This window comes from Canis lupus, chromosome 28, assembly GCF_011100685.1.
Source record: "Canis lupus familiaris isolate Mischka breed German Shepherd chromosome 28, alternate assembly UU_Cfam_GSD_1.0, whole genome shotgun sequence".
In the NCBI taxonomy this organism is placed as follows: domain Eukaryota; kingdom Metazoa; phylum Chordata; class Mammalia; order Carnivora; family Canidae; genus Canis; species Canis lupus.
The window spans coordinates 32,846,276-32,988,920 of NC_049249.1; the positions used below are offsets into that span (position 1 = coordinate 32,846,276).

General features: G+C 43.3%; 5 protein-coding genes and 1 long non-coding RNA gene across 16 annotated transcripts in view; 4 read left to right on the forward strand and 2 right to left on the reverse strand.

Annotated features, from left to right (window-relative positions):
* The window catches only part of C28H10orf88 (chromosome 28 open reading frame, human C10orf88), a 16,853-nt gene extending 11,060 nt beyond the window's left edge, over positions 1-5,793 (forward strand). Inside the window, exon 6 of the mRNA XM_038579004.1 lies at positions 4,651-5,793. Coding sequence (XP_038434932.1) covers positions 4,651-4,885 — 235 coding nt within the window. The 3' untranslated portion in view covers positions 4,886-5,793. The remainder of the gene's footprint in view (positions 1-4,650) is intronic.
* Positions 5,794-11,910: 6,117 nt separating this feature from the next.
* On the reverse strand, positions 11,911-37,442 carry LOC611187 (ATPase PAAT). Of its 4 annotated transcripts, XR_005380715.1 has the most exons (8): positions 37,196-37,442; positions 36,296-36,499; positions 35,335-35,404; positions 30,820-31,026; positions 25,762-26,213; positions 16,511-16,743; positions 13,211-13,331; positions 11,911-12,236 (listed from the first exon to the last, which is right to left on the reverse strand). XR_005380715.1 is itself a non-coding variant. In XM_038579005.1 (6 exons), exons 1-6 carry the CDS (start codon positions 37,357-37,359, stop codon positions 20,060-20,062), a joined length of 1,332 nt encoding a protein of 443 aa, XP_038434933.1. In that variant the 5' UTR covers positions 37,360-37,434; the 3' UTR covers positions 19,150-20,059. The 4 variants fall into 4 exon arrangements, 2 of the variants coding, with proteins under 2 accessions (XP_038434933.1, XP_038434934.1); XM_038579005.1 differs by lacking the exons at positions 11,911-12,236; positions 13,211-13,331; positions 16,511-16,743 and adding an exon at positions 19,150-20,294 and having other exon boundaries at positions 37,196-37,434; XM_038579006.1 differs by lacking the exons at positions 11,911-12,236; positions 13,211-13,331; positions 16,511-16,743 and adding an exon at positions 23,081-23,276 and having other exon boundaries at positions 37,196-37,441.
* A 345-nt stretch (positions 37,443-37,787) lies between these two features.
* LOC119866610 lies at positions 37,788-41,329 on the forward strand. 2 transcript variants are annotated; one of them, XR_005380717.1, is made up of 2 exons: positions 37,788-38,274; positions 38,421-41,329. It is a non-coding gene; the product is annotated as an uncharacterized LOC119866610 (long non-coding RNA). The 2 variants fall into 2 exon arrangements; XR_005380718.1 differs by having other exon boundaries at positions 39,458-41,329.
* Positions 41,330-44,923: 3,594 nt separating this feature from the next.
* On the forward strand, positions 44,924-56,128 carry PSTK (phosphoseryl-tRNA kinase). Its single transcript, XM_038579007.1, has 6 exons — positions 44,924-45,212; positions 48,472-48,763; positions 49,012-49,210; positions 51,938-52,013; positions 52,477-52,570; positions 55,788-56,128. The coding sequence occupies exons 1-6, from the start codon at positions 44,997-44,999 to the stop codon at positions 55,985-55,987; spliced, it is 1,077 nt and encodes a 358-aa protein (XP_038434935.1). The 5' UTR covers positions 44,924-44,996; the 3' UTR covers positions 55,988-56,128.
* A 561-nt stretch (positions 56,129-56,689) lies between these two features.
* IKZF5 (IKAROS family zinc finger 5) lies at positions 56,690-74,051 on the reverse strand. Of its 5 annotated transcripts, none has more exons than XM_038579013.1 (5): positions 73,909-74,051; positions 72,272-72,420; positions 64,198-64,382; positions 61,978-62,160; positions 56,690-60,770 (listed from the first exon to the last, which is right to left on the reverse strand). In XM_038579013.1, the coding sequence occupies exons 3-5, from the start codon at positions 64,328-64,330 to the stop codon at positions 59,827-59,829; spliced, it is 1,260 nt and encodes a 419-aa protein (XP_038434941.1). In that variant the 5' UTR covers positions 64,331-64,382; positions 72,272-72,420; positions 73,909-74,051; the 3' UTR covers positions 56,690-59,826. The 5 variants fall into 5 exon arrangements, with proteins under 5 accessions (XP_038434941.1, XP_038434940.1, XP_038434943.1 ...); XM_038579012.1 differs by having other exon boundaries at positions 64,198-64,397; XM_038579015.1 differs by lacking the exon at positions 72,272-72,420 and having other exon boundaries at positions 73,909-74,042.
* On the forward strand, positions 73,312-113,608 carry ACADSB (acyl-CoA dehydrogenase short/branched chain). 3 transcript variants are annotated; one of them, XM_038579010.1, is made up of 11 exons: positions 73,312-73,448; positions 94,830-94,989; positions 95,207-95,307; positions 97,777-97,983; positions 98,399-98,569; positions 99,735-99,860; positions 101,394-101,486; positions 103,987-104,076; positions 107,167-107,304; positions 109,332-109,431; positions 110,132-110,522. In XM_038579010.1, the coding sequence occupies exons 2-11, from the start codon at positions 94,953-94,955 to the stop codon at positions 110,200-110,202; spliced, it is 1,134 nt and encodes a 377-aa protein (XP_038434938.1). In that variant the 5' UTR covers positions 73,312-73,448; positions 94,830-94,952; the 3' UTR covers positions 110,203-110,522. The 3 variants fall into 3 exon arrangements, with proteins under 3 accessions (XP_038434938.1, XP_038434939.1, XP_038434937.1); XM_038579009.1 differs by lacking the exon at positions 73,312-73,448 and adding an exon at positions 74,189-74,311 and having other exon boundaries at positions 110,132-113,608; XM_038579011.1 differs by lacking the exon at positions 95,207-95,307.
* Positions 113,609-142,645: the final 29,037 nt, after the last annotated feature.

Consider the following 142,645-nt stretch of genomic DNA (forward strand, 5'->3'; position numbering starts at 1 on the left):
GAACGCTTCTCAGGGATTTGGGGGAAATAACCATCAGATAGACTTTGGAGCAGAAAATTATTTGTATGAGTGGAGAGGACTTGTGGCCTCATAAACTTCACATTGTTTTAATTTATGTTTGTCCTGTTATTCCGCTGGGTATGTCTGGCATTCATTATAACAGATTTTCTTTGTAGATCATGTTTGGCCTGGGCTAATTTTAAAATAATCAAAAGTATATTAGGATGGTAATTATTTATAGTACACAGCCCTGATCCCCTAATCTTATAATCTCATGTTTTAGCAGCACATGTTTGATTAAGAGATAGTTAGGAATGTAGTATGTTCCCTATCCTTTACATACATGTAATTTGTCAAAATAGTGCATTAGACTGGAATTCAGGACTCAGGTCATACTTTTGGCTTATCTACTTTGTCACAATTTAATTTCCTGTAACTTAGAGTTTTCATCTGAAAATGAGGCAGTTGGAATTAAACAATTTCATACCAACCATCAGAATCTAACATTTGTAGAAGACTCCACCAACAGTACCAGAATACACATTTTTTTTTCAAGTACCAGTGGAAGAGTCACAAATATAGATAATTTTTTGAGTTACAAAGTAAACCTGACCAAGCACTGAAATCACACAAAGTAAATTCTTTGACCTTAAATGAATCCCACTAGAAATCAATAACACAACAACAACAACAAATTTCCAATCTATGGCTCAAAAAGGAAGTCCCAAGAGAAATTTTAAAAATACTAGAAAATGAATGAAAATACAGTAGATCAAACTGAGATGCAGCTACTAAACAAGTGTTGGGTAGGATATTTATAGCACTAATTTTCACATATGAAAAGACGAAAGGTCTCAATAATGCAAAACTACAACTCAGAGAAGATGAAATAATCAGAATAATCCTATATAACCATTAAAGAAATTGGATTTGTAACTTAGAAGCCTAACAAAATAAATCCAAAGTAAGCAGAAAGAATGAAATGACAAAGAGTGGAAATTAACAAACTTGAAAACAGAAATAGTAAAGAAAACCCATGAAGAAATACAGTGAAATTGATAAAACTTTTAGGAAGACTGGCTAGCAAGACAGGCAGAGATGAAAAGAGAAGACATAAATCACCAATATGAGGAATGTAACTGGAGATGTCACTAGACATTGTAAGTCCATTTTAAAAAGAATATTGCAAATAACTTTATACTTGTAACTTTAACAATTTGGAAGAAATGAATTAATTCCTCAAAAAACCACACACTACCAAATTCATCAGGTAAAATAAGTAAAATAGTCGTATAATCACTAAAAGTGCTGAATTCATAATTTGCAAGGTAACATAAAAGCAATTTCTAGGCCCAGATGATTCCACTAGAGAATTCTTCCAAACCTTTACAAAACAGTTATAAACACTTCCCCAGAAAGAAGAGGAGGGAAGATGTCTCAATTCATTTTATGAAGTGAGTAGGCCCTGAGAACAAAATCTGCCCCAAAGAAAATGAGATACATAAAAATATGTAAGTACATGTAAAATACATAAATCTAAAACTAATTACAAAAACCTAAAAATTTAAATAAGACATATAGGATCTGTAGACTGAAAACTATACTGATCAAAGAAATCAGAGTAGACCAAAATAAATAGGCATACCATGTTCATGAATTTGAAGATTCAAATTCAGAAACCAGAAACAATGTCAGTTTTCCCCAAATTGATCCGTAGGTTTAATGCAATTCCTCCCAAAATTCAAAAACATCTTCTATAAGGGAAGATAAGATTATTTTAAAACGTAGAATTGGAAAGAAAAAACTGGAATAGCTGAAACAATTTTGAAAAGAGTAAAGTAAGAGAAATCATTACTTCATTTCAAAACCTATTACATAGTTACAGTATTTAAGACCATGATATTGGTAGGGGGACAGACACACAGAGTAACAGAATAGAGATGTAGCAATAGCCCTAAACAAGTATAGCCTACTGATTTTGACCAAGGTGCAATAGCAATTCAGTGGAGAAAGGGTAGACTTTTTTAACACATGGTGTTGTTAGAGCACAGGGATATCCAAAAGGCAAAAGGTGAACCATGTCCTAAACACAACTTATCCAAAAATTAACTCAAAATGGATCATACACTTAAAAGTAAAACATAAAGCTATAAAACTTTTATAATATATAAGAAAACATTTGGGGACCTACAACTAGGAAAAGTGCTCAAATGTTACCAGAATCACAGTAATGGAAATGATAAATTGGATCCTATCAAAATTTAAACTTCCTGTCTGTGAAAGACCCTGTTAAGAGGATTAAAATACAAATTACAAACTGGGAGAAAATATTTGCAAGTTAACATGTTTAAAAAATGACTTCTATTTAATAAATAGCTATCAGAACTCAGAGAAAAAAAGATGGGCAACAGATATTTTACTAGAAATAAGGGTATACAAATAAATGAAAGATCATTGTTGACTGCATGACTACTAGGGAAATGCATTTTAAAACCATAGCAGGATACCACTGCACAGTAAGTCTAAGGCTAAAATTTCAAAAAATGGTGGCAGTACAGAATGCTGATGAGGATGTGGAGAAACTGGATCTCTTCTACATTGCTGGTGGGGGCGTAGAATGCTATAGCCAGTGTAACCAACACTTTGGCAGTTTCTTGAAAACTAAACATAACAGTTAATGTGTGATCCAGCAATCTTACTCTTGAGCCTTTGTCCCAGAAAAATGAAAACTTCTGTCCACACAAGGAACTGCCCAGTTCTTCATGCAAAGCCTTGTTTCTATGTAATAGCCCCAAACTGGAAACAATCAAAATGTCTTAAAATACCTGAAGACTTCAAACAAACTGTGGTATGTCCATATCATGGGATGCTAATCAATAAAAAGGAATGAACCATTGACCCACACAATAGCAACTTGGGAGGACATTGTGCTGAATGACCAAAGAGAATCTCAGGTGGTCACATACTATATGATTGCCTTTGCACAATATTCCCAACTAAAGTGGTAGAGATGGAGACCATTGGTGGTTGCCAGGTGTTAGGGGTGGAGAGCGTTAGGGGAGTGGCTGTGACAGTTGGGGTGGCAGGAGGGAGATGCTTGTAGGAAAGGAGGAGTTGTGCATCTCAGCTGTGGTGATGTTCACGTGACTGTGTGTACATGGGAGAGGGTAGCATACACACACTGCCAGTTTTCTGGTTTTGTGTTCTACCAGAGTTAGGTGAGGTGGGACCATTGGGACCATTGGGTGAGGGTACTGGGAACTCTAGCATCTTTACAACTTCCTGTGACTCTGTAGTTACTTGGAAAACAGTTAAAAAAACCCTTACATATACTGGAATGAGGCTGTCAAACTTTTTGGTCTTTACACTGAAAAATAATTGAAGCCTCTAAAGAACCTTTATTTATGCAGATTATATAAAAGGATTCATTTGTTGAAAAATAACAAGCCCGTTATATAGGAACATAACAGTTTTTATGAAAAATATCTTTTCTAGAAGAAGCTTAGGGAGAATGGTATCCTGTGAAATCTATAGACTCGATACTAGCTTCTGGTTGCATTCTCATCTATATTGCCCTCTGCCCCCCTGCGTGTAGCATCAGTAGCTAGGAAGACACAGAAGTGGAGAGAACAAACGGGGTTAATCTCTGAAGAAAAGATTTATACCCTAAGTTTACTACCTTTGGAAAGTCTAAGAAACAGAAGCATACACAACCAAAACTTGTGTTAGTCACCTGAGCAGTGACATTGCACCTTGGGTAGCCTCTGGAAAATGTCCCTGTATGTTCTTTAGAATCCCAAGGATGAGAGTTCAGATAACATCTTAGTAGTAACGTGAGCACATTTGCCACTTCATGGAAGCTGAAAAAGTCATGGCGACCCCAGGGTTGTGTGGACCATACTCAGTCACTGCCCTAGTGTTCATTGGTTGTGAACTTGAGAAACTGAGTGCTCTTTACTTTTTTTTTTTTTTTTTTCAGATTTTATTTATATATGTATGAATGAATGAGAGGGAGCATGAGCTGAGGGAGGGCAGAAGGAGAAGCAGACCCCTCCCCCCCCAGCAGAAACCCTGAGATCATGACTGAGCCAAAGTCAGACACTTACCTGACTGAACCACCCAGATGCCCCATTCTACTATTTTTATTTCTACTTGCCCATTCCAGTTATATTCAGTTTTAAACGTTTTCATATTAGGTTAGAAAAGAATCATCCAGTTATTAAATGAGGTGGTACAAGTGACAAAAGACAAAACTAGTAATTGTAGAGTTGTTGGGGGAGGTTCTTGGAAGACCTACATGGAGACCTTTAACAACTGGGCGAGATCAGTTCTGAATTGGGGCTCAAAATCCAAAGACCTTTAGTAAAGACTTGTTCTTTGAGGGTAGACATTCTGTCTTCATCGTTACAGTCTCATTTCAGTTGTATGCTGAGATGTTGAAAGAAAGGTACAGAATGCTTTGTGCGTTCAGGTCATGGTTGCCTGTTGCAGATGTATTTTGGCAGCTGGAAATAGGTCATGCGGGGACGGCACAGTTGCCCAGACTGATTTCCGCACTGTACGCTGGCTGCTGGTGTTAGCATAGTTGGGTTGTTTGTGTTATGAGATCAGAGATAACTGTCGTACTGGCCTTTGAAAATGTATTTTTAGAACGGAAGAGCAACCTGTGTGTTCCTACTTAGAAAAGATTCTCACTAAAAACTTGGAACTGATGGAAAAGAGACTCGTGGACTACGTCGACCAGCGACTGTGTAAACTCCAAGAGCACATGGACGCCAAGATTGCTCTGTTAATGGACCTGCTGCAGAGCCCCTACTCCCCACCCCCGGGGACCGCCCTCAGACCCTGTGACTCTGGAGAAAGACTTTCAAATGGAGAAAGATAAGTGCTCAACCTGTACGGTGCGCTACAGATATTTATTACGTATTTATTGCAAAGCCTAAACCCCCAAGGTTCAAAGCAAGTATTTCATGTCATTTGAGGATCATCCTCTCCCTTCCATCAAGTGACCTCCGTGTTCATTTGAACTCTACTTGTTACTGTAAATCCAGTACTGTGCACTAGGATTAATGGGATAGGGTCACCTACTATTTTTGTTTGCAATACTGTTTACTCTTACAGAAATTTTTGTGTATTTCTGGGTTAAGTGTTTGAAAATGTTAAAGATTTTTAATGCAATTCCTAAGTGTGTGTTATAGAATGTGTTTGATAGAAGTACATTTTTTATTTATAAAGAGGTTTATTTTATAGTCTTAGGAGTATGAAAAATAATGCGTAGAGTATGGATAATTTTTCTTTTTGTAATTGATTTTTAATGAAGCGTTGGATACCTGAGGCTTAAAAACCTTTCACAGAGATCACTAATTTACCTTTTGTATCATTTAATCTCAGATAATGAATAATATGCAATGTTTGAGGTGTGTGTGGACACCAGGGCCACTATTAGTGTCAGTACAGGGTAGCAGTCAGTTGGATAGTAAAAATCAAAACTGACCTATTCCTCGTTGGAATTAGTACTTTAGTATTTGATGTAAAATGGGAGAATTCAGCTTTTATCTCAGTAAACACAAGTTTAAGGAACACTCCTTTTCTGAGCTGCTACAGGTTCTTTCCAGAGCCCTTCTCTGTTAGGTTTCAAGTGTGAAGTGCTGTGGTTGTGCACGGATTGATGAGGGCTGGAAATCAAGATTGCACTTCTCTCCAGCAGGTGTAATTTCCCGAAATTAGAACTATTGTGTGTATGTCGAAGAGTAATCTATTTGCACTTAATAAACGTATCCACTTTGGAAACCACTTGTCTTAAGTAAATAGAAATGCTTTATTTTCAATGAATCTTAAAATGTTTTATTTTTTATGAAACTAGGGCATTTCACACCCATTTAATGTTTTGATGAGTTTTTATTCTTTTTTTTTTTTTAATTTTTATTTATTTATGATAGTCACACAGAGGGGGGGGGGGGCAGAGACACAGGCAGAGGGAGAAGCAGGCTCCATGCACCGGGAGCCCGATGTGGGACTCGATCCCGGGTCCCCAGGATCGCGCCCTGGGCCAAAGGCAGGCGCTAAACCGCTGCGCCACCCAGGGATCCCGAGTTTTTATTCTTTAAGGGCTAATTTAGATACTCTGTCCATGTTTAGGAAGCACAGTGCTAATGTTGGGTCACACCCTGCCCGGAACAGCCTGTCACCACAGTCACTCAATAATTTGCATACTACTTTTTCTAGTCTTTTCTAATTCGTGAGACATTCACAGCATATATAGCTGTAGGATCATACTTCCTTTGTCATTCGGGAGAAATGTCTCACTAGGAAGAGTGCACAACCGCTCACATTAGCATCACAATTTACAAGTAGTAAAACATCTGTTCTCATTGAAGCCTCTTAAACAGTGACCGCTCCCATGGAAGCCTCTCAAACAGTGACCGCTCCCATCACCAGCACCCTTGTCAACGACACAGATCCCCCATCTCTTCCCTTTCAAGAAGAAGCAGGGTTCAGGGAACTGAACTGCATTATCAACGATTCAGTAAAGTCCAGGGGCAGGTGGGCCTGGATTCAGAATTCCTTTCCTTCGACTTCCACCTCCTGTTCCTCATGCCCATGTGGAAATTTCCATGTGGAAATTGTGGGCAGGGGATCTTATTTAGAACTCATTCCCCTTGATATTTGAAACCCGAGGCTGTTGAAAGGTGAAGCAGCCCTTCCTCCTTGGCCCCCTCTCCAGGTAAAGCAAATTTAGCCTCTTCCCAGATGCCACTTCCCTTTCCTCACATCCCCGCATCCTCATTCACGGTCCCAGGCCCCGCGTGGGACAGGGCACACCAGGGTGCTGTCTTCTGCCCCTTCTGATGGTCTCTCCAGACGCCCTCAGAATTCTGACCCAGGGCCAAGATGCCTGAGAGGGAACCACGCGGCGGACAAACCCGGATCCTCCTTCCCCCTAGTCCCCTACCTGCTGTGTACCTTTGGGCCAGAGGCTTACTATTCCCTTTCCTCTCTCTTCTGCAACTGGGGTGTCCCAGCTTTTGTCCCGGGTGAGGTTTATAATGTCCTGACCAGGAAGCCCCTAGCACAGGCCTGGCACACAGAGAGCATCTAAGAACTATGAGATGCTCGTCTCCCCTCCCTCGCTCTTGCCCCGCTGCCGTCCTCTTTCTCTATGTGCCAAGAACAATGTACATGATTCTTAGGAGCCCGAGAATTCTAGGAAGTAGGGAATTTGTTTCCTTTAGGTCCCATCAGAAGTCCCTTCCGACTCCCGTGGTGTGGGGCCACACACTCCAGTGTGTCACCCTGGCCAGCAGCGGCATCAGGAACTGCCCCCGGGAGGTTGTCCCCTGTGCACACACATTCTCAGGCCCCAGCTGCCCCATCTGGATCGGGACCTGGGCCCAGGGCCGGGCAATTGTGCGATTGCAAAACCTTCCAGGTCCAGGTGCTTCTGATACTCTGCAGCTTAGAACCACTGGGATGGGTAAGACTTTGGGCTCTGGAGCCAGGTGGCTTAGATTCTGGTCCTCTCTCACCCATATATTAGTCTGTGACTTGGGCACATTAAGTGACTTCTCTGGGATTTCCCACCCACTGACTGGGATTAGAGGGTTGCTGAGAGCATTAAGTGGGGAAGTTCTCCTGAAGCCTCGAGGGACTCTCTCGTAGTGCAGTGCCCCGTTCTCAGCTTGTCCTCATGCTGCCATAACCTGGGCACTTAGAGAAGACAGTTGTGTCTATTTCAAAATAAAAAATTTAAAATAAAAATCACTGAAGCCAGGTCCCTTCTCCTAGAATTGTGAGCTAATTGTATGGGGTGCAGCCTGGGAATCTGGGTTTTAGGAAGCTCCCTAAAGGGTTAGCAGAGAGTTTTATACTTCTCAGAAGTGTTCCTTATCTGGCTTCAGCGCTTTCTGGAGACCTTCAGGGAAATGTGTCAGGTTGACCACGCAAGGGCCAAACTTCTCTTGTGAGAAGAGAGCAGCTGTGTGCCTGATTGATTATCAGCAATCCCTCCAGTGAGTGTTGGCTCTCCCCAGTCCATTCCAGGAACGTCTACACAAAGTTCCCAGCTAAAGCTCTTCATGGGGGATCTCCGAGGCCCAGCCCACGGTGGGCACCGAGTCATCCTTCACGGCACCAACCGGGAGCTGAGCCTTCACCCTGTTGTTTGTTCAGATCTCAAAGCAGGTGGCGCTACTGTTATCTTACACCTTTGCTGCTCTTGTCCCCATATGAAAGCCTTTGGATTCTGAAGGCAGGTAGTGTGGCCCCTGGACAAACTGGGTCCAGCTGGGTTGCTCAGATGCCTGCCAGGGTGCTGAGGCTGAGGAGGGGGGTGGCACAGGATGGGAGGAAGAATAAATGCAAGTCCAGATTCAGTGGCCAGGGATTTCAAACCATTATGTCCAGAAAGCCTGGAGCCGGTGAATCAAAGTCCCTTGAGCACGACATTTTGCAGACGATGGGAATCCCAGTGTCCACAGTGAGACCGGGAAGATCAAGTGTGTGAGTGTGTGGCATGGCCCTCTTCTTTCTCCTCCCTCCTTCCTTCCTCCTTTCCTTCATTTCTTTTTTTCCTCTCAACTAAAAGAGGTTTCATAAATGTTTTAGGGCCTGAGAATACTTGAACAGGGGAGGCACAGTTCTGCCTTCATGGAACTCTGCCTTTGGCTCAGGGCGTGATCCTGGAGACCTGGGATTGAGTCCCACGTCGGGCTCCCTGCATGAAACCTGCTTCTCCCTCTGCCTGTGTCTCTGCTTCTCTCTCTCTCAGTGTCTCTCATGAAAAAATAAATCTTAAGAAAAAAAGTCAATACATGTTACATGATACAGGAACAAGAAAAGAAAGCAAAGGTATTTGCTTAATAATATGCGTATTAGGTATATGTATACACGTGTGTACAGATGCACCAGCATGTTCATAACAATAAGGAGGAAATAATACTCATGATAGTCCTTGTTTCTGTAATTGGTCACGTGGCAGTAAGTGCGGTTTAGAACTACCTTCTACTACTCATTCTGTATTCCCTTTGCTTTCATCAAAAACCTCAGCTGGTCATGATTCTTCACCTAGCATGATGACACAAGCCTCATTCCCGAAGGGTCTAGGCCATGAGTAATCCTGCCCGGATTGGGTCCTTGTTGTCCATTGACCTTCATCCCAGAGCATGGTATTCTGAAGGGATACCCTAAGGGATCTGCTTTCAGACAACCTCCTCCCCTCCACTGTGTAGTTTAGTTTCTCCTCTGGAAGTCTGGATCAGTCCCCCCCGTCACCACTGTAACTCTCCTCCTTGGTCTGTCAACTCCACGGCATAAGGAGCCCAAAGTGGCTGGTGGCAGTCCTCACTTCCAGTTCAGTGGAAGCATTACTGTGTCTCCTAGTAGAAGCATGCCTCCCTTGGAACTAAGACCTCTAGCTAGGCCAGCAGAGCAGAAAGGTGTGGGAATAACAAACTAAAACTTCACTAGGAGTAATGGTGCTGGAGGCAGTGGTGAGTGGCGCCAGTCCCATTTCCACCCCTTGATTCCTGGAACTATGAATCCTGGCCGAAAGAGGAATAGTACCGTATCCTGCACACAGATTCAGAGCCTACACAAGCCTTCTGGAGAACCTTGCCCCAGACCTGCAAGGTATTGCCACCCAGCTGATGCTGTAATCGAGTCTTGGAGAGGCCATTGCACCGTTCTGTGAAGCCAGCTGCTTCAGGATGGAAGAGAAAACCCCTCCTCTAAGCTGCAGGGTGTGGCCTACATGAGCGCTGTCACTGGGAAGGAGCCAGGCTGTGGGCACACTTCCTTTAGACCTGACTGCCTCATCTCCTGGGCCCCCACAAGGCCCAAGGTGACTTGACCTGTTTGATAAATCCTGGGGAGTGTGGTGCTTTGTGGGCTTTCTCTTTTCAGGGTGTTTATGAGCACCTGAGAGCAGGAACCATGTCTTCTGTCTGGAATAAGTGCCTAAGAAAAGCCTGGAACCCATTAGGTGTCATGAGCAATGACCCCAAAATGAGCTTTGTCAATCTGGTAATAGCTTTGCTGACCCAAACCTTTAAATTCAAATACAGCAGTAAACTCAAAACACAGAAATAAACTGTGTTAAACTATTTTGATTACTATTTCTTTTAAGATTTTATTTATTCATGAGAGACAGAGAGAGAGAGAGGCAGAGACACAGGCAGAGGGAGAAGCAGGCTCCATGCAGGGAGCCCGATGTGGGACTTGATCCCGGGTCTCCAGGATCAGGCCCGGGCTGAAGGCAGGCACTAAAACACTGAGCCACCCGGGCTGCGCTCAATTACTATTTTTTTTTAAAGATTTTGTTTGAGAGATAGAGCACACAAAAGCAGGGGGATGGACAGATGGAGAAGGAGAAGCAGGCTCCCCCCTAAGCAGGGAGCCTGATGCAGGGCTCAACCCAGGACCCTAAGATCATGACCTGAGCCAAAGGCAGCCGTCCAACGAACTGAGCCAGCCAGGAGCCACTCTTTTGATTACTATTAAGAGTACTTAACATTGCTTATTTAATCACCCACATTCAGCTCTTGAGCTCACTACCATCCAGTGTGTTCAGGAAGTATCTTTTGAGTTCCAATGGAGATAGAGTGGCTCGAGCTGCTTTTTGACAGAAGCGGAAACTAAGCCCAGAGAGCAGAAGTGACGTCCACGCTCCACTGCAAGTCAGGGCCGATCATGACCCACTGCCTGGCTCGGTGACCTTCCACACCTTCCCTGCCACCCAAGTCCAGTCCTCTCCACCACCTGACCTTTCTGAGTCTTCAGAAGTGTTCTCGTTTCCCATCCCTGTCCCTCTGATTCTGTGACCTAGAATGCTCTGGCTCTGAGCTGCAGCATCTGCCAAGAAATTCAGCTGTGGGCAACTTACAGAGAGGAAGGGTTTTCTGTGTTGCATTTTATGTCCTAAACAGTACCTTACTGGCAATCCACACTGCACGATGGCTAGGAGTGCTGGGGGTGATGAAGTCGAGGTGTAACAGGAATGGGGAGGGGCCCGTGTTCAGAATCCGGGAGTTGAACTTTGTGATGTGATCCCAGTTACAGGAGCTTGGTCTTCCCTGTGGCAAAGTCTTAGTAATCCACACCCACCAGGACTTTGATCCACATCACCTATTTTGCCAGGTGTCATCCCCTGCAGCTAACCCCTGGGGCAGGTGGCTGCAAATACCCCAATACTTGTGGATTGCACCACTGGCATCACTGCTGGCAGAAAGCAGCCTGGATCCCAGGCTACCGGGCGTAAGCCTGTGAGCTCCCCGCATCTGACCCAAGGTCCATCCCTGTCCTCTCCCACAGCTCCTGCTCTGCCTGCAGGAGTCTCATGTTACCCTCAGACTCCTGCACCAACGAGAACCTCGTGGTGTCCCTGGCACCTGCCATGAGAAGAGTCCAGTTTTGAGCACGGGAGGGAATCTCCCCACGGAGCCATCCAACCGCAGAGCCAACTTAGTGCCCAAGGGTCTGCAAGAAATAAGCGTCTGGACAGTGAGCCCTCAGATGTTAGTACCTGCCGGTGTTTGAAAACCGGTTCTGAATCTTTGTAAAACCCAAAGGAAGATGTCCCTGTCTTCGGAGTCTCAAAGAGAGGGCTCCATGTCATAAAATCCAAGCAGAATTTAGCATCGGCACAAAGTATGTCCCGTTTGGAAATGCTGTGTTTCCCTCTCTGCCTAGGCTGCTGTGAAGCTTACTCTAAACTTAGTTTTCAGAAGCTTTGGTTTTTCCATCCCAAGCATCTAGCACAGTATCCCTTCCTGTTAAATTGTTTACATGCCTTTTTCTTTTCGCTCTGACTCTCCTCCTCCGCAGTATTACAAGCTAGTTGCCCCAAGATCCTAAGTGGGTAGTACAAAAGTTTAAGTACATAACCGCCACCAAAAATACCAGAGGCAGAGAGGATTGTTTTCAGTATTGCACATTTATTCAGAAGTACATAAATATAATGTTAAATAGCACATAATATGATGTAAACACTACTTGACCCTGACTTCAATAATAAATTCTACTGGAAAAGAAATACTGCACATGAAGATATTTGTGTCCACCCAAGTCAGAGTCCCTCGTTTATATCATAGTAGCACGGTGGCGGGGGATTGTAGTTGATACACGCTTTACACTGGTCATAGCACTTGAGGCTGGGATAGGACTCAGTGGAGACTGTGGCCTGGGTCTTTGTGATTTGATTATTACTGCTGGTGGTCTGGGGAACAGACGCCTTGGAAGCCCTTAAGAAAACACACAGAGCATGGAATTAGAATTTTTCTTCTCCATCCATTTGTCATAATTATCAGGGGTATCTGGGAGGTTTGGGGCTGGAGCCAATCAAAGACATGACAGGAGCCCGAAACTAGAGCTCTCGGCCCCTGTCCCAAGCTCCTATCCAATCCCTTCCTGTCCCACTGCTAGAAATGGAAAATCAGGTTACAGCCAATAAGAGAGAGCAAGCGCAGGTGTGGATCACCCAGCCGATCCCTGCAGGCCCATCAAGTACAGAGCGGGATGGGGAAGGGGCCACACTTGGCCACCCCCACCCCCCATGTTCTGGGATTTACCTTCCAGCTCACAGGCTTCACTTCCCTAGGACGGGAACAGCACGGCTTCACGACCCATCTCTCTCCCAGGCTCCAGGGTTCCTCTCCCCCAAAGTTAATGATCTTTTGTCTGGGCTGCACTCCCCTGTCAGGTGTCCCCGGGACCTTCACCCAGCTCAGCTTCCCCACAGTCCTCCAGGCCCACCTCACTGTCCCCAGGGCCATGCACGTGAATGAGAGAACCCCCTGACCGCTCCCCCAACTCCGCTAAGAGGAGGTCAATCCAGCCTGTCCTCTGAGTGAATCCCAGGCACAGACTCACCCACAGCCTCCTGCACAGTCTGCAGGGCCTGGGACAGAGGGAGGGCCCAGCCAGTGTGAGGAGTAAGCCGCTGAGGGTCCACTCGGGGAGGGTAGTGGGGCAAAGCATCACAGCAGCAGCCCCCCGTCTCTGCTGAGAACATTCTACTTATGAGCTCACAGCCCTAAGCCAGAAGGGGGAAAACTCAAGATTCCACACTCACCTGTCTTTGTGTTTTCAGACCTACCTGCTGCTCCTGACTTCCCCCCTGGGTGTGGGCACAGGGCAAGGGATGACCCTGCTCAGGCAGGGAGCCCCGGGTATCCTATTTGAGGGGGTGCTTTTCACTCTTACCCACATCACTCACTTTAATGTGCGGAATAGTTTGTAGTAAAGACAGAGGACAACAGCCATCAGCACAATCGTGACAATCAATAAGCTGCCACCAATGGCAATCAGGATCTTGAGGTCAAGCATGTCATAGGCACCTGTGCAGAGAAGTGCAGGGAGGCAGTGAATGTGGCTTCCCTCCCCATCCCAGGCCCCAGCTTCCTTCAGCGGGGGACCCATGAGCCCCAAACCCCAGGTGTCATACGTGTAAACCATGCATGAATGTTCCCAGGGAGCCCAGGCTGGCCCACAGGGGGATAGGGTTTATATGTGGATGAAAAGCAACTGAAATGTAAACTCCGGCGGGAAGGAAATCAGGAGAGAAATTGGGAAGAATGTTTTTCCTTTTCACAGGCAGCAATGAGCAGCTACAACTACCACACAGGCCTACCCTTGTGCAGGTGGTTTTAGTCCCAAACCTCTGGGCCTCATGAAATACATGCACTGATAGAGTCAACAGTGACCCCTTGCTGTTCGTCAAGTTTAAAATGGTTCCTGGGAATGACAAAGGAAATGTCTTTTTTCAAAGTGTCCTGCTGTACAATGCTGAGAATATGCAAACGCACCTTGGAAGTGGTGAGTTTTAAGGGAACAAAGTTTCTAATTCTCCCACGGACAACTGTCCTGCCATATTATGGTTTCAGGACATCTTAGGAGCCCCTGTCCCTCATTCTGTCTCTCCAGGAGATAACAGGCCTTTTGGACACTTTTCCTCCGAAATTCTCCCACGAAAATTGGCCTGAAAACAGCAAAGTGTTTAATCTGACGCTCTGAAATTAGGGAACAGTGAGCCAGGAAAGCAGCATTAACAATGTAACTGCGAGGCATACTTACTAGAGGTAAACCGTCCAGATCTGGATGAAGGCCAAGTATTAAAAACAATTTAAAAAAATTTAGGGAACAGGGTATTTTATGGAAGCCGTAATTTGAGAAAGAAGGATAGAATCACCCTTGTCAGAAGGAATTAAGATCCAAGGTTGAAGAACTTGCTTTTGAAGCACAGCCACTGCCCAGCCCCATGTTCTATGCCACAGCGATGTGACATCAGCTCTCAGGACAGCAGCTCTTCCGCAGAGTTCTGAATTCTGTCCCATGTACCAGTGTACTTTAGCCCTCAGGAAAGAGAGACTATTTTGAACCATTTAATTCTAAGTCTTTTCCTTTTCAGGTCTTATTTCCCTTACATTGATTCTCAGGATTTGACTGCTCCTCAAAAGCTGATATAAGATTTTAATGAAAAAAAAAAAAAAAAGGGAAATATGGGGAGACTAAAAATCCCCTTACACTTAAAAGCTCAGTTTAGAAGGCTGATTAGGCTTTATGCTTTAGCTATGCAACAAAATAATGCAATGCCATTTACTAGAATTCAAGTACATGCTCATTGGAAGATTTTCATACCTAATCAGGAGATATAAGGGTTACAAAAATGAGGGCAGCCCTGGTGGCTCAGCGGTTTAGCACCGCCTTCAGCCCAGGGCCTGATCCTGGAGACCCGGGATCAAGTCCCATGTCGGGCTCCCTGCACGGACCCTGCTTCTCCCTCTGCCTGTGTCTCTGCCTCTCTCTCTCTCTCTCTCTCTCTCTCTCTAATGAATAAATAAAATCTTAAAAAGAAAACCACACAGATTCAAGAAGCAGAGAAAACTCCAAACAGGATAAACCCAAGAAAATCCATGACAAGACACATTATAATGAGATTTTTCAAAACTAAAGACAAACAAACGAAAGCAGCCAGAGAGACATAACACCCTACCTACAGGGGGACACCAGTTCCAAACAATAGACTTCTCATCTGTGACCGCAGCAGCCAGACAGAAGTAGCACATGATACCTCTCAAGCGCTGAATGAAAAGAACCCTAAATTCTATATCCAGCAAAATTATCCCTCAGGAAGGGACGGGGAAAGAGACATTTTCGGATGAAGGAATAGAATTCATTCTAAATGTATCTACCCCTTAAAGAATGGTTAACAGGAAAAGTGAAAATAGTTGACCAAATGATAGGGATGAGGAGGACGAATTTAGGGAGCATAGTCAAGAAAGGCCTTTCTGAGGGCTCCAGCAGAGGCATGGAGAAAAGGGAGATCGGAGATCAGAGGTACATTCGAGGCAAAGCAAATATTAATGACAGAACTCTGAGCTGCAATGGGTTTGGGGTGCTCAAGGAACAAGAAAGGGGTCGTTGGGGCTAGAGTGAGATGCGTGAAGGGGAGTGGCAGCAAGACACCAGTCGGAAAAATAAGCAAGGATCCAATTTCATAGAGGTTTAAAACCCTAGTAAAAAGCCTACATTTTCCCCCTGCCACGTGTAGAGCAGCTTTGTGGTATGTCAGCAGGGGTTTGGGGGAAGGAACTCATGTAAGCTGGCTGCAAAGTGTGCTTTTAGACATAAACCAATGGTTTTCAAAATGAGTGGGCACTCGAGTCAGCAGGTGGACTTCAGGAAACACAAGGCCTCAGAGTTTCTGATTCAGTATGTCTGAAGTGGGGTCCAAGAACCTGCATTTTGAGTAACTTTCAAGGTGATGCTGATCGTTCCTGAATTAGACTCGAGAACCCCTGCTCAACAGAACTGATTGTGAGTCTCCTGCAGCTAAGGTAGGATATAGAAGAGGGACTTCAAAATCTCCAGAATAGTAATGGTATTAAGAAACACCCATTTAAGAGAACACAGTAGGAAAAGGGAGAGAAAAATTTAACATTTGCCATCTAACATCTACTATGTCATGTTCATAATATTATAAACCTTATGCTACAGCATGAGGTAGGCTGTGACATCCCCCATTTTACAGAAAGCTGAGGTCAAGAAAAAGAATCACTCATCCAAATTTATACAGCAGGTGATTGAAGAATTCAGATTTGTCCACCCTTGTGTATTGTCCTCTAAGCAATCCTGAAAATATGTCTTCCAAGGTGCATTCGGAGAGACAATGTCACAATGGTAGAAAAGCATGTAGAAGAGGCTAAATTTGCTTTACCTTGAGAGGGGGCCATGGAAGACGAGTTGCTTCACCTTTCAACAGCCTTGGATTTCAAATTATCAGAGATCAATTCTAAATAGGGAGGTCCCACCCCACAATCCACATGGCCTACGGAAGAGAGGTGGATTCCAGGCCCACCGTCCCCCCATGACTTGTCAGAACCATTGGCAAAGCCATTCAGCTTCCTGGGCCTGTTTCAAGATAGTGGGTGCTGTGTGGTTTGACAAGGGTGGTTGTGGCGGTGGTGGCTTTTGGGTCTTTGAGAGGTTTCCACATAAATGGACATATCACACTTACTTTGTAAACTGAGACACGAATGCAAGCAGTGAGCCCCTCTGCTGGTGGTTCATCTCCAGCCACACGTGTTCTGTTTGCAGGCATGATCCCAATGGAAATGCGCCTGGTGGCGCAGCGGTTTGGCGCCACCTGCAGCCTGGGGTGTGATCCTGGAGACCTGGGATCAAGTCCCACATCGGGCTGCCTGCATGGAGCCTGCTTCTCCCTCTCCCTGTGTCTCTGCCTCTCTGTGTCTATGAATAAATTAAAAAAAAAAATCTTAAAAAAGAAAAAGTGAAAACACTAAAAATTTTTGATGGAAACTCTACCAAGGTGTCTCTGCTAGGGAAAGTCTGCAGTAAAAAGAACTATGTTCCATTTGAGTCATTTCATGGTTCAGAAATTCTGACTCTCAAGAAGTCAGAGTTGCCTTCCTCTTCTACTATTATTCTGGAACTGCTGGTTCTCATTTAAACATAAACGTCCAGGAGCATCTCCTACAGATACAAGGTTATACAGATACCTGTCTTGGGTGTTTGAAATTGTGGGTCTATTTCTTCAGAGACATCCATTCATTAAAGCAGTGGTTCTCTAACTTGTGTGTATGAGAATCACCTGGAGAGCCGTAAAAGCAGATTCCTGCCCACCCCCCGAGACTCTGCTTCACTGGTTCTGGGATGGAGCCCATGAATTTGCCTTCTGACCAGCTCCCAGATGAGGGATCATGGGGCTGATCGGATGGCTACGTGTTGGAGTGTGCTGTGTTATGAACCAACGCAGACTCTCCCGGCTTGGCCTGTTTTATAATAACCCTGAGATCCTTTGAAATGCCCGTTCAGGGACCGTTTCTCCCTCTGGTCTGATTCAGAAGATGTGCGTTGGGGCTCGAGAAACCTTCATGTTTGACAAGTTCCCCAAGTGATTCTGACAAAGATCGAAGAGCAAACGATGAGAAATGCTGACCTAACTTGTCAGGCAATCACATGTTAAGGGGGTTCTGCATTCACAGCACCCAGATTCTGCTGCAGCGCAAAGCAGAACGCCAAGAAATTCTGCAAGTGGGTTCGTGAGCAAAGTTCCACTCTGCTTGGCTTTCTGAGGCCCAGAGATGACCACGTCACTCTTCTTAAACCACTGATTCCTTGGTGTTGACAAATCTCCAGAGTGGAGCATTCAGGGTTTTCCAAAGCCAAAGCCAGGCCACCTTTTCAGGCCTTCCCTCTTCATTCCCTCCCCAGGCCTCAGCTGCATCCTATGCATTAGCCAACCTAGACTGTTTTCCGTGCCCCGAAAAGAGCCTTCTGTGTTGCCTGTTTCACTCATCCAGCTGCTTGCTTCCTTCCCGGGGGAGGGACCCAGTGTGGCTGCATCTGTGCTGAGCTGGAATGCTAGTGTAGGGTAGGGAGAGGTGGGAACCAGAGGAGGAGAACATTCCTGTTCTGCTGGAACCAGGAATGTGAGGGGCTGTGGGAAGAAAGGACAGGCTGGCACAGCAGGTGATGTGGAGGTGGCTGATGAGGCTGGAAAGCTGGGCTGGGGCTGAGTGAGGAAGAGCCTCCAATGCCAGTCTCCGCGGCCACACCTTAAGAAGAGTCCTAGGGCAGCAGGGCATAAACTCTCTCTGCCCTGCACCCCAAACACTGACAATCGATCCACTGATGGAAGTGGAATGGAAACCTCAGCAAACCTCCATGGGAAAGGAGACAAAAGGATGCTCAAAGTGGTAAAAATGGGGAAATTAGAACACACATTACTCTGCAGACTTGGCTTATTATATGTGGAGAAAACTCACAAGAAAAAAAAAGACTTAATAATAAAGAGTTTGTAAGTATTATAGTCTGCTGCTTCTGCAGAGCAAATTCAGGCAGTATTTTCAGAAATAATAATAAAGCAATACATACATTTATGTACAACAGTTTTTAAGAAAATCAATACCTCTGAATTTTTAATACATATAAAATGTAAGGTCTTCATTAACACAGAAAAATTAAATGGAAAATCAGGAATTAAAGCACATATGAATTATTTCTAGTACTATAGTCATGAATATTGTATTATTCTAATCATTTTATAAAACATACCTTGTGTGTTCTAGTTGTAACTATTTTGAGGCAATTTCTGAACCAAAGAACAGACCACAACTATCAGAAACTGTACAGCTATTAACAGAAGGGTTGAGCTTTAAGTGCAACACATTTTCCGACTGTGGGCAGAAATGCTATTTACTGGCTACATAGGTCGTGAATAAAATTAGGAAAAGCTTGAAAAAAGTAATATACAGACCTCCTGTCACTGAGGTCAGAATGATTCATAAATGAACACTGTATTAGTTCTCACTTTAAAAAACTATATTCACCAAAACATGCAATGAGTGTAAAACATCATTTTCATTTTGAATAAATATTAGATGAAAATATTTTTGGGGTGCCTGGGTGGCTCAGTTGGTTAAGCGTCTGCCTTCGGATCACGTCATGATCCCGGGGTCGTGGGATTAAGGCCCCCCAGTCCGGCTCCCTGCTCAGTGGGGAGTCTGTGTCTCCCTTGTCCTCTGCCCCTTCCCTACATGTGCGCTTGCGCATGCTCTCTCTCTCTCTTGCTCTCTCTTAAATAAATAATAATAAAATCTTCAAAAACATTTTTGTATTTATATAAGACACATAGTTTCCAGAGTAGATGCATTTATTTTTTAGATGCAAATATACCAGCCCTCAAGACACATAAAATAGTCATAATTTCTGAAAATTACATCCGCCACCAAGGCACAATCTTCTTGATTCATATGCCTTCATCTTTGCATGCAGAGGCTCAGCACTTCACATGTTAAACGTACCAGGGAAGGGCTATGGAAAGAAGAACCACTATCAACTCAAAAAAGTTGTGTTTACTGAAATAAAACAAGATGACTTCTCCTGTTTTACATCAAACGCAAAATCTAAAGTAATAATCTTAACAAAAAAAGCGCCAGTTTGATGTTTCTCCCCTACCCACAGTATAGCTTCAATGTGACAGAACATAAAAATAATGGCCCCGATGTAAACTAAAGGTGCAGAAACACATTTAATTTTTTATCTGAAATAAACAATATGAAATGTAATTTGGTGACTGGGAATTAAAGGTTGCAAGCAAGGCCTAAATAGTCTAAGGTTTCTAAGAACAATCAATTAGATAAAAATATATCAAACACTGTACTTTTCTCACGCACCTAAAACATAGGGCCTTTGTATAAATTAAAACAGCACTTAAACACATATATAAAACAGATTCATGAATTAAAATACAAATTGTAAAAAAAAGTTAAAACACTTAAACAAAAATAAAAGTAAATACAAATAAAAAATAAAAGTAAACATTATTGCAAACAAAAATAGTAGGTGACCCTATCCCATTAATCCTAGTGCACAGTACTGGATTTACAGTAACAAGTAGAGTTCAAATGAACACGGAGGTCACTTGATGGAAGGGAGAGGATGATCCTCAAATGACATGAAATACTTGCTTTGAACCTTGGGGGTTTAGGCTTTGCAATAAATACGTAATAAATATCTGTAGCACACAGATAAGGTTGAGCACTTATCTTTCTCCATTTGAAAGTCTTTCTCCAGAGTCACAGGGTCTGAGGGCGGTCCCCGGGGGTGGGGAGTAGGGACTCTGCAGCAGGTCCATTAACAGAGCAATCTTGGCGTCCATGTGCTCTTGGAGTTTACACAGTCGCTGGTCGACGTAGTCCACGAGTCTCTTTTCCATCAGTTCCAAGTTTTTAGTGAGAATCTTTTCTAAGTAGGAACACACAGGTTGCTCTTCCGTTCTAAAAATACATTTTCAAAGGCCAGTACGACAGTTATCTCTGATCTCATAACACAAACAACCCAACTATGCTAACACCAGCAGCCAGCGTACAGTGCGGAAATCAGTCTGGGCAACTGTGCCGTCCCCGCATGACCTATTTCCAGCTGCCAAAATACATCTGCAACAGGCAACCACGACCTGAACGCACAAAGCATTCTGTACCTTTCTTTCAACATCTCAGCATACAACTGAAATGAGACTGTAACGATGAAGACAGAATGTCTACCCTCAAAGAACAAGTCTTTACTAAAGGTCTTTGGATTTTGAGCCCCAATTCAGAACTGATCTCGCCCAGTTGTTAAAGGTCTCCATGTAGGTCTTCCAAGAACCTCCCCCAACAACTCTACAATTACTAGTTTTGTCTTTTGTCACTTGTACCACCTCATTTAATAACTGGATGATTCTTTTCTAACCTAATATGAAAACGTTTAAAACTGAATATAACTGGAATGGGCAAGTAGAAATAAAAATAGTAGAATGGGGGCACCTGGGTGGTTCAGTCAGGTAAGTGTCTGACTTTGGCTCAGTCATGATCTCAGGGTTCCTGCTCAGGGGGGTCTGTTTCTCCTTCTGCCCATCCCCCAGCTCGTGCTCCCTCTCTCATTCATTCATACATATTTACACACATAAATAAATAAAGTCTGGGAAAAAAAAATAGTAAAAAGCACTCCACAGCTTCTCAAGTTCACAACAAATGAATCTAGAGCAGTGACTGAGTATGGTCCACACAACCCTGGGGTCGCCATGACTTTTTCAGCTTCCATGAAGTGGCAAATGTGCTCACGCTACTACTAAGATGTTATCTGAACTCATCCTCAGGATTCTCAAGAACATACAGGGACATTTTCCAGAGGCTACCCAAGGTGTAATGTCACTGCTCAGGTGATTAACACAAGTTGTGGTTGTGTATTCTTATGTTTCTTAGACTTTCCAAAAGTAGTAAACTTAGGGTATAAATCTTCTCTTCAGAGATTAACCCCATTTGTTCTCTCCACTTCTGTGTCTTCCTAGCTACTGATGCTACACGCTTGGGGGGGGGGGGGCAATACAGCTGAGAATGCAACCAGAAGTTATTATTGAGTCTATACATTTCACAGGATACCATTCTCGCTAAGCTTCTTAGAAAAGAAATTTTTCATAAAAACTGTTATGTTCCTATATAACGGGAACAGGTATTTGTTGTTATTTTTCAACAAATGAATCCTTTTGTATAGTCTGCATAAATAAAGGTTCTTTAGAGGCTTCAATTATTTTTCAGTGTAAAGACCAAGAAGTTTGACAGCCTCATTCCAGTGTATATATATAAGGGTTTTTAAAACTGTTTTCCAAGTAACTACAGAGTCACAGGAAGTTGTAAAGATGCTAGAGTTCCCAGTACCCTCACCCAATGGTCCCACCTCACCTAACTCTGGTAGAACACAAAACCAGAAAACTGATGTTGGCAGTGTGTGTATGCTACCCTCTCCCATGTACACACAGTCACGTGAACATCACCGCAGCTGAGATGCACAACTCCTCCTTTCCTACAAGGATCTCCCTCCTGCCACCCTGTCACAGCCACTCCCCTAACACCTGGCAACCACCAATGGTCTCCATCTCTACCACTTTAGCTGGGAATGTTGTGCAAATGCAATCATATAGTACGTGACCACCTAAGATTCTCTTTGGTCATTCAGCACAATGTTCTTGGGAGCCATCCAAGTTATTATTGTGTGGGTCAATGGTTCGTTCCTTTTTGTTGATTAGCATCCCGTGGTATGGACATGCCAGTTTGTTTTAACTCTTCATGTATTTTAAGACATTTTGGTTGTTTCCAGTTTGGGACTATTACATAGAAACAAGGCTTTGCATGAAGAACTGGGCAGTTCCTTGTGTGGACAGAAGTTTTCATTTTTCTGGGACAAAGGCTCAGGAGTTGGATTGCCAGATCACACATTAACTGTTATGTTTAGTTTTCAAGAAACTGCCAAGGTATTGTTACAGTGGCTATAGCATTCTAAACCCCACTAGCAATGTAGAAGAGATCCAGTTTCTCCATATCCTCAGCAGCATCTGGTATTGCTACCATTTTGTGTTTTTACTTTAGCCTTCAAATAACCATGTAGTAGTATCTTACGGTTTTGATATTCATTTCCCTGGGAGCCATGAGGTCAGTGATGATCATCTCTTCATTTGCTTATTTGATCTGTGTGCCTTTTTTGGTAAAACGTCTCAGCTGCCCATCCTCTAATTGAATTTTCTTCTAATGTGAATTTTGGGAGCTACAGAAATGTAGGTCATTTGTTAAATTTGTGACTTGAATACTTTCTCCCAGTTTGTATCTGTATTTTAATCCTCTTAACAGGGTCTTTCACAGGCAGAAGTTTTATATTTTGAAGGATCTAGTATTGATGTTAGCATTACTGTGATTCTGGAATCATCTAAGGGTCTTTTTCTGGAATCATCTAAGGGTCTTTTCCTAGTCTTAGGTCCCCAAATGTTCTCCTATATATTACTGGGGAAGTTTTATAGCTTTGTGTTTTTGTTTTTAAAGATTCTAAGTAATCTCTACTTTAGGCCTGCATATCAGTGGGAGAACTGACAACTTCACTGTTAGAAATTGAATATGTGGGATCCCTGGGTGGCGCAGCGGTTTAGCGCCTGCCTTTGGCCCAGGGCACAATCCTGGAGACCCGGGATCGAATCCCACGTCGGGCTCCAGGTGCATGGAGCCTGCTTCTTCCTCTGCCTATGTCTCTGCCTCTCTCTCTGTGTGACTATCATAAATAAATAAAGATTAAAAAAAAAAAAAGAAATTGAATATGTAATTAAAAAGTTCCCAAGAAAGAAACATTCAAGCCAGTTGGTTTCATTGGAGAATTTTACCACAAGTTTTAAAAAGAGCAACTTTATATCAATCTCTTCTAAAACACAGAACTCATTTCACGAAGCTAGTATTACCCTGATATAAAACCAAAGACAGTGTAAGAAAAAGGAAATATAGATCATTATCGCTCATGAATTAGATATGAGAATACTTGACAAATATAAGCAAATTAAATGTAGCAATGCTTAAAAAAGAAGAATTATACTCTATGACCAAGCAGGATTTATTCTAGGTATGTAAGGCTGGTTCAGTTTTTGAAAATTAATGTAATTTACCATATCAACAAACTATAGAAGAAAATTCATGATCACATAAACTGATGTAGAAAAAATATCTGACAAAGTCCAACACTGATTTATGATGAGAAAGAATCTCAGAAAACTGGGAATTAAGGGACAGTACCTTACAGTCCCTAAGCAGTCTGACTTCTATCTTTTACAGTCACTATATGTTTATTATATCCAGGGTTTTCTATTTGTAAAGGGGAGGATTTGGTAAAAGAAATTTTCAGCTTTAATGTTCAATGGCCCTGCTCCCAGGCTTCCAGGAAGGCTTGACTTTAACATTTTACCAAGGTCAAAATGACTGGGTGAAATCTCAAAGCTCAGGCCCAATTCTGCCCCAAGTACACATTGTCTATCTGCTTTGTTAAAAAAACAAGTAGGGATCCCTGGGTGGCGCAGCGGTTTGGCGCCTGCCTTTGGCCCAGGGCGTGATCCTGGAGACCCAGGATCGAATCCCACATCAGGCTCCCATTGCATGGAGCCTGCTTCTCCCTCTGCCTATGTCTCTGCCTCTCTCTCTGTGACTATCATAAATAAATAAAAATTAAAAAAATAAATAAATAAAAATAAAAATAAAAATAAAAAAACAAGTAATCAAAAAGGAACATTCCAAACATGAAGATAAGAAAAATTTTAAAAACTTTAGTCCTAAGATTAATGTAATACACCCTTACATATACTAAAAACATATGATAAAATCTGTACCTTTCTGGAATGTCCTTTGTCATGATTTGTGCCTCTTTATGTAAAAAAAAAAGTCACCCGGCAACACATGTTCCTTGCTTGGAGAAAAAAATACGAATCACCCTTCCTAAGTATCACCCTTCTCATCGTTCCAATCCTCTTCTTTGTGAGGACTGTGTATCCAGGGCAGCTATCCTACTTTGGGCTTGAATAAAACTCTCTTCCATCCTTTCTGTTTAAAATTTAAAAAAGGTTTATTCACTTTACATGACAGACCTGAGAGGGATGGGGACATTCAATCTCAGCTGGACCCAGAAGCAGTTTTTAATCTCAGTAATTTTTTTGTTTTGCTGTATCACATACCAGCTAGTTCACTGATGTAAGCTGTCAACAACTGAAGACTAAAGTTACTTTTCCTTATTGAGTATCCTTACTAAAATATTATATTACTAAGTAATAAATATCCTTATTGAATAAAAACCATTTTTCCCAATAACTTATTAAAATCCTCAAATTTCAATGTTATATCAGAGATTTTTTTCCTTTAAAGATTTTATTTATTTATTTATTTATTTATTTATTTATTTATTTATTTTAAGATTTTATTTATTTATTCATAAGAGACACAGATAGAGAAGCAGAGACATAGGGGGAGAAGCAGGCTTTCTGCAGGGAGCCTGACGTGGGACTCAATCCCAGGACCCCAGGATCATAACCCGAGCCAAAGGCAGATGCTCAACCACTGAGCCACCCAGGCTTCCCTATCAGACACTTTAAGAAAATTTCAAGCAGGGGGGCCTGGATAGCTCAGTTGGTTAAGCAACTGACCCTTGATTTCAGCCCAGGTCATGATCTCAGGATCCTGAGATGAAGCCCCATGTGGACGCCATGCTTAGTGTGGAGTTGGCTTGAGATTTAAACTCACCCGCACCCCCTAAGCCTATGTTTTCTTGCTCTCTAAAATAAATTAATCTCCAAAAAAAAGAAAATTTCAACCATTTAATGTCATTTTACATGTGAAAAAAATCTAAGTCACAAGGTTTAAATAATAAGGGAAATTAGTTAAGCCAGGACTATGACTGGAGTCCTGAATTTCAGTCTAGCGCAATATTTTGACATATCACATCTACATAAAGGATGGGAAACATACTAAATATACTCAGCCACCCTTTAATCAAACTAAGACTGCCCCCAAATCGGAATTATGAGATCGGCAGATAAGGGCTTATGCATTATGTCTTGATGACTCCAAAATTAGCCTGGGACAGACAAGATCAGATCTTGTCATGGTTCCCATGGCTCCTCCCCATTCACACCACTTTGTACTCCCTTATGTGATGCTTGTACTCCTTCCATAAAATGCCTAAGAAGTGACCAACACCTTCAATTTTAGGCATTTCTTCAAAAGTGATTCATTCTACCCTGTAGAATATTTATCCCCTATAACTGTGTTAATGCTAAAACGTGGAAGCTTCAAAGATTACCTGTGGAAACAGCTTCAGGCAGTAAATTTTTAGTGAAACAAATCTATTTTCTTACAACTGATTCTTCTATGAAATTTAAACCATGTTTGTCTCAAAATAAATACTTACCCAACACCAACAACGCCTTCACTGGCCTTAGTGATGCTTCCCTGCCACTTGGTGTTATGTCCCACACGGAGATGGTTAACTTGACTACACTTCTGGAGAAAAGGCGGCAACTCAGAGTTAAGTAGAGTTGAGTGATCACTTGCTTTCTTCGGTAGGAAAGAAGAAACTGCATTTCTGAGGTCATTCTCAAGAAGAGAATGGTTTTGTGGCACCACGTTATAATCTTTGAGGTCTGTCATGTTTCCTCCACCAAGTGGCTGCAGACTTTTATCAATATAAGCTTTTAAGTCTTCAGCCAGGGATCCGGATGTCAATCCAGTTCTAAAAGGGAAAGGCGTGGAGGGTGACTTGTCTAAAGTTCCTGAAGCAGATGAGGACTGCAGGTCCATCATGCGTTTGTAACCAGGATTTCCCAAAACCGACTGAAGCTGCTCTCCAATGGGAACACAATTCTAAGGTAAATAAATCCACATTACTATTGATAGTAATGACAGCTAACTCTGGGGGTAATTGCTATAAGTCAGGCAAGATGCATTCTTTCATCCAGTCCTCAAAGCATCCATAGGAAGGAAGCTATTAGATTACTACGCCAATCCTAAATTGAGGAGATCAAGGCTAAGGTAAAACAAGGGCTAAAGGTAACCGGGCGAAGGTAACACAACTAGTAAGTGGCAGAACTGGGACATGAACCCAGGCCACCTAACTCCAGAGTCAAGGCTTTTAATGATTTCACTATGGTTTTTCCTAAAGGAAATATTAAATGTTAGCATGCTTAGTAAAACTGCATTAGCATTAATGTCTCCACTACAAAGGCCTCCTTAATTTATGCTAATTAAATCTAGTACTATCAACTGAGTAACAGTAATTGATGATTTTCTTAGAATTAAATATCATCCATCAAGATTCATATATAAGCTAATCTAAGGAAATTTTTTTAAAGACTTTATTTATTTACTCATGATAGACAGAGACACAGAGAGAGGCAGAGACACAGGCAGAGGGAGAAGCAGGCTCCCTGCAGGGAGCCCAACGTGGGACTTGATCCCAGGACCCCAGGATCAGGCCCTGGGCCAAAGGCAGGTGCTAAACCACTGAGCCACCCAGGGATCCCGAAGGAAATGTTTTATAACTAGCTTATCATGGAAGATACACCAGATAGCTTATATACTAGAAGTCTGACGCTTCATCAGTACATTTGTGACATCTGCATAACAACAATGAGCCAACTTTTGGCTATGTCTGCTTTAATGACTTGTAGGATAACAGATTATGTTTTATGGCCTCAACTGAATTGGCAATACTCTATTATTTCATGAGAAGATTCTGGCTCACTTCTGTGATGGGGCTACATGGTCTCCCATACAGGGGCACATTCTTGCAATGCTCCTTGCTATGCTTTTCAATTTTTCCACAAGAAAAAAGCAAAACTACTTCTAGTCCACTAAACTGTTAGGTTATAGACCTATATCCTAAATTGGAAACACAAAACTCTATTAAAGATTTTAATTGGAAGATGCCATTGCATCCTTACTGTTGATCAACACCTACTGAAAGAGACTGAGAAAAGTATTATAAAGGTTAGCTAAAGAAACTCAATATATACATTGTCTACACACTCTAAAAAATGATTCCTGGATCAAACCAACCCAAAACTCATTCAGTCAACAAACATTTACCAGAAATCTGCTCTGTGTTTCCGGTATAGGAAATGAGTGAGTGAACAAAACAAATGAAAATCACAATATGTGAAACCAATACAGGAACAGGAAACAATGGAAGGAAGGAAGGAAGGAAGGAAGGAAGGAAGGAAGGAAGGAAGGCAGGCAGGCAGGCAATATATCATGTGGATGGAGATGGGAAAAATACTTTAAGGAAAAATAAAGGAGAAAAGGGGAATAATGAAAGCCAGGGAAGTTGGTGGGGTAGGAGTTGAAAGGTCTCCATGAAATTTCTTTTACTGAATCGTACTTTGGAGGAATACTCTTTATAAAGAAATGTTATCTTCTATTGAATGCAAGTTCTGGATAAACCTTGGACTGCAAACAACTATATAATTTATATGTATATATAAAATACACATATAATTATATACAAAATTTTAAAATTAAATAGTCTCCTTTGGTAGAAAGGAGCCTTATTCATGATGACAGAGCTAAATTATTTTTGGTAGTACTACAATAGTCCAGAAAAACCTTAATGACAGAAAATTAAAAATTATTTTTTTAAATTTAATTTTATCTTTAGAGAGAAAGAGTGCATGAATGAGGGGTGAGGGAGGGAGGGGGGAAGGGGGGAGGGGGGGGAGAGAGAGAGAGAGAGAGAGAGAGAGAGAGAGAGAAAGAATCCCAAGCAGGTTGCATGCTCAGCATGGAGCCCCACATAGGGGCTCGATCTTACAACCTGGAGATCATGATTTGAACTGAAATCAAAAGTTGGATGTTTAACGGACTGAACCACTCAAGTGCCCCAGAAAATTGAAAATTCTGCATAAACAGCAAGAAATCAATGTCAAAATTGTGTATGAGAATTAATTTGGCAAAAATTATAATTTAAAAAATCTAAATGCAGATAAGCTATTTGCTATATGAAATTTTCTTTTCTAATATAACAAATTTTGATTAGAAATTCACTATTATAAAAATTAGTCATATTTTTCTCAGATGAGAGCTCTGAAAGTAATTTCCTTTTCCTCTTTGTATTAAATATCAAGGAATTCATAGGTAAGTCTATTCTTAATTTTCTTGTGCTCTCTGTCATATGTTGCTTTGCAAGGTCCACCAAACCCTTTTAAAAGTAGGCAGAGCAATATATATAAAATAATTTATATGTATGTATTGCTTAAAATTTGTCACGTTATATAAAAAACACAGAGTAGCTTAAAAGACCATAAAAGCATAAAAGCTTAAAAGAATATAGAAGCAGGGCAGCCCCGGTGGCGCAGCGGTTTAGCGCTACCTGCAGCCCGGGGTGTGATCCTGGGGACCTGGGATCGAGTCCCATGTCAGGATTCCTGCATGGAGCCTGCTTCTCCCTCTGCCTGTGTCTCTGCCTCTCTCTCGCTCTTTCTGAATGAATAAATAAGTCTTTAAAAAAAATATAGAAGCATAATTCATGCAGAATTATGTCCATACACCTATACATGAATATGTAAAGAACTACATGTATGTGTATATACATAATTTTATGTATGTGCACACTTACCCCCAGACTTGTGAAAAATTATTTCTGAATATTTCTTCAGATATCTGAAAGGACTGTCTAACTTTTATTATAAGAAGTTTACATAAGTATCACCTTGAAAAAACAAGGAAAAAAGATATTTGTATTTTAAAGGTCAAAAAAGTAAACAATGTAAATCCTGCATAACTGGGTATGTTTTTTTTTTTTTTTTTGAGAAAAATGGGGTGCATCCTTCCATTCAGGCAGCATTAAATGAATGCTATAGGCTAGGCACTTTGATACAGAATTTCTATTGAATTTTTCTAAATTGTAAAGTAAAACCGAATCAGAGCCCGCAAATTTCAACTTCAAACAGAGTAAGAAAAATCTTCAACAAAACTTTTAAGAACAAAAGCAACCCAAAAGCAACATTTCTTTCAAATTTTCCCATTAATCCTATGATCCTAGCAGTATTATCGTTTAGATTTTAAACACAAGGAAACTTACCTCAAAAAGATGAAGCGATGCCAAATAACACAACTACTAACGTCAGCACCACAACCTGCAGTCAGGTCTTCTGAGATCAGATCCCCCCTGGTGCTACTTGGTCACACTGTTGTCTTGGGCTGTTCTGGTCCTTTTCCCACTTCCTATATCCTTACCAAACATAGTGACTCCCCCATGAACCTTTCTTCCTTGCTCCCGCTCTCTCTTCACTACCTTCCCTGCCCTCTCTACTGGGGATACATCTCTCAAACCTCCCTTCTGCTTCTCCACTCCCCACCCTGACCAGTGCTTCCAAAAGCTTGCAGCATCATTTCAAGCACTATTTGGTTCATATCTACCATGCAATATTCCCAAAATCAAACTCCCTTTTTCCCAAGCAGTCTCCTCCCTTGGTTTCCATTTATATTGTTGGTATCACCATCTTCAAAACCTCAATGTCACCTTTAACTCTATTCCTCTCTGGCAATACCAGTATCAAGTTAGTTTCTAGTGTTGATGGCACCATCACTATAGCACTCCCACAGAACTTCCATAAACAGTTAACAAAAACACACTTACCTTCAGAGACACACACAAAACCATATGTAATATGACAACACAGGTCAGAACACATGATGCAACAACTCTGAGTGTGGCACCAAAGAGGTAATGTGTCATGATCCAGTATCAGATTATTTATTACATATTCAATTTTAGACCACCCTTAACTCTTATCTGGATGAGGGAAGAGACATGTAGCTGCTCCCTCTGGAGTCTCCCACCCTAGTGATTCACTGCTCCTAATTATTCCTCTTATGCAATAATGCTGGGTTAGAATATCTCAAAATGTAGGCACAACCATATATGAACTCTTAAAATAACATTCAAAGCCCTCTGTGTTCCAGCCCCAAGCTAAACTCCTCCTATTACTTCTTTACCCCAGGGAAGTGAACTTCTGGGCATTTCGTAGGTATATACTGTTCTTTCTAGCACTAAAGGGTTACGCAATGCTATTTTCTCTCTCTCAAATTGCATCCCTCCAAATTTACTTGCCCAGTCCGTCCTTCTTCCTTAAAGGCCTAGATAAAAGGAAACTACAAAGATACTTAAAGATAGGCTATAAACTAATTGACCTTTGAATTTTCTAAAGTTCTCAAAACATTGCCTTATTTACCAAAAAGGTGCTCAATAAATATTTGCTGAATGAATGAGTAAATACATGGAAAATTGCGAAGATCTGTAATAAGATATTTTGCAGAAGAGAAATTCTACAAAATGCTAGTTTACAAAAACAAATAAAGATAAAAAACAAATCAATGTAAAAGTTCAAAGGTCAATTAGTTTGACCTACTTATAAAAAGCTGTCATTTTGAAATTTTTAACAGTACCTGGACAGAATCCATCTCTACCTACCTGCTGCTGAAATCGAACCATATTCATCAATTGCTGAGCGCCAGGTGACAACTTTGACCCCATGGCCTCCATGAGAGTTTGGACCCTCTGCAGGTCTATCCTTGATCCTAGAGCAGGAGAGCTTGTTGAAGAATTTGCTGAAACCCGCCTCAATTGTACCACAACTTTACTGATGAATACACACTGATTTTCACCAAAGGAGAGCAACTATTATAACACAAAAGAGTTCCAGAAAATGATATTAAACAATAATCACTATTTAAGGTCACTTTTCTATATCAACTAGCAATAATAATGTATTTAGGAACACAAACAAACTTTAAATACATTTTCAATTTTAAGTTTTCCTGAAAATTATAATGATCAGCACTTCTAATTTACTATGAGGCTCATAAGAACTTTTTATATAAAAGAATATCATTTCGAAGTGAAAAATATGCAGATATACAGGGAGGGGCTCCAATAAAGTTTCATTCACTTAAATTAATGAATAAAAATAAGCTATACCAATCTGAGAACCTAACACAGCACAGTTAGCTATAATATTATTTAATACAAAAGAAGGCTTTACAAAAGCACGTCCAAGTATTTACTAAAATACTAAAAATAAGCCAACTTTTAGAATTTAGAATTGTAAGAGAAATTCAGAATGGTCTAACATAACCAGCTGGTTCACACATACAAAAGATGAGGTCAGGGGTGATTTTCTAATTTGTCAAAGGATTATCCAAATTGGGAAACGTCAAACTTGGAACCTAGCTCTTGGGCTTCTATAGCAGTGGCTTGCCCAATACTGTATACTGCCTTATTTCATCCAGGTTTCTGAACCAAAAGACATATCTTGTGTGACATGGACAACAAGGTAACAAAGTAGAAAGGAATAGGATTTAGAATCAGACAGGGTCCATGATGACTCTACTTAAAGCCTGTGTGTCCCTGGGAAAGGCCAAAAACCCGAGTCAAGAACAAAATAAGGAGAGTAGTAACAATTATTTTTACATGGTTGTTATGAAGATTAGGTGTTAAAATTCCCAGTACCTACTAATGAGTAAGTGCTCAAAAAAAAAAAAAAAAAAAAAAAGATGGCTAACTATTAGCTTTCATATACTACTGACCCAGAATAAGCTTTAGTGGGCCTAGGATTTCTCTAATGAGACTCCCCTTAGCACTCCCATAGAACTTCCATAAACAGTGAACAAAAACTCACCTTCAGAGACACACACAAAACTATATGTAATATGACAACACAGGTCAGAACACATGATGCAAGAACTCTTTGAGTGTGGCACCAAAGAGGTGATGGTCCTCAACAATTAAGGAACTCCGCATTCAATTTATATACCTACCTTCTAATCTCCCTACTACCTATTTTCTGCTTTTTCATCCCCATTGCCCCACCACTGAATATGGGACATAGTTTACTCATTGAGTCAGCTTATCTACTTCATCACACTAGAATGTCAGCAACATGAGGGCAGTCATTTTATTACTGCTAGTTCCTACATGCCTAATCATATATCTAGCCTCAGTAGGCATTCAAATACTATGAAACACTTCATTAAAGTAAATCTGGAAACTATTAATATATATTGCATAAAACATGTCTTGGAATAAACAGTTCTGTAAATTTGCTACCAGCAGGCCATGAAATTACTTATCATTTCTTATTCTAAACAATATAACCTGTATAAAGTAATGTTGAGATAAAAAGATAGCAAAGATTTATTTCCTTTTAAAAAAATTTAAAAATAGCTTTATTGAAATATAATTCACATGCCAAAAAAGTGATTTAAAGTATATAATTCAGGGATCCCTGGGTGGCGCAGCGGTTTGGCGCCTGCCTTTGGCCCGGGGCGCGATCCTGGAGACCCGGGATCGAATCCCACGTCGGGCTCCCTGCATGGAGCCTGCTTCTCCCTCTGCCTGTGTCTCTGCCTCTCTCTCTCTCTGTGTGACTATCATGAATAAATAAATAAAATCTTTAAAAAAAAAAAAATAAAAAAAAAAATAAAGTATATAATTCAGTGGATTTTAATATATTCACAGAGTTGTGTGGCCATTGCAATTTTGTTGTATTTTTTTCTTTTCAGATTTTTTACTTAAATTCTAGTTAACATACAGTGCAATACTGGTTTCAGGAATAGAATTCAGTGATTCATCCCTTACACAAAATACTCAGTGCTCATGATAACAACTGCCCTACTTAATGCCCATCCCCCACCCACCTCCTCCAGCAATCCTGTTTGTTCTTCACCATTAAGAGTCTCTCTTGGTTTCTTTCCCTCTCTCTTCTCCCCACCCTCCACATATGTTCACCTGTTTTCTTTCTTAAATTCCACATATAAGTGAAATCGTACGGAATTTGTCTTTCTCTGCCAAGACTTATTTCATTTAATGTAATATACTCTAGCTCCATCCACGTTGTTACAAATGGCAAGATTTCATTTGTTTTGATGGTTGATTAATCTTCCATTGTATATATATTTATACCACATCTTCTTTAACCGTTCACCAGCTGATGATCATTGGGCTCTTTCCAGTTTGGCTATTGTTGAAAATGCTGCTATAATCATCAGGGTGCATGTACCCCTTCAAATCTGTATTTTTGTATCCTTTGGGTAAATATCTCGTAGTGCAATTGCTGGGTTACAGGGTATCTGTATTTTTAACTTTTTGAGGAACCTCCATACTGTTTTCCAGAGTGGCTGCACCAGTTTGCATTCCCACCCACAGTGCAAGGAGTTCCCCTTTCTCTGCATCCTCATCAACACCCCTTGTTTCTTGTGTTAATTTTAGCCATTCTGACACGTTTGGGGATATCTCATCATGTTTTTGATTTGCATTTCCCTGATGATGAGTGATGTTGAGCATCTTTTCATAGGTCATCTTTTCATTGTTGCCATATGGATGTCTTCTTTGGAAAATGTCTATTCATGTCTTCTGCCCATTTCTTAATTGAATTATTCTTTGGGGTGTTGACTTTGTTAAGTTGTTTAAGGATTTTAGATATTCTTTATCAGATGTTATTTGAAAGTATCTTCTCCCATTCCATAGGCTGCCTTCTAGTCTTGTTTCCTTCACTGTGCAGAAACTTTTTATCTTGATGAAGTACCAATAGTTCAATAGTACCAATAGCCGCTGCCTCTGTTCTCTAGCACTTTGATGGTTTCCTGTCTCACATTTAGGTCTTTCATCCATTTTGAATTTACTTTTGTATATGGTGTAAGACAATGGTCCAGATTCATTCTTCTACATGTTGCTGTCCAATTTTCCCAGCAAGATCAGACTTTTTTCCACTGGACGTTTTTCCTGCTTTGCTGAAAATGAGTTGACCACATAATCATGAGTCAATTTCTGGGTTTTCTATTCTGTTCCACTGATCTATGTGTCTGTTTTTGTACCAGTACCATACTGTCTTGATGACTACAGGATTGTGTTGCCTCCAGCTTTGCTTTTTTTTTTCAGGATTGTTTTTACAACTTAGGGTCTTCTGTGGTTCCATACAAATTTTAGGACTATTTGTTCTAGCTCTGTGAAAAATGCTCCTGGTATTTTGACAGGGATTGCACTAAATATATAGACTCCTCGGGTACTATAGACATTTTAACAATGTTTGTTCTAGTCCATGAGCATGGATTGTTTTTCAATTTCTGTGTGTGCTTTTCAATTTCCTTAAGTTTTCTATAGTTTTCAGAATATAGATCTCTTTTACCTCTTTGGTTAGGCTTATTCCTAGCTATCTTATGGTTTTGGTGCTAGCCATTGTAATTTTATATACCAAAAAGTAACCCTATACCCACTGGCAGTCACTCCACATCCCACCAACCCTCTTAGCCCTAGACAATAACTAATCTGCTTCCAGTCTCTATGGATTTGCCTATTCTGGACTTTACATATGCATACACACACAGAATCATACAATATGTGATCCCAACTTCTTTTGCACAGTGTATTTCAAGGTTCATTTGTGTTTCTATACGCTTTTTATGCTGAACCATTTTCTATTGTGTGGGCATACCATATTTTGTTGACATATTCAGTGACGGACAGTTGTTTTCTTTGTAACCTTTTGGCTATTAGGAATGATGGATGAACATTCATGTATATAACAATAATTTTTTTGGGGTGGGGAGGAGTCCTGTAATTTATCCATGAAGTAGTTCAAAAGAAACAGATTTGCCCAAGGTCCACCCAACTAGGCAACAAAACAGGAGGAATATCCTGGGCCTATGCCTTCCAGCTCAGTAACTTTTCTCTTGGTGCTAGTTATGATATTTTTAAGATATAAGTCCAAATCTCTTTAACTCTTGGATGCTCTTCTCTATAACTTCCCTAAATCCCTTCTTTCTAGATATAATAAAGCCAAAACGACTAATAGTTTTCATGACACCATATTTTTATATAAAAATAATGAGGAACAAAGTTGGACTAATCATATTACAGAACCAAAACAACTACAGATCATACAAAAATATTTGCAACCGTCAAATTAGTTAAAATCTAGTGATGACTTACCTTTATTTTACAAGCATGACTACAGGACTCCAATTTTAAATATTTCATATAGAAAATAGTTTCGTGCTCCCTAAAAATAAAATAGAATTTAACTTTTACTATTATTATTAATAGTTACATTTAAAAATTGTTTCATATGAATAAACAAAGAAACAGCAAAATCAGCTAAAAATGCAGAAAACTGATGGTTGCCAGAGGGATGGGCAAAAGGGATGAAGAGGAGTAGGAGACACAGGCTTCCAGTTATGGAAGAAATCGCTGGAATAAAAGGTACAGTATAGAGAATACAGTCAATGATAATGTAATAGCATCGTATGGTAACAGATGTAGTTATACTTGTGGTGAACATAGGCTAACCTATAAAGATGTTGAATCACTATGTTGTGTACCTGAAACTGATGTAATGTTGTATGTCAACTACACTCAAATAATACAAATTTTAAAATTGTTTCTAAGCCATTACTTAAATCCTGAGATTCAATTACAGTCGAGTCTTTGTATAAGAACCTAGAGAACATCAAACCATAACAGGCTGAATTGTGGGTTAGGGTGTGGCAGGTGTGGCAGTCTTGAGGCTGTGCACCATCTGTATTGGACTTTCCTCCAGAAAAATGTGTTCAACGTTCCAGACTAACTGCCAAATTACCTTTGGGAAACAGACCATTGTGTTCATGGAGAAAGCCAAGAAGCAGGAATAAGGACTATGCATGATAGTCTGTACAGTACGTACAGTGGGACTAACTAGTAGGACCCTCCACCCAGGCACCTCCCTCCATCGGCTCCAGGTCTGCACATTTCTACCCAGGAGAAAGCTGACCCAGACTGTCTCAAAGACCCGTAGGAGCGAGAAACTTCTCCCCGCTGGCGTCTGGCATCAAGCTCAGGGAGTCGGTGAGTAGCAGCAAAGCTGAGGGAGGTCACAGGGCTTGGGGACAACACCTGCGGGTGGCCTGTCACCCACCTGCCGCCCAGGTCACCGCACACACTCTTGCCCCTGCTGGTGCCACAGTACTCCTCTCCCACGTACACTTCCATGTTTCTCGCTGAACTCAAGACGCCAACAGAAGCGATTTCTTCACCTGCTTTAGGGTCACATCTCAGGTAAAGGAAGCAGGGCTTTTCGTCAGGGCTGCTCGGGCTTGTCCTCAAAACCACCAGCTCTCGGCTGCAAAGAAGAGCGCCCGACGCGTTACTGGGGCCAGTCGTGGGCACTGCTCGGAGCTCTCGGGAGGGGGAGGCCGCGCGCGGGTCGTCCTCACTCACCTCCTCCACTGAGCCCTGGGGCCCCGCCCCGCCCCGCCCCCGCCCCCGCCGCCAGCACCCGCGGACTCCAGGGCGCGACCCCCGCGGGCCCCCGCATTTCCACGCAGCCAGCTCCCCGGGCGCCTCCCGTGTGCCCCGTGAGGGACCCCGCCCTCCCCCACCCCCGCCCCCCGCACGGCCCCCACCGGCCCTCCCCCTCCCCCGTCTCCTGGTCCCCCTCCCCCCACCTGCCCTCCCTGCTCCCCCTCTCCCCCCTGCCTGCCCAACCCCCGTCTCCCCCTCCCCCTCCGCCCCCACCTGCCCTCCCCCTTGCCCCCTCCCCGTCCCCCCCACCTGTCCTCAGCGCTCCCCCCTCCCCCTCCACCCCCACCTACCCTCCCCCTTGCCCCCTCCCCCTCCGCCCCCACCTGCCCTCCCCGCTCCCCCTTCCCCCTCCGCCCCCTCCCCCTCCGCCCCCTTCCCCCTCCGCCCCCACCTGCCCTCCCCGCTCCCCCTTCCCCCTCCGCCCCCTCCCCCTCCGCCCCCACCTGCCCTCCCCGCTCCCCCAGGGGCACGACCACCCGCAGCCGCCGCCCCAGGCCCCGCCGGCCCCACGCACCCCGCGGCAGGCGGCGCCAGCAGCTCGTCCCAGTCCAGCTCCCGGGCGCCGAGGTCAGCGCGGGTGAGGCGGAGGCTCTGGGCCAGGGCTCCGCAGGCGGCGTCCCAGGAGGAGGCCAGCACCGGGCGGCGGCTCAGCCCCGCGTCCTCGGCCCCGCTCTCCATCCCGCCGCCGCCAGCCCCGGCCAACCCCGGAACCTCTCTTCCAGGGCGTCAGTTTCCGCCAGGGCCGAGGCGAGGCAAGGCGAGGCGAGGCGAGGCGAGGCGGAGGAGCACGGCCACTTCCGGCGCCGCGGGCTTCACACCCGAGGCCGGGGCTCCTGGTCCCGGGGGGAGGAAGGACGCGTACCGGAGACGCGCATGCGCCGCGGCGGCCCCTGAGCCCGGAGGGAGCTGTGCGCAGGCGCGGCGCGGGCGCGGGCGGTTTTAGCACGTGGGCGGGCGGAGCGAGCGGGCGGCGTGGGCGGCGGTTGCGGGGCGGCCCGGGGCGGGGGTGGGGGGGGCGCAGGTGCGCTCGGCGCGGGTCAGCGGCCGCGTTAGTGACCCCGCGGCGCGAGGCGGGGCGGGGCGGGCGCGGAGGCGGTGGAGCGGGCCTCGCGCCCCGGGGCCGCAGCGCTGGGGGGAGCGGGGAGGGGCGGTGACAGGTGCCTCCTGCCTCTTCCTGTCACCCTCACCTGGAGAAAACTGGATAATGAGATTCAGATAAAATAAATGAAATGGGAACGTGAGGGTTCTTCAGATTTGGGCTGACAGCAGCCTCTCTAGAGAATAGAAATCTCGCGCTGTCTCCTGTTACTTTTGCTTTAGGATTTGCTTTTCTGGGACTTTCGTTTCAGTGCCAAGTAACTTATTTTGTGTTTCTTAAGGTCTTATTGGAGTTACGTGAGGATATGAACCTCCTGAGAATACAGATCTGCCTCATCCCCGAAACTAGAGGGTTCTCGTAAAAAAAGCTTTCCTAACCCGACGTGGCCTGAAGGGAAGAGGTGCCTCCCACCACCTCCACCGACTCTCTTCCTGGAAAGGCTCGTGCAGATGAGTTTTTCATCTTTTGACAGAAAAAAGGAAAATAGTTCACAGGTAAGTTTCAGAGTCCTTAAATGTGAAGGGCCTACCTAGGACGTTTGCAAAGATTTTCAGTACTCCAGGTTCATTCTAAGTCGTCTACATCAGTATTTCTACCTGTATATCTTGCTTCTGTGGTCATAAATTCCATTTTATTCAAGGTAACATTCTGGGGGAGTCCAAAGGAAAATACACTTTTCTTCAAAAACAGCGATCTTCAATTTAAAGATGGAGAACAATGTTATCAACTGGATTTTTACTTCCTTAAATAGGATCAATGACTAGGAGGCAAGAAACTAAAGACTCTTATGGTTTACCCTTCTTTCCTTCCCATCATTCAGTACATCAGCAGGTCTTGGTTTTTCTTAAAGGAAACCTTTCTCATCTTTCTTCATCTCTGGGTCTTCTGTTTGCAAGCACTAGCTTTCATCTGGACAATTCCCAGGGTTTCTTTACTGTCATAAGCCTTCATTCTCATGACCTCCATTCAGTCCTCTTCTCCTTCTGGTGCTTCACATCATCGTCACCTTTAGTGCTTAGCATGACATACAAAGTCCTTTGTACAGTGACTCTTGCCTGCCTCTTCCCACATACTACTGTCTCCCCCCCCCCCACCCGCACATATTTTCCCCTTGACCTGGAATGCCCCTTTTGGGGCAGTAGAGAGCACCCAGTTTATGATTCAAAACCAGACAGATAACCACTTTCCTATAGAATTAAACTAATTTCTCTGTACTACACTTGCCCTTTATAAGCATGTCCAAAAAACCAGAGCTGGATGGTAAAAGCAGATTTTACTCAGAACTATTGCGGTAGGAGAAAGACATCCATATAGAACCAGGCTCCATTCTGAATATAGCATGGACAAATGGGAATTCATGCCCAAGCAGCAGCGTAGGGAGTCTGTGGTGGAAAATTACTGAGAGGAATCATCAGGGGTCAGGGGAGTTCTGGCTAAATTAGATTAATGGGATTTTTGCTGATGAAACAGAGGGATGATGGGACAGAACCTGGGGGATACTACCTGCCAGGAAGCACCACCACTTGGGCTTCACCTCCCTTCTGACTCTGGCTTTTGGAATATCCTACAGTTGACAGGAATTCCTTCTTCTCACCCTGCCTCCAGCTGGACCTATAATAGGGAAGGTATAGGAAAGAGTGACTTCCCTACTCTTTTTCCCCCAACCCTCATTTACAGGTGCTTCCTGCCCCATCTCATTTATAATCTCTATTCTGGTTAGCAACATTATTGTACTCTATACAGTTTTCAATACAGCCTGGCATCAAGCTTTGCAAGGAAATGTGGAAATGATGGAGAAGCTCTTGATCTAGAGGTGGATCTGTGGCCACATCCATGATATCAACTATGTGACATCTTATTCTGAAGTTGTTTTGTTCAGTAAAAGGATTAACTTGCTCAGAACTTGCACATTCCCAAAAACCTGATGCTTGCCAAGGTCCTGGAAATATCCTCTAAGCTGTTGGACTATCCTTCTAGATAACATTGTCTTTTAACTAGGGGCCTTCGGTCCCACCATCTCTAGGTCATGCTGAACAACAGGATTTATAATGAAGGGCCACATTCTATTAGTTTGACTTCTGAAGGGTTGAAGACTAAGTAACTGTCAACACATAGGTACTCCAAGCCTGCATGACCCCCCAATAAAAACCTTGGATACCAAGATTCAGAGGAGCTTCCTGGTTGACACTACTCAGTATTCTGCCCATGTCTTCACATATCGTTGCTAGGAAAATTAAGTGCTGTCAGTACAACTCCACTGGAGAAGACAACCGGAAGACATCTGGTATCCCCTGGATTCTGCCCTATGTAGCTTTGCTTTTCTAGTTTTGTTTTTGTTTTTTTTTAAGAGAAAAAGAGATTTTATTTATTCATGAGAGGAACAGAGAGGGAGAGGCAGAGAGAGAAGCAGGCTCTATGCAGGGGGCCTGATGTGGGACTCGATCCAGGGATCCCGACTTTTCTAGTATTAACCTGCATCCTTTCATGTTTAAGAATCTAAGGCACACACAGCAACAAGACATGGTTATATCTCATCACCGTGAGTCTAAAGCTTTTCTGAGTCTTTCTAGTAAATCACTGAATCAGGGTGGCCGTGGCGACCACAACACAACTGTGGTCATCAGTATATGTCATAGTCTTCCATTAGTAACTCCATTTAAATTCTAAGTAGGGAGAGTTGTAAAGGTGGGTTTTGTTTGTTTTTAAGATTTTATTTATTTTGGAGAGAAAGCATGAGCCCTGTTCTGTGCTTAGCAGGCCTCGATTCCATAACTCTGAGATCATGAACTGAGCTGAAGTCAAGAGTCGGATGCTTAACTGGCTGAGCCACCCAGGTGCCCCTGTAGACTTTTATTAGTGGATAGTATATGTGGCTTTTAAAAAGAACCCATGCTATTGTTACATGCTTTTCTTGCTTCCCTACCTCTGCCCACCATCACCACCCTAGAGTCTTAAAGAGAATAAATTTAGGGAAAAAGATTTATTTAAAAATACAAATAGAGGTATTAGGGAATGAGGTAGATAGGAATCATGTAACTGTCTTGTTGCTGTGTGTGCCCTACAACAGATTCTTAAACATTTTGATATTAGAACTCTTTTATTCCCAGGGATCCCTGGGTGGCATAGCGGTTTGGCACCTGCCTTTGGCCCAGGGCGTGATCCTGGAAACCCGGGATCGAATCCCACGTCGGGCTCCCGGTGCATGGAGCCTGCTTCTCCCTCTGCCTGTGTGTCTGCCTCTCTCTCTCTCTCCCTGTGTGACTATCATAAATTAATAAAAATTTAAAAAAAAAGAAAAAAAAGAACTCTTTTATTCCCTTAAATTATTGAGAACTGTGAAGAGATTTTGTTTGTATGTTTTACCTTGATAATTTAAGAAAATTAACAACATATTCTGCTTGGAGCTGCAGTAATGTACACAGATGTGAATGATCCAGTAAAATATATTGAAAAGGTAACCAGCATGAGTAACATGGTATGTATGGAAAAATCCACTCCAGACTTCAAAATACCTGGCTTTAAATAAACTTTCATAATGCATCCATTTCATAGGATTGTTTTAGTCCACATTTTTTGGAACTCAGTGGTGACTTCACTTGTTTACCTAGAATTTTAAGGTCTGGGTAAACCAACTCTTCTTGATAAATTTTGGTAAATTTATAATGAAGGAAAGTAGCATCCAAGCTAAATGAACCATAAGATGTATTTTGTTATCTTTTGTTGTTTGACACTTGTAACATTCTGAAGAAGTAACCCATCAAAATTTCTGCATAATATGCTCTTAATTCATTTTGAATATTGCATGCTTCCTATAAAAATTGCCCATGTTTATGCAAAATCACAGAATTTTGAGATATATTTATTAATGTTCCTCCAGGGATATGTTATTATAATGGATTTCAGGTAAGGGAAACTTTATACCAGTTTCACCTTTGACAGCTGTACTTTTATATACAATATAATGTGAACAGCCAAATTTTCTGAAATAGTGGCTATATTTATATGCTGTGGACATTTTTAATTTTCTCAAAGTATGAGCTTTTTTTTTTTTTAACAGCAGATGTCTTTATTTATGGGTGGATACCCAGCATAACACAGTATCTGGTACCAAATGAACATTGAGTAACTTCTACAGCGTTAAAATATTGCTCATTTATTAGACTGTTGAGATTGTTAAAACATCTTTTTAACTATTTTAAATATATAATAGTGGTAGGAAGTAAGGACACAATGAGAAAGCTCATTGGAAATCTCTAGGAAGTGTTTTCTTCCAAGAGTTTTGAAAGTTTGTTAAGAAACCCAAGACATTGAAATCAGAGGTTGGCCCAGATCCTCCTTAGAAGAAACTGCTTCCTGTACCTGTGGTCTTTTTCAGCCACTTTGGTGGTCATTAATGAGAGTTAATAAGAGTATTCTGGGTCTAACTACCTACTTTCAGCATAGTATGTCATTTACTTGTTCTTACAATACCACATTTCCTCACCTTACAATACTAAGGGCAGAGTGGTCTTTGCGAAATCAGAAACAGTACATATTGTAAAATTACTTCAAGATCTGGTAACATTTCACTATCTGGCTCACATTTTAGGATACCTTTGTTAGGTTTTTAAAAAACTCAAGAAGATGATTGGTGACTTGAAGATGATCCAAGCTCACAAGTTTTACCCTGGTCTGAAATTTACAGGATTTTTTTAAATGGGTATGAATAAACACCTCACTGGAAAGCAAAGAAAGGCAGTTCATTTTCACAGGCCCATGATGTGGCAGCTGAAGGGATAGAGCTTGGACAAGTCATGAACACCATGCTAGCAATGCCATGTTTGGGTTAGTAAGGTAAAGCACCTCAAAGTATTTTTTGTAAAGATTTATTTATTCGTGGGGGGGGGGAGAGGCAGAGGGAGAATCGTCAAGCAGACTCCCTGCTGAGCAAGGAACCCCATGGGTCTCAGTTCCTGACCCCGAGATCATGACTTGAGCCAAAACCAAGAGTCTGACACTTAACAAACTGAGCCACCCAGGTGCCCAGGTCAAGGTATTTTTAAAAATCTGACTAGAAAGAGGTTCCAGGTTTTGCTCTATGAATTAGTAAAGCAAAAAGAAATTGGCTAGAGGTGAGGGGTGAGGTTTTACTACTGTTGCTGTGATTAAGGAAATCTGCGCTTTGGCAAGCTAGACTGTTAGTGGTGTGTTAGCAGCTGAAGAACTCAAGTCCTGAGTTGGCAAAAAAAACAATGTTAAAGTCACCAGAGGAGGAACCCTGCTTCTGAAGATCCTGAGGGTGACAGAAGGTGGAATCTCAGATTTTCTCAAGTGCCCTTTTGAGGACTTCACTCATTATACGGATCAGGAGACAAACCCAGGTGTCACACATAGTTCTGTGTTCACTTGCTCCCAGTTCCCCCTAAGGACAATTAACGTATTTGGAACAGGCAGCTGAATCAAAGTGAACGGAAAACTCTCCTGAGAAGAAACTAATTGAACAGCCTCCAACATGGGACAATTTAGCCAAGGCAAAAATTGGCATTGAGTGTTGGGCACCTCCTAAAACCTGCGTGGTAGTCAGGAGACGTAGGCAAGGCAAAGGTCCCAGGCAATGCCTATGGCTCTGAGGGGCAGAAATGACAACTAGGAAGGTGAGGTCTGTCAAGCCGTCTCCACCCAAGCTCAGAGCAGAGTGACTGCTCCAGCATGAAGGGGTACTGGCCAACCTCCTTGCCTCTGAGGACTAGACGGGACAGAATGATGACAGCTGAGGCTGCACTTAGTCACGGTGACCACCAATCTAAGAGCGTTTTAAACCAAGTTTAACATCCCAAGTACAAGTGACCTGTGCCCCTTCAGATCATACGTTTGTAGGGAGGTAAAATGGGCCACAAACGTCTGTTGGGGATGGGGTTGTTTTTTGGTCCCACCTATTGCCCCTGTAATACTGCAGTATTAGATACGTCTGGATACGGATACTAGAATCTAACAGCAATGAAAGTTTGGGTCCTTTCCCTCCCCCAAGTTGTTAGTATACTCCTCTTTTTCCTTAAGTCAACAGAGGTGGGAGGGAAAGGAAACGGTAGAGACATGCGTTGTCAGTATGCAAAGCTTTTTAAGTTCCAAGAAGCTGCCTGCTGAGGCTCAATATATGGACTAGATTTCTGCCCAAAGTTCTGTATCTTTGTTGCTGACGTCATTTACTTGGGCTTTGGGCACTCAGCAACCACCCCCCACACTGCCTTGCAGCTGGGAGACCTTGAGCTTGCTGCCCCGTTGTCATAACATTCCTTACTTGTCCTTCCACGGGACCAACGACCTAATATCAGGAGTATGTGTAACTCCTGGCTCACCTTCCAGAGAACATGTAGGTGGACGTGCTCAGCGGTCCAATTAGATCAGATTTCACACCGCGTTACTGATTGCATTTTGCCCGTCCCCCTCTATTCTACCTCGTTTGCACACATTTTGAACTCACCACTTTATGACTAAGAATCCCCTTTAAGGTGAAAGTCAGAACATGAATTCAACTTCTCTACATCACAACCCCATACAAGGAATTTTATACCTCTCCCCAGCTTGGTATTTCTCTTTTAACACCAAAATACTGTCCTCTGAGTGAATGCACTGGAACGCAGGTCTAGGGATGTTGCCATCCTGCCCCCGCTTCTCACACTCGCTGCAAGTGTGGGTTCACTTTGTCCTTCCACCCGTCACGTGCAGCAGGGGCCGCGGAGCACGGGGTCGGGCTGGCAGCTTCGCCTCACATTCTGAGCCCAACTGACCTTTCGAAGACCGCTAGGGGGAAGAGGCGCAAGGTCTCCGGGATTTCCCAAGGACGTGGACTTCACGAAGCCGAGGTGCAATTCTCAGGGGCTTGCAAGTTTGCAGCAGGGAGGCTAAGCTAAGTCTAACTGAGCACTTAGTCCAAGTGTCGACCCGTTGGGATTTGTCCAGGGGTCAGGCAGTGCATCGCCAAGGTGTCCCCGGCATCGAGGACTCGGCCCCCCAAGCGGTCGGCGGCAGCGGCGGCGGCTCCGCGGACCTCGGGGACGCCGCGGGGATGGCGGGCAGCGCACCGCGCGGGCCTTGGGAGCGGCGCCCGGCCTCCCCGCCTCCCCGCCTCCCCGCCCGGCCTCCCCGCCCGGCGGCGCAGCAGCCAGACTGCGCGTGCGCGCTGGGCGGGCGGTGCCGGGGACGACGCTCCCAGCCGCCTGCCGTCTCCCGCGACGGCATGAAGACCGCCCAGGACGCCAAGGGAGCGCGCGGCGAGCGGCCGCAGAGGATAGGCCTCTGTCTCGTCTGCGGCCTGCCGGCAGCAGGAAAGTCAACCTTGGCGCGGGGCCTCCGCCACCGGCTGCGGCAGGAGCAGGGCTGGGCCGTCGGCGTCGTCGCCTACGATGACGTCATGCCGGACGCGTTCCTGGAGGAAGCGAGCGCGCGGCCATTGGTCAGGACGGAGTGGGCGGGGCCTGGGCCGCGGCGCCTGCGCGGAGGGGGACGGAGGGGCCGCGCCGGGCGTGGGGAGCCGCGCCGGGCGTGGGGCCTGTGACTCCGTCCTGGAGTCCGTCAGTCACTGTAGAGGCTCGCGAGCCTGCTTGGGGCACGTGTGCGTTGTGCGGTCTGTCCCGAGGCTGAGGGCCGCGTGGGATTCGGCAGCGCGCGGGCGGGGGGGGGGGGGTTCTGGGAAAATCCCGCAGCGACGGGCGCAGCCACCTAGAAGCTCCAGCACAGCCGGCTGAACACCCCGCCGTGGGCGAACTTTTTTTTATTTATTTATTTTTTTATTGGAGTTCGATTTGCCAACATATAGCATAACACCCAGTGCTCATCCCGCCAGGTGCCCCCCTCAGTGCCCGCCACCCAGTCACCCCCACCCCCCGCCCACCTCCCCCCCCTCCACCCCTAATTCGTTTCCCAGAGTTAGGAGTCTTTATGTTCTGTCTCCCTTTCTGATATTTCCCACTCACTTTCTCTCCTTTCCCCTTTATTCCCTTTCACTATTTTTTATATTCCCCAAATGAATGAGACCATATAATGTTTGTCCTTCTCCGATTGACTCATTTCACTCAGCATAATACCCTCCAGGTCCATCCACGTCGAAGCAAATGGTGGGTATTTGTCGTTTCTAATGGCTGAGGAATATTCCATTGGATACATAGACCACAGCTTCTCTATCCATTCATCTGTCGATGGACACCGAGGCTCTTTCCACAGTTTGGCTATTGTGGACATTGCTGCTAGAAACATCGGGGTGCAGGTGTCCTGCCATTTCACTGCATCTGTATCTTTGGGGTAAATCCCCAACAGTGCAATTGCTGGGTCATAGGGCAGGTCTATTTTTGACTCTTTGAGGAACCACCACACAGTTTTCCAGAGTGGCTGTACCAGTTCCCATGCCCACCAACAGTGCCAGAGGGTTCCCCTTTCTCCACATCCTCTCCAACATTTGCTGTTTCATGTCTTAACTTTCCCCATTCTCACTGGTGTGAGGTGGTATCTCATTGTGGTTTTGATTTGTATTTCCCTGATGGCCAGAGATGCGGAGCATTTTCTCATGTGCGTGTTGGCCACATCTGTGTCTTCCTCTGTGAAATTTCTGTTCATGTCTTTTTGGCCATATGCGAATCTTTGTGGGTCTTCCAAGTTCATACAATTTGGGGTAATTTTTTTTTTTTATGATAGTCACACAAAGAGAGAGAGAGAGAGAGAGAGGCAGAGACACAGGCAGAGGGAGAAGCAGGCTCCATGCACCGGGAGCCCGACGTGGGATTCGATCCCGGGTCTCCAGGATCGCGCCCTGGGCCAAAGGCAGGCGCTAAACCGCTGCGCCACCCAGGGATCCCGGTAATTTTTTTTTTAAATAACAAAATTCTCAGGGTCCCTCCCACGACAGTAGAAAGCTGTGCCAATGAAGGACCTGGCTTCTGGAGCTCACTCCTCATTTATCTCGGGGTAAATCTGCATCTGCTGGTCAAGAGAAAGTGGTCGTTTCTTAGGTGACCACCAGACAATGTAGTGGGCCTGTGTGTAGTGACCAACGTGTGTTCCAAGGATATTTCTCTTTAAGCCTTCAAATCACGCTGAGCCCGGCTCCTCCTTTGGAGGAGCACATGGAAACAGAACTCTCAGGGAAGAATAGATTCATGTCTTCCATCTCATTCTCACTCCAGAGCAAATCCTCTTTAACAGATTCTGAAAATTTTAAATATTTGTGGCTTAATACCCTAGTGTAGATGGACGCACCTAAATAACATGTAAATGTGACGTGATTCCACTCTGTAAATATATATGCATAAATATAGTACGTGTGGTGGATGGAAAATTGGGGACTGCTCCAGCAAAATTTATATATACTTTCCTATTCTTTTTTTTAAGATTTTATTTCTTGATTCCTGAGAGAGAGAGAGAGAGAGAGAGAGAGAGAGAGAGGCAGAGACACAGGCAGAGGGAGAAGCAGGCTCCATGCAGGGAGCCTGATGTGGGACTCAATCCCTGGTCTCCAGGACCACATCCTGGACTGAAGGCAGCACTAAACTGCTGAGCCACCCGGGCTGCCCATACTTTCCTATTCTTGTTTAATTTCGGGATAAATACAGCATCAAGTCCCTAGTGGCACTAGATTTAGTTGATGATAGTATTTTCACCACTTGAGTGAATGCTGGACGTTGTTGAGAGATATCGTTATATTTGCTGGGCTTTTTCACTCACTTTTATTGTTACATTTTTTTCCACTCCCCCCTAGAGACAAAGGCCATGGGATTCATCCAATCACCATGAGTAGGAAATCTTAACCTTCTAGGAAGTGATCATGTTTCCTTTTTAGTAGGTTTAGCTGATGTATTTGTTATATGTGCTGTAATCTCAGTGATGCGGTAGGGATGGACAGGCGGGATAGGGATCCTTATCTCAGGTTCCTGTTTTCTCTCCAGCCTGGACCTCATAACTCTGTCCCTGCTGCCCATAGCCCTTGAGCAGCATAAGATTATCTGTATTCTCAAGTTATTTAGAGATAACTTCCCTACAGTCTACTTTCCTATCAGTCTCTTCCCTTCAGTCTACTTTATCTTTCCCCATCCCATTTCAACTCTGTTGTTAGCCTGAAGTCCCTAAACACCTTTCAGCTGACCTTTTCTGTCCACAACTTTTCTCATTTCAAGGGCAAATGAGCATAGCTATATCTAAGACAGACTATTTTATTTTGGCAGGATATTGATTCTGGCTCTTTATTTATTTATTTCTTTATTTTTTTTCATTCTTTGATCTAGTCACTTATTCATTTCATTTACATTTCTGGAGCTCCTGTTAGGTTTCTGACCCTCTGCTGGAGGCTGGGTATACAGTGGACTATTGACCTAGCCGAGAGAGAGAGAGAGAGAGAGAGAGAGAGATATGTGCAAACAAATACCTAAACACCCTGCTAGAGTGGAGACCCAGGATATCCTGTAGACAAAGGAGAGTCTGAGCTGCCTCCTATGTGGTTGAGTCTGAGGAGATTGCAGAAGTCTAACATCAATGAGTAGGATTTTCGGGGCAGAGGAAACAGTATAGGCGGAGATATGGAGACATGGCAAAACAGGTTGTGCTCAGAGAATTCCAAATGGTGTAGCACCGTGAGCTGAAATGTTCATGCGGGGTGGGTGGCAATAAGCATGACCACCTTACTGGCCAAAGCCTAATATAACTTGTAATTCTTCCATCTTTTCTAGCCATCCCAATGGAAATTGCTTCGACAAGAACTCTTGAAGTACCTAGAATGCTTCTTGATGGCTGTCATTAATGGGTGTCAGGTGTCTGCCCCACCCAACAGGACTGCAGCCATGTGGGAGGATTTTATAATTTGCTTGAAGCACCAAGATCTGGTATCTTCTGCTGCCCTGGAAACCCAGTCTTGCTACCTCTTAACAAAGACTGCGGTTTCTAGACCTTTGTTTTTGATTCTAGATGACAACTTTTATTACCAAAGTATGAGATACGAAGTCTATCAACTGGCTCGGAAATGTAATTAAAATATTTTTTTCCTTACAAACAGACATTTGTTTGCATGTCAAAATCACTACTGTTTTTAGTGAGAATGTAATTGGATCAGGAAGGGAGTATAAATGTACTTAATTTTCAAAGCTAGATGTTCAGCGTTGCAAATGGTTTTTCTGCTGCCACCAGGATAATTTGTCTAATTTGTTTATGTCACACTTTGGAAAAAAAAAAAACAGCACACCAGTAATTTTGTGGTTTAATATTGTTTTCAGATTCATTAGGTTTTTGCCAGCTCTTTTTAGATTGTTCTCTTGAGACCTGTTTACAGAGGAATGGCCAGAGACCCCAGGCCCTGCCTGCCGAGACCATCCACCTGATGGAAGGAAAGATAGAAAAGCCCAACCCTGAGAAAAATGCGTGGGAGCACAACAGCCTCATAATTCCAAGTACAACATGTTCTTCCGAGGCCAGGTATCCCACACAAAGCCAACCTTTGCTGGGTGCCTCCCTGAGCCAGCCCTTGTGTTCATTGCTTGACTCATATCCACTTGGTTAATCTTTACACAAGTCTGGGAGAGAGATTGTTATCTTTTTTCCCTTACAGAGAAGAGGCCACTAAGTAAGAAAGTTAGTTTGCCCAGCGTCATCGAGCATGTGGCGGCTGAGATGTGTACTCTTTTTTTTTTTTAAATAAAGATTTTATTTATTTATTCATGAGAGACACAGAGAGAGAAGCAGAGACACAGGTAGAGGGAGAAGCAGGCTCCATGCAGGGAGCCTGACGTGGGATTCAATCCAGGGACTCCAGGATCACACCCTGGGCTGAACACGGCACTAAACTGCTGAGCTACCCGGGTGGCCCACATGTACTCTTGTTAAGACTGTGTTGTCACAGAGATCAGAGCAGGGGATGCAGAGTAGGAAGCATTTTTGAAACTCTTGCTAAAGTAGCACAGTCTAAAAAGGTTGTCCAGTAACTTTGCTACAGAAAGAAAAAGAGTAGAAGTGGCTGAGTCCGAATTTTGCCTTAAACCTCCCTGTCGATATCCCCTGTGTACGTGTGAGGCTGGTAGGCTGCAGTGCTAATGCTTTCACTCACGATCTATGTTTTGGGAGTTCTGCAGCAGCGCATTTCTAATGGAATTTTCAGGGGTAATGGAAATGTTCTGTATTTGTACCATCCAGCGTGGTAGCTGCTGGCCACATGCGACTATTGAAAACTTGAAACATAGCCAGTGCCTCTGACAGCCAAATTTTAAACTTTATTTTAATTGCTTCCCACTTAAATAGCCTCTTGTGGCTTGTTGGCTGTTGTATCAGAGAGCAGAATTCTAGAGCTGTATTGCCCACGTTTCCTTCGCCCCTGCCTAAGTGTTGTCCACAGGGGATCAGCAGTTTTTAAAAGGCTCATTTTAAAAATTCATTTGTCAAAATTCAGTTCCCAGGATAGTTTCCATGCGTTTCATAACATATACTTGAACGTACTAAGGAAAAGGTAGATATAAGTGACCATAGTTTATAAGGATTATGAAATAAGCTACTGCTGAGGTTTCTAATTTTTACTTATAATATCCTGAACCTTTGAGCGGGCACATAACCAGCTGATTGCCACTCATTCTGAAATACTTAACATTTTCTCCTTTGGAAGTGATTGGCCGGCTGAGGCATCGAGATATCTATCCCATGAGAATGTCCTACTGTTACCAATGCTTTGAGACCAATGAGGGCCAGTTCTTGCCAAAAGCAAGAAAGGGTGTGAGTTGCTCCCATGCTATTGCCCACACTTAGCATAATCTGTTTTGTCTTGAGTCTTCGGAACCCGACTACCTGTTCTCACATATCCAGAATAGTCACAGCATCAGTGAAGGGGTGGTTGCAAGTCTGGTGGCCCTGCATTAGAAATTGAAAGATGATCTGACAAATGTACCTTTTCTGGGCCTTTATGAAATGCTCCTACTTAACCACCATTACTGCTAGTAGTGTTGCTGCTCACAGCAACGGCTGTTCAGCAGATACTGCGTATTGGGCATGTTCTGAACACTTCCTATGTATAATCTCATTCAATTCTAACAAAACAACTCTTGGAGATAAATAGAATTATCCCCATTTTAGGGATGCGATAACCAGCCCAAGTAAGATAACACATCCAGGGAGTAGGTGGCAGACCCAAGGTTTGGACCCCATGCAGTCTCTCTTCAGCGTGAGAAAGATCATCTTGAGGTTGAGATTTAACTCTGTGTTTACTCATCACTCAGGCTGGCCTAAATTATTTCAATGCCACCCTCTACACTCTGAGTAGAATCCGTACTCATTACCATAAATAACATGCTCTGACCCCAGCTAACTTTCCAACCTCACATCCTACTACATTCCCCCCTTGCTATTTTTCAGCCAGACTGGCCTTTATTCCATGAATGTGAGGAGGTTTATCTTGCCTCAGGGCCTTTGTACCTGGGATTCCCCCTACCCTTCCCACCTATTTATGATTGACTTTCCCGACCATCGTAACCAACGTGAAGAGTGTTCGTTGGACTAATCCGTCACTCCTTTAATACCAACATTTTGTTTATTTTCTTCACTCATCCACTTGTCACTGTCTGAAATTACAGTTTTTTGCTTAATTATTGAGACCGATAATGTAATCATTACTAGGCTTAGGGTAGGGATTTTGCTGTTCCCCCAGCCTAGCACATAGTCTCATATACCTGGTTGTATATTTTTCATATAAGAAGATACTGAATAAAGTCTCATTAAATGAAGGAATGAATTCTACCTCAATGCTCTGTGGCCCCTTGACCAGTAAGGAACGTGGCTACTCTACATCCAGTAAACAAGCAAAGGCCAGAAAGTACAGACAGTATCCTTCTGTAGGGACTAAAATAGACCTGTAGTAGCCTAGAGTTTAGCACTTAATGAGGGAAAACAATGTCTTTTGAAAGCTTATTGGAAGGAGTCTTAGGAAATTAGTATATTTTAAATAAGGAGAATCTTTTGCCTTATACTTTGTTTTAAGCTTCTGCATTTAGATTTTGCATGTAGAAGGTAGCTTCCAAATCATTTCGTTCTTCCCTCTTGGCTTAAGATCTTTGGGTTATAGCACGTTTATTCCTCTAGAATGCTATTTAGTATTCAAAAATACAAGTTTTTTTTTTTTAAAGTTTGATACAAGGATTTATTTTATCTCACCTTCTCTTATAGCCTGAAGTTGACTGACTTATTGCTTACTGCTTTGGAAAATCCAGTAACATATATTGAGGACAATGTGGAACAAAAGGTAAATCTTCCAGTATAGATTTAGTATAAACGGGAAGGCATGACTTTTTGAAGGAAGGTCTTTTTGAGCGGAGTGTAAAATATGAGTAAAATGTGAAAAATGCTTTGTCACTGCCTTGGCATCTCAGCAGCATTCAGCTTCTGACACCTGCCTGCAGTGGTGTACCGGCTGGTCAGAGCCGATTGACATTATGGTGGGAGTCGGTAACTTGAAACGGGCAAGGACAGGAATATTTGCCCCACAGATATTGACAAACACTGGAAACGGGTTGTGTTGCTGTTGTTTCTGGAGAGCCCATTAGTAGACATTTACCGGCACCCTCTCCCCAGATGGGACCATCTCCTAGGGAGGGACAACTGGAACAGAAAAGCCACCTTAGCTCCCCCTTTAGTCTTATCCAATATGTGTCACCCGTTAGCCATCTCTTTTATAAAACTTCCCATACAATGTCTGTATCACATAGAAAACGGACAGGATCATTTGCTCAACTAATGTTCTGCATCAAGCTGATCAGATGCTCCGAAGGATTGTCTCTCAGACAATGAAGGAAGCAAAAGGTATGTTGCATATTCGCATGGGGTGTAGTTGATACCACTCTGCTGCTAGTCCTGTTCCCTTGACTCTTTGGGTGGCTTATTAGTTTTCCGTCCTAATGTTTTTATCATGTTTTCAGCTTTAGTATGCAGCCTGGTTATATAAAACTAAAAATTCTACCCCTAAAACAAAGTATTCATTCAGTACGTTTTTGTTGAGTGGCTACTCTGTGTGAGACTTTATTCTAGATCCCGGGGCATCAGCAGGGAACAGCACGTTACACTAAGCAGACAGCCAAATACTGGAGTATCTGCTGATGCCCTGCAGGAAAATAGAGTAGGGTAAGGTAGCAGAGAGTGATGGGAGAAGTAGAATGTAGCTTCCAAATCATTTCGTTCTTCCCTCCTGGCTTAAGATCTTTTTTAAAGAGTAGTGAGGAAGGCTTCTCAGCAATGACCTGTAAGCCGAGAGATGAATGAACTGAAAGAGCAAGCATAGTTATCTGGTGGCAGATCATTCCAGGCAGTGGACACAAATGCAGAAGTCCAGAGGTGAAGTTGTTTGGTATGTTCTAGAGCAGAACAGAAGCTATTGAGTCGGGCGAAGTAAGGAACTTACTTCAAAGTCGGGCGAAGTAAGGAAGAGGTGGTCAGGGGCCACACGTCAAATCGGCAAGCTTAGCTTATCATCAGTCTGATCTTGGATGCAGTATGGACTAGTTCTAGAAAAGAACCTTTAGGTTTTAAATATTGAACTCTTTGCTCTATTTAAATTTTGATTCAAAACCTAACAGCTTAACATTTCTTGAGCTTTTATATGCCAGGTGTCTTATACATCCTATTGTCTTTACAGCCCCCCATGAGGTGAGTGTAATTTTACAGATGGGGACATGAAGGTTCTGGGAGGATCAAGTAACTTGCCAAAGGCTGAAGATACTTGGACAGCCTGGGTTCAGAGTCAAGGCTGTCTTTAGTGTGTGCTTTCTCTTAAGGTTCCCATGTCACCACCATTATGTATTTTTTAAAGACTTTGTTTGAGACACTGAGAGAGAGCAGAGCACAAGTCAGGGGAGGGGCAGAGGGAGAGCAAGGAGCAGACTTCCCGCTGATTAGGGAGCCCAATGTGGGCCTTGATCCCAGGATCCTGGGATCATGACCCGAGAAGGCAGATGCTTAACCAACTGAGCCACCCAGGCACCCTTCTAGCATTGACTATTAATACCTTTACAAAAGTTTAGAATGTTGAAAAAGGAAACAGAACCCTAACCATACAGTGGTTTTTATACTTTTGTTTTTACCACGATCCATAAGCAGATTTTATCTTGTATCCATAAGCAGATCTTATCTTGTACCCTAGTGTGTAGCGCAGTATATGACCACATGCATGTGTAGCAACAAGTTTCACAAAACCCTCACGTGTAGTGAGCTCTACTGCGTTCTATTTGATTTCATTTTAGAAAAGCACTGCTTGCAACCTGCATCTCGCTTGTAGGTTACAGTCCAAAGCTTGAAAACTAGAGGCCTGGAACAAAAACAGCAACACAATTAGATTGGAAACAAAAACAGTTGTAGGAGTTCTCTCTCAACCATTTGCCTTTCTTGTCTTCTGAATAAAATAGATGGGGAGAAGGGGGAAGGGACTAGGATTATGTCCAAATCACTTTTTTTTTTTTAATTTTTATTTATTTGTGTGAGAGAGAGAGAGAGAGAGAGAGAGAGAGGCAGAGACACAGGCAGAGGGAGAAGCAGGCTCCGTGCATCGGGAGCCCAATGTGGGACTCGATCCCGGGTCTCCAGGATCGCGCCCTGGGCTGAAGGCAGGCTCTAAACCGCTGCGCCACCCAGGGATCCCCCTCCAAATCACTCTTGACTCACTTTCTGCCCATTAAAAATCTTTTGTGTGTGTGTGTGTAGGAGGCGCTACTAGCTTCTAGATCTATCCTTAAATTAGAAAATGAGTTCCCTTACCATCAAGAAAGTGAAGACAACCTACAGATGGGGAAAAATACTTGCAGATCATGTATCTCATAGACCTGTATCCAAAATAGGTAGAAGACTCGCACCACTCAATAAAGACACCCCAATTTTTAAAATGGGCAAAGGGTCTAAATAGATATTTCTCCAGGGAAGATACACAAATGGCCAAACCACAAGAAAACACATTTGACATCAGTAGTCCTCACGGAAATGCAAATCAAAACCATGATGAGATGCTAGTGCCCATCCCAGGCCAGCCAGAATCAAAAAGTGCAAGTGGTGGTGAGAATGTGGAGAAATGCAAACCCTTGTACAGGACTGGTGGGAATGGAAAGTGGGTAGCTGCTTTGGCAAACAGCCAAGCAGATCTTCACAGGATTAAACATAGTTACCATGGGACCCAGCAATGCCACTCCTAGGTTATCTGCTTGAGAGAATTGAAAACATATGTTCATATAAAAATATGTACACAAATATTTATGTCAGCATTATTCCTAGTAGCCAGGATGAACCTTTAAAACAGTACGCAAAGTGAAAGAAGCCATCACAAATGGCCACATATTATTGCTTGAGTCGGTCATGTGAAATGCCCAGAAGGGGTAAATCGAGAGCCACACTAGTACATTAGTGGTTGCTTAGGGATTTGGGGTTGGGTGGGGGACAGGGTGGGAGGGTGGGAGCTAATGCAGGGTTCTGAGACAATGAGGTGTTCCCAGATGGATGTGGGGATAGGTGCACGTATCTGCAGGTAGACTGAATCATACTTTAGAGGAGTAAAGTGTATGGTATGCAACTTTCATCTCAACAAAGCTGTAATAAATCAATCACATTACCCACGTGACTCGTGGCTGCTGGATTGAATAGGGGCAGAACATTTTCATCATTGTAGAAAGTTATAGATGGGACAACTGCTCTAGAGGTTATTTATCAGTTTCAAAACAAATTGTCATCTTTCAGTTCTCCTTTTTTGCCTACCTGTTAGTTCGAGAAGATTCTAAATCAACTATCTTGTCAGACAACAACAAAAATCCCTTTCCGGCTTATCTTTTCTGCTCATGCATTTCATAGCCAGGTATTGGAAAGATTGGTTGTCACGTCAGTGTGACCTTGTCTCTATAGCTCTATAGTACCTCTACTTGACTGTGATTATTAACAGAATAAGCTGATTGGTTTGTCTGAAGTATTCAAATTCATTTCCTGATGTTACTAGACAGCCCAACTTGCTTTAGGTTACACAAATAATTTGAGTATCTTTTCATTTTAGATGAACAAGTGCTTCCGTTCAACTTGAAGCTTCTAGCAGAAGAACTCAACAAGCTCAAAGCAGAATTTTTGGAAGATCTAAAACATGGAAACAAAAAATACCTGTGCTCTCAACAAACCATCCACATACCAGATATTATTTCTTTTTTTCATTATGAGAAAGATAACATTGTCCGGAAATATTTTTCAAAGCCACACTAAAACTTCTGAACTTCCAATCAAATGTCCAATTTTGGTTAAGATTATGTGAACTAAAATTGTTTTGTGCTACTGGGTGGTTTCTCACCCAATGACATGAATGCCAAAGACTTATTAAAAAAAAAAGTAACCTTCCACCCTAAAGATTTGTCAACAGAAATTACTTCACTCAGTCACTTGGCAGACGTGACATGGGTAATTAGGCTTCCTGGGATCCCTGGGTGGCGCAGCGGTTTGGCGCCTGCCTTTGGCCCAGGGCGCGATCCTGGAGACCTGGGATCGAATCCCACATCAGGCTCCCGGTGCATGGAGCCTGCTTCTCCCTCTGCCTGTGTCTCTGCCTCTCTCTCTCTCTCTATCATAAATAAATAAAAATTTAAAAAAAAATTTTTTTAAATAAAAAAAAAAAGAAACAGGCTTCCTCACGTGTGTGTCAGAACCCTCAGGGTAGGGCTGGTGGGGACAGGGGTCTTGTTGAGTGGATCCTCAGGAAAGCAGAAAGTAGGAAGGAGACAAGATGGGGATGCAAGGAACCGTTTTTGTTTTTAACTCATGTGACCGGTATTCTCATGGGTAAAGCGTTCTACAAATTCAAACCAATGTAACCATAAAACCTGCTTTTTTAAAAAAATTATTATTAGCAGTTTACATACTGGAAAATTACTTAAAAATTGGATCCTAGCTTTCAAAGAAGAAAAATCGAGATCAACAGAAAGTGTTATTTTTTTATTTATGTATTACAAAAGCAAAGCTTCATTCACAATAGGAACGACAGACTAGATATAGTTATTTCAGCATTGAACTGCTCTCTGGAATCCCTAAACAATATAGTGTTTTGCAACCATACTCGAGTTTTAGGTTTTGCATACAAAATATGTTCTTTACATCAAAGTACATATTAACAAAAACAAGTTCTAGAAATCATATACCCTCTAAGACTATATAATGAAAAAGTCCTTAGCAGGGAATTTTTTTTTAAATAATACATCCACTTGATAAATATTTTTGTAGAACTTAAAATGAGGTTTATCTCAACATTTTTAAAGTAATATTCCCTTTGTCAAATAATTCTGCAGATGAATGGCAAACACTTATTTCTAAAATGAAATAGCACTGGAAAATATTCAAAGTAAAAGTCTAGCCTTTACTTGAATTTCAAGAAGTTGCAGCTACATACTATATTAGTAAAATCTGAAATGAAATTATTCCCTGTTAATCTCTTCACAGTTTCTTAAAAAAATATTAGTGGAGATAAATTATCTACCAACTTTAAAAATCTAAACTTATGTTCACTGAACAAAAATACATTTAGTTTCAGAACATTGCCTGTTAACAGCAAAGTACTATAAATAGTTCATGTTCAACTTTTCCTAGCAGCTCATTTCTATAAAATATTTGATTAAAAATAAAATGGGAGAAACATATTCAACACTTAATGGAAGATAGTATCTTTCCATGTATAAAATTTAACTCACAGAAAATTTAAATAAAATCCTAAAATCTTTTTAAAAATACACTAAAAAAGTTTATAAGGTAGATTTGATTCAAAAACTTTAGTGCATTTAGAATTAATTGTAGCTCTCAAGCATTGACACCTTTGGAATACCAACTGTGCTCTTTTAAGTCATAGGAAAATTAGAATTATACATTCTAGTTTATAATTACGAAAAAAGATATTTTGTTTAAATTAAAAATGTACCTTCAAAACATCTGTCTTTAGTTGCCAGAAAAAAAAGTGTTTGTCACTATTTGGCTCAGAATATAGAGTTAATAAACTGGTTTTAATAAGAGGGTTCTTTCTCTTTAATGAAAGCTTTCATTTTCTATCTTCGGGTATTGCTTTTATGTGAAGAATAAAAGTGAGAAGGAAGAAAATCATTACAAAAGCTTCCAAATGACAGCAACCTGTTTTTTTCTGGCAATAAATAAATACTAGAGCCAAGTTCCACATTTGGAAATGGTTGCATTCAAGCTGATCTGAGCAATGAGTGATTTTAAGCAACAAGAGAAACAACGGTAGATTCAGAAGCCTCAGATTTGACAAGGAAGAGTTATTTATAGTTTGGACAGACTCCTTGCTGCTCTTTGAACAATGCTGTTGAGGTTAGTTTCGATTGATATTAAACAAAGAGAACTCATTTTAATGGCTTTCTAGCATTTGGAAGAGAGGGCAGGAGCTCCATTAAGTTGGCACATGGGGGTTTTGCAGACGCCTACCTTTCCGTTCACAATAGGAACTACACACTAGATACAGTTATTTCAGCATTGAACTGAGTGGAGTTCTTTTTTGCTTAATAAATGCTTCATAGTTAGAATATTCTCTTTAGGAAGCCAATTAGTAACACTTTCAAGATTTGAACCAAATTAAAAATGAAAATTTTGTAAAGTACACAGAAACCAACAGTTAGTAACAATATATTTTATTGTTTGACCAAGCTCTCTTTAGAGTAAGCTAGTTATTACACAATATAAAAACAATAGCCTCCTATTCAAAATTATTCTAGATTTAGCAAGTCTTATTTTTGTAAACAAATTAAATATCACATTTAAATGCATTTTATATCTATTTTCCCACTTTTGTACCCTTTCCTACTAAGGCGACGATTCAGTCTCCACATAGTTCTGTACATGAAAAACTGACAGAGCTGCAAATAAGCATTACAAATTGAATTCACAGAAAATATTTTAAATGGCCAATTCTGGAGGGAAAACCAGGATTTGTTTTGGACACATTCTCATTTTTTTAAGTGTTACACTTCACCATTCTATTTTCCCATGTGTTTCTATAACCACCTCTACTTGGAAATTACAGGCAGTAAATAGATAGAAGGCAGGAAATGGAAACTTCAGAGATTTTTGTTTTTCTTTTGAAGGACTGCATTTCCGAGGAGTAAGATGGAGGACTCCCAGTGTACCTCTTTGGTAATCAAAGGAATAGGAGGAAGAACAGATTCTCAGTATACTTATCAACCTCACCTGACACAAATGATGTCAGAGTGAAGAATTTAAATGAAAGGTTCAAAAAAAAAAAAAGGCATCTTTATAGATAATCCTCTGATATTTCTAGCATTCTCATGTGGTTTTTTACAATAAACCAGAATAAAAAGAACCCAATAGAAAACTGACACATATTTAAACTAGAAATTGAATAAACAGGTATTTTAAGTATTAAGCCACTTTTTCAATTTTGTTTTCATTTCTTTTCAAAACTTTTACCTCATATTTTTGTAACTTTAAAAAGAATGACCTGTTTTACATTTCCCCGTATGGGAGGAAAAAAAAAGAAGGATCTGCTACATTAAATAGCTCTGTGACTATCAGGCGAAATGAAAGTGCTGTGAACGCTCAGCAATGTGAATGAAACAGCACGTCGACAAAGAATGAGGTTAAAGGCAATTCTTCTACGAAACACTGAAATAAACTGCTAACAGACTTTGTAAGAGACAGTTATTCCACCATGCTGAAATATGGCAGAAATAATATCTAGCTGCAATGTATATGTTGAAATACCAAGAGTATCAGTAAGCTTTGAAGCTTTTGTGGACCATAAATATGGGAAATTTAAATGAATACCTGTTGGGATTATGATTGCACTCCAATTCTCAACTAAGTGAAAGGAAAAAATAGACACCAATGTGTCTCACTGCTCTAATACATAAATGAGCCTGACCAGATTTTTATGGAAAAAAAAAATCGTTTCCACCGTCAAACTTATATTCTATAAATATATTGACTTTAAATTAGCAGTCACCTAATTAGGAATAAGCTCCCCCCCCCAAAAAAAAACAAAAAACTATAAAACACCAAAAGGTAAAACCAAGTAAAGCATAATGTGATTATTTTCAGTGTTGGTTATGTTGTCCCCTTGCAAAATGACAGGCAAAATCATACTTGTTTTTACATTTGCAACCACATATGTTACACTGAAAAGGATTTTCATACCCATGGCATCCCATGTGAATGGTGTAAAGGATATTGTCGGCAAAGTACATATCACAGTGCTGGCAGTGGTGTAGAAGCTGCGGATCCTGGACAGGCAGGGTCGGAGCCGGGGTGCTCGGCTGGCTGTTCCCTATGCTGGGAGTACTCGTGTGGGCACTTGGTTCACTGCTCGGACCTGCCACTGGACTATAGTTCCTCTGACTATGTGACGGCCGAGGCTCAGGGCTTGTGGGAGAGGAGCTCTGAGGAATACTTGCTGACACGGCAGCAACCACTGCTTGGGCAGACGGCTGCTGCATCATGAAAGGCTTCTCATCGGGGCAGGGAACTACATCAGGAGATGCAGGGTTTTGGTTTTCCGGTGGCAAACTAGACAACTGTCCTGCCAGGGTTGAGAGCTGATTTAAGGGGTTGTCAACCATGAGTTCTTGGGGGTCTCTTGGGAGGCCACCAGTTGATGTGGGTTTTGCCATACTTTCATAGGAGTCAGTCTGGATATTTGGGATTTCATGGGTAAAATCGTTAAGGTAGTCTGGCTTCTGAACCACCATGGAAGGTGGACTTAAGTTGATTAATGCTCTTCTGCTATAGCCCAGATTGCTTGTTTTCTTCTGTAAAACTCCCCACATTTTCTTGCTGCTTAAGGAAGACCTAGTACCTTTAATTGGTACCATTTTATGCTTGCGCCTTCGATGATGGGATAGGTTACTTCGATCACTGCAGCGGAAGGAACATAATTCACATTTGTATGGTTTTTCTCCTGTATGGGAACGCATGTGGGCTTCCAGATGACGCTCGTAAGCAGATGCAAATGGACATAAGTGACATCTATGAGGTTTCTCACCTGTTTAAAAAGAAAAATGGGGGAGAAACTGCAAGAGTAGTTCATTTATGGAAAGTTTCACGTTTCATCCATTCATTAGACTTAGATATTGATCAGATTTCTTTGCAAAGAAACCTGTCACCTTAAATACAGCTTAAGAACTCATCAGCAACAATTTGAGATATACAGATACAAGATACACTCTATTAGTCAATAATATAAAAATTGTTATGGCTTCAACTGGCATTTGGGGAAAGAACAGCAAAACTGACAATAATATTCCCTACATAATAATGACTATAAAAAGCATGCCTCAGTTATGTATTTATGTACACATCCATACATGAAACACTTTTTCATACGTATTCACACACAAACACAAATACCCCTTCCTCAGGGAAAAATACAAAAACCTTTTCTAAAAAGTTCTTCTATTAAATAGAAAGCTCAAAATGGAAATGAACTTCCCAGTCCAAGTATGAATTATGCAAAGTGTCCCTTCAAAATGGCTAGTGCTTCACCTCTACCTTCTTTCCTCTTCAGTTGCCGAAAGGGACAATTTTAGTGCCATTAGCTGAAAATGGCACAAATATGTAATGTAAGTATTTGGAATAGGATATCTGGAGTCATTAATGTAACAAATAAGTACTGAGTACTTACTATGGGTCAGATGCTCTGTTAGGGTCTATGGGCACAAACATGGCCCTGACACAAGCCCTGTACTCAAATGTTTTCAGGCCACCACGACACAGCATGAAAACCCAAAGGGCACACAGGTAGGACTGATCAGGTCCTGGGCCAGAGCAGGAAGTAGTTAGGAGGGTTTCTCAGAAAGGGAGATGGCTAAAATGAGCACTGGGGATTAGCAGCTGTATAAAAGCTTCGTCCCTGGTGGACAACTGAAATATACTTAGTAAGGATAAAGATAAAAACATTTTCTCACTTCACACTACCTTCAGCATTAACAAAGAAGCAGACAGATATTGAAAGATTATGTGGATCAAGAAGATGGCTAAGGAAGAGGAAGCTCCAGAAGGCGACTTAATTCCTATCTGTATGTTGTTACGGCATTGTTTTGAAAAAATGGAGTAACTTCCCCATTTACTCATACCTTCTATTAACCTTCAATTTTAAACTATCAGAACTATTTATACATCAGATCAACCTGCATTCCTTGGCCCCTCTCCTGCCCCCAAAGAAATGCCTTCTCCAGCCATTTCTCCATTACCTGTGTGGATTCTAATATGTTCAATAAGCCGGGCTGTTCCTTTGCTGGCATAGTTGCAGTACCGACACTTGAGCTTCCCATCAAAGGTCCTTTCAAACCCGTCTACTAACATTCCTGAGTTTTCATCCAGGGAAACTTCAACAGATGGGTGATCGAGTCCATTTTGATCACCATCTGTTCCAGCTATAAACAAAGTGTAGCCAAAGAAATTATGCATTGCAGAATCAACTCCATTTAGCATTTTAGTCTTGAGTGGTAGAAAATCTTTCATAAATTGATAATTTAACACAAAAGCTAAGCTCAGAAAATACAGATTTTCTGAACAGAGGTTAATTTCATACCAAAGCAGTATTCCGTTGAGAACCTTTTATAGGGGAACCTCACATTACACATAAATTTTATCAGACCTCAACATGCTTTTGAAGAAGAGAAGAGGGTATTATCCTCATTTGACAGGTGTGGAAAACATAGGGCAGTAATGGCAAATAGTAATGGCAAAATTATAAACGTTTAAGATTCTAGCCACTTCTACAAGTATTATAATTAGCAGTCAAGATAATTTCCCCAAATCCTAATTCAATTTACTGTAGTCTAAAGCAATTAATGTTGAGCTTTGCACTGTTTCATTTGGTTTATACACATGTTCTAGATTCTGGGATGCATTTAAGATCTTAAAATTCTAACAGCATGTAAAAGGAAGATACTGTATCTGATACCTCTCAATGTTAGAACTGTAAGAATCTGAAAACTAAAAGATGTTTGTCTAGTCCTTTGTTTTTAATTTAACCCAACTACTTCTTTATCCATATAAAGAAACTGAAGGGGCAAGTGCTCATAACCAAGAAAAGCAGCCAAGCAGTGGGTACTACATCCCTGGTCTCCTGAATCCCAGTCTAGGAATCTGTACACTATAGTGTCGGGGTGGGGGGGTGGGGGGGTGGAGATTTTTATTCCTACAATTTCTTGGGAAAAACACGTCTCCACCCCAGGAAATAGCAGCTCTAGTATGAGCAAGTCAAGCCCCATCCTTCACCAGGAGAAGTGAAGTGACTTTGCTAGCTGGTGCAAATGCAATATTCAATAGTACTACTGCGCTGAAGGACAAGGCTTAGTGTCCCCATCTTTGATTTCTCTCCCAAATCTGTGACTCTCAAAATTTAATGTGTATATTAATCATGTGGGGAGCTTATTAAAACACAGATTCTTATTCAGTAGAATCTGTAGTGGGGACTGACATTTTACACCTCTAACAACCTCCCAGGTGATGCCTGCTCTCTGCTGCTAGTCCCTGGACAACAAGGCTATAGACTATGTCAGGGGTCAGCAAACTTCTCCCATTAAGGATCAGATACTAAGTACTTTAGGCTTTGTGGGCCATCTGTTCTCTATCACAACTACTCAGGTCCACTATTACAGCACAAAAACAGTTACAGAAAATATGTAAACAAGTAAGTGTGACTACATCTTACTAAAACTTTATTTATGGATGCTGCAGTCTGAATTTCATATAATTCGTACATATTACTCTTTTTTTCCCCCATAATATAGTATTGATTTTTTTCCCCAACCATTTTAAAATGTAGAAATCACTTTTAATTTGCAGGTCATACAAAAATGATTAGCAATCCAGATTGGACCCATGGGGAGTAGTCTGTTGACCCCTGAGATACATTCAGAAATAGAGTAATAGTCTGTGTGGTAAGTAAACCAGACAAAAGTCTCTCTGTAGCAGGCTCCAAGTGGGTCTCTGCTTTCTCTATTCTGGTCCTCTGTCTAGAGAAGGAAATGTGGTCAGCCCTTTCATTTCAAGAGAAGAAACAAAAACTCCTATTGTGTCTCTGGTTTCTGATTTAATCTAATCCAGATTTCCTAATGGCCAAATCCTTTGTGTAGTGAAGCTGATGCTCTGCCCTCTGTGGGCTCCTTGTGTCTACCGTTAGCTCACAGAACTTAGACTATGGGAAGGATATTTAGAACTCCTAACCTTCCAACAGGACCATAATGCCTCCCTAGATCAGGTTAAGCCCTTGGGAAGTTTCATTCTCCCTCAACAAAAATCTGACATGTTTCAGAAGGAAAACAAATTGTCCTGTGTATTTCTAAGTAAGAATGGGATGATTCACATTAGTGAATAGTGGTCTTCACTGTATGGAAAATTATACACAAGCATTAATATATTTGTAAGAAATGAATTATTTAATAGTATTAAAATGAGTCTACCTCCCTGAAGAGCCTCTGCTTCTTTGTCCCCACTAACTGATCCAGAAATCATGTTCACATGATGAGTCTGTTGAGTCAGATATTCTTGGAAATCTTTCACGAAGTCCAAAGGCTCTGGTTTCTTTTCACCCATCTTTGCTTTGTTTTGTTTTTTCTTTTTTCTTTTGAAGTTTAGTTTGTTATGCCTAGGGGGAAAAAAACTGAAATAATTTCACACTACTTAGGGAGATCTGGTACGTATTAAAACAACAGTGACAAAGATTACTATGTGCAAGACAATATACAAAGCAACAGAGTATATAGTACCTGCCTTGAACTATCTTATCATCTTCTTGGTGAACTAGGGAACACAGACATAAAATTTTCAAAATTTAATATATTTAATATTTAAATAAACTAGGACTTAAACTCAGTCATAAGAGGATGGACAAAATTACAAAGACTGAAAAAAAAAAGAAAATCTATATGAAAGAAAAGGCATAGCAGCAGGGATTATCAATAAAGGAGACAGTTAAAAAAAAAAAAAAAAGGCTCAGTCAGGGCCAGACAAAATTTTCTGGAAGATAGACATGTTACATGTCTCTGTTGTCCAGCAGAGTTCTACTAGCCACACATAACAACAAGCACTTCAAAGGTGGCTAATACAAATGACCTGAGGTTTGTTTGTTTTTTTTTTTTAAATAGAAATAGCTATATATAGCTAGTGATTATGATTTCAAGCAGCAAGGCCCTCAAATCATAGGGTTCACATGAATGACTACTCTAGAAATAGGTGCTCTAGAAAAGGGAGTGGCAAACCTTCTCCATAAAAAGGCCAGACAGTATTTTAGGTTCTGCAGGTGATAAGGTCTCTGGTTCCAACTATTCAACTCTGTCATTATAGCTAAAAGCAGGCACAAATAATGTATAAACAAATTGAGCATAAGCAGGCCTTGGGGCCAGACTGGCCTATAGGCCATAGTTTATGGACCTCTGCCTTAGAAACCCAAATCACCACCTCTGCCACTACCCATGATCCTATTCACTCTGAGAATGGGTTGGGGGCGGGGGGTTGGTAATGAAGAAAGAAAACAAAAAATTTCTGATGCTAATGTAGAGGAAAGTCTCATATGAAATATTATAATCAGAAACTAAATTCACCCTCCCATATTATGGCCCAAATTCAGAAATCAAATAACCAAAAAGTTGTTTAGTCAGAACAAGATTAAAAAAAAAAAAGTCTAGCACTTAGGAGACAAATTTCTTTTCTTCCAGTAGAAATATTTTTATGCAAATATATAAGGTCTTCTTAAATATGTCTTCTGCTATTTTTTCCTTAAACTCCAACTATTTCATGAGTAATTTCTATCTTAAAAAGTTCTCATCTTTAAAAGCCAGTAGAGTGAATCTAAAGCTAAAGATTAGTCACTTCTCAACATTTATGCTTAACTTTTTCTCAAAGCACAGCACACACACAGAAGAGCACATCAATTGTACAGGAAGAGCTCAACTAGTCGTCACAAAGTGAACGTATCCATGAAGTCTGACCCACGATGGGAACAGGTCACTAGCATTCCAGGAACCCCCCCGGTAGACCCTTCCAGTACTGTCCCCTAGAGCCAGGGCAAGGGCTCTGCTACCCTGACTTATGATATTGCTATGTCACAGGATTTGCAATACATTCAGCTTTAGACAATGCAAAATGGTTTTTCAAAGTGCTTATGCCAATTTACACTCCTACCTGCAATGAATAAGAATTTTGTTCTTCCACACCCTTGCTAACACGCGTAGTTTTTTGCCTTCTTCATTGAACCCACTCCAGAGGGTGCAAGTTAGTATCACACTGGTCTTCATTTTTTTTTTTAATTTATTTATGAGAGAGAGAGAGAGAGAGAGAGAGAGAGAGAGAGGCAGAGACACAGGCAGAGCGAGAAGCAGGCTCCATGCAGGGAGCCTGATGTGGAACTCGATCCCTGGGTCTCCAGGATCATGCCCGGGGCTAAAGGCAGCGCTAAACCACTGAGCCAGCCAGCCGGGCTGCCCCATTTCTATTCTTTGATAAATAATGAAGTTGTTTACTTTTTATGTTAGTCATGGAGCTACCCTCTATTTTCAGTATCTGTTAAAGTCTTCTGCTTATTTTTCTATTAGGCTTTCTTTTTTCTAATTAATATGTAATAGTTCTTTATAATATTCTGGATATGAGTTGTTTATTAGATATATATTTTTTCAGTGTCTTCTCTCACTCTTTGGTTGCCTTTTCACTTTCCTAAAGATAATCTGATAAATAGAAGTTCTTAACACAGTCCAATTTACCCATTTTTTTCCTTTACATTGAGTTGTGTCCTTGCCAATATCTTTCTTGAAATTCTCTTCCGCAGTTTCTTCTAAGAGCTTTACTATTTTTTACCTTTCATATTTGATTCTTTTTTTTTTTAAAGATTTTATTTATTTATTCATGAGAGACACAGAGAGAGAGAGAGAGAGAGGCAGAGACATAGGCGGAGGGAAAAGTGGGCTCCTCGCAGGGAGCCTGATGTGGGACTCGATCCCAGACTCCGGGATCAAGACCTGAGCACGACCTGAGCCAAAGACAACCACTGAACCATCCAGGCGTCCCTACCTTTCATATTTTTATCTGGAATTGAGCTTTGTGTATGTACAGTGTGAGATAAGAGTCAAAATATACTTTTTTCCAGAGAGAGCCAACTGTCCTAGCAACATGCACTTCTCCATTAGACTCTATTACCACTTTCCTTTCCTAAATCAGGTGATTATAGATATGTCACCCTATTTCTAGATTCTCTATTGTTCCACTGGTCTATTTTTGTGTACTCTCACACTAATATTACATGTACCCAATAATAAAAATTTTAATATCTCAGTCATTTAAGTCTACCCATTAAATTTTTCTTCTCTGAGAATGTTTGGACTACTCTGGGTACTTTTCAGCCTGTTTTCCAAAGAAAGTGTTGTAGAGTTGAGAAATGAGAGGGATCCACTGATGGCACATTTACCAACTGACAGCAGTAGCTTGACCAATGTTTTAAGACCAAAACTTCTGTCTCAACTAACTTTTTTTTTTTTTTTTTTTTTATGATAGTCACACAGAGAGAGAGAGAGAGAGAGAGGCAGAGACATAGGCAGAGGGAGAAGCAGGCTCCATGCACTGGGAGCCCGACGTGGGATTCGATCCCAGATCTCCAGGATCGCGCCCTGGGCCAAAGGCAGGCGCCAAACCGCTGCGCCACCCAGGGATCCCTGTCTCAACTAACTTAACTGTACTCTTCTAGATATATACTAACCCTATGTTCCTCCTAGAGAATGCGGTACTGTACAACAATGCAGTGATATTTTAGCAACTAATGAAGGACACAGGGCTGGTTTTTATTTCTCTTGTTTACTGGCCCCAAGTTGACTTAATTTCTGTATTTCTTGTCTTCCTCTCTGTTCACAGTTAACTTGTTCTTTATTCTGAACATATTTATCGAAATAAAAATGTACAGAGAGCAAATTTTCATTGTTCTTAATGCAACATTTGTGAATAGTTCTTTTCTTCCCTTCTTGGAAGATGTCTAGGGGTTTTTAAAAGGTATTATTATTATTACCTCTTTTCACTGTTTTCTAGAAAGCTGAGGCCACCGAAAGTCTATCCTCGGAAGGAACAGAGTATTATAGTGTTATGCCAAACTTACTAGCTTGAAGACTCTGAATAGAAACTTCTCTCGCTGTAATTTCTTTTTTTTTTTTTTTTTTTCTCGCTGTAATTTCTTACTTTGTAAAATGGAATAATAATACCAATGGGCAGTGGCTGGTTTAAGTTTTACAAGTATCTGTATGTAAAGTATTTCCCAATACCTGTAACATACGGCATGTTCTCAGCTATTTTTGCAGCAAAAATAGTTATACCTCAGGTCAAAACATTCCTCTGTCCCAGATTCAGTATTTTCCCTTTTTTCTATCAACAAACTCGTCAACTGAGCATGGTAAAAGATTGTTTTAATGTTCTTTAGTTACAATGAAAGAACGTGGTCTACCTTTGTCTCATTAATCCACATAGTCCAAATTGCAATTTCCCAAACTCCTATCTTATTTGACTCTTCTAGGTACCATCTTTAAATCACTTGCTTTGGGCTGGCTCAAATTTCTTAATCTTAAGGATTATTTTTGGTTTCTGAACAGGTTTGTTTCCGTTGCTTTTTCTCATCTTACCAGGCTTGTCTGAACTCACTCTCTCTGCTTCCTAATCAGTTTATTACTATTTGTTCTGTGACTACTGTTGATTCTGTTCATTTGTCCTTTAAAATTTGCCCTCTGGTTAGTGGGGGGAAAAGTGAGCCAGTCAGCTCCAAAGAAAAATATTATTAAGAATAAGATCAACAATAATCTGTAGAAGAAAAAGATTAACATTAATCTATAAGATCATATCTCAACAAAAGGGAAAGGAAAGAAGGACAACAAAACACACACAGGTGGGAAACAATGCAAAAATATACATTAAAGGTATAGAGTTATAAAATGAGTTCCAGAAAAAAAGAAATGTAAACAAAAGTGAAATCGTTTTTTTTAAAAAGTAACAATCAAGAAATTTCCAAAATTAAAGATCCTTTTCAGATGGAAAAGGATCATAAAATGCAAAACAGAATATAAGAAAACCACTTACACATTTGATATTTTAAAATCTCAAAGAACACAAAAAGAATATAAAACTCCCTAGAGAGAAAAAAAAAGGCAGTCCACTCACATAAGAAAAACAATCAGAATGGTATCTGAGTGCCAAAGGCAACACTAAGTTAATTAGGTGCAAGAAAATAATAGACTAATCATTTATTCAAATTGGAATGTTTAAACTTCCTCAAGCCGATAAAGGCTATCTTTAGAAAATCTACACCAATTAATGGAGAAAATTTAGTTGCATTCCCTTTAGAATCAAGAACAAGACCAGGATGATTGCTATTACTACTGCTACTTAATATAATACTAGAGGAAGAGGCCTCCACAATAAAAGGAAAAAAGAAAATAAATGGTATGAGGATTGGGAAGGCCCTATAGATTGTGTCCTAATTATGAAAGTTATAATTAAGAAAGAACTCCTGGTATTTACATTGCAACTTAGCATCACTTCTTGCTAATCTATAAGAAAATTGAGATATGCTTCCACTGGAAAATATCTGAATATACTCTAGTAGGCTTCAATACAAGATAAATCTGACCAACTCCTGATTAGAAAGCCTAACACTGCTATGGTAAAACATGTGACAGTGCAGAAAAAATGCAGGAGATTGCCAGTAAGCAAGCAGAAGAAAATGGTATTTTTATACATGCATCTCAAGTTTTAAGAACACAAATGAGCCTAATTACAGAGGATGGCTGGCATATTTTGACAGTCTTGGCTATTATCACATTGTCACATTATAAATTTCACTGCGTTCTCTGCCATAAATTGCGCGGTGATTTTCAATCACAATGCATGAAGGACTTTAAAAAAACAACAACAAAATAAAGAATGCCAATGAGAAAAGGGAAGATAATATTGTAAATATAAAACAATCTGTTCTTAAATTAAGAGTTTTAAATATATTGAAATGGTTTTCAACCTCAGATATTCTGCAGTTTAAAAAATAAGCATCATTCCATCCCTAAGCATTTTTTGTGCTCACCTGACCTTCATCACATCTCTCTCACATAATCGCTTTTTCTCATACACACACACACACACACACACACACACACACACACCTCGCGACAGGCCCTTACCTGAATCTGAATAGTCTTTGGTTCAAAATCCAGCTATCTCCACCTCAAGTCACTATTTCCAAGCAACAATGAGTAGAAAAAGAACAATAACTGCGGAACTACATAAGACTTCCTAATATCAAAAGAAAATAAAGGTTTTATATACAAGCCATCTTCCTGTCCTTATTGAAGTAATCATTAGTCTCTGAGAATTTAATCTAAGAACTCCACAAATTAACTGAAATCTAGAGATGCCCCTAAAACACTGATAAGTTTAAAAACCTTTACAAACATACCATAAAAATCTACTTTAGGACTTCAGCAAACTATAATGTTTTTACTAAAGATATCTTTTCCAAGAGCCACAAATTCAACATCTTGGAGCCTGTTAGCCAAAAAATAACTCACATAAAATTTCAATATGTTAAGATCATATCATCAGAAAAAGAAACATATGTGAGTTCTCCCAACTTTACCGCAGATTTGGGTGGTATATTCCTAGCCTGATCTACTCTTTCTACTAAATGATATCTAATTATACCAACCAGAGAATTATTCCTATACTCTATGATTATCATTCCTTTTGCTATGGCAAAATTTTTGAGTCCTCCCTGTGATTACTCTGATTAAAGTTAAGCTGGGTCTACTATGGGATTCCATGGGATGTAGGTCCATGTCTGTATAAACTGGGTAGAATGTACCCGAACTATCTTTATACCAATAGTTTCTCCTAAATTATCCATTCAAGGCTCAAAAATAAGGTTCTCACAAAACAACCAAGGGCTACCCACACTAGTGAAGGAAAGAAGTACTTAAGAAATAAGCTTTGAGGGGCTCCTGGGTGGCTCAGTTGGTTAAGCATCTGACTTCGGCTCAGGTCATGATCCTGAGGTCCTGGGAACAAGCCCCATGTTGGGCTCCTGGCTCAGTGAAGAGTCTGCTTGTCCTCTCCCCATTGCTCATGCTCTCTCTCTCCCACTGTCTCTCTCCAATAAACAAATCAATCTTTAAAAAAAATAAAAATAAAAAGGAAGCCATGATATCCCAGAAGAACATGGAAACCTCTTTATCTTTGAGCAGCTAACTTTTTTTTTTTAAGATTTTATTGGGGATCCCTGGGTGGCTCAGCGGTTTAGCGCCTGCCTTTGGCCCAGGGCGCGATCCTGGAGTCCCGGGATCGAGTCCCACGTCTGGCTTCCGGCATGGAGCCTGCTTCTCCCTCCTTCTGTGTCTCTGTCTCTCTGTCTATCATAAATAAATAAATCTTTAAAAAAAATAAAGATTTTATTTATTTATTCATGAAAGACACAGAGCGAAACAGAGAGAGAGAGAGGCAGAGGCAGAGACACAGGCAGAGGGAGAAACAGGCTCCATGCAGGGAGCCTGACGTGGGACTAGATCCCGGGTCTCCGGGATCACAACCTGGGCTGAAGGCAGCGCTAAACCACTGAGCCACCCAGGCTGCCCACTTTTTTTTTTTTTTTTTTAAAGATTTTATTTATTTATTCATGAGAGACACAGAGAGGCAGACACAGGCAGAGGGAGAGCCAGGCTCCCCACAAGGAGCCTGATGCAGGACTCGATCCCAGACCCCATGATCATGACCTGAGCCAAAGGCAGACATTCAACCACTGAGCCACAGAACTTAAAACTATTCTCTGACTTTCCTTGGTTTCTGATAAAGGATTTATTTGTAATGAAGTCTTCTGATACTACTTCTTCAGTCTCACATTATAAATGGGAAGTTGCTGACACACACACACATACCCTCTTAACCAGGAACTAACAAAACAGGCATCGTGATGTGAATTAGAAGACAGCCACAACTATGAAAGAGCAGTGACACAGGAACTCTCTATAACCTACTTTCTTCCCAATGTCGATCTTTTTTAAAAGCTATGGGAGAATTCTGAGAACATGATTAGGGAATAGAAGATCTATTTTATTCACCTACCATTTGAGGGTTACTAACCATAAAGTAGAACACTAAGCAACTAACTTATGTAATAGCTTAATTTGGCCGTTAGGTAGGCCTCTACAAATGAAGTGACTGCAGTTCAATAGGTGTGCTTAATTTATAGCCCAATAATTATGGTCACTCAAAGATTTACTCTGCCATAGAATACACATCAATGGAAAAGCCTGACAAATGAGGACTGATTAGTATAAAGAGCAACATGGTCCTTCAAAGACAATTAGAACACATTTCTCTGATTACAGAACTGTCCAAAAAAAAAAAAAAAAAAAATTCCTTGAACGCAAAAAGGGACATTATGAGGCTTTGAGAAATCAAAAAACATAACACAGAAGTAAAATACAAAGTCAGAAGATATCCAAAACAGAAGCTACACATTCTAACCTTTTCACCCCAAATCAGTTCCTCCTTTTTCTTGCCACTCCAACATTGATGAAATGTAGAGTAATCGAAATTTACTCTGGAGACACACCAAGGGACTCCAAAAGGCCATGGAGGGAATTTCAACTAAAATTGAAAAGCCATACAGAGGTCTGCAAAGAAAAGCACACCACGAATCAAAACCTTTATGAGAAAAAGTTAATTTGCATCTACAGGTTTAATGAGCTAAGAAAAGAACTTCTACCAATTTTACCATTACCAGAAAAGAAAACTAATATAACAGGTGATTGGAGAACAGAGCAACAGGTTCACGTCAACAAAAGTTCCAAAGCATCACCAAAGAATAATAACACGCACTAATCTGACTCCCCTCCCCTCTTCTGGTGGATTTGTGAAGATTTCACTTTTAGCATCTTTCTTAATTCAAGTTATTAATCTCATTTGTGCACAATATCGTACACTCACAGGGTCAGCCTCGTACAGTACTGCCCAACTAGAATTGCATAAAAATAACGTGCTAGCCTTGCAGGGAAACACTTGTGCGAAAGGCTTAAAAAGAAAACTTCTGGGCATCTCCCACAAGGGAACATTTGATTCCCATCTTTATTATGCTTTCTATCGCAATCCCAAACACAGGGTTTTCCAAGAACCAGTCTGAACTCCCCCCTGGGGGCAAAAATACAAAACATCTCCATTCCCTGGAACGATTTCCCAACAACAACCTGTTAGCTGTGTGGAAGGCACATCATAAATTGAAATTAAGTGGAATTTCAAAACCGTCAGTCCGGACGTTTTTCGATTTTGTTTCCAGGTAAGTTCTGTCTCTCCTGAACATGAAATTTCATTAGAAGCCACAATTTAAAGCGCCTGTTTCTCCTCCTCCCGCTCGTCACTCCTCGCTGGGGTTCCTGAACCGCACACGAAGCGGGGGGGAGGGGGGGGGGGGAACGGACACTAAACGGGCCACGTGGTTGGTTAGCAGTAGCTAGAACTGGTTTTTAACTTCATTTCAAATTCACAGTTGCAGAGCCCTTGGTGGGTGCGCGGCTTGGCTATCCGCACTCCTGGTTTAGGAGCCTGAAGAGGTGTTTGCTGCGAAGCACCCCCCCCCCAGACTTCACATCTCCGCAGAACTGGAGGGGGCACCAACAGCAGAAGCTAACCCAGGCTGGACCATCAGGTAAACAGACGGAGGTTTTAAAAAGTCCTCCCGAGGAGCAGCCCAAGACTGGCGTCGGGCAGCATCCTCATCAGGATTCGGAGCACCCAGGAGCCCCGCGCCTCCGCCGAGCCCCAGGACCCGGGCCCGGTGAAGACGCGACCCCGGGGGGACCCCGCCCCGCCCCCCCACGACCACCTGTCAGAGCGAGAGGCAGTCCCTACCCGGGCGTCTCCAGCCCCTGCCCACAGGCGCCGCTCCCTCGGGGCTCCCGGAGCCCACCGACAGCACACTCCGCGCTCGGGCCGGGAACATCCCGGGTCGTGACCCTGCCGACCTGCCGGCCGGCCGACCACGCCCAACCCTCCGCCGAGACGGACTCCCGGCCCCGAACCCCGGCTCTCCCCTCCTCCTGCCGCTCCTTCCTAACCGTCCTGCTCCGCTGTGTCGCTGCCGCCGGAGCCGGAAGCCTGCTACTTACCACCGGACCACCGCACCGAGTAACTCCCACTGCCTTGTTTAACGCCGCTGCCGTCGCCGCCGCCGCCGCCGCCGCCGCCGCCGCCTTCGTCACCGTCGCCGCCGCCGCCGCCGCCATGTTTGTTGTGTCTCCGACTCTCTTCCCGCCCCGCTGCCTCCTCCAAGTCTCGCGTGAGCAGGACGCAGGGCAAAGGCGGAGAGGGGGCTGTGTGTCTCTCTTGGGGTTCCGTAGGCGGGAAGGGGCGGGGCCGGGGAGGTGTGTTGGGGGCGGGGCTGGGGCTCTGGCTCCGCCCCCGCGCGCTGGCGCCGGGCGCCGAGGCGCGGAGCGGCGACTTCGCGGCTTGGCAGGGCCGCTTGGGGTCATGGAGGCGGCGGCGGCGCGGCTGCTGCGCGGAGGCGCGCTGGTGAGTGCGCTGGCGGCGGGGGCTTCTCCTAACGGGACCCGGGAGCCCCCTTGTCGGCGCCCGGCGGGCCCCCGATCTCCCTCCAGGCCTCTGGCGGAGCAGGTCCCCGCTCCTGTGAGGAGGGCTGGGCTGGCAGTGGCGGCAGCTGGCGCGAAGGGGGGTGGGAGCTGTTCTAGAAGCTTCGGAGCCGGAGCCGGAGCGGGAGCCGGAGCTCGAGCCCTGAGTGGCGTCGGAGAGCCGCGCGCGCCCTGTGTTCTCTGCGAGCCGTCGGGCCCTGGGAGCCCCGGGGCCTTTGGGGGCACTTTGCAGAGACGTGTCCCCTCCGATGCCACGTGCCCCCCGCTATCCCATTTCACCCCCACCTCCCAATTTTAACTAAAAAGGTAGTTGAAAACGCAGGCACGGTCTTTCCGAGCAGAGCGTTTGCTGCCCTGCCCTCTCTCCTGCAGCCCCTGCTCCGAAGTTAGGAAGCGCCCCTGGAGTTGGCCAGACTTACCTGCCAGTCCGGGGATGCCCCCTGCCCCGTATCAGGTATCAGCCGACCCGGGGCCCAGCATCTCCCATGGCGAGCTCACCCCAGCGCGGGGGTGCGCATTCCCCGAGCAGCGCCCTTGCACTTGAGATGACACCTGCCTCCCAGGAACAGTCACCTGTGGCACCTAATTCTGCACTCCCGGCTGCCCCCAAAGCGTAGATCCTTTGATGGGTTTTGCCAGGATCTTCTCATGGCGTTGAACATTTGCACCGTTGAGCTTGCTTTCCCGAATACACTCACACCCTTCCATACGCTCCACTTCTTTAGCAACTTGACCTCTGCTTAGTTGTAAACTTTTACCTCCTTCTGTCCGCTCAGAGGAGTTAAAAGGCCCTTCAGACTACAGTTTCAGTGAGTGCTGTGCCCAGAAGCAGGACTCTTTTTTGTTTGTTTGCTTAATTAGAGGTAATTAATGTTATTTGATTGCTTTACAGGCTTGAGCTATTAAGAAAATTACTAAAGTCGTAATTAGTATATTGTTGCAAAGAAGTGAGTCTTTTTGGTATGAATACTGTCTTATGATTTGTTTTTTTTTTTATGAGTTTAACAAAGATAATTACCAGGGCTTCACAATTTGACTCTTGTTTTACAGCCAACAGTTATACTGATCACGTGCTGGGTGGCAGATGTTTTTGGTGCTCTACCTGTGTCATCTCGTTTAATTCCCCCTTTTTTTTTTTTTTTAAGATTTTGTTTGTTTATTTGAGAGAGAGTGAGCGAGAAAGTGCACAAGTGACGGGAGACTGCACAAGTGACGGGAGACGCAGAGGAAGAGGGAGAAGCGGACTCCCTGCTGAGCGAGGGAGCCCAACGTGGGGGCCTCTATCCCAGGAGTCTATCATGACCTGAGCCTAAGGCAGAGGCTTTTTTTTTTTTTAATAATAATGTTTTTTATTGGTGTTCAACTTGCCAACATACAGAATAACACCCAGTGCTCATCCGTCAAGTGATAAGGCAGAGGCTTAACCCACTGAGCCACCCACTTAATTTCTTACTGCCATCTTACACATGTTAGCTAATCTGTTGGCTGCAGAGGCTGATGCTGTAGAAGATCAGGTAACTTGCTCAGCATCACTCAGCTGGAAAGTGATAGAGCTGGCGTTCAAATTCCAGTTTGATGCTAACCTTAATGCACTACTGCCTCCCCTTCTTTGGAGATAGTGGAGACCTATTTTTTTTTTTTAATGTTTTTTTTTTTTTAATTATTTATGATAGTCACACACACACAGAAAGAGAGAGAGAGAGAGAGAGGCAGAGACACAGGCAGAGGGAGAAGCAGGCTCCAAGCACCGGGAGCCCGATGTGGGACTCGATCCCGGGTCTCCAGGATCGCGCCCTGGGCCAAAGGCAGGCGCCAAACCGCTGCGCCACCCAGGGATCCCAGTGGAGACCTATTTTATTTGGATTGGTTAGTTTATTGAGTCACCCAAGCATCCCATAGAAGTTTCTCTTTTAATGGAGAGTTTAGAACTATATCCAACAAATCTGATATTGTGTAGGTGTGGTACAAACCCCAGGGGTTCCACAGTCTGCCTGTAGGTTCAGAGGAAGGAACAATGATCAGGACCATTAGGGGAGACACAGGTTCTTCAGGAGCTGGGGTTAGGTTTTAGGAGAAGAGAATTGGGGAAAACACAGTAACAAAAGGAGACTGGGGAGTTTTAAGGAGTGTTGGAGTTTATCCTTTGGATTGTCAAAAGCCATTGAAGGTTTTGAGTCTTGGAGCTAAGCAATCAGCTATGATCTAGTTTTATTGCTGTCACAGCAGGTGGTATGGAGGGTAGAGAATTCCAAAGTAGGGCTAATTTTGGTTCCTCTCAAAGATAAATGGAGGGCAACTGGGTGGCTCAGTGGGTTAAGTGTCTGCCTTGGGCTTAGGTCACCCTGGGATCAGGCTCCGAGTCAGGCTCCCTGCTCTGTGGGGAGAGGCTTTTTCTCCCTGTCGCCCCTGTTTGTGCTCTCTCACTTTCTCAAGTAAATAAAATCTTAAAGAAAAAAAAAGATCAATGAAAAGGAAGAATTTACTGAGGATTTACAAAAGACCAGGGAAAGCATTTTATATCCACCTGATAGACTCTTATTAAGCAGGGGTCACTGGCTTCATTTCACAGATGAGGACCTGGGAGGCGGTGGTAGGCATGCTCTGTGTCACCCGGGAGTCAGGCCAATGCTTGGGCGCTCGACCACACTTGCCTTCTCAGAAGGGTTCAGTTGTCCCTGCAAATGCATTAGAACTAACCTGTCCATTTTGATTGGGCAACCAAATTTGTGAGGAATTGACCTGGTCAACTTTTGTTCCAAAACATTTTAAGCCACTTGATATTTTGCAAGAGATCATTTTTTAAAAAATATTCTTCATAAAAAATACTCTTGATGTAATATTATTCAGTTAATCCTATAAAGGTCTGCTAGTTGCTGGAACTGCTAAACTAAGATATATATCTTGTTCAGTTTCTTGCTATTCAAGAAAGCTGGGAGCAATTTTTTTTTTTTTTTTGACATATGTGGCCTCTGGACGGTGAGAGCTTAGCACATGCAGAAGCAGAAATTGTTCACGTGGGCAGCCCGGGTGGCTCAGCAGTTTAGCGCTGCCTTCAGCACAGGGTGTGATCTTGGAGACCCAGGATCTTGTCCTATGTCGGGCTCCCTGCATGGAGCCTGCTTCTCTCTCTGCCTCTGTCTCTGCCTCTCTCTCTGTCTCTCTCTCTCTGTGTCTCTTGTGAATAAATTAATAAAATCTTTAAAAAAAAAAAAAAACAGAAATTGTTCATGTGCCATAGCCGGGTCCCTGGAGCCATAGTGCTTGAGTTTGAATCCTCTCTACCACCTCTTAGCTGGACAACCTTAAGACAGGCTGCTGCCCCATTCTGTACTTCTGTCTCCTTTACTACAAAGTGGGGAGAACAGGAGTATTGAGGGAGATGTTAGATGTCAAGCGCTTAAAACAGCTCTTGGCACATAGGAAATACTCAGCAAAGGCTCACTGTTAATACAGGCAGCATCCATTACCAGTAACTGGGAGGACGGGGTGGGATGATTTTGCTCTATGCAGAGAGCTCTCTCTGATCAGTCTCAGGGGTGTGTAAGTTTACATCAGGGTCTTTGGCCTCAAGGAAATTACATTTTTAATTGTAGAGACCAGGTAGATGTGTTAAGAAATGCCAGTAGGAACAGTAGAAGATTGCCAGCGTTAAAATAAATAGCCTGGACAGATGGGCTTATGGAAGGAGAGGTTGGAACTGTGCATCATAAAAGGGGATGGCTTAGATTTAGGTAAAGCAACAGATTGGTGGACATTATAGGCCAAGGAGATGCGTGAACCACAGTATAGATGTAGGAATGTACTGCGCTTGTCTGAGAAATAATTATTCTAGGATTGCTGATGTGAAGTTTGCAGGTTGACACAGAGTGAGTTTATTTATTTATTTATTTATTTATTTATTAAGATTTTATTTTTATTTATTCATGAGACACCCAGAGAGAGAGGCAGGGACACAGGCAGAAGGAGAAGCAGACTCCATGCCGGGAGCCCGACGACGTGGGACTCCATCCCTGGTCTCTAGGATCAGGCCCTGGGCTGAAGGCAGCGCTAAACCGCTGAGCTACCCGGGCTGCCCGACAGAATGAGTTTAAATGACAGGTGTCTATAACGTTCAATGGTTAGGTCCACACTTGTTCGAGCAGCAGTGAGTCTTGGTTCATTAGGGTTGCCCACAGTTCCAGATAACAGCATTTTTTTGTTGACTAAAATGCAAGCATTCATAATGTTATTACTTATCAGTACAGAAATGGCAGTGGTTGTGTTTTGTTTTGTGGGTTTTCTTTTTGTTTTTGTTTTTGCAAATGCAAATAGGTCTTTGTTTCCAAACCCTTCTTTCTCTCTGGTGCCAAGAAGACTAAGTAACCAAAACAGTCTTCTCTGGCTGCCATAAAATGCTTTCTCCTTTCTTTCAGGATCCTTTCATACCAGCCTGCTCTTGGGCTTACATTGCTTTGGCACTGTCGGTCAGTGCCTGTCCAGAATGATCTGGAGGCCAGATGATTCCCTGTGGTGGGGAGGCTGTCCTGTGCATTACAGGATGGTGAGCACCCCACCCCCACACAACTGAAAATGTCTCCAGACATTGCCAGATATTCCCTGGGGGCAAAACAACAATGCCCCTTGTTGAGAACTACTGGCATAGATCTGTGCTGCCCCTGTGTTCTTGGGGGGGGGGGGGGTGGAGGTGGAATGTGGCCTTTCTCCTCATAGGCTGGTGGAAAACTATCACTACTACTTGCCACACTCAGTTTGTTGACTATAGGAATTGATTTTCCAGATTTCAACAGGAGCCATTGAGATTCTGATTCTGTTTTATTCTGAGATAAAACAGTTAATAGCTTGCAAAAGGAACCCAAAGGGATAGGTGACCACTTAGACCACTTCAGAAGTTCACCTGTGGTGACACAAGCCCTCAGCTAGGGTGATACTACTGCTGGCTAGAAAGGCGGACGCATTCACAAAGGAAAACTTGAGAAGATTTGGTCATTATCTAAAAATGGAGGAATTAGATGGACACCACATTTTTGAATGGAGTTAGCTAAGTGATATGCAGAGATTGGGGTGTCTGGGGGAAGACAGTTTGGGGGAACAGAAAGGAAAAGCATTCATTCTGCTTTAGATTCCAGGCTTCTAAAAGTGTCAAGTGGAAGCATTTTGGAAGCCGAGCAGAAAAGGAATCTGGAAACTAGGAGAAATATCGGAGCTAGAGATACAGGGCTGAGCCTTTGGAGCATATTACAGATCATCTTGGGGGAATGTTGGAGACAGGCAAAGCAAAGAGGAGAATTAACGTAGGATATCCCTTCGAGGAGCATTTTGACAAACAGGCTTTATATTCAGAACTGGAGCAAAAGAAGGAAAAGGATATTTAAGTCCAGTCTTAAGAGCAAAAGTACCAGCAGACCTTGTGCCAGATAGAGTAAAGAAAAGACCCCATAGGGAGCAGAGGCAAGATGTTTTGAGAATTACAAGATATACAGCAGAAGAACCCAAGACCAGCTTTTGAAGATGCTGGAATGGGAATGGAGGCAGGGTGTGACCTGGGTCTATTTAAGGATAGAGAACTGCTTTAGGTCTTAAGCTCCCTTCTCTCCTTTTAGTATCCACCTGCCCCTGCAGGCATTTAAGCGCACAACTCCTGGTCTGGTCAGGTCTCTTGACCTGGATGTTAACTGCTCTTTCTGTTCTGCTACTAACCTGGTTTTGCTGCAGAGGAAGGCCGTTCCAAATATCTATAAAGGTGTTGGACCCAAGTTAACTAAAAATTAACGATTAAAAATTGTTTTAAAGGGCACCTGGGTGGTTCAACCAGTTAAGTTTCTGACTTTTGATTTCAACTCAAGTCTTGATCTCAGGGTTGTGGGTTCAGGCACGCACACACACACCCTCACACCGGAGCTTAGTTTTTTTTTTTTTTAAATTGCTTTAGCTTCATTAATAATCACATCTTGTAAGATTTCTTTGGAAACAGGGGTAGTTTTGAAAGAGAACTTACTGACCTGGCCACGGCCACACACATAAAGGTGAACAGGTCTCCTGTATGCAGATTCCCTGGCGCTGCGTCCTTCTCCATATATTTTGCCTTCTTCGGAGGCATTCTCTGCATATTCTTCTAGAAAGTGATGACATTGTCATTGTCAATGACATTGACATTGATGAAAGCGCCTGCCTTTGGCCCAGGGCGCCGTCCTGGAGTCCCGGGATCGAGTCTCGCGTCGGGCTCCCTGCATGGAGCCTGCTTCTCCCTCTGCCTGTGTCTCTGCTCCCCCCTCTCTCTCTCTCTATGTCTATCATGAATAAGTAAATAAAATCTTTAAAAAAAAAAAAAGGAACCAGTAGTACTACCAGTAATACTACTTCCAGTACTATTGGAAGGAGTAGCCTTAGACTGGTGGAAGGGAAGGGCTACCTTTTTAGTAGTTCCAGAGAATACCTAGAACAGAAGCTACTGTTTATGGAGAAAGCAAGCAGAGGTCAGAGGGGTTCTGGTGTAGGAGTTTTGGCTCAAGGATATGAAAGCAGAGAAAGGATCGACTTAAAATTTAATGTGAGATATGCAATACTTAAATCCGATCTTAAAATGGATATCTTGGATTTAGTGAGAATTCATTGAAAGATCTGTCTAGAAGAAGATGGGAATCCTCTCTAAGAGAGTGGGAAAGGAACAATGCATTAGCTATTATACCAAAGAATGTATAAACCATAATCAATAAAGTAGCATTAAGAAGTATATCCTCTTACCTCTGCCTCCTCCTCTTTTTGCTTTGCTGTAAGGGAAACTAGCTGTCTTGGCAGGAATCCGCCTCAGCCAACCACAGAGCCTAAGGCAGTAGAAGAAAAATGTGGCCAGCTGATTATATAATAAGGCACTAAATAAATATTGTTCTATAAACCTGCAGAACTATTTACATGCTATATTGATCCTTATATCCCAAGGAGCATAAAAGCATTACCAAAAAATCACTGTTTTCATTTGATTAGGTTAATTAAGCTAAAGCAATAACAAGCAGTGAGCATAATTAAGCAGTTTGGCATTTAACCTTGCCTTGTGTTTATTATATGAAATCTTGGCGCAGAGGACCTGCCACTCTTGGCCACTGCTTCCTGCTGGAATACTTAAATTTACATGTTTTAGAAACAGGTACAAATTATAAGAGATAGAATGTTTAAGTTTTTATTCATTCAGTCTTCTAAATTGTTGATATAACTCTCATAAACTGTATGAATTTCTGTAATGGTAAAGCTATAAAATTTGGTTTCTCTAATTTTTTTTTTTTTTGGTTTCTCTAATTTTAATATAACCTGGTTAATTTAACTTGGTGAGGAGGAGGTGCCATAGATTTTTTTTAAAAAATTTTTATTTATTTATGATAGTCACAGAGAGAGAGAGAGAGAGAGAGAGAGGCAGAGACACAGGCAGAGGGAGAAGCAGGCTCCATGCACTGGGAGCCCGATGTGGGATTCGATCCCGGGTCTCCAGGATCGTGCCCTGGGCCAAAGGCAGGCGCTAAACCGCTGCACCACCCAGGGATCACCATAGATTTTTTTTTAAACTATTTTCAGGAGATAATCGTAGATCCTCATGCAGTTGTCAGAAGTAACACAGAGAGAATCCTGGGTACTCTGTCCAATTCGCCTTCGTGGTGACACTTATAAAAACTACAGTACAGTGTCACAACCAAGTTCTGATACAGAGACTATCCATAGGACTTACTCAGATATCTCCAGTTTCATGTGTAAATTTATATATTTAGTCCTGCGCAGTTTTGTCACGTGTATGTTTATGTATCCACCACCACAATCCAGCTACAGGACGGTTCCATCCTCATAAAGGTCTCTTGGGTCACTCTTGTTTAACCACATGACATAAGGCCTAGTAACCTAGTGGTTCTCTTCTCCCTCTGTATAATTGTATCATCTCAAGAATGTTAGATAAATGAAATCCTAGCTCCGTAACCTTTGGGATTAGCTTTTTGCATTCAGGATAATTCTCCAGAGGTTTGAACAAGTTGTTGCTCAGATCAGTAGTTTGTTTTTTTTTACTGCTGAGCAATATTCCCTTATAGAGAAGGAAAATCTTCTCTACCCTCTTGGGTTCAGGAGCCAGAATCTGGAAATTCAACTGACAAAAAGCATTAACTCAAGGGAAAGGTTTATTTCATCTGTGTAGGGGAGCCAACCAAAGAAGTGTAGCTGGCTCTTTCAGAGGTTGAACTTAAATGCTTACATATCCTGGTAGGGAAAAGGGAAGGGGCAGAAACTGATTCTAAGGGAAAACCAATAGGGTTCTATTAGAAAAGGCATGGGTTTTTAGGAGAACAGGTTTCCAGGTGATGGTGTGTCAGAGAGCCTGTTTTGCCCCATTTGCCAGCAGTCGGCATTGTCACTGAATTTTTTTTTTTTTTTTTTTTTTTTTTTACTTTTAACCATTCTGATCATATCTCACTGCGTTGGTTTGCTTTTAAAATATCTTTTAGTTTCCAACAGGATCAGAAGAGATTCTAGTATGTTGATGGTTCAAAGATCCTTCTTTTATGTATTCTACATATTTAATTGTATCATAAAATAATATCATTTTACCTTTTCTGGGTCTGTGAAGTTGAATGAGTACTGTGAAAGAGAAAACCGGAGGCCCAAAATGGTGTTGTTTAGATTAAGGGCCCCAAGGCAGGAGACCAAAACTTAATGTCTAACTTAAATAGTTTCAACCCCTCAGGAATGTAACCTTTCAGGGATCAACTTGGAATTTCCTGGTCCAGCTAGGAAATGTACTGATAGACCCATTCAGCTCCCCTTAGGAAGGAGAGCCACCTTGCTTAAACAGTGCATTCCTTGATAATAAATTACTTTCCTCTTTTTTTCTAATGCCCTCCCTGCCTTTGAAAACCTTTCTTTATTTAGCTCAGTGGAGGTCCCCTATGCTTGCTGGATGGGATGCTGCCCAATTCGTGAATTGTTTAATACAAGCAATTAGATCTTCAAATTTACTTGGTTAAATTTTGTTCTTTAACAGTGCAGAAGGACATGAAAAATACCATCAAAATCTGTTTACCACGGGTGAGCACTCTACCTAGCTGTAGAATCATCTTGATTTTTATTGCCTTGTAGGTCAAAAGGTCTTAGGGGGCACCTGGCTGGCTCAGTCACTAGAACATGCCACTACTGATCTCAGGATCATGAGTTCAAGCCTCACACTGGGCATAGAGCTCATTAAAAAAAAAAAAAAAAAGACTGGAAAAAAATAAAATCTATTCATGCATTCTGTTGTTACTAGCCAGTGTTAAAATGCACATTAAATTAGAAAATCTATAAAATACTAAAACTAAACATGAGCAGATTCCTTTATTATCTTAGAGTAAAGAAGATCATTATAATTAAAAGCCAGATATCATCCCCCAAAGAAAAGTAATAATTTGGGCAACACAAAAATCACAGACTTCTCCATGACAACACAAAACAAGTATAAGTGGGGCACCTGGGTGGCTCAGTAGTTAAGCATCTACCTCTCTTTGGCTTGAGTCATGATCCCCGGAGTCCTGGGATGGAATCCCACATCAGGTTCCCCACAGGGAGCCTGCTTCTCCCTCTGCCTGTGTCTCTGCCATTCTCTCTCTCTCTCTCTCTATCATGAATAAATAAATAAAATCTTAAAAAAAAAAAAAACATTAGTGTTTTTGTGGATAAAGTGGATCCACTTTAGTGGATAAAGAAACTTTTTCCTGTTAATCTGTTTATTGTCAGTTCTCAGTTGCACCCTCCCCACCCCTCTACTCCACCCTTCCTGTGGGTAGAGGAAAGTTTTCTTCCCAAGAAATACACTATATATGTATAGATCTGGGTTTTTTTCACTTGCAGATTTGTGTGACCTTGTCCGCAGTGGAGATATGGATTGACACAGTGACCCTGAGTTCCCCTTGTTGGGCATTATTCATAATACTAAAAGAGATTTTGGTTGCACTTTCCCATCTCTGCCCTTTGATTAGTTTCTTTGGCTCCCTAAAGCAGCCCTGGTTTAAATAAAAACAAGAGTGATCTTGTACACAATGGACTATTTTGCAACTATAAAAAAAAGGGAATGAAGGTATTCTCTAGGTCCTAAAGCAGAAACCTCTCCAGAATGTATTGCCACATGAATAAAAGGCACAGAATAGGGTACATAGTATGCTACCTTTTAGAAAGGGCAGGGAGGAGAATAAGGAAGTCTATTCCTATTTGCTTAGATTTGTATATAAAAAATATATAAAGATATACATAAGCTGATCAGAGTGGTCACCTGTGAGAGAGGTTGAGAAGTGGGCTGAATGGGGATGGGTCAACAGCTTTTTTCCCGGGTATGTGGGGGCAACGGTCTTTTTGAGCCTTGTTACGTATTCAACACAAAAGCATTTTAAAGCCAGACGCTTTGGGGGTGAGGGTGGGCAAGGGGAGAGAGCAGGGGTGCACATTTATGAATCACTTCTGTAGACAAATGAATGGTGTGGCTTTTGAATATTTGCTGTAGGAGGGGTTGAGTTTTTACTTTCCAAATCATGCATGTAAACCAGATGCCAGCCCAGGCTACAATTAGCATTATCTTGAGGAGCTTTTGAGAAATACAGAGGCCTGGGCTTCATCTGGAGTCTGTTGAATCAGTCTTAATTGGTAGGGCTGTACTCTCCTTTGCTGTAAGCTCCCCAAGTGATCTGGTATGTAACCAAGAATGGCAACCCCTGATTTAAATCTCAGGGGCACTTGTTTCCAAGATCCCAATAGAGTTGGCAAATGTTCCAGAATAAACCATTTTCTTTAGTTTAATTATGTGTAACAACATTTGACAGGTTCTTAAGAAATCCATAAAATGGTTCAGCAGTATGATGCTGAGCACATTATCTAAAACCTACATTTTGCGTTTTAAAGGCAAGCCTACTTCGAAAATCCAAAAATCCAGAGCATACATGATTCAAACCATTGCACGTACTTTTAAAAAGCCAAAACATTAAATATTATTAGAAATATTTCTGATAGAAAGTGCAGAAAACAATTTAACTGGCACCCTATACCCACCACCCACTTTTGCTATAGTTTTGGGTTTGTTTACTTTAAGAAATAAAACACTACAGGGATCCCTGGGTGGCTCAGCGGTTGAGTTCCTGCCTTGGGCCCAGGGCGTGATCCTGGAGACCCAGGATCTAGTCCCACGTCGGGCTTCCTGCATGGAGCCTGCTTCTCCCTCTGCCTGTGTCTCTGCCTCTCTGTGTGTCTCTCATGAATAAATAAATAAAATCTAAAAAAAAAAAAGAAAAGAAAAAAGAAATAAAACCCTACAGAAACCCCGCATTTCTAGCTCTTCTACAGAGGAAACCATAATCCTGACGCTGATGTGTATGCTTCTTGTTCATGTGTTTAAACTTTTACTGCATCTATGTGTCTCCATAAGAATATATACTATCATTTGGTGTGTTTTTAAAGTGTACATAAATGCTATCATCCCAAACAAATCCTTTTGCAAATTGCTTTTTTAACTCAGTATTATATTTTCAGGGTTTATCCATGTTGATATATGTAGCTCCCTAGTTTACTTTAACCGCTATAAAATCTTCCATTGAATTATAGGGGAGGAAAAAATATTTTGCACTCTACCCTCCTGATTCTTGGCTGAGATCCCTTCATAACAACAGATTAACAGGGGGTAAAATACAAACAAATTTAATAACTTGTATACCTTCTGTATAAATGGGAGAAACCCAGGAAAACTGAGTGACCCTGAAACGGCCCAAGCCACCATCCCCTTAAATACTGTTACCAGCTAAATACAAAAGATGGGGCAAGATAGCAGGGTGCAATTATGGGAGGTTGGCAGGAAAAGCATAGTAAACAAGAGTGGGGTGGTTATGCAGATTTAATACCTTGCCTTTTCCATTGATAAGTTTCTGGGGACTTAGTCATCTCTTTCTGGTTTGTGGGGAAATTTCTCCTATGCATGTAGATCAATGTCTCCTATAAAAGGGTAAATGTCGGGCAGCCAGGGTGGCTCAGTGGTTTAGCGCCGCCTTTGGCCCGGGGCATGATCCTGGAGACCTGGATGAGTCCCACGTCTGGCTCCCTGCATGGGGCCTGCTTCTCCCTCTGCCTGTGTCTCTGCCTCTCTCTCTGTCTCTGTGTCTCTCATGAATAAATAAATAAAATCTTAAAAAAAACAAAAGGATAAATGTCTTCTCAGTTTTCAGAACTTCTCTGTCTGCTGTTTCTTAAAAATTGCCAGCTCGAGAAAATCCTTATGTCAAAGAGACATTTTTGCCTTGGCGAATTCTCCCCTTCAGAATCAGCATACTACAACTTACCCTTCATTCTTTTGTTGACAGATCATTGGCTTTTTAATTTTTCACCTTTATAAGTCTCACTGCACTGCTTGCAAAGCGTGTACTCAGGCATAGGAACTTAAGTAGAATTGCTGGGCTTTGGTGTTATGTCTTTATCTTTACTTTTGCTTAAATCGTGATTACACCTGTTTTTACCCTCAACTACAGAATGGAAGGGTTTCTTCCCACTTAAAGAAAAATTGTTCATGACCCTTGTTAAAGACGGTAAAGAAAACTTTATTTAAGAAGGAACTACTGCATTGGGATTTTGCGGTAGGGAGGTGAGATCAAGCTCAATTCCAGGTACCACAATGACAAGTGGAGATTTATAGGCAGCAAGTCAGGTTGGAGTCAGTGGACAGAAAATCACTGAGAAGAAAGATGAGGGCTAAGCGGGATTCTTGGGGGGGGGGGGGGGCTGGGTGCAGGCCACCCCACCAGGGACCATTTTGGGCATGAATTCAAAGCATCCCAAACCCAGCAAGTTCAGGAAAAGCTCTGTACCTCCCCCTCACCTGCCTGCTTATACTAGGAAGAGAGCTATTAACAGAGATTTCTCTGGACTCAAGAAACTTCACCGTATAGTAGGGGAAGAACCGTTGGGGTACCTGGCTGGCTCAGTTGATAGAACATGTGACTCTTGGTCTTGGGGTCATGAGTTCGGGCCCTGCATTGGGTGTAGAGCTCACACACACAAAAAAAGAGGCTGTCTTTTGTTTTCCAAACATCTTTCACCTTCCTGCAAATGGTCTTCTCCCTTTGTACCTTCAGACATCCACCTCCTCCCCAGCTCATAGAAGCATCATGTTGCCTATCTTTGCAGTCTCCATGTCTGCGTGGATTCCCTGTGTCTATGCTATTACATTTGATTTTCTCTTGTTAATCTGTCTCTTCTCGATTTGATTCTTAGTCCAAGTAAAAGGTCCCTGAAGAGTAGAAAAAATTCTCCCATGCCAACACTCACCAGATTCAGACTCACCAGGATTCTTGCTAGAGGCTGACCAGAGTGATCAGATACCAAGGGTGGGGGTTTTCATTAACCTGATGCAGTAGGATCCTTGCTAAAACTGGCCTAGGTGGACCAAGGGCAGTGCCCAAGGTCAGGGCCTAGTTAGACACAGAGGAGCTGACCCTCATTTGGTTAAGGAGAGAGTCTTTGTCAAACATCTTCAACACTTGAGGGCCAGGTGGTGGGAGTGAAGCTAGAGCAGGAGGCAGAAAGACTGGCAGGAGAGGGAAGAAACAAGAGGAGAGCATTTGGAAGGAGGGGGGTGTGCCTACCTGAACTGCATCTGCTAAGAGCAAGCAAGTTGGAGCCTGAAGAACATGGAGATGTTTGTGGAGACCCTATTGAGGAGGGGTGCTGGTGAGTGGTGGAGGTCCTAAGGAAGCAAAGAGGGCAAGTAAGGCACACCTTCAGCAGTATCTGGCTGTGCAGGGAAGGGGAGAGAGGATGCTAGCAAGATGGATGCATGGTTCAAGGATGGTTGTCATGCTAAAAATTCGAGCAGGGGAAAAAAATGGAAAGATGTGAGAAGACCAAAGGGATGGCTGAGGATCCTGGGAAGGTGGGAGAGGTGGGACCCAGAGAGAGTTAGAGGGACAGGCCTTTCTTAAGAGGAGGAACATCATGCCCATCGCACTAGGAGAGAAGAAGGATGAGCGGTGCAAACGCAGGACACCAGGTGGGTTTGGTGGCAGCAGGTTGAGGTTGTCCCCATTTGTTGACATTTATTTTTTTCTGGTAGAAGGTGACTCATCAGCTAACAGTAAGGGGTGGAGCTTGGCGGGGCTGGGGGGTGGGGCGGGTGTTGAGATCCCATAATTGGTTCAGAGAATGGGTAAGAGTCCAAATGGAGGTTGGTGACTATGAACTTGTAGTTAAATGAGGCCACATGCATGTCTGTGTCTCCTCACTGTGCCCTGGATGCGGTCACAGTGAGAGTTGTAATCAGAAGTGCCGTGAGACAGATTGGGGGAAAAGTGGGTGGCACAGAGGCCAGCGCGAGGAATTTGGGAGTGATGGAGGTGCCGGGTGGCCAGTGGTGGTGGTGGTGGTGGGCATACATGTCTGTCAAAACCCTTTAAACTGTATGCCACAAATAGTTTTATCTTATATATAAAAGTAAAATCGAACTAGATAGAAGGGGAAGATGGAATGCTGCTGTGGCAGATGAATCTAACTGTATTACACGTTGCAATACTGAGATTTATAATAAATATCTATTGAGTCTTCCTTCAGGGTTCCTGGCTCACAGCTCCCAATGCCTTGGGAGTTTCCTAGGCAGTTAAGAGCAAAGAGCATCTTTTGTTAAAATATTTGGTCTCTTGTTTGCAGTTCCTGAAATCCTCTGAGAGCCCCGAAGGTGAAATGGGTGCCTTGTTATTCATACCAGACCCCCTTCTATCTGCACCTGAATTTATATTAATGAGGTGACTTCGGGATTGCAGCTAAGGGTGTGGGGAATTCCGGGGCTGGGAACCAACCTCATGATTATGGGGTTGGGCCTTTCTGTTTGAGCCCCTAGCCTCCTGGGAGGGAAGAGGGAGCTGAAGGTTGAATTAGGCTCCAATAGCCAATGAATTACTCAATCTGGCCTACGTAATGAAGCCTAGAACCCACAAGGACAGGGTTCCCAGAGCTTCTTGGATGGTGAGCACAGGGAGGTGTTGGGAGAGGGGCCCCTGAGTAGAGAGCATGGAAGCTCCACACCTTCCCCCAACCTTGCCCTGTGCATCTCTTCACATGATGGTTCCTTAGTTCTATTCTTTAATAATAAACCAGTAATCCAGTAAGTAAAGTATTCCTCTCAGTTCTGTGAGCTGCTCTTGAAGACTAAACAAGACTGCCCCCACGGAGCAAGTGCTAGGAACCTGCAGTTGATAACCCGTGGGTCTGAAGCATGGGGGACAGCCTGGGCTTGCCACTGTTGTGTGAATGGGGGCCGGGGGCCCATCTTGTGGGACTGGGCCCCTTTGACCTTTGGGATCGATGCCATCTCTAGGCAGATAGAGTCAGAATTGAGTTGAATGGTAGGACAGGCGGCTGGTGTGGGGGAAAAACCCACGTTTGACTTGGTCCCAGAATTATTACCAGAGAATCACATCACCACACAAAGGGGGTGGGGAAGGGAAAGAAGAAGTTGCAGAAACCGTGTTCTGATTGAGTACCTTTAAGGCCAAAGATGAAAAGAACCGTAACCAAGCACCACACTAGAAGGGATACACTGGTTTCTCACAGTGGTATGGGTTAGCAATTCTGGAACTATCAATGTGCACTAGGTTCGAACAAGTGAGTCCTAGATCATGAGAGCCAGGTTTCTCACTGTCAGAAAGAAGTTACCAGTAAGAAAAGAAGACTGGACGATCAGAACTCTGGGGTGCCAGAATGGAGTCATAGGGAAAAATATACAGCTTCATGCCCACATGTAGGAAGGACAACCGGGGGTTGGAGCACATTTAGTGGGAACCCCTGAATATAGGCATTTAAGGTGAAGCCCTCCATGTTCCGTCAAAACATTTCCTTTGGAAAAGTCTAAGAAGAACTTCGCAGGTTAGCAAACTTCTTGTCTTCTTTTTACCTTCCAAACATTGTAAGAGCCTGTAGGCTTGAACCACTCTAAAAATGTTTGGAATGATATTTCGTTATGCTGGAACGTAATGGAGAAGGGTTATGACTACGTAACAGCTAAACTTAATGGGTTTAGCAAAACTACCAGAACATTTCAGCAGTCAGGGGGTCCTTCACCCCTTTTTTATGCCATGGATGACAAGTATACAGCAGTATGGTGAACTTTAGCAGACCCTTTCTCAAAATGTTTTAAAATACACAAAATATGCAAGATGACAGAGGAAACCAGTGATGATAAAAGTCATAAGAATAATTTTAATTGTGATAATGGTAATATATGTTGCTTAAATAAGATCTACGGTTTTGAAGTAGTGCTGAACATCAAGATGCTTGCTGTTATTTGATATAAAAATACCTAATTTCTTTCCGTGGCAGTCACAGATAACTTTAACTTGTTTGCCTACATTTCATAATTGGAGGAAATGCTTTATTTCAGTTAGAGGTTAGTGAAACAAAGATGTAGTTGCCCCCACCTGAGTTCATGGACTTTATTGCTCTGCCCACAGGAGTCTGCAGACCCCAGGTCTGATCACCACTACTTCTGAGGGCAGCAGAGCTCTGATCCGTTGAGTAGAAAACAGATCAGACTCAGGCTACGGAAAGCATTTGGCAAGGCATAAATAACTATTATTCCACGCAAGTAGTGACTGCTGCTCTATACAAAAAAATGTGATGATGTGGTGCAATGGGTTATAACTGTGGAAAATCATTTTGATGGAGCGGACACCAAAGCTGCAGAGGCTGAGGTCAACACCAAAGGGCAGGGGACAGTTGAAAAGCATCATCGAAACCTCGGGCCTCACGTTTAAAGGCAAGGCAGGGAAATGTTTTCTTTATTAAAGATTGTCCTATTAAAAGGACCATGTTTTTCTGCCCAAAAAGATCGGTAATAACAGTGCTTTGGTTAAAAAGGGATTCCATCCACTTAGCATGTACCCACTGTGTTTTATGATGGCATCTTGAGTAAGCTCACCCTACCTTTGTATGCAGCTACTTCCTTTGTAAAGCACATTTGTCCCTGTGGTCTTGTGAATCCAAAATAATGGTTATGTGTCGGGGCACCAGCATGGCTAAGTTGGTCAAGCATCAGACTCTTGATTTCAGCTCCGGACATGAGCTAGGGGTTGTGAGATTGAGTCCTGAGTCGAGCTCTGCGCTCAATTTGGAGTCTGCTTAGGATTTTCCCTCTACCTCTCCCTCCCTCTGCCTCTCTCTCTCTCTCTCTCTAAATGAATAGATGAGATTTTTAAATAACGAAATAAAATAATTGTTATGTGTTGAACAGCCATACACTTTGTCAGTAGCAATTTTGAGACTAAGTGGATCACAATTGTGTCAAGCAGGAAAAAAATGGGTATTATTGTAATACCTGCTGGCTCCTTAAGTCTCTCAGTGGTGGGCTTTCTGTTAACCTCCAGCACAAAGGTGATACATTGACTCAGAGGCACAAAGAACTCTGTAGGGGGGTCTAGTGAAGTAAATAATCTCCCCTAGAAAGAGGAATCCTGGGCCATGTGTTAGAGTTTTAAAATAACAACAGGCTGGTTTCCTGATCATTTTGTGGAGAAGATTAGTTGGCTCATTCTCTCATTTAATTCCTAAGTCTGTTGAGGGGTCCCGTGCAGGACTCCCCCCACCAACCACTGAGCAGAACGCATGCCACATGTCCCTCTCTTCCTTCTCCATCATCCCATCCTTTCTCCCAGGCCCTGCGGGTCCTTGGTGCTTGCTGCTAATGATCACTCTGTCCTTGCGTTTCTTGGCACCATGGCTCCCTCTTGAAGTCCTTGTGCATCTCCATTTCTTGCCTCCTTTCTTCTTGTCCTCAGTTCTTCCATCTGTTTCATCAGGGAGAAGACATTATTACCTCATGTGCATGCCCTCACCCCTTCCTTCGTTCTAGTCTAAAGTCCTTCCTGTCCCCGTGAGGTCTTTCAACAAGGAAAGAATGTTCCATGCAACTTTGCCCTAAACTATCTGCCTCCTACGAATAAAAACAAAACAGAGTTAATTACAAAATTGAGAGATAGGTATCTTTCTTCTAACTGGCCAATGTTTGTCTCCCCACCTCCCCACATCCCCACCCCAACCTAGAGCAGAGTACATCTACTCCTGGGGACATTAACTACAAAGATTGACCCAAATTTGGGAAAGATTTAACAGATTAATTCATGGTTGGTTTGTTCTCTTTTCATCAATAAGCTTTTCCATGTGTAATCAAAACTATTGAGAAAAAATATATTGCAATATATTACTACTTTTTTTTTTAACACCACACACACTTTAAAAAAAAAAAGATTTTTATTTATTTGACAGAGAGAGCACGCAAGCAGGGGAAGGGGCAGAGGGCGAAGCAGACTCCCCGCTTGAGCAGGGAGCCTGATGCTGCTCATCCCAGGATGCCTCCCAGGACACTGGTATCTTGACCTGAGCTGAAGGCAGATGTTTAACCAACTGAGCCACCCAGGCGCCCCCACCACGTATGCTTTTTAATCCTGCAGAACTTGACTTTGTTTTTTGCCTATTCTGTGAACCTTACAATGTTCCCCTTAGTACCCTGTGCTCTCAGACAATTGTCAGATGCTCAGAACATTCGTTTTGAATCTTGCTGAATAAAAGGAAAACACTACTTCTTTTTTTCAAACAGCTTTGTTGAAGTATAACTTACCATAAAACTCACTCTTTTAAAGTGTATAGCGCAATGAATTTCAGGAAATTTACAGAGTTGTAGGATCATCACCACAATCCAATTGAGAACATTTCCATCACCCCCACCCTCAGGCAACCACTACACTAGCTTCTGACTCTGGATTTGCCTCTTCTGGAGATTTCATATGGATAGAATCCTATAATATGTGATCTTTTGTAGCTGGCTTTTTTCACTTAGCATGTTTGTAGGTGCACTAAAAGACTAATAACTTACTTGTTTCCCCTGTAATAAAATTCTACAAAATGAAATTGGAAAGCTATAGCAAGCATTTCAAATTGGAAGGTTTCTTTTCAACAGACTTGGAGCAAATCCATTGTTTGAGTAGAAATTGGCACATTTGAAGGATCTGGGACACTGCATCAGGGAGACACACTAATGACCAGAAAAGGCAGCCTTGTGGTTTAACTGTCACTACTGCTGGGACTTGCTCAGTTAGGACCACCACCAGTGTCCTTTGGGGTCGGAGTAGAGATAGCCATTACTGCTTATTGAGCTCCTACTTTATGGCAGATGGCATGCTAAACCCTTCATGTGGGTTATGATGTTAATCCTTAGAAAACTCGAGATTATTATCTGCATGTTTCAGAGAAAGAAACAGATCAAGAGATTTTAACTGTTAAGTTTGAAATCACTTGTCCAAGATCACGTGGCTTATAAATCCCAGATGCCAGATTTGAAACCAGTTCTTTCAGACTGCAGAGTCTGTTTTCTTAACCCTGATGCTGCACCGTGTCTGACTAAGGAGAAGCTAAAAAACAGGATTAGCCAGGAGAACCAAAAGAGAACTGCTACCTACGGCCGCCAGGGCAGGGCAGGAGAGGGGCCTTGTTGTCCCCGCGCCCTCACCTATTCCCACCCTCCTCAAGAATGCTCTTTGCAGTGGTCACCCAGTAGTGTTATTTATATTCAGGTTTCCCCTTCGAAGAAGTCCATGAAATGTGACATTTTAAGAATGAATTTTGGGGAACCTGGGTGACACAGTGGTGGAATGTGTCTGACTTGGTTTCGGCTCAGGTCATGGTCTCAGGGTCATGGGATCGAGCCCCAGGTTGGGCTCTGTGCTCAGCACAGAGTCTGCTTGAGATTTTTCTCTCACTCTACTCCCCCCCCCAAAAAATAGATAAATCTTAAAAAAAGAAAGAATGAATTCCATCTAGAATGTCCATCTAGAAGTGTTTTCTTGAAGGTAAAAGCTAATCATCTGGGAAAGTTTCGTTTAATTAGAAGAGCTCCATTTCCTGGTATGACAATGAATTCAGCTACAGCGACCGGGTGGTGGACCTCATGGTCCACATGGCCTCCAAGGAGTAAGAGCCTCCTGGAGCACCAGCCCCAGCAAGAACAAGAGGAAGAGAGAGGCCCTCAGCTGCTGGGGAGTCCCTGCCCCAACTTAATCCCCCAACACACTGAGAATCTCCTGACCTCCAATTTACATCCTAGACCCTGAGGAAGGGGAGGGGCTTGGGGAGCCCTACCTTGTCATGTACCATCAATAAAGTATACTGTACCCAGCCAAAAAAAAAAAAAAAATTAGAAGAGCTCACTGCTTGGATAAAGGACATAAAGTTAAACAAGTTTGTGTTTTTGTTCACAAGACAGTGAATTTTCAAACATGCCAGTCTCCTGCTCCTCTTTTTTGGTGACACAAGAGGCAAGAAAGGGGTTAAAAAGTTATTCCCAAAGAAACCGATGTTGAGATACTTCTCTTTATCTTTTGTGTGTCTGTGTGTGTTTCCCCTCTTCAATGGGACTGTTCCTACAGCTCAGACGAAGCTTCCCAACCTGCCTGTCTTCTTGGAAGACTCCTCCCCGTGTCCTAAAGTCTTCCCAGTCAGAAGCTGCCCTTGGTCTAACAAATGCCGCGCTGCCCGGTGCCCCCCTGCAGATGTTTACAGATGAGGAGATGATGATAAAGAACACCGGTGAGTAGACTGGCTCAGTGTCACATCCAGATCCCTCTGATTACCAGCTGGATCTACAGTGTGAAGTTCCATGACATGTTTGGGGGGTATGTCCATCTCAGTTTGTGAATAGAATTTTTTTTTTACACTAATTTAAAACTTTTTTTTTTTTGAAAAAAAAGTAAAGCCTGTCATATTAAGAGAATAAAGACAGATCAGTATTTTTTCCCCCCTACAGTTAAAAAATTTGCCCAAGAACGGGTTGCTCCTCTGGTGTCAACGATGGATGAAAATTCAAAAATGGATCCATCAATAATAGAAGGATTATTTCAACAAGGGGTATATACTTTACAATTCTTCTCATTCTTTCATAAATACTGTCCAGTGTTAAAATGTATGCATGCTTTTAAATTCAGGAACTGTAATGATGGCTTAATGAACTCTTCATTTCCTAGTCAAAATTAGCTGTGTTCTCTTGTAAAGATTTTTATTTTGTATTTTTACCTGGGGGAGAGAGCATGAGCAGGGAGGAGGGAGGAGAAGAGGGAGAAGCAGACTCCCTGCTGAGCATGGAACCAGATGTGGGGCTTGATCCCCAGAAACCCAGGATCATGAGCTGAGCCTGAGCCAGATGTTTAACCAGCTGAGCCACCCAGGAACCCCTCTGTTTTCTCTTCTAGACTGAGATCCTAGTCACAGATTTCCTTTAAATTGATTGGGCATTTTAAGTTAAAAAATATGCTGCTTTTTAAGAAAAGGGCTCAGAAGCAAGAGAATGATTTCTTTAGATCTGTGGTCCTCAACTGGAGGCTGTTTTGTCCCCCAAGAGACATTTGGCAGTCTCTGAAGACATTTTTGGTTGTCACAACCATGGGTGACCCTGGCATCTAGGGGAATAGAGGTCAGGGATGCTGCTAAACAGCCTACAGTGTACAGGACTGGCACCAACAAAGAATGATCCCGCTCAGCACCACCAGGATTAAGAAGCGTACTTCAGTTAGTGAAACCTCAGAGCAGACCATGCTTTCTACCTGAGTCCCTCTGCACGTGGCAAACTTAGAAGCTGAGGCGACATCTGAACTCCACACTAACCAGGGAAACCGATTTGCAACTTCCTAAGTCACATAGCCCTTTGATAGGAGCCCAGTATACAAAATAGACAAAAGTAGAACTGTTCCAGCTCTACGTTGTCAGCATGGGGGCTCCAAGGAGAACATTTTCAAAATCACTGCACTTACTCATCATCTCTCCCTCTCCATAGGTGTGAAGTGATGTTTTCTTTTTATTTTGAATACTAGGGATATTCCAGAACTAGTAGCTCCTATTCAGAGCCATTGGCTAAAATCTTTTCTGTTACCGTGCTGGAAAAATTGCCTTTTCCACTGAACCTAAATAGTCTTTACTTCTTCCCCTTGTAAAGAGACCAGCTTTTTTTTTTTTTTTTTTTTAAATACCATACCTACTAGTGATTTTTCCACTTTTTTCTTTTTTTTTAAAGCGATGAACTGCTTAGGAACATAGAATCTTCTGTGAAGCCCCCCGTGGGTCAGAGGGCATCTGGGAGTCCCATTTTCCAGGCAGGCTTCATCTGCATTGTTGGCAAAGTCCCTGGGCTGCTCTGAGAAGTCTTGGGCTTCCAGGCTGGGAGCAGCACTCCCCTGATGGGGTGGTTCTTGCAGGCAGGGTTGTCTGAAGCCCCACCACCTGGCCCTTGCTTAGGAGGCCTAGCACCACCTGGAGCATCTGTTTGGTTGCACATCCTACACCAGCTATTCTGAGGCTCCTCTTGTCCCTCTTCTGCGGTCACCTGCCATAGCAATAGCTGACAAAAATGGTACTTCCCACGCAGAAAAAAATCGGTGACTTTTTGGGAGAAGCAGTTGTCTCTGACAACTGTTCAAGATACTGTATCAGTTATCACGCCCTCTTCAGACTTAAGCCACGCCCGAATCCTTCAGTTTTTCCTGGTGGGACAGCATCTCTGGATCTCACCTAAGTCTTCCCCCAACTTTGTGGTTCTACCTGCATATCCACTAAGCTTCCCATCAGCTGAAACCTAACAGCTGAAACCCAGACCATAGCACACTGCAATTCCAGAAGTGTCTGGGCAGAAGAGAGAGGAGCATTATCCTTTTACCTGTTAGCAGCTTTGGGTCTTGAATTACAGGTACACACATTCTCTGTCTGAGATGAGGACCCTTAAAAATGGAGAACTATGGGAGTTTCATGTTCTCAACTTAGGAGAATTGGCTGAACAGTGAGACAGTCATGGGAGAGCTTGGCCAGCATCTGGTCGTGTTTACCAGGCACCTCTGCCTTGTCTGTGGTGGTTCCAGGAAACACCACCAGATGTCTGCCAACCACGGGGACTTGTTAGAATGCCCCAGAAGGAATGGTCCTTCAGTTATTATCTTGGCTGAATGAGTCCAGGCGAGGAGCCTGCCTAGAAGAGATTGTGCCCCACTGCCTTCCTCCTTTTCCTCACCATTTGAGACACTTTCTCATGATTCCATTCCATCCTCCTGCAAAGCATTTTACTGATTTCTGTGTTTTTAGATTCCATGAGGAAACAAATGACAGTTCTTGCCTGCAACTACTTCCTTCTCAAATATATAGAGTGTCTGCTATTGTTTTTCCTACTTAGAGGATCGTACAATAACCATACCGAGTTAAAATGAAATATACGTACACAGTTTTAAAATCAGTAATTTATATGGTTAAGATTTAATTTTGAAGTTGTTCTTGCAAGAAATTTTCCCACATAGAAATGAGCCTTCTTAATCTATGTTTCCTTGTTTTTCCTTTTAGTTGATGGGTATTGAAATTGAAACAAAATACGGAGGAACAGGAGCTTCCTTTTTTTCCTCTATCCTCGTGATAGAGGAATTAGCCAAAGTCGATGCATCTGTCGCGTTGGTTTGTGACATCCAGAACACAGTGATTAACAATCTGATGAGAAAATATGGAACAGAAGAACAAAAGGCTACGTATTTGACCAAGCTCACAACAGAAAAAGTGGGTTGATAGGAGTTGTTGAAATAGATCTGATCTCTTCTGAACTTACGACATCATTTCTGCTTGGAAATTCAAAGAATAATCATCAGACACAAAAATCCTTTTTTTGGCCCCAATTATATTAATACTTTTGTTGCTGGTTTCATTTATAGTGAGATGTCTAGAAAACTGCAATTATTAGAATTAATTTAAAGTTAACATTGACTATGTGTGCTTAAGTCTTTAAATCTGTCTTAGACAAGTAGTAGGGTATATTTTAGAAAATAATGCTTTGGAAAGACCGTTACTATTTGGTAAGTACAGGGTTTTAAAAGTGACTAAAGCCTTAAGCGACATGTTTACTTTACCATAAATCTTTGCTACAGAGACTACAAATGCCGTTATTAACTTGGAATTTTTTTGTTTGCACGTGTAGGTAGGAAGTATCTGCCTTTCAGAAGCTGGAGCAGGTAGTGATTTATTTGCTTTGAAGACCAGAGCTGATAAAAAGGGAAATTATTATGTCATCAATGGGTCGAAGATGTGGATCAGCAATGCGGAGTATGCAGGACTCTTCCTGGTGATGGTGAACGTCAACCCTGACCTTGTAAGTCTGAAAGCAGAATTTCTTCCTTACCCCCTTCACCTTTTCTCTTCATATCTCTTTCATGTTTACATTTCCTTTTTATTTTTTTATTTTTTATTATTTTGTAAAAATATTTATTTATTTATGATAGACATAGAATGAGAGAGAGAGAGAGAGAGAGAGAGAGGCAGAGACACAGGAAGAGGGAGAAGCAGGCTCCATGCTGGGAGCCCGACACAGGACTCGATCCCCGGACCCCAGGATTGTGCCCTGGGCCAAAGGCAGGCACCAAACCGCTGAGCCACCCAGGGATCCCCTCCTTTTTATTTTTTAAAAAATTTATTTATTTGAGAGAGAGAGAGAGAGAGACAGCATGAGTGGAATGAGGGACAGAGGGAGAAGCAGACTCCCAGCCAAGCAAGGAGCCCAACTCAGCCCAATCCCAGGACTCCTGGATCATGACCTGAGCCCAAGGCAGACGCTTAACTGACTGAGCCACTCATGCACTCCTGCATTTCCTTTGTAGATGAAGCTTTGTCTTAAATTCCTTATTCTCCTCAATACTGAAATGTTAGATGATTGACATCTTTTCAATGTCTTATTTACTCATCTCCTCAAATATATGCAGTTGATGTGATTAGTAATTATTTGGAGGTTCATGTATTGCCATTATTAATTATATAGGAAGTTGATCTTTCATTTTGTAGGATTTCACATTCTCTATTTAGGAATGAATTTAAGTACCTACATAGTGCATTCATTTTTAAGAAATTTTTTGTTTAGTTGGAAAATAGATACATGGCAAAAAGGTAAATATGTTTTCTCTTTTGTCTTTTCTCTGACATACACTGAATTAAATTTTGAAACTTTTTATTGAACAAAATTAAATTTAAAACATGGAAGGCTCATGATCACAGAATAATACTTTAGGGTATCTTAATAATTTTAATAGTCATAATGGTTTCTGAACAAGTAATAGAAATTACAGACTTCTTAATTGTGAATCTAATGTTTTCCAATTATTTCTTGTTTCCTAATGCACACATGGCAGTTCTGAGCCAACTAATATTAATACTAAAGTTCAGTTTTAGTGTTCTGTAACTTTCAACTCTTGGAAACAAGGGATCTTACCAGTTCAAATGTGGTAATAGCATTTTTTTCTTAGCATTTCGAATCCTCTTTTTAGGGGTATAAAGGCCTTACCTGCTTCGTGGTCGATCGTGACACTGAAGGCCTTCACATAGGGAAATCAGAAAAAAAAATGGGAATCCGAGCCTCTTCCACCTGTGCATTAACATTTGAAAACGTCAAGGTGGGTATCTTAGGATTTCCAGCAGAAGACTGGCATGAAATAAGCTTTACACAAGAAAAGTGTCACAACACTGAGATGGGCACTTGACGGGATGAGCACTGGGTGTTATTCTATATGTTGGCAGATTGAATACCAATAAAAAATAAATTTATAAAAAAAAAGTGTCACAATATTGAGCATGCAGAGGAGAATATTTTGTAAAATGTTGATGGTGTTCTCGAGTAAGATCTTGACTAAATGTACTTTTCACAAGTGTTTAGGCAGAGTGGAAACCTTGCTGCCCAGCAGGTGACCTCAGAGCCAATGCTGAGAATTAATCCCATTTATACTTTTAAATTTACATACTTAGGAACCATTTATACTTTATTGATACTGACTTCGGAGATGGACATGCGTTGTGGACATACCAAAGGCCACAAGGTGGGGATGTTGCCCAGTGAGCCTGAGAAACCATCAGGCAGTGCCCCACAGTTTAGAGTGGAATCTGTTAAAAGTGAGGAAGAGAAGATGAAATCAGAGAGGGAGGCAAGCCGTAAGAGGCTCTTAATTCTAGGAAACCAACAGGATTGCTGGAGGGGAAGTGGAGTGACAGGCATTAAGGAGGGCATGTGATATGATGAGCCCTGGGTGTTACATGCAACTGATGAATCACTGAACCCTACCTTTGAAAATAAATGCAATATAAGCTAATTAGATTGAATTTAAAACCAAAAAAAAAAAAAAAAAAAAAAACATGAGGAAGAGAAGACAGCCAGAATGTTTTAGAACTTGACACAGATGGAACAGGTTGTGACAGGTTTCTTACCACTCATATTACAACTTGATCTTTTAGTTCATGGGTTCGTGAGTGACACATGTGTGTGCCCATGGGGGACTTTGCAGGTAGATATTCAAGCCTCACTAATGCCCCCAGCCCTTTCTTTCTCTGGTCTGCCCACTCCCTCTCCTAAGGTTATAAGGCTAAATGTATTATTTTATTGTTGCTAGTCGAGATTATTTTAACTACAAATAAATGTTTTAATCTGTTTCTTCTCTCCTTCCGCCCCTCCCTTGTATGCTCATGCGTGTATGTGCACATACCTCTGTTGATATTTATGTCTTCATAAATAATAGTCTCAACAGAAGAAAGGTTTGACGCCCTTGATTTACCCAAGTACTTACATGTTTCATGTAACTCCTAGTATGTTCTATCTCATACTAGAACATATAGGCAAGAATTGGGGAAAATTGTTATTCACTTGTTATCAATATGAGATTCCCTTTTTATAGATTCATTCATTCATTCCACACATGGCTGTGCTGGGTGCTAGTGGAAGCCATAGCAAGCAGCACTGCCGTGAGTCCTGTCCTATCCCAGAGCTGTGAGGGAAGCCGTGGAGAGGGAGACGGAGGCGAGGAGTCACCTTGGAGTTTACTAAGTCCTGGGCTAGAGTCCTGTCACACAAATTGGAAATGTTGTATATATAAAACTATATAATCAAAATGAATTGTATAAAATTAAAAGTAGAAATCACTGCACGTTTTTCCTTTCAGGTTCCAGAAAGCAATATCCTGGGACAAATTGGACACGGCTATAAGCATGCCATAGGGATTCTTAATGAAGGCAGAATAGGAATTGCTGCACAGGTTGGTCACATTGTAGCCATTTTGCTTGACTCTTTTCACATTGTGGGTTGATTAAAATGTAGAAAGAAAAAGAAAAAATACATAAAAGTGATGAGTATTGGAAGCTTGTGAACACAAGATGGCGCCCTTCCCTTCCGTGCAGTGAAAGAATGGCTTCTCATTTCTTTCAGATCCCACTTTAGTCAATTATGTAATGCCCCCGAGAACCAAACAATGGCTTAGTGGTGACGCTTTTTTCTGCTTTGAGAACGTTAAGTATTATCCAATACCTAGATCGATAACTTCTCAAATATATTGTAAATTAAATATGACTTTTAAAAAAAATCACCTTTTCAATTTTTGAAGTTCGTTCTAGAAGAAATTTTTTTCAATTAAGAATACCTAATATCCCATATAGTAAGGGCCTGTAATCTGTAAAGAATGAAAGATTTGTTGCTTAGTGTTTTGCATGTGAAAATCAGGCAATTGTATGTGTGTGGTGCTTGAAATAAAATAGCCACAATTAAGTGGATACATATGATGAGAACTATTCCATTTTTTTAAACCAAATTTGCCCTTTTTAATGCACATTACATTTTCCTGTGAAGTGAAATCAGTTGTTTTCTTGATTAACAAAATGAATAGCATCTTTGGTTTTCTTATCAATGTCATTTTGGGGTCGCCTGGCTGGCTCAGTATATGAGGCATATGATTCTTGATCTTGGAGTTATGAATTTGAGCCCCATGTTGAGTGTAGAGATTACTTAAACATAAAATCTTTCTTTTTAAATGTCATTTTGAATATATTTGTTTATTTTTAATCAATGAATATCCCAAATTAAAAAACTTGCAGCGTTTAGATTTTGAAGATGTTACACATATTAGCTATTGGAATAGTTAAATGTTTACTATACTATTCCTCTAGATTTAAAAAAAAAAATTTTTTTTGCTGCTGTTAATTTGCTAACAATATTCTTAGATGAAGACTTAACCCATATTTCTCACAAAGTGAGATAATGAGAGAAATGGCCTATCTGTTCTTTTTAATGTTTTTCTGTGATGCAACTTCATCAGCTGTGGCATTAAAAACCATAATACTGGCTCTCCTTGTTCTCAGACGTATAAATAATATAGATGTTCTAGCAGTAAAATACACAGCCTGGGCTTTTGTCTTAATTACTCCAGGTTATCTTATAACCTAATTAAAAGTTAAGGTCAGGGAGTTATTTCTTGGTTAACATTGTGGATGCCTTGTAGAGAAAGAGTCACATAGAACAGCAAACTGAAGGCATCTATCCTCAAAACTGCAGCCGAAGACCATTTAGCTTTTCAGTATTGATAGTGAAAACATTTTACAGAGATGAAAAAGCCTGTTGTGGTTGACAGCTGGTCATATTAATTTTCACGTCAACGTAGGATATTATCAGCTATAAACTTTAGTCATAAGAGTTTGGTGACATCATCTTATCTCAGCCAAAAGTGCAGGGGGTTGCTCCCCCCTGTTTGGGGGTCTTTGGGGGTGGTGTCCTTTAACTTTTAGCACAAAATTCTGTTCTCCAGAAAATTCAAAATAAAAGGCTAAAGGAAAATGTGAATGAACACTAATGAAATATTGATACTTTCGTGGGCATTTCCCCCAAAGCTTTCATTATTGATTTCGTTTTCCTTTTTGTAAAACCCACATAGTTTGACATAATGAGATCCTGACTTAATGGCCACCTAGTGTTGGAATTTAGAAACCGTTTCCAAGCTTGAATCCTTCAAGCTGATTCAAATAGGTGGTTAGCAATGAGACAGCTCGGCTGAGATTGCCACCATGGCCTGACTGTTCCAATGCATAAATCTGTGATTTTACCACATGCTCTCACTGTAGCCCTGCAGGAAACCGTGAAGATTTGAAAACGCTAAGGTCCAGGCCACCCGCGCCCTCCACTCTTTAGACCTCACATCGTGTTTTTTTTTTTTTTTTAAATCAAGTTCCCACAGATGGTCCTAATGTGCAGCCAGGGTTGAGAAACACTGCTCTTTTATGTTCAATGCCCTTTCCCCTGAAGCTCTTATTAATCCTGATAATATGCAAAATGGACAAGAAGATAGAAGGTTATCAAGTGACCTTCCATGCTAGCCTTCTAGAAGGACTAGAGGGAGCTTCTCTACAGTCTTTGAGGCTAGTTGAGAGCAACATTGCCATGGCTCGCTCTGTGCCTAGAGACTCAGAGCTTAAACGAGAAGCTTCCTTAGAAGTAACCTGGTTGTATGAGCATAGCCAGGCCAGAGGATTTACCTCTGCTAGAATTAAATACATTCCTATTTATACGAAATAGCTCAAATCTTCTCCCAGTCACTGGAAGTTAAGTTCTACAGATGCAGTGGGCGAAGGTACCCCTTTTATGCCTCCAGTTCTGCCCCTAACCCCAGCTCTTCAATATGCCTGCCTATAAAAGGAATTTATACCCTGAATAATTAAAAATGTAAACTTATAACAAAATAAGAAATTGTCCTTTTTTTTTTTTTTTAACAGATGCTGGGACTGGCTCAAGGGTGCTTTGACTATACTGTTCCATATATGAAAGAAAGGATGCAATTTGGCAAAAGGATATTTGATTTTCAGGTATATCATTATTAGCTTCTTTGTACCGAACTGTACTCTCATGGCTTTCTGTTAATGAAGAGCTGTGTCATAAAGCTGTGGAGGGGGCCTCCTCAGGGGGATTTTAATGGGAGAGGTAGAAAGGAGGAAGGAGTAGGTCTCCGGGCACATACCTGTGAATGCCTTGACCTTCTCCAAGGACAGAAAGCAGTCCTTGAGGGCCACCTGTAGCATGACTCCAGATTTCCTGGTGAGCATTTCAGAGTTGTCTTTGCCCTGTTTCCTAAGGTCTGGGGCATGGGGTCTGCAGTCAGGCTTCCAGGGCTCAAATCCCAGCTCCCTGTCTTAGCAGCTGTCAGCCATGGGCAAGTTACCCGCCGCCCCCCAAGCCCTAACTGCTATATCTCTAAACTAAAGATAATATGAGGGTGACTTTGCATCGGGTAGACGTGTAGAGTATTTACCACGTTGCCTGAGTGTAATGAGTGCTTGGTAAATGCTGACATTTATCCAGAGTCCCCTGTGCAGGCCAGAGCCACACAGTAATCCTCCAAAGACTACACTTTGATACTTCTTGCCTGTAGAAGGTATAGTTCACCGCAGTGAGTACAAGTGAGGTCTTCTCAGCCAAGCGCTGAGAAAGATACTGGCCTGGTCTAAGGATGTGTCTTTTCCAGCTCCCCAGATAAGGGGACCGTTGGTGGCAATGGCATCTTCAGTCCATGTTGAGGCCTCACCAGGTTAGGGAAGGCCCAGAGTGGCAGCTTACCAGATTTACTCAAGCACTTTACCTAAAAAATCCAGAGTAATTACTTTACATGTTGGCAAAACCTCCCTGTAAGCAGCTCTAGGCTCCAAGAACAGTTTCTCGTTACATCGCCAGCTCTGTTGTGCTGCATTGTCTTCAGGTGCTATAATAAGGACTTGGCCTCACACAGGCACACACAGATTGCATGTGCATAGATATTTCAAGGCATAGCAAGTTCTGGCCTGGGTGCACCCAGTTCAGTGCAATGAATGTGTGCAATCAGTTTAAAGCCTGGAAAGAACAAGCATGTCAGGCCTGGCCAGGGCCTCCCTCAGCCCGTGCTGTCAGGGCATCTTACACGTGGGAGACAGAAGTTCCTAGAGACTGAGTTCCCAAAGACATGCAGGGAGTCATGTGTCAAATGATAGGTGTTTTATCTTGGCTTCAGGTCTGGTTTTCATTTCATTATACTAGAGTACTTTCTTCCTTTTCTAAAGACTTTTTTATTGATTTTGAGAGCCTGAACAGGGGAGACGGGTGGAGGCAGAGGGAGAAGCAGACTCCCTGCTGAGCAGGGAGCCCCATGTGGGATTGATCCCAGGACCCAGTTTAGTAAACGCTAAACTGACCGAGCTGCCCAGACGCCCCCACTAGAGTACTTACTCAGAGCCACATAGATTATAAGGAAAGGGACAGAATATGAAGACGGTTTGTGGGAGATCTCCTTTGTACATAGGAAACAGCATTTCTGTGTCTGTGGAGTTGGTGAGGGAGGGATACGGGATCAGGTGAACTAATAGGTATAATCCCGACTCTTTTAAAGATGCCTGATGTGAGTAATTAAAAGAAAACTGTTAGAAATTTTATCTTAAAAAGCAGTGTTATTCATTTTATATAACATATATCTGAAGCTTTTATTAGTTTTCCCTAACTGCTTTCATCTCATTAGAATGATTTGGTTTTTGTTTTGCATATACTCATTCATGTCTTTCTCTAGACTACAAGTTCCTTGGGCAGAGATCAGGCCTCTTCATCTTTATTTCTCTCAGTCATTTATTTAGCATAGATTCATTGAGAATGTTCTCTATGCCAGGCCCTGTGTTCATAATGTAGTCAGGGAACCAGGATCCAGCAGTGCTTAGTTCTCTTAGAGCAAGAGACATGCCAGAGTCACTTTTATGCCTCTCATGGTACCTGTTTTATGCCTACTCCATGTCATTGGAGTAGACAACCTGGATGGCGATTGTTGGTTTATTTGAACTGAATGTACTTTTCAAAAATAATTAGAATCTCTGCATTCTGCATACACAATTCTAAAACTGATATTGGCATCAAAATAGGCAGATCGACTGATCTGAGTGGACAGAGCCACCAGGCATGGGAAACCCATCCATTTGTAATAAATGTATCTCTGCCCATATTTCCAGAAAATTGTTTACAATTCTAAACTGCTAATGTTGGGATCCCTGGGTGGCTCAGCAGTTTAGCATTTGCTTTTGGCCCAGGTTGTGATCCTGGAGTCCCGGAATCGGGTCCCATGTCAGGCTCCCTGCATGGAGCCTGCTTCTGTCTCTGCCTCTCTCTCTCTCTCTCTCTCTCTCTCTCTCTCTCTCTCTCTCTGTGTCTGTCTCTCATGAAAGAATAAATAAATTAAATATTTTTTTAAAAAAAAGTAAATAAACTAATATTCATACCCTCACTCGCCAGCTCACTTCTTTATTTGATTAACATTTGGTGTGTGGTCCGTTACCCTCTAAAATTTCAGAGTAGTAGTAATTTTTTTCAGGGTGTTTTGTTTTTTTTTGTTTGTTTGTTTGTTTTTGTTTGTTTTTTTTTTAAATTATTCTTCTGTTTCTGTAACCCTGACTGGTATCTGCTCCGGGATATTGCAGCAGCGTTGCTTCAGTGAAGTTACTTAAAGATAATTGGAGCTTCATATATTCCTTCACTACTTTGTAGCTAACAACATCTCCTTGATGCCCTGAGGCTGTATGCAGAATCAAAACTTTGTGAATTCAAGTGAATAAAAAATATATTCATACTTTTGCTTTGCCAACACTTAGTTTTACCTTAATTTTGATCATAAAACAGGTTTAAATTAATTATTAAATACTACAAATTTTTAAACCTAATTTTGTGATTATTTTTTTAGATCTTGCCAATTACAAAGAATTACATGAACTTTGAGTTTTCAAAAATTTAATTTTGGATTGCAGATTTTCAAGTATTTCTACAAAACGAATGTAAATTCCATTTAGGGGATATATTTTCATTCTGTCAGTGGTACATATCCAGGCAAGACTTGGAGGATAAGTTGCATTTCCAGAAATCATCATTCTCTAACATGGGCCTGAATGTTACAGGGGCTCCAACACCAAGTGGCTCACGTGGCCACCCAGCTGGAAGCTGCAAGATTGCTAACATACAACACTGCTAGGCTTTTGGAAACCGGGAAGCCAATCATAAAAGAAGCATCTATGGCCAAATACTATGCCGCAGAGGTAAAACACAAGCAAAATATGTAGTTCAGCCTTCTTCCCCCAACCCCCTGGTATGTATGTATTAACCTTTTCACTCAGGTGTGTTGATTAAACATTTGTTTTTCAAATAAAATAGGAGACTTTCCAGTTCCTACAACAGAAAAGCTTCCGTAGGAAAGTGCTTTAATTCTGTGAGGTCTCAGTGCTATCACAGGCTCTTCAGTGGAAACTGAGTCGCCCAATTCAGATAGAACACTCTTCATAAGTCCCTGGGTGAGCCTCATCTGAGTGACAGCATCCTACCCCTGGTTTCCGGCTGGGGCACAGTGAATACCAGGGAGATCATGTGAAATGAAAACCCCAAGAAGAGGTTGTTAATGTTTTCATTGAATGCTTCCTTTTGATGTTTCTGTTTAACCCAGTAGACTTTGGCTGGAAAACTTTGCCAAATCACTGGCTGCTGCGTCCCCAGCTTTGCAGTTTGCCTTGGTCATTCCATAGCTTCGAATAGCCCCTTAGCCTCTCAGCCCCCAAATTCAATCACCTGCCTCAACCTCCCTTCTGAGGTTCAGACTAATAGATCCAGTGTCCGCTGGACCTGCCCACTCGATTATACCTGTGAGAGCCTGAGCCATCCTGCCACCTTCTTCGCCCTCGTCCCCACCTTGAACTCACCATCAGTTGCTGAGGCTTCTGCCCCAAGTATATATTATATAATATATAATATATTTTTCTCCCTTTCCACTGCCCCCTGTCCTAGCTGTCCCATCTCTTGACCAGACGATGCACCCATCTCCCTGCTGCTCCATTGGTCCCTGTTGCTTCCTCTGGTCCAGCCTTCCCTTTTCAGAACGTCCGGGTGGCCATGTCACTCCAGCTTAACTTTCATGGCTTCTCACAGCAAAGGGAACAATATTTGTATTCGTTTCCCGTTGCTACTTTTAACAAATTACCAAAACTCAAGTGGCCTAAAACAATGCAATTTTATTACCTCCTGGCTCTGGAGGTCAGACGTCTGAAATGAATTATCACTGGGATCGAATCATAGTGTTAGCAAAGCTGCCTTTCAGAGGCTCTGGGGAGAATCCATTTCCTCACTCTCACCACTTCCAGAGGCTGCTCACATTCCTCGACTCATGGTCTTGTCCTCTGCCTTCAAGGCCCACAGGGCAGTGTGTTCAAATCTGACCCTAGCCCCCTCCCCACTTCCCTCTTTCCTTTATGAGGAACCTTGTGATGCTATTGGGCGCACCCAGGCTATTCAGGACCATCTCTTATCTCAAAGCCCTCAACTTAGCACATCTGTGGTCTCATGGTCATGGAAGGTAGCAAACACTACAGTTTGTGGAGACTAGCACGTGGTCATCTTTGGGGGCCTTTACAGTACTGAGCCTGCCTGCCCCTGTGAGGCCTGCCTGCCTCTTCATTCTCTTCACAGTTTGCCTGGACCCCAGCCCACTGCCCCCTCAGTCCCTGAGGTTGATAAACCCATCTTCCCCTTGAAGCTCTCCCATGTGTTCCCCAACTTGAAATGTTCCCTAACTTGTCCTTTGGGCCTCAGCGAAGCTGTCATCTCCTCACATGCCCCCTCCCCCCACCTCTGAAGTCCGTTCACTTTTCTAGCCAGCTCTCCTGTTGCACCATAGAGTTGATCTGTTTCTGTAACTGTTGGCTTGACATGTGAACCAAAAGGGCAGTGACTGGCCACCATGGGGTGGTGGCCACCTGCCATGGCTTACCCCCTGCTGACAGAATGTGTGATAGAAGGAAGGCCCTTGATAAATTTGCCGAATAGATGGCACCTGGTGGCATGTGACTGTGTCTGAGCAATACCCTGATTTTCTTCAGAAAACAGGAATGTTGTGAAATAATAGGACAGTTTGTATAAATGATGTAGATAAGGTGACGATGCTATCTTACCAAGTAACTTCAGTCCTTTCACTTGCCAACAGCAGTCAATTAAAATGTCATTAAAATATTCTGCAGGAGCATTTAGGGTGCATGAGTTACTTGGTTTCAGCGTGTTATTTGGTGCTTGGTTTTGGCAGGTTGCGGGCCTCACAACTAGTAAGTGCATCGAGTGGATGGGAGGAGTCGGCTACACCAAAGATTACCCTGTGGAAAAATACTTTCGAGATGCAAAAATTGGTAAATAGATTTTGTATGTTTTATTTTGCTTTCTTTTATTTGCCTCTGTAGCTGTTTGGGCTGCTGTATGTGTTTGAGTTTATATTACTGTACTTAGGCAAAGGCAATTTTAATCTCTTCAGTGTTGTGTTTATTGGCTCTCTCCTTTTCAATGGCTGTATTTTGCCCCCTACCTCTTCCTCCAAGAAAAAGATGGATTATATCTTTTTAAAACCTCAAACTGCCTTGTTCAGTGCCTCAACAGATTTTTAGTAAAGGTGCAACAAGAGTAACTGTTGTAATTTTTCTTTTACTAAAAACGTTAATATATTTGAGTCATCAAATGGCGAATCTTAGCTTCCTTGGAAGCTAAGTTCTAGTTTCAGAAGCCTCGTGCCTTGTCAAGCCTGAGCATCTGGTGCTCCACTGCCAGACAGGAAGACCAAAACGAGGGACTTTGAAAAGCTTATGCATTGATAGTTTAGGAATGAGAGACATCAGCTGTTTCATACTGATTCTGGAATCAGAATCTAATTTCCAAATGGAATCTTCTCGTCTCTTAGAATGACTGTCGCATAGCCCCACATTCAGGGACGTTGAAAGATGTCACTGGTGACAGTGTTACAACCACTACAGAAGTAACGTGTAAGAGCGATTTCTTGTGTAGACGCGTAGTTCTGGATGCCCTTCTCATTGTTCTTTTTGTTCCCTTTTATTTAAGGCACAATATATGAAGGAACTTCAAATATCCAGCTGAACACCATCGCAAAGTGTGTTGACGCGGAATACTGACCCCCTCAGGCATGAGGCCTCTCCCCCTTGTTGCTGGTATAAAATTCTAAACTATCGTGCCTTGTTGGAGAAGTAAACCTCTGCAGCACTGAAGTATTCTGTTGAAGCCCTTTATTCCTGATTCTTGGGGTAGACCTTTACTCTCTTATCTGTTTTTCCAGTCTGCATTAAATAGGCACAGGAAATGATTTTGCAAATTTGGGAAGAAATGCATCCATATTTTCTCCAGAACTGTTTTTAAAGTTGCGTACACATTCTAGCTTCGGGTAAGACAGAAGTTTCACTCTGTCAGCATTTGGAAAAATACATTTGGAGTATTACTTACAGGCGTGGCTATTTTATGTTCCTGTTACATCTTTATTTTTTGAAATCAGAGAAGCTTTTGTCATAGTTGGCAATTCTACAGATCAATTCTAAGTTTCTAAACTAGGTAGAAACTGAAAATGCATTTAGAAGAATCTAAAGAAAATTGAATTAAAAAAATCTGAAAGTTCAAGTTCTAAATATCTGGAAGTAGGTGGAAAATAAGTGTATTGTTCTGAGGATCACATGATGGAAAGCATTATTTTGACAAAATAAAGCAATATAACTTGTTACTATAACTGACCTGCATAAAAGATGCATTTCATGTTGATTTCAGCAGATCATTTTAAAATCAAGTCTCTCGGGGCACCTGGTTGGCTCAGTCAATATAGCAGCATGTGACTTTTGATCTCAGGGCTGTGAGCTCGAGCCCCACATTGGGCAGGAAGCTCACTTAAAAAAAATTACAAGCAAGTCTATTAGTTTTCGAGCATAAAGTTTAAAAAACTCGGTTTCATAATCAGAACATATTCAATATTATAATATTTTATTCTGTTATTTTTCAACATCATTTCTTTCCATATTTGAATTGAATAATGTTTCATCAAACTTAGTTATTGGGCCTGATAAAGTAATGCAGAAATTATGTTTTGGTTCAGTGACTCTCAAGAGGGAGAAGTCTTGGCAGCCCAGGTAGCTTAGCGGTTTAGCGCCACCTTAAGCCCAGGGCATGACCTGGGATCGAGTCCCACGTCAGGCTCCCTGCATGGAGCCTGCTTCTCCCTCTGCCTGTGTCTCTGCCTCTCTCTCTCTCTCTCTGTGTCTCTCATGAATAAATAAATAAAAATTAAAAGAGAGAGAAGTCTTGTTCCTATAAAGAAGTATATCAAAATCTTAAAAGGAATGAGAGAGAGACAGGGCCTATAGAGTTTGAAAAAGCATATTCTGTGGTGTAAAAAATAATAGAGAAATTATTTTATACCTAGGAAGGCAAAAATAAATCTATTGTCTCACAGTACAAATTATAGAAAGGCAAAGCTCAACAAAACATATAGTAGGTGATGCCATTTCTTCGGTATTGGGGATTCTCAATGAGGAGAGGACCCTGGCCCTCCCACCCAGGGAAGTGGACAAGAGAGTGGTTAGAGTTTTATATTTTCTGAAAAAGTGTCATGAGTTAGAGATGTTCAAAAATGTTTCAAGGTTCAGTGCAAATGGGAAGCATTTTAGTACGTAAATGAAAGGATCATGTTTATTAAGAAAACTTGACATTTTAAAAGTAGTTTTGGTTTGAACATTGATGTTTCTTGAATTGGCTTAATTTCTATAACACAAATCACAGTTAAATATTCAGAATTGGTAAATACAAAGAGCTAGGATTACTTTAAAATATCAGGAAGAAATAAAGACAGATTTAGACCTTGGATCAAAAGAGATAAAGTCTACTTGACTTTCAAATAGGGAGATGATAGAAACTCATTCATTCAGTCTTTCCAAACAAAAAGACAGTGTGATTAGATAAGGAAAGTAGGGGAGGGGCACCTGAGTGGCTCAGTTAAGTGTCTGCCTTCAGCTCAGGTCATGATTCTGGGGTCCTGGGATGGAGTCCGCATCAGGCTCTCGTCTCCCCCCAGCTTATGCATGCTCTTTCTCTCTCCCCACCTCGAATGAATGATGAATATTTAAATAAGGAAAGTAGGGGAGTAGACGAATTTCCCTAAAATGGAGCTGAACATCTTTAATGTCTGTGATTATATAAAAAAGAGGTGGGCTTTACAAGTAATGCAGTAGAAGCCAACATTAGTAAGAAAAAATCCCAGCTGGTTCCTGTGGAATTATAAACATGTGAAACTAGAATAAACCTTGTGTTCAAATTAGTAGCATCGGAGAAACTCCTGTGTGTATCCAGACCTTGAATGTATATTCAGTATTGATAAAAATCTAATGGTGTGTATATATTGGTGCATGTTCACAAAAGCCAGTTAAAAAATTAATTATATGTTATAGTTAATGTATCTACCTACTATTAATGAATCATCATTATTTTACCTTTTGCCAAAGAGGATGTTGTGGGGTTTTCCTTTTTTATTTTTTTTTTAAGTAGGTTCTGTGGCTAGCATGATCAAGACCTGAGCTGAGATCAAGAGTTTAGACCCTTGGGGCACTCTTGTGTCTCAGTCAGTTGAGTGTCTGACTTTTAATTTCAGCTCAGGTCGCGGTCTCAGTGTCACAAGATCAGGCCCCATGTGGGGGGCTCCACTCTCAGCAGGGAACCTACCTGAGATTCTCTTTATCTGCCCCTCCCCCTGCTCACTCTCTCTCAGATAAATAAACCTTAAAAAAAAAAAAAAAAAAGAGTTGGTTAACCAACTGAGCCACCCACACACCCAACCCTTATATCTTTTCTTAATAAGCATGACTTTGGGGTCTTTAAAACTGTCTGCTGAATTAGTGTCTAGTGCAGGATGAGCTTGTTCACCTCCTGAAGACTGTCATTTTTCCTTGTTAATTTGAGGATCAGGCCTCCGTGATTCTTGGTGAACCCAAACACCAAGGAAACGCTTGGCTGTCTTTGTGTGGACGGAGCTGGATTCAGCCCAAGAGCCAAGTCAGGATTGTTAGAGATTTATTATACAACACGAAAATGAATCAGTGTCAGAAATTTTAGAATCATGGAAAGTTAAACCTAGAAAGACCTTAAAGAATTATCCAGCCAACTCTCATTTTAAAAGTGAAGGATTCATAGCCTAGAATATTTGACCACGGTCGTCTACCAGGGACAAAACAAGGCAAGAATCTAAATGTACGGGATCCCAATTCAGTGCTCTTCCTCCTACTTGACATCATCTCTGTTCAACAGATTTTTGGATTTCATTCTTGTTATATTTCAGTATCCTTGTAGATTTATTTTAGGCTTAACTGACAAAGAGTTAACATTTCAAAAGTGTCGTGATTGACCACTGTCATTGCTTATATATTTATCCCCTGACAAAGACACTAGCTCTCATAGGTTAAAGCTGGCATGTCAGATGTGAAGATTTCCGTGTATGATTGGGGTTTTTGATTATGACATATGTTAATAAATGTACTAGTTTATATCCTTGCTGATCTTTCCTGATGTGCAAGTTTCATTTTAATGTTATTCAGTGTTACAAAATCAATATTCTATGGAGAATAAAAAATACAGCACTAAGTTAACTAGAGATCCTTGCTACTCTGAGGAAGCAAAGTTGTTTGCTACACATACAGATGAAGTAACAAAATCATGTAATCTTCCTACAAAACAGGTAACACCTTCGTTTCCCGTGCTGATGGCTTGCCTCTCATGTAAGCCAATTTCATTTGTTTTCAGAGAAGAGGTCGTACAATATAGACCAAGTTTAAATTCTGATGCTAAAGAAAATTTTACTGGAGGACCCTTTTTTTTTAAAAAAAATAGCAAAATAAAGCAGCTCTTCAGTAGAGAGGCCACTTCTTTTGAGCACATCTCCACAGTATAGATTTTATCTAGCTGATGTTTATGCCTGTGTTTTACAGTACTACTTTTGGAAATTTTCTATTATTGTGCCTTTTACCCAGCGATACACTATGGCTCATGCCATCGGAGAATTCAGCCTATCTGTTCCCCATTATTTCCTACATTAGTTTAGAAATCTAGATATCAGCCCCTTTCTTCTTTTGTCTTTCAGTGGCATGGGCCGAGCATTCACAGGGTCCAAGGGTCTAAAGTGCAATACGGAGACAAGAAAGCCTAGATACCTACTGAAGTGTGTTGTTAATCTCAGGTGTCATTTTTCTATTCTCATTAGTACATCCTCACACAGGGATTGAATAGAAAAGTACCAAGGACAACCCTATGCAAAGCTATTTCTTTAGATCCTTGAGAATGATGACACTGAGCATTACCTCTCTTAGCTCTTACCATGCGCCGGCCGTTATGGCGCATAGTAAGTCTATACTCTTGACTCTTACACTCACAAAAACACTATACAGTAGGCGCTCTCCTGTTAGCCCATTTTGCAGGGTGAGAGACTGAGGTATGGAGAGGTTAAATAAGATGCTTGTTGGCACATGAGAGTAATGATGCAAACTTGAGCAGTCTGGCTGATGAGGGCCCCCAGGTTCGTTCCTCTGGTCTTATGCATTTGTTAACCTTCAGGAGGTTTCCAGGAAGATGCCACCATGATCTTTTCAAACAGAGAAGCTAGCTGGGAAGAGGAGCTGCAAGACAAATCAGTAGGGGTGGTGGGAGCCGTGTGTTTGGAAGAAAGACTGGGGGGGGGGGGGGTAGGTCAAAGGAAAGATGCAGCTAGAAGGAGAGCAAAGTACCAAAAAGGGCACTGAAGCAGGACCAGAAAATGTCCTCCCCTCTGCTCAGCAGTGGTCTGGAAGTTACCATGATGCAGGAAGAATGAGCAGGATAAAAAGCTGAGTGGGTGGTACAGGATGTTCAATCTGCAGTTATTTGTACGGATAGTTGCAATATAAAGGAAAAAAGCTAACTTTACAAAAGCTACTTGTTGGACACCCAGGTGGCTCAGTCAGTTAAGCGTCTACCTTCTGCTCAGGTCATGATCCCAGGGCCCTGGGATCGAGCCTTGTGTCGGGCCCCCTGCTCAGCAGAGAGTCTGCTTCTCCCTCTCCCTCTGCCTGCCACTCCCCCTGCTTGTGCTCACACTCTGTCTGTCAAATAAATAAAATCTTAGAAAAACAAAAACAAAAGTTACTTGGTTTTAAAGAAATTGTGTTAAGTAGGAAACAAAATAAGGTAGGGCGACAGCCCAACATTGCAGTGCTTAGAGGTATTAATGGCTTAAACTCACCTATGAAAAAGATGTTAAGATGGGACAAAGGGAAAATATAAATCCGAGCTACATACAGTTAAAAACACCAAAACCCAGCAGCACGGGAGAGTTGAAAGGAACGAAGAAGATCATAGGACTGCTTCAAGGGCCGGTGCTGAATGAAAGACACAGGTAGTTGTAAAGGATATCCACGAGCAAACAGGAAGATTTCACCAAGAAGGCCCAGTAGTCATGAACTTTATGTCTCTAACAACATAACTGGGAACTATATAGAGCAAAACAAATAGAAATACGATGAAAAACATTGACAAAGCCATCATCGGGGGCGCTGACTCAGAAATCAGCAAACCTAGTGGAAACAGGTAAGCAGGACACGGAGGGTTGGGACAGCATAATTAGCAAGTTTGAGGTCTTAGGGGAGAACTTTGTTTCCAAATGCAAATGAACGGCCCTTGGAAATTTCTACAAATTCCCCCAAGATACATGAAATTGTATAGGCAGCATTCACTGTACACAGTGGGAAGTAAATACATAGCAAAAAGGTAGGATGCAAAGAAGCTAACTATACCTTTAAATAACTTCGGTAATTCAAACATAAAAAATAGAGATTACAGATTGTCAACAAAGGTGTGGGAAGCCCAGCTGTCCTGGGGCAGCACTTACGGAATGACAGACAAGAAGGAGTGTCCTAGACTTTAAGGCAGCAAAGTTTGTAATAGTGAAAAATTAGAAATGCTTAAGAGAATAAATAAATGATGGAACTACACACTATACTCCCATGTGGGAGTTTAAAAGATTGTAAGATCCAGGGCCACCTGTGTGGCTCAGTGGTTGAGCATCTGCCTTCAGCTCAGGATCCCTGGGACCCGGGGATCGAGTCCCTTACCAGGCTCCTCACAGGGAGCCTTCTTCTCCCTCTGCCTATGTCTGTGCCTCTCCCTGCATGTCTCTCATGAATAAATAAATTGTTAAAAAAATAAAATCCATATACTGAGTTTAAGTACCAAATTTTTTGTTTAAAAAAATAACATCAAATATTTTTGCACAGCGGTACCAATCTATATATTTCTGTAAGTCCAAGCATGTATAGAAATCTTTAGAATAAACTCAGGAAGTGTAGTGGCCACTCTGATAACTGCCTTGAGGTTGTGCGGGGCTGGTGCTGGCACGGGGGTCAAGAAGGTGGCCCTGAAGAAAAAAAAAAAAAAAAAAAAAAGAAGGTGGCCCTGGAGGTCATTGGCAATCCTCCATACTGTTGGAATTTTTATAATAGGGGTATAATAATACTTGTATAATTGTAATTAAATAAATATACTTGTGTCATTGACAATAAGATTAAAGCTACTTGTAGGGTTGCTGAAAATTTTCACTTGTGTGCATCGTCTTACCTTTTAGTGATTTTCCTGTTTTTCTCATCTAGCCACAGCCAAGTAGGCAGCTCCATCCAGCCACGCAGGACACTGGACTGACACAAGAGGCCCAAAAGGGATCTAAATCCTTGAAGGATTGGCCTCTGTGGGCAGTTCACACTGGCCCAGTGTAAACAGCTGTCCTGCACGAGCCTTGTGTGTCTTGCTCTGATGAGCAGGACTTTACCGGGATGGCTTCTCACATTCAGGTAGAGACTGGGCCATCTATGCTGGCCTTGGGATTAGCATCTTGTCTTTTGTCATAATTAGATTTGAGGGGATTTGACCTGAGATCTCCAAATATAATATTTATGACCTGCAAATGAAAATTTTTTTCATGTTAAATGACATATAAATATGTACATAATATCCTCAGTTTTGCCTCTTGCCCATAAAATATTTACTGTCTGGCCCTTAGGAACAAGTTCGTCAGCCCCTGATTAAATTATTGCCTCTTAAATCAGATTCTACTGAGAAGGTCAGTCAGTTAAGCTGTTTGGAAAACACCAAAAAAAATAATAATAATAAAGGAAGATACAATGTCCCTAGGAACTTGGGTCATTATTCACTCAATTTCATTTGTAGCCTATGTGGACCCATTGGCTCCCTCCTTCAATCTACAACAGGGTTCCAGTCTCCTGTCCTTAAAAAATAGAACTCTCTGTGGCCACTAGCCCCACAGTGCTGACAGGTCGCCAACCTCAGCCACCCCACTTCTCAGGGTCTACTCCTTTCATCTCTTCTTACCTGCTGTTCATGTTTGTCACCAGTTTTAAACGATGCACTCAGAAGTTCTCTTTTTGGAGCACCTGGGTGGTTTAGTCGGGTAAGTGTCTGACTCTTGATTTCGGCTCAGGTCATGCACTCAGGATCATGAGATCGAGCCCTGCACCTGGCTCCATGCTCAGCGGGGAGTCTGCTTGAGATTCCCTCTCCCTCTGCCTCTCCCATTGTGCTCACTCTCTTGGTCGCTCTCAAAATCTTTTTAAAAAATTACCTTTTTACCCTTAACTGGTGACTTATTATATCCATTCCAAACCAAAGCCTTCTAAGGCTCTACTTCCTTTGCTTTTTTGACAGAACGCCAAATTTTTACTGACTCTACTGGTTTCTTTTCTCATAAATGGAAACTCTACCATTTATCAAGACCCTACCGTTGTACCTCTTACAATGGTAAGTTCCAGTGTTCCAGTGCCCTTGCTGAGTTATAGGATAACTTAGGAGAATCTTAAAAGTGCAGACTGTGGAAGGCCATCCCCAGAATTGCTGGCCCTTTAGGTCAGGTGTTTATTTTCAGATCTACCCCGGCAGGATGCCCAGCAGGCTTTTGGAAATTCAGGTCTAAAACACCTGAGAAGGATTTGGGTGGGAGGTGGAGATTTGGGGGTCTTGCAGAGTTCATAATGGTATGAAGACTGATGAAGTCCTCAGGGACAGTGGAACAGACGTTTCATGGGACTTTTGCGCCCTCAAGTTAACTGAGATCCTGATCATTGGGCCTAGACTCTAGCTGTTCCAGAATCCCTCAGGGGATTTTTCATTGCACACTAAACGTTGAGGGTTCTGGTGATTCCAGCCCCAGAGTCTATGTTCCTTTCCAACTTCCCAGCGCCCCTGGGAGAGCAGAACCACCCAACGAAACTCCAGAACTCCCTAAACCCCCACCTGCTTAGAAGGACAGAGAAGCAGAAGGTGGAGCGGACAGGGCACCTTCCCCTTCACCCTCCTGAGTTCAGAGGTGACTGGCTCATTACAGTTCGCCCATTCTCTCTCCTAATGTGCTATTGAGAAGCTATGCACCAGCTGTTTTCCTAGTTCTGTGGAACCAAAAGCAATTTAGGTCAATGTGTTCATCACAATTCTCTCACCCCAAAATAGGAGGCTCGGAGGGGGCTGGCTTTAATGAAATTTTACCTTTATTAGCAAAAGAGTTAATGAAGAAACTACGGATAAATGACCTTAGGTTCAGTGCTTTAAATCTAATAATTTTTCTTAGAGAGAAATGCATATTTTTTTTCATCTTCCTCTTGGAGATGTAAACTAACAAAGTAATTCCGGAGTTACAAGATTTTGCACCTTTGGAGGGTCAGGGAGCCCCGAGGGAGTACATCTGTGTGAGTGGACAGTTTCTTTGAGTCTTGCTTTATTTTGCACCCGGTCATGTAACAGAACCCTATTCCTATATAACGTATGGTTCCTTCACATGTTAATACTCCATCTGATCAACCCAATTGATTTTTCCAAGTAGACAAAGGCTAAGGATATGCTTATTGATTGCCACTACGCTCATTTTAAGTGTATTTTATAATCAAGAGCATTTTGAGACTGAGACAACCCTGTACTTACCCAGTGGGCAAGTCTTGGGAATTACTCGGATTGAAATGCACCAATGTTCAAACAGTTGCCAGATACAGAAAACTGTGGGTTGGGTTTTTTTTCTTCTTCTTCCTTTTAACATCACGTAAAAAGAAATTTTGGCTCTGTTCATCTGGTCTTGTTCTTGCAAGACAGGTCCTCATTGGGTATGGATATTCATGCTGTCTTTGGGTTAACACTTCTCACCTCAGGTGACCCCAAGTGTAGAGAGATATTTGTCTCATCCCAGCGGATTCTTTTGATCTGAAATTTGTACTGGGCCTCAGCAACTCAGGGTAATTTTCCAGAAGAATAAAAATTTCCAAAAAGTTTGCTTCATCACCTCTGACTAAGAGTATAGATGAAAAAGAGCCTGAATCTATCAAAGACTGCAGCATTCGAAGAATTGCACCTTATTATGCAAATGCCAGACTGTTCCACAGACATCTAAAAGGAGTTTCTCCTGAAAGAAAATCCTCACACTTCCTTGTTAATCCCCAGCAGAAGAACATGCTCTTGAGACACCTGGGTGGCTCAGTGGTTGAGTGTCTGCCTCTGCATGCCCTGGGGTCCCGGAATCGAGTCCCACATCGAGCTCCCTGCCTGGAGCCTGCTTCTCCCTCTGCCTGTGTATCTGCCTCTCTCTCTGTCTCTTATGAATAAATAAATGAAATATTTTTTAAAAACTCATTAGATTAAAAAACAACACAATTTCAGGGTGGGTTCGTTGGTTGGCTGGTTAGTTTTAAGGCTTCTATGTCATTTGTCTCAAGACTCATTTCTCTTGTATTTTTCGGGAATTGTCCTAGGCCCTTAACTTCTGACAGTTTTGGCCTCTGTCTATTCCTCTACCATTTTTGCTACTACCTCACTCTGGGTTTGCCCTCTGAGACCCCATGGCAATTTCAGCATGCCCTACTTTGTTAGTTTACATCTCCAAAAGGAAAAAAAAATCCATTTCTCTCTAAGAAAAATTGTTAGAATTAAAGTACTGAATCTAAGGTAATCTAATCAGTAGTTTCTTCATTAAATCTCTTGCTAATAAAGGTAAAATTTCAGGACCCCTCAGCATCTCTGCAAATACCCTCTGAAGGTTGAGCAGGCCAGTCTTGGGTGTTCCTGGGCCTGGAGCTAGCCTACAAATGGAAGCCCAGCTGTGGTCTTACTGTTTTGATCAGTAATTACATTTTTAACTAACAAAGAGGGTAAAATTTCAGGGATTTCCTTTTTCTCAGGTGAATCCACTGAAAATGTTTTTCATATATATTTTCATTGTTCTGATCAGTAATAAATCTTCATTAAATAAAGAATATGTAAGGGGTGCCTGACTGGTTTAGTTGGTAGAGCGTGCGACTCTTGATCTTGGGGTTTTAAGTGTGAACCCCACCTTGGGTGGAGAGATTACTTAAAAATAAAATCCTTTATTATTTTTTTAAATAAAATCTTTAAAAAACAAAAAAGAATGTGTAATGTTTGTGCTCACTTGATTATTATAAGTTATTATTAAGTGGAGCAACTCTATGAAGATTTTCTCTCATTTCTTTCTAGCTCTTGTGTTTTCTGACTTTTAGGTTTGCATGTTCTATTCCTACTATGATCTTATAGGTACTCATGAGCCACAGGATTTCTAAAAAAATAATTTTATTCACCGTGTACAAAAGTGGAATGTATTTTCATAAAAAATGCAAATTAAAGGTAATGGAAAATGTTTCAATTAAATTATTTTTATCTGTCTTCACAAGTTATTTTTAAAGTATTTAAAGTCATTAATATAAAAAGGCAAAATAAAATTCTAACTATAAGACTTTAATTTTAATTTTTGAAATTTTAATTATTTATTAAATACTTTTTATAGAAAAGGCCCTTCACAATTCTAGTATCCAATTGCTGTCGGCTAATGTAATGAATCGGTATCACGTGCCATACAAGTATCTAGACCTACATAAATAATCAAAGTTAAGAGTCATGTGAATTATTAACATTATATAACGTCAGCCACCACGTAGAACTGTTAGAAAGCCATGCCGATTCACGGAAAATTCTGGAACTGCTCATGGGAACACAGAGGAGCCAGAAAGGGGAAGCTCAGTGCTTTGGGAAGTGACCACTGGCCTTGCCAAGAATGTATTGCACTCTTGTGACCTGAGAGGAAGGACTTGACAAGTCAGTGAATTTGTCTTTTTCCCAAGAAAATCCTCCTTACCTCTGAAGCAGTATCTGAGAAGTGGCTTTCAAGTACGGGGTGAAAGGGAAGCCCAAATCTTAAGAACAAACAAGGAGGCAGCCGGAGGTGATGCCCCGAGATGCTGACTGTGGAGGTGACAGGGGAGCAGCACATGTAGAGGGAAGGCCTCCAGCAGTCCGGGCTCTGGGGAAGCATCATAGTCTCCAGGGCAGAGTCCAAGGCAGATTCCAGGCAATGATCTGCGTGTCTGCAGCTGAGCCTGAATTTGTGAGGTTGCTGGGCTCATGTAGCCTGAGGGACAAATGAGTGCCTCTTCTTAGGAGAAAAAGTGGAGAGATAACATCAAAATAAGTTGGCGGAATTAAAAGTCAGGTGGTTTGTGAAGTCTTCTGAAATTACGGGATGCATTCTTTTCCCTCTGAATGAGAGAAAATTTGGGGATAGCCAGGGACAGAAGGGAGGAACCAAAACTCTGAAAAGAAGGCTCCACATCCAGCCCCATGTGGGGCTGGATATAGGGCTTAATCTCGTGACCCTGAGATCATGATCTGAGCTGAAATCCAGAGTTGGACTTAACCGACTGAACCACCCCGGTGCCCCTCATTAGTGCTTTTTTTTTTTTTTAAGAGTAGCAGCTTAGTGAATATTTCTCCTTTCTTTTTACTCATTGTTTCCACTCAGGAGGTGGATATTATCAGCTGGGAATTGCTGGAGATGCTAAAACATCATTTGGAGAAACAGCCAGATGGGGACAATGGTATTTGCCAATACTCTTTGGGTTTGTACTTTGATAAACCAGTTGGATGGAGGAGAGAGGAGCCTCATCTGGGTTACACCATGTAGGTGTAAGCCCAGGACTCAGGGCCAGTTAATTCAGGAGCTTACTGAGGTCAATAGGCCCACGCTCTTCCCATTTCTATGCTCTGCCATCCTTCCATGGACATCATCCTCAGGCTGGTACCTGGCTTGCTGCAGCAGCTAGTGGTGTTGCCCATCGACACAATCATGTCCAAGGGAAGAAGACTGTCTTAGAACCAATGGAAGCAGATGGCCTCTACAGACTCCTCTTATATACTCCTGGCCAATGTTGGGTCACATGCCTACTCCAAAATCATCCCTGGCAAGAAGGAAGGACTACCTCTAGGTCAATGGCACCCACCCAGGAAAGGTCAGCTTCCTCAGGTCCATGGCTACTGGGGGAGGGGTAGTTGCCAGAATATAATCTGCTGGGAAGAAAACAGGGAGTGGATGCCGGCTCAGTGCATCTATGTCCTAGGGCTGCCGTAACTAAATGCCGTAAACTAAATGACTAAAAACAACAGAAATACATTCACGGTTCAGAGGCCACAAGTGTGAAATGAAGGTGTTGGCAGGTTCATATTCCCTCTGGAGGCTCTAGGAGAGAATCCTTCTTGCTTCTTCTAGCTTCCAGTGGCTGCCAGTTATCCTTGGGTTCCTTGGCTCATGGCAGCACAGCTCCAACCTAGGTCTCATGGTCACATGGCTATCTTCCTTCCAAGTGAATGTCTGTGTCCAAATTTCCTTCCTTCTCTAAGGACACCAGTCCTGTTGGATTTGGAGCCCACCCTAACCTACAATGATCTCATCTTGATGACATCTTCAAAGACCTCATTTCTTTATAAGGTTGCTCACACTCATAGGTTCTCTGTGGAGCTAGATTTTGGGAGATACTATTCAAATTGGTACATGTGGTAACCAGCCATGTCTGCCACTGACACCTGTCGTGTGTCCAGGGCCTCTGTGATGACTAATGCATGGTTCTAGAGTGATTTCTCTAGAGAGTGGATCTGTTTAGCTGCAAATGTGGTCCTCAGAGTGGCCTGAGGAAGCCTAGTCACCAGTGGGCCTCCTTCACTGGTTCTGCTTCCAAAACAATTCTTCATCTATTCATCTTCCCATCTCTCCTAACACTTTAGTCCAATCCAAGGTGTGACCTCCATCTGGGAAGAGTGCCTGCTAACTAGCTCCCTGCTTCCTCTCTTCCCAGTGTCCAGCCTATTTTCTACCAATCGACCTGAGACAATCTTCTAAATATAAGTTGGGTTATATCTCTCCTCTTAATGATTTTTCTAGAACTGTGCTGTCCCATATGATAGCTACTAGCCACAAATGGCTACTTAAATTTAAATTAGTTAAAAATAAATAAAACTTAAAATTTGATTCCTCAGTAGCACTAGCCATGTTCCAAGCACTCACTTGGAGTTTGTGGTTTCACACCACACTGGGCAGCACAGATACAGAGCGTTTCCAGTATCGCAGAAAGTTCTATAGATCTGGGCTGCTCTAGAAGATGCAGCAGCTGCTCCTTCAAAAGAATAAGCGAGGGGCACCTGGGTGGCACCTGTCCGACTCTTGATTTCAGCTCAGATCATGATCTCAGGGTCATGAGATCAAGCCCTATGTAGGGCTCTGTGCTCAGCATGGAGTCTGCTTGAGATTCTCTCTCCCCCACCCCTGCTTACACATGCATACACTCTCTCTAAAGTAAATAAGCAAATCTTAAAAAAAAAGAAAAAGAGCAAATGATGTCCAGACTGCCTAAGCAAACATTGTTATTTTCTAAGAACTTTTGACTTTGAAGCAGTATGGCAAGATTAATTTTCAGAGGTTTTTTTGTTTTTGTTTTTTTTTAGTATTTTCTCCTTTCTCTCCTCACTCAAATAGGCTCTATGCTCCTTGCCTCGCATAAGGCAGGTAGCAGCACTTCCTGACTTCTGTTCCTGTTTTCAATGGAAACAGAGTTTGAAGGCGAGAGGGTACCTAAATCCAATGTGGAGAATAAGGCTTGAGGAGAGGGGAATTTGCCTCCAACTAAAGAGCAATTTCCAGGGTTGGGAGAAGAAAGAGGTCTTCATGTCCCACATGTAGCCTAGACCACCCTGGGACTGTGTGTGCCATAGGTCAAGATGTAGGGGATGCAGGGAGACTGGGTCCCAGGCAGAGACCTCTGTCTGGCCTTGATCTCAAGCATGCCCTAGACAAAGCAGAGAAGCCACCCGAGAAAGTGCCCAGGGCCAGGAGATAGACCTCTCTGGTGGAGGCAGGCAGTGAGGTAGAGGACAGAAGCATTTGTCACTGCGGGAAACCCCAGAACCCAGACGGAACTCTGGGGATACCCCCCCTGAAATTGCTGGGATGGAACTCAGAACTGACATCACACACCGATTGGTGGCACACAGGGTGTGGGGTGTGGGTTTTCCCTTCTGCAGACCTGGAGTCTAGATGTGCTCAGGACTGGGGGACCACGTGTCTCAGTCTCTCCAGGCAGTCCCAGTTGATTCCCGTCATCTCAGAATAATTATCAACGGGCCATCTTTCGCTTTCAAAAGGGCCTCCCAGTTTGGGCAATAAATTAGAAGGTCGCATACCTACATACCTCATATTCTAAGTTCAGAAAACCACCTCCTAGGCCTCAGAGAAGCCTCAGCTCCAGAAGCCATCATCTATGTAGGGAAGCACAAGCTGACAGGGGAGGGCAGTGCTTTCCCTCCCCAAAGCCAAGGTTGAAGGTCCACACAAGGAAGGCAGCCTGCCCACAGTTGGATGCCTTGCTTCGCCAGTGGAGTGTTGATTTTTCCCCTGAGAGCAGGAGAGAAACAATTGCACGGTGAAAGAACCCTCAGAGAGAGCCAGGACTGTCCTATCTTGAGCTCCCGGTTCCAAAAAGTGAAGGCAGATGGGTTCTGCGTGTGCCTGTAGGCCTGAGAGTTCCGGAGGTAGATGCGATTGTGCGCCACCATCTTCCTGGAACATTTATCTTGGGGACAGAGAGGTCTGCACAGAAGAGGAAAGCATACAGCCAGCAGTAAAGTGTAGCCACTCTCATGAGAGACGCCCCCTGCCCAAGGCCCAGAAAACAAGTCCCCTTGACAGCAGGACCTGCTGTAGCCAACATGCGTTCATGACCTGTGCACAGAGAAAGCCCTGGCCCAGCAAGGTGGGTGAGGGATGACACTCTGCCTGGCCACGGGAAGACGTGTCTGTCCACTCCCCCCCCACCCACTCCTCCACGACACCACAACCAACCCCAGCACCGGATGAGGAAAGGAAAAAGTCAAAAGACACCCTGCACTCTCTCTGCTCCACCACACACACACACACACACACACACACACACACACACGCCCCCCCCCCAAGCTACTAGAGCCACAAACAGGCATGGCCAGTGCTGAAGTTCACGACACAAAATAGACTCAAGACTGTGGTTTCTAAATGAGCAAGAGCTAAGCCGTAAATGAACCCAGCTGTTCAATGAACCTAAAGTGACTAAGACGCTCTCATACTGAGCTGAGAGCTACTGTTGTCAGGAGAGCTGCCGGCCTGGAGGAAGCGAGGTGTTGGGTCCAGGGTCATTGGGAATGATTATTAGAAAAGATCCCCGAACGCTGCAACTCAAGAAGCTCGTCCTAATCAAAACAAATGGGATGCACGATTTCCTTCTTGCTCACCTGCGCAGGTGCACAGAGATGAACACCCACCACCGCGTCTTTGGACCACTTCCTGGCCTCTTCAGCGGCCTGTGAACCCTGGGTCCTGTGCTCCCTCGTCTCTCCACCATAGAGACTTTGCGTGGGGAGACCCCCCAAAGCAAACTAACTGCTTGGACAAGCTAACCTGGAAGTCTTCTGAAAAATCTTGTGGTCCTAAGCTGCTACTTGGGATGCTGGGGACGTGGCAGTGATTCCCCTCTCGTTCACATCGAGGGGACCTGAGCCCAGAGGGGTAGGTGAAGGCCTGTGCTCCCGTGATCGCTCAGGGATGACCAAGAGCTCGGACCCTGATAGCAGCCTGGCGGGGTATGGATGTCGCTCCCCAACTTAATTGTACAACTGGGACGGCTTAGTTGACTCCCCTAATGTTTTGTTTTCTTTTTCTTTCTTTCTTTCTTTCTTTCTTTCTTTCTTTCTTTCTTTCTTTCTTTCTTTCTTTCTTTCTTTCTTTCTTTCTTTCTTCTTTCTTTCTTTCTTCTTTCTTTTTAACGTTTTGTTTTCTGAGCAGCAAAATGGAAATTATGCTCGAAAGCTTACTGTCAGGAAGAAGGTATACAGTGCACGTAAGCCCCTAGCCCAGCGGCCGGCCTATAGCAGGCCATTCTGCAAAAGGTTAGCTCTTACTACCCGCTGGAACGCGAGCCCGTCTCCTGGCTCCTCCTGCCTCATAAAGTCAAACCAGCTGCTAACGAGCAGGTCAGAAAGTACAGTTGAAAACTTCTGAAGTCCCACTTTCTCCCAAATTATAGCAAGTCCCTCAGCCAAGGATGAAGTACCCTGACCCGCTTGGTTAGAGGTTGGGCATGAAGGCCACTGCCGCATCTGGCTGTGCAGCCAGCAGAAAATGCGGAGCCTGTTCAAGCACTTTGGCTTCCGCTCCAAGATGATCTGCATGACATTTGGGTCAATCAATTTAGAGATAATGATTCTTGCCGCAGAGCTGTGCGTGTCCAATCACAAGAAATAGGGGTCCCCAATTGATTTTTGTGGACTGGTTTCATTTTCTCAGAAAGCTTTTCAGGTCAAACATTGGCCAGAGCTGGGGTGCTGATAGGAGGTGGCATATTTCCATCTACTTTTGCCCAGAAATGTCTGGCTATCATTGTGCTCTGTTGAATAAAATTGAAATCATCAAAGCCCTTTGAGGCATTGCAAGGACATTTTTCAAGCAGGACTTTTAATCGGGGATGGGTTGGGGGGGAAGGACACAGAGCATCTGTGGAGACACACACACATACACGCACTCAAACACACACGCACATTTTTTTTTTTTTTGTCTTTTCCAGAATAAATTTCTCGCAGCAACACAGTGAGATTCTGGAACCTGGCTGGGGGGGCTCCCTTCCCCTGCCGTGCATCCCACCTCGATATGTGGACTTCATTTACAGCAATCCTTAAAAGTAAAGTGTAAGGAAGCCTAAATGAATAGTTAATTAAAAAGAGGCAAATGGCCCTGTTTCTTTCCTAAACTGGTTGATGTATGCCCTGTTGTGGGTTTTTCGAGAACACAAAACTATTAATTTATGGGTGCAAAGAACAGTGAATTAATCCTAAAGAGCCCTGCAGCCTTTGAAGACCTGAATCATATGTTGAGCTCGTTTAAAACTTGCATAGGAAATTAAGGTAGAATAAAGCCCTTTAATTTGAAAAGTGCATCTACAGTTGCCGTCCCTAGGATATCTGCAGGGTCATTATTCAGAAAGGTTAAGGAGGACTTTATTTTTTTATATTCACTATGTATTTCTCAGTCCCAGCTCACCATGGTGCATTTCAACTTATAAAGAGAAGGAGATAACAAAGGGGGGAGGGGAGCTTTCTATTCGCTTTCCACTTAATTTCCTTGCCGCCACGCCAGTCCCAGCTTAATGAATGTAATTGCTACCTTTGATGAAAATACTATTATCAAGATCACACATTACATTGGAAAACAGTTTTTCTTTAAACACAGCTACTGCAGTCTCTAATTATGCATGTAACAAGTGTCTCCTGAACAAAAGAGCATGTTGTCTACAATTGCTAGGAATTGGAGCAAGGCAAATTCGAACAAAGGACAGATTAGATTTGCTCCCGCTCCACAAAGCCCATCCCTCTGATTAATTTCCTGCAAAAACTAAAACAATTCTCTTAAAAGGAGCTCACCCTTCTCCAGAATGATCCATATGCCATTTGGGTCTTTCTATAGGGTGATAATGGCCCCTGATTTGAACTCGTGTTAGAAAATAAGAAAGGGCTTTTATGAACTTCCTCTTTCATATGCAAATGAGCAGCACGAGATCTTGAGGGATAATGAGCCCCCCAAAAAGTGACTTTTCAGTGGCTGTGAAAGAGCTCGCTGGTAGGGGAAAGCCTGCATGGAGCATGTTCAACCTAATTATTTTATTAGTGTCCAGAAACGAGGCATCAAGAAAATATTTCCCATCCTGTTGAGACTGGGTGACAATAGCTTTTCTGGGGGCTCCTTTCCTAAAAGACAGACTGTTTCTTGACTTGCGCGTAGACTTTTCAAAATGGATTCATGATTAAATATAAAGTACACTTACTAGTTCAGGAGACCCTGGGTTTTTATTTGCACTTTGCTCTGGGTGTCGGAGGCTGCGTTTATCAAATGAGGGTGCAGGGCTAGACAATCCCAACACCTCAGTTCTGCCCCCCACCCCACATTATTCAAATGCAGAAGAGAAGAACAGAGTTACTTCCCAGTACGATGATGTTAACCAAGAGTATGAGATCTAGAGTCAGACTGCCTGGGTTCAAACCTCAATTTGCAATTTGCCACTCAAATCCTCTCTTTATGCCTTTATTTCCTCCACTGTAAAATAGGGGTGCGACTGAATGTAGAGTTAGTGTTAACTAAGATAAAACTTGCAAAGTGGTTACTGCAGTACCTGGCACATAGTACGCACTCAGTAAATTTTATTTATTGCTATTATTACTTATGGCCAGGAAGACCACTGGTGTTAAGGGAAGTGAGTTTCCCAAAGTACTCCTCATTGCCTCCTCGAGTCCTTGAGTCCCGCCGCCTGTCGCCCCCAGACAATGATGCAGGAAGCATCATCTCAGATGGAGGCCTATGCCCTGTCCAAGGGTGAGAAGACTGCCAGAACCCAATCGGAGGAGGTCCCAGACAGGTGTGGAGCTCTCTTTGATAGAGCTCTGCTGTTTAGCCCTGGCCTGATCCTTTTCAGAGTCACAATCCTATCCTCTCTCAGGATGCATCTCAGATATGGTCCATAAAGGACCAGCAGAGATAAGACAGGATGAAGCATGTTGCCCCCACCCCCTACCTTTTGTCTGGAAAAGGATCTGGATACAGAAAAGGAGAACCACCACACATAGGTCCTCATTATCCTAGGATTCGGTACCTGAGTCTCTCTCTAGGTCACGTAGCTTCCTTGGGGCAGCGGAAGTGATCACCACACTGTTCGCTAAGGAACAGACCACCTGTAAAAGTCGTGCCCACCCGTGCCCCACCTCCCCTCCCGCTGAGCTCAAGTGTCCACCTATGCTCACCTGTGCAAACCCACATCTATCAATTAATTGCAAAGTATAAATCGATTGCAACCTGTGACGATGTTGCAGGATTTCATGGAGTCGTGAAAACGGTGCCGGGGAAGCGTTCGAATGCAAGGCCCTTGGCGGAGGAGGATCTAGCCATTCTTGATTTGAAGAGAAAAATAGGCAAGGGTGTGGGCACAGCCCAAGAAGAACGATCGGAGTGTCAGGGATTAAGACATGCGCTCATGAAGATGCACGAAGCCTTTGGATAATTTCGCAAAAACGACCCTTTGTAAGACCACGCTGTGAAAATCACCCACAAAGAAAGGCGTACAGAGTAAGGCATCACACAATTTTGTGCTGAAAATGTACATCCCCCAATCGACATTGGGTTCATTCTTTGCTCCGTCTAAGATTATAGATGCAATTACAGCCCTGATTTGAAAAACAAGATACATTTATTTTAATAAGTCATCATACAAATTTTAAATCTTATATTCAAGTTTTTAAGATGAATTCCACCTCTAAGCCTCTTCTGTTACCACGATTGCCAGTAAAGGAGTTCCTGGTTTGAAGCAGCTCCATTTAAGATTGCCTCTTTCGAGCACCAGTTTTCCTAAGATGACATGGCCCTCGCGTACCCCGGGTGATCCCTCGGGATCCCCGGACAAGAGGCGTACATTCTCACATCAGGAGCTGCGGAGCTCCTTTCTCTACGTGCCTTTGCCCAGAGTGATCGGGGAAGCACACACAGCAGAACCAGCACCCCGAGCTTTCGTCCCCAGGGTCCCGGGGGGCAGGCTCTGCGGGCCGTGCGGGCTTGGCAGGGAGGGCTTTCCCAGCCTGGGGGGCCTCCCACGGGTGGCTCAGCGCAAACCTCTGTGACGGGGTCAGAAGGGAAGACGGGCGCCTGGGTGACTCTGTCGGCCGAGCATCTGACCTCAGCTCAGGTCATGATCTCAGGGTCCAGGGATCGAGCCCCGTGTCTAGGCTCCCCACTCAGCAAGGAGCCTGCTTCTCCCTCTGCCCTCCACCCCCACCCCACTCTTCTTGCTCACTCTCTCTAATAAATAAATAAAATCTTAAAAAGAAGAAAAAGAAGAAGAAGAAGGAGGAGGAGGAGGAGGAGGAGGAAGAGGAGGAAGAAAAGGAGGAGGAGGAGGAAGGAAGGGGCCCAGAGGGACTGGGCTCGAGCCCACAGTCCTGGGGCAGCAGGGACAGTGAACGGAGCCGCTCGGCGTCAGGCACACGGCACTGTCTGAAAACAGATATGCAAGGACAGGGTGGCCTTGCTGCCCCCGGAGCTGGTGACAGGGGCCACCGCTGGGCTGAGGCTGGGCAATGGCAATTCTGGTCTTTTCCAGGAGCCTCGCGGCCCTGGATGCAGCCCCGTCACCCCCTGGCCCCCTGGTCCCGGCCACCGCCCTGGGAGGGGGGCACAGGGGCACAGGAGCAGGGGGGCTGTGCGGGGGCCCGGGGCCGCCTGGGGTCCCCTCGAAGGTCCACACTGAGGTCACTCGCCCCGGGCCTCCTGCCGCGGCTCTGCAGAGGGGCTCCGGGGACCCTGGATGGGGGGCCCGCTTGTTAAAGACAAGTGCGCTTGGAGGCGGCCTCCGGAGTCCTGCCGGCGCAGATGACCGGCCATTTCCTGGTCCACTGGTTAGCGGGATTAGCATCCTGGGAGTGGGAGCAGCCTCCATTTGTCTTCCGTGTTCTTCATCACCAGCCGCAAGGTGGAATCGGCACCTAACCTTTGAGTCCATGAAGGGTAATGCCCCACGCGCCGGGGAAGACGGGCCGCCTCCGATGGCCTGGCTGGCTGCGGGGTGCTGGTGCTCCCCGAGGGCCCGGGGCTCGGGGCCAAGGTGGAGCCCAGGCCGAGAAGGGGGGAGGCAGGAGCTTGGGGTTCCCTGCTGTGTGCCGTCTGTGGGTGCTTGTCCTCTCTGGCCTCGTCCGGAGATCAGGGACTGTCGGGCAGGTCTTTAGAGGCCTCTGAGCCCCGGGCCAGGGCTGCCCTCCAGGAAACCTTGCCACCTGGTCCTCACCTTTCCCCGCAGCCCAGGGAAGCAGCCGCACCCACCCCGCGCTCTCCCGGCCTGCCCTGGAATACTCTGCCCCCAGGAGCCTGCAACCCCAAATCTGCCTCCCCCCTCACTCAGCAGAAGCGGCCTTGGCCACAGCTGGGTTGGAGGACAAGTCCCAGGGAAAGGAAAGGAAGATAAGGCTGGAAAGGGGTTCTTCCCCGGCCCCGGGGGCAGGGGTCAAGGATGCCCTGGCTCTCTGCCAGGGGCCCCTCCTAAAGTCAGCCAGCTCCGGAGCCACAGCCTGCGTCCTTTAAGGTGGCAGATGCTTCCGGACAGTCACCACGCTGAGCTGCCTGAGAGGGCTGGACGTGCGTAAGGGGACCCGACCGCTGATGGGGTGCCCCAAACAGTGGGCTGCAATGCTCACAGGGCGGTGGGGGATTCCCTGGGGGGCTCAGTCAGCTAAGCCTCTGCCTTTGGCTTGGGTCATGATCCTAGAGTATCCAGGCTCCCTGCTCAGCGGGGAGCCTGTTTCTCCTTCTCCCTCTGCCCCTCCCCACGCCTGCTTGTGGGCTCTCTTTCTCTCTCATAAATGGATGGTATCTTTAAATATATATATATATATATATACAGCTCACTGGGTGTAATGTGCGGGTACATGGGAAGACAGGGAAATTGGGCTCCTGCTGAGCTGAGCTGGACCAGGCTGCAGGATGTGACCTTGGGCAAATTCTTTCCCATTGGTGGCTCTGTTTATTCATCAGTTAAGTAGATGGTTGAACCAGATCACAGCGAAGATCCCTTCCAGCATTGGCCTGGAAGGCTCCAAAAATGGCAGAGGAGACTGGAGAATGTGCCAACTCAGGGCCTTCCAGCCTCATTTTGCAGAGAATTATGTAGTACTCAGGGCCAACAACACTCAACCAGGCGACTCACACGCCCAGATTTGGGCTTTTGCTCAAGTAGGTTCAGGATGTGACTGTGGTGTAACCAGAGGCAGGCAAACGGTGTCTGGTTCCCTGGCAGGGCTCTGTGTACCCTGGGGAGACCTGAAAACCTCCTGGATCTGGCCAGCTCCCCACGGAGAGAAGAGGAGGGGCCGGGGCTGGGACCAGTCACAGGGTGCGGCGACCTCGTCTGCTTGGCCTCATCGTACCTCAGTGGAAGACTGTCAACAGGCAGTCAGCCTGTGAGCCCCAGAGGCCAGGGCCCTCTGTTTCCCAGAACATGGCACAGCAGGTGCTTCACCAGTTTGCCGAATGAAGGAATGAACGAATGAAGTGAAAGGAGCAGCTGTATGGAAAGAGAACATCCCAGAATGAGGGGCAGAAACCAGAGGTGGGAAACAAACCAGGGACCTGGGAGTAATCAGTATGGATGAGTATGGGGGAGGAGAGAATCCCACGCCCCTTTTTATTGCTCATCTCATGGTACCTGGGCATTTGCCTTAATATCTGTATTACGCGCTAGATTGTAAGTCCTATGTGCTCAGTTGCCTGTGTCCACAGGGTTTTGCCTGAGACCTAGTGCATCCTAGGTGCTTAAATAGATGCTCATTAAATTAATTAATTAAATAAGATGCAAGGACAAGAAGGTCAACAGTCTAGTGCTTTTGTGGCAGCTCTATAGGCACCAAGAACACAGGTCCGTTACGCAGTAGCCATACAAAATGCAGGATGCCTGCCCAGTTAAATTTGAATTTCAGATAAACAATGAATAATTCAAATTAAACTGGTATTTTATAGGTTTTTGCTAGTGTATTTGCTTGTTCCTTTGCTTTTGTTTTTTGTTTGGTTTTGCTAATCTGGCAATCTACCCTTTCCTCCTTCCACTTTCTGGTACTTTACCCCTGGCTTCTCCTCCAGTTGACTTCAGAGTCACAACATGGCTGCTGGAGCGCCAGCCTTCATGTTTGGGACTTAGAAAAGCAGAAAGATAGAGGGAGAAGGATCAAAAAGACACCTGTCTCCCATCAGAGTCAGCCTCTTTTAAATAGATATCCTAACTGAAATATGGGCTGATTCCTTGATGATAACAAGGAATCATTGTTTATTTTACTAGATGTGATAGGTATTGTGGTTATATAAGAAAATATCAAAAAAAAAAAAAGAGAAAAAGAAAATATCCTTTTTTTGGAGATGCATCCTAAAATATTTGCATGTAAAGTGTCATTGGGATCTATAATTTTTTAAGTAGGCTTTACACCCAACGTGAAGCTTGAACTCACAACCCCAAGATCAAGAGCTGCATGCTCCACCTGCCAGCCAGGTGCCCCATGTCTATAATTATATTTAATCACTTTGAAAAAAAAAAAAGAGGCAAATATAGCAAACTATTAGCACCTATTGAATCTGGGTAATGGGTATATATGGATGTCCATTACCCTAGTCCCTCTACTTTTCTTTCCTTTCTTTTAAGATTTGTTTCTTTAAAGTAATCTCTGTACCCAACATGGGGCTCAAAGTCACAACCCCGAGATCGAGAGTTCACAGACTCCATGGACTGAGCCAGCCAGGTGCCTCCCTCTATCTTCATGCTGGAAGATTTTCATAATGAAAGTTTGGTTCTGGTGGTCCTTGCCAACTTTTGTGTTTGCTCGCTGACCAGCCCTCACAGAAATGTAGTCTCTGAGCCGGCATCCTGATGCCTAGATGTAGTCAGGGTTTTGCTGAAGAGGATGAGGGGGAGAATGGACGTCAGACAGGAACGCACAGGCTTTGCCCAGGGCACGGTTTCTCAGCTCCCTCCATGCAGCACACAGAGAAGCAAGGGCGGCAGTACCCAAATCTCTGCTTTGCTTCCTTGTCAGAACCAGCCCTTCCTTGGTCTCCGTTGGCCTCTGATGGGATTTCTATCCTTAGAATGGTGACGGAGTCACAGCCAGCCCCTCACCCAAGGGTGGGTATTGAGAGGAGCCCTGCTGAACCCCAAATCTGTGCATCCTGCAGCTGTTCACCCTGCATGACCTCTGCGGGGCACTTAGACCTGGGGGCCCCTGAGGCCACCTTTCTGAAGAACAAGCAGCCCACCGTCCTCCCTCCCTCCCTAAGGCTGACATCTCCCAGGTCACCAGGCTGCCCCCGCTCCAGGCGAATCAACCCCCGCATGGAAGAACGATCCTTGAATAGAAAGTCCCATTCAGAGCTGCTGCCCCAGGTAGGATGAGGAGGCGGTTCCCTTGGCTGGAGATGCTTTGGTCAAAGAACCAGGAGCTAATGTACCTGGTGGGGTGCCTGGTGTATGTCGCAAGAACTCAAAGCCGTGGATAAACACAGGCTTTGCCGCGCTCTGGCACATAGCAGGCCAGCTGCGAGGAATCGAGGGAAGGAAGCTTGGGAGGCACTCAGGTCCATCAACTAATGAATGGGTAAATACAATGTGGTCTACCCAGGCAATAGAACATCATTCAGCCATAAAAAAGGAATAAAGTACGGACGCATGCTATGACATGGATGAACCTTGGAAACATGCTCAGTGAAAGGGGCCGGTCACAAAGGACCGCGTATTGTTTGATACCATTTTTTTTTAAAGATTTTATTTATTTATTCACGAGAGACACACAGAGACAGAGAGAGAGAGAGAGATGCAGAGACAGAGGCAGAGGGAGCCCGATGCGGGACTCGATCCCAGGTCTCCAGGATCAGGCCCTGGGCTCAAGGTGGCGCTAAACCGCTGAGCCACCCGTGCTACCCCATTGTCTGATCCCATTTACAAGAAATATCCAGAATGTGCAAATCTTCAGAGACAAAAAGTAGATCTGTGGTTCTCTAGGGCTGAGGGTGGAGAGGAAATGGGGAGTCACAGTCACTGTGGTTTTGGAGGTGACAAAATGTTCTAAAATGTGGTGATGGCTGCGCATATCTGCAGATTTATCAAAACCCATTGAACTGTATACTTTAGACGGGTGAATTGTATGATATGTGAATTTTACCTCAACAAAACTGGTTTTTAAAAGCAAAAAAAAAAAAAAAAAAAAGGCTTTCTGAAAAACAAGAGTCATTGTTATCAACAGCAATACTGTCCAGTGTTGATGCTGGCCAGGATCCGGTGCATGGTGGACGCCAAGGATGCCCTCCGCTACTACCAACCTGGAAGATTCCCAGCATCGATTGAAATTCCAGAAGCCAAGTGGAGCTGGGAGTGGGGTGGGGAGGGTCCCTGGCCGTGCCTGCCTGGCAGTCAGTGGCTGGAGTTAATGTGCCTCCACTTACATATATTGATCGTTTACCTCCCTCTGTTCCCAGCGCCAGATCTATGAGCGAGAGGGAAGGAAAAAGGAGTTCAGGTTTAAACTCTTATCACTAAAGTGAGTCTCCCTCTACATTAAAAAACTCTCCAGACCCTGTGGCAGGAGCGGGCTCTGTTCTTGGGGCATAAATTTGTGTGTGTGGAAAAAAGACTTATTGGTGAATTTAGCAGTATTTTTCGTTGAACTGGCAGTTGCTAACCATTACACCAGTATTTATTTGATTCTTAAAGAGTACAAAACCATGGACCACAAATAAAGAAGATGGAGTAATAGTTTGTGGCTGGGCCACTAGCTTTAAACTTGAAATGAAGTGTCCAGTTTTGAGTTACTGTGTCCAACCACCATTTGTACAGTTTGAAAAGTGGGGGCATTTTTCCAGGCTGTCATTGCGACTGTAGTTCATTCCCATGAATGATATCGCTGAAGGAGCAGCTGTTCTGCTATGAGCACTTCACTCATGACCAGAATATATTAAATGTATTAATCTGTGCCTCCCGGCGTAATTTAGGAAGGTCCTCTATTTGACACATTCTTGTACATCCTTGTTTTATAGCTTGCTCCCGCAGGTAACAATGTCTCAAAAGTCTTGCTCCTGAATGAAGTTAAAATTACATGTCACCCAATAGCATATGCAGTTTCGTGGCTTATTTTGCTGTCAAAATTACCACCCTGCAACAACAGGAGACGTTAATGGGGACGTGGTGTGATTTACCTCGCCGGCTCCGGGCCCGGTGGTGGCCGGGGAGGACTCCCCTCGTCCAAGTGGCCGTGCGCTTGGGGAAGCCGCGACCGCCTTAGCCCTTCGGCTGAGTCTTTAACGCCCCAGTCGTGTCACCGTGACAGGGTAGGCCTCTGCTGAGATGGAAAATAAGGGCTGTGTGAGGTAACTCGGCCCAATCGCGGTTCGGCAGCTTTTAAGTTGCTAGGCAAACAGGTGGATATTTCACGCAGGTTGGCAGCAGGAAGGATTCAGCCGGTTCCGCACTCAGTCCGACTGGTGACCGGCACGTTACGAAGGTGCCTGACACCTCACATAGACATGTCTGATCTCGGGGCGCCCGGGTGGCTCAGCGGGTTAGGGGTCTGCCTCCGGCTCGGTTCGGGTGGTGGTGGGATCGAGCCCTGCGGACGCATCCTTGCTCAGCGGGAAGTCGGCCTCTGCCACTCCCCCAGCTCATTCGCTCTCTCGCGCTCTCTCTCAAATAAATAAATAAAATCTTAAAAAAAAAAAATAAAAAGAGGAATATCTGATCCTTAGGCTAATGGGAGCAGCCTTGATTTACAATTTGACGCAACGTTTTCCTACCCTGCCGAGCCAGCATCTTTGGAACATTTATCTCGGGGAACAAGAGAAGGCCGCAAAGCTGGGGATGCCTTTTAATGAGATCACGGGTCGCCCTATGGGAAGAGGAGTGTAGATGTAGTTTGGAACCCGGGGCTTGGACCAGTGGCTGCATTTGCACTTTCATGGGTCATGCAAAAGCATAGGTGCCTTTGATTTTGTAGGCTGCTTCCTCCATTATGTATAAATAATTTTAAATATATAAAAACATATGTCTATAAGTATATAGTATATATATTTTTTTATTATATTTTTTGACTACATTGGTATCAAGACAAATAAAATCTAGGCTGGATCCACGACTATGTAGTTTTTACTGTTCTGTTAATGTTTTTGCTTCCGCTTCTGGTTTGAAATGACATGAGAACATTCCGTGGGCCCTGGGCGCTGGGCCTGAAGCATACATTGTCCCTGACCTGGTCAGCAGGATCCAAGCCTCAAATCTTTCTTTAGGAGTTTTCTTTCGTTCTTTCTTTCTTTCTTTCTTTCTTTCTTTCTTTCTCTTTCTTTCTTTCTCTTTTTATACGTTTCTTTTTTTTTTTTTTTTTTTTTTTTTTTTTTAGTAATCTCCACACCCAATGTGGGGCTCAAACTCATGACCTGGAGATTAAACATTGCATGCTCTTCCGACTGACCCAGCCAGACACCCCTAGGAGTTCCTGTCATTTAAGGCCAGGACAGTTTGGCTGTGGCAGCTCGTGGGAGAAGGTTTAGGTGTCCCACATCGCACACCCCGAACCTGGCCCAGATCATTCCCCATGCTCCCCGTTGGCTCCTCACCCCTGGGCATCATCAGATTCATTCTTCTTCACTGGCTGCCTCCCCTTCCCATTTATTTGTCTTTATTTTAGGCAAATAGGCCAGGGCCGCTGCTGTGGGTGTTCGGTGCACCTGCTCGGTGGGGTTGGCTCACCAGGGCGGGAGCAGAACACTCCACCTGCAGGCGGGCTGGGTTGGTGTGCGGCTGGGAAGGGCGCCGGTTAATGACGGGCCACCCCGGCTGACCCCGGCCCCATCGACCGCGGGCCTGTCCCCAGCCGGGCTGCTGCAGTCCGGGCCGCGGCGGGGAGCGCAAAGGGCAGCTGTCGTCCTCGGTCACCAAGCCTGCCATGAATAACGTTTTCATCCGTGACAGTGACAAATCTGCGGTACTTGAAGAGAGTTTATTAAGGTCAGTCTATAAATAAGAATTAAAATTTTTAAAAAATGAGTGGACACCAACAGACAGATGAAGAAAGCGGTTGAGGGAAGCAGTGACTACCCAGGACCAGGAGGGGAAGGCGCCGCTGCCAGGAGGCCAGGCCCAGCCTCCAGCCCACGTTCCACGAAGCGGCCATCTGACTTGTGGGCTCCCTGAATCCAGACCCTGGGTAATATTTTGTCGTTTAATGCCTGTTCTCCCAGCTGATAAAAAGAATCGCAGCCATTTCTCTATGTCAAGCTCATAACCGAGAGCTGGTAAAATTTAAATGTCTCATCTGTCCTCGGGTTTGCATGCAGATGGCCTCACCCCAGAGCTCTGCTCCAGGCCCCCGGGTGAGTGACAGGGGGTCCTTCTTGCCTGGTCCAGCCCTTGTCTCGGGATGGACTGAGCAAGTGGGCACAGAGGCTGTGAGTCTGAGGTGTGTCTTTCTGCAGCCTGGTGCCCTGGCTCTGAGGGCAGGATTCTCTCCTGCAGCTCGCAGGTCTCTGGGGTTTGGGCACGGGTTATGTGGGGATTTCTCACAATTATGATGATTTTTTAAAAATATTTTATTTATTCAGAGAGAGAGAGAAAGAGCACGTGTGCGGGGGGCAGAGAGAGAGAGAGGAAGAGAGAAAACCCCAAGCAGACTCCATGCTGAGCACAGAGCCCCACGTGGGGCTCGACCTCACCACCCTGAGATCATGACTTGAGCTGAAACCAAGAGTCAGACGTTTAACCAACTTTGCCCTCCAGGTACTCCCAATCATGATCTTGAATCACATACTCAAACCACTGTTTTCAAAGCTCTTTTGCATATGTTAGCTCCTTGAACCCTCACAAGAAGCCCAGGAGAGACTCAGGACAAGTGTGATGATCTGTTTGGAAGATGTTCCAGGCACAGGGAGGTTAGGCTGGCCTGAGGTCACTCAGGATGTAGAAGCAGAGCCAGGTCACTGTCTGCTAAATGTGGGGAGAAGAGGTGGGCTAAGGCTGTGGGTAAGGAGTCTAAGTGCTACAGGGAAATGGGACTTAGCCGGCCTTGCCCCTGCCAAGCATGACCGTGAGTACCAAAGGCCACTCAACGTGGCTTCTGTGATAACCATGGAGCATTGTGGTGGCCCTGCAGGGCTGCCATGCCCTCCAGAGCCTTCTGAATCATCACATGTCACTGTGTCCCTTCTTTGAGAACAATTAAACTGAAGCACTGTAGTAATTAATTCTGTATTAAGCAGAATCATCCATAAATCAGAGTGCCTCCAATATGGAAGCAGGCAATAGACAAGATGGCATGTTCCCTAAAATGTTCTGTTTGGTAGCTCTGATACCCCATGACCCATGCTGAAGCTGGAGGTTCTCAGGGGTGCACCAGAGACTGGAAGGTGTACAGAACTCCCACCCAGAACCATAGTCAAGAAGGAGAGAGACCCCAGAGTGTGGAGTCTAGAGGAGAGGATCTGGCATTTTATTTTGTTTGGCAAATGTCTAGCGAGCGTGTCCTCCATACTAGACCCTGAGCCAGGAGCCCTGAGGTAAGGCCAAGGGGAAGGGGCCCCAGGCCCTGAGGGCTTGTGAGCAGCTGTGAGATGCACTGCGGGACCTGTGTCAGCAGTGTGAACAGCAACCTGCCATGAAGACCTCTACTGAGGAATTCTAGGAGAGCTTTACAGAGGAGGTGCCCCAATGGAACTGAGCCTTGAAGGACAAGTGGGAAAATGCACACGGGTAAGGGAAGGGCATGCGAGGTCATGTTATGGGCTGAATTGTTACCCCTCAAATTCATGTGCCAAAGTCCTAACCTGTAGGATCTCAGAAGGGGACTGTGTTTGGAGATAGGTCTAGACTTAACTTTAAATGAGGTCATTGAGGGATCCCTGGGTGGCGCAGCGGTTAGGCGCCTGCCTTTGGCCCAGGGCACGATCCTGGAGACCCGGGATCAAATCCCACATCGGGCTCCTGGTGCATGGAGCCTGCTTCTCCCTCTGCCTGTGTCTCTGCCTCTCTCTCTCTCTCTCTCTCTCTCTGACTATCATAAAAAAATAAATAAATAAATAAATAAATAAATAAATAAATAAATAAATAAATAAGGTCATTGAGGTAGGCCCTAACCCAATAGGACTGGATGGCTGCTGGGGAAATCAGCCTAAGCTCAAAGCGGAGGCGGAGCTGGAAGATGTTTCTGACATCGTGGCCTCCGCGGTGTGGGAGGGTATGGTGGGCTGGATAATGGTCCCCAAGTACATCAGGTTCCATCCCTGGAGGCTGCAAAATGTCCTTGTAAGGAAAAAGGGTCTTTGAAGATGTGATCTTGAGATAGGGAGATGATTCTGGATTATTCCAGGGACCCCTAAATACAATTACATGTATTCTTGTAAGAGGGAGACAGAAGGGGATTTTATACACTTGAGATGACAATATGAAGACTGAGCAGAGAGACACTGGCCTTGAAGATGGGAGTGACGTGACCACAAGCCAGGGAATGGTGGCAGCCACTCAAAGCCGGACAAGGCAAGGAACAGAATTCTCCTCTAGAGCCTGGAAAATTGTCCTGACAACACCTTGGTTTGGGCCCAGTCATACTGATTTCAAACTTCTGGCCTCCAGAACTGTAGGAGAATAAACTCTGGACTCAACCCTAATACCTGCTGGGTCCTAGCTGGACACCAGGCAGGTGTCTGAGCCTCAGTTTCCTCCCCTGTGCGATAGGAATGGAGCCAATCCCATCCCGCCCACCTGCACCTAGTTCTCTGAGGCCCAGACAGCTCTGCAAGGGCCTCAGAGGTTCACATGCACGTTGGGGCCCCGGCAACAGCCCAGCCACACCTGGGAGCAGCAGCAGCAGAGCACCAGCTCCCACCTGGACTTTCCCCCTGGCTGTACCCAGGGGATGCCCTGGGGTACACTGGTCTGGAAAGGCCCTGCTACCTACGAAATGTCGCTAAGGCTGTGTTTTGCTTCCCAGAGGCCCGGGCCTCCTTGAATGGCCTGTCCCCCTGATCCCACCCCCCAGGGATGAGCAGCACTGCCGTCCCAGCCAAGAGCTTGATTCAGAGGAGGGATTGCGCTCCCCAGCCACTGCTCACCGCCAGCCCTAGGGGCTACTGGGCCAGGAAACATGTGGGGTTTGCCACCGGCGAAGGAAACCCTAACTATGGACACGCCTGTGCTCCCCTGCAGCAAACCCTCTTGGGGTCCTCTCCTGGCCCCAGTCACTCCTTCCTCCCAGGCCTCTCAAACTTGGAGCCCAGCCTCGCCCACATCATCCCTGCTCCCTTTCTTCTGTACACCGATCGCGGCCTGAAATTATGCATTTTTCCCCTTGTCCATGGTCTGTCTTTCCCTCTAGAAGGTAGGTGCATGCAGGACGCAGAGCTGTACCCACAGAGTCTGCGCAGAGAACCCCCTCCACAAAGAGTGAACGAGTGAATGGATGTGTGATTGAATAAAAACACTGCTGAGACCCAGAACAATCTTGCACAGACGGCGAGGAGGGGACTTCCCAATCGGGAGGAACCTCAGCTAGAAAGTGAAGTCCTTCTCTGAGCAGCAGGCCTGCCCCCATTCTTCTGCATTCAGCATTCATGGGGCTGATTTCTGGGGCCTCCTAGAGAGCTTTTCAGAAGCTGCCGGAGCAGAGCAGAGCCGTGAGGAAGGTTCCCTCTCTCTGATCCTGAGCTTGACATCCAAGGAGACAAGAGACCAACCAGATGCCACCGTGATGTGATGCAGGGCGGGTTACAATGATGGCTGTGCCTGGGGGTCAGACAGGACCGAGGGGGTGGTGGCTGGCGTGATGGATCCAGGCTGGGCATGATGGGTGCACTTCATTGATTTTTCCCAGTGTTTAAAGCAGAGAGCCCCAATGGCATGTTTCAAAGAAGCCCCAAAGGCTTCTTTCAAAAATTGGCACCCATATTTCAACCCATAATCTCACCATAACTGGTGGCACACTCTATGGTGGCACACTCGATGGTTGGCACACTCTAGGCTTCTGAGACTGGCTCTCCACAACTCACTCTGTCTTGGGCTCCCCACGGTCTCACCCACGTTCTAGGGGTAAAGGTGCCCCTGTCATTCCTTCCCAGCCTCTTTTTCCCTCGGTGGCATTTTAATCAGCTTGAACTGGAAGGAAATCTTCTCTTAATCACCCTCTGAAAATCTTTAATTGTTAAAATTTTTTTTCTTTGCTGCTTCAAGTTTCATTATTTTTAAACAATCCAATTTTACGGGCTTTGCATCCTTAATGTGACCTAATTGGGGGGGGGGTGTTTTGATGAAGAAGCAGTGGGCTACTTCATTCAGGAAATTTTGCCTTCCCAAGGAAGGGACTGCTGTGAGGATTTTCAGGGAGTCCTACATCATTACACTCTGTAATTACACACAGTTTTGCTAGGGGGCTGTGAAAATGCTCCGTTGCAAATAAAATTAAATTAAGCACAACCAGAACTGCTCAGAGAAGACACAAACCTTCCATAAGAACAATGAAATCGGCAGCTTCGGGGAACACCTTTACTACCTTCAGAGCTCCCTTTGGGGCGCTGGAGACTCCCCACCAGATTGCTGTCCCCTAAGAGACAATAGG

Bases quoted from the DNA above. Each gene is read 5' to 3' on its own strand.
- PSTK (XM_038579007.1), top strand. From the start codon at position 44,997: ATGAAGACCGCCCAGGACGCCAAGGGAGCGCGCGGCGAGCGGCCGCAG. The intron at 49,211-51,937 runs GTATCCCACACA...CTTCTCTTATAG, and splicing joins ACATGTTCTTCCGAGGCCAG to CCTGAAGTTGACTGACTTAT. The intron at 52,571-55,787 runs GTATGTTGCATA...TTTTCATTTTAG, and splicing joins GACAATGAAGGAAGCAAAAG to ATGAACAAGTGCTTCCGTTC.
- LOC611187 (XM_038579005.1), bottom strand. From the start codon at position 37,359: ATGGAGAGCGGGGCCGAGGACGCGGGGCTGAGCCGCCGCCCGGTGCTG. The intron at 36,500-37,195 runs GTGCGTGGGGCC...TCTTCTTTGCAG, and splicing joins CTGGCGCCGCCTGCCGCGGG to CCGAGAGCTGGTGGTTTTGA. The intron at 35,405-36,295 runs GTGGGTGACAGG...TTTTATTTTTAG, and splicing joins TGCGGTGACCTGGGCGGCAG to GGAGCACGAAACTATTTTCT.
- ACADSB (XM_038579009.1), top strand. From the start codon at position 74,270: ATGGAGGCGGCGGCGGCGCGGCTGCTGCGCGGAGGCGCGCTG. The intron at 97,984-98,398 runs GTGGGTTGATAG...TTGCACGTGTAG, and splicing joins CCAAGCTCACAACAGAAAAA to GTAGGAAGTATCTGCCTTTC. The intron at 98,570-99,734 runs GTAAGTCTGAAA...TCCTCTTTTTAG, and splicing joins TGAACGTCAACCCTGACCTT to GGGTATAAAGGCCTTACCTG.
- IKZF5 (XM_038579013.1), bottom strand. From the start codon at position 64,330: ATGGGTGAAAAGAAACCAGAGCCTTTGGACTTCGTGAAAGATTTCCAA. The intron at 62,161-64,197 runs GTAGACTCATTT...CTTTGTTTATAG, and splicing joins AGCAGAGGCTCTTCAGGGAG to CTGGAACAGATGGTGATCAA. The intron at 60,771-61,977 runs GTAATGGAGAAA...CTTTTTAAACAG, and splicing joins ACATATTAGAATCCACACAG to GTGAGAAACCTCATAGATGT.